We start from the raw sequence: 113,038 nt of genomic DNA, 5'->3' as shown, positions 1-113,038 counted from the left end.
TAATACCCTCTAAGTCCATACTTGTTGCAAATGGCAACATTTCATTCTTTTTTATGGCTGAGTATTTAATTGTGTGTGTGTATACACACAGACCACATCTTCTTTACCCATTTATCTGTTGATGGACACTTAGATTGTGTCCATATCTTGGCTATTGTAAATAGTGGTGCTTTGAACATTGGACTGGTTCATTCTTCTTGGAGCCTGTTCTTTCCCACTTCACTCTTGCCCTTGGCATGGTATGTGGCAATGTCCTTTTCATATTTCTCCTTTAGCTTAGCTGCTTTCTGTTCATAGGGTTATTTACCTTTGGCTGACTGCTCAGACCACATTTCACCCACTTTTTTTGCAGTATCTCCAATGGATAAGACAGGGTGTTCACTTTTGATCTTTGGGTGATGTTCAGAGCAAAACTGGAAGAAGGCAGATGGAGGCCTTTTAGGCACATTGGGATCTTTTTTCTTTCCCTTCTTGTCACCTTTGGGAGGAACATAATTTTTCATCTCCCTGTCATAGCGAGCTTTGTCACTTTTTGCCATATCTTCAAACTTGGATTTTTCCTTGGCAGACGTGATCTTCCATCTCTCAGGACATTTCTTGGAGAACTCGGTGAAGTTGGCCGAGGAGTCAGGGTGTTTCTTCTTGTGCTTCTCCCGGCAAGTCTGCACAAAGAAGGCGTATGAGGACATCTTGCCCTGCAGCTTGTTGGGGTCGCCCTTCCCCATGATGGTGCTGCTGCTGCGGCGGCGGCGGCGCGTCCACCTGGCGGTAGCTTTTCCTCAGAGTACCACACAGTGGCCAGGTCAGACCTCGACACTGCTGCCCGTGGCTCCGGCGCGAACTGTTCCGTCGCTAACCCAATCTTCCACCTCTTGTTTTGCAGACTTCTCCGCGCCTGGTATCTTAGTTTTTAATTTGCAATTCTCTGACCAGAGAGGTTGAGCATTTTTTCATATATTTATTGGACATTTGGATTTTCTTTCTTTTTAAATTTTTATTTATTTTTATTATCAGATTGATTGATTGGCCATGTGGCTAGCAGAATCTTAGTTCCCCGACCAGGGATTGAACCTGGGCCCTGGCAGTGAAAGCACTGAGTCCTAACCACTGGACTGCCAAGGAATTAATTCCCTGGATTTTCCTTTTTTTTGGGGGGGGTATATATGTATATTTTAACATTTATTTATTTGGTTGCACAGGGTCTTAGTTGTGGCACTTGGGCTCCTTAGTTGTGGCATGCAAACTCTTAATTGTGGTATGCATGTGGGATCTAGTTCCCTGCCCAGGGATCCAACCCAGGCCCCCCGCATTGGGGGCAGACTCTTAACCACTGCACCACTAGGGGAGTCCCATGGATTTTCCTTTTTGTGAAATACCTGTGTTTTTTCTCTCTACTTTATGCTTTTTGTTTCACTTAGTCTTCACATGTAGGTACTACAGTTATGTCCATTTTTATAGATTTTATACAAATTGAGATTTTGGTTAAGGAATTTACCCAAGGTCACCCAGCTAGTAAATGGCAGGTTAAGGATATAAATCCAAGCAGACAGAATACAGAGCTTCCAGAGTATGGGCATATCTTCATATTTATTGGCCCTTTTGGTTTTTTCTTCTATGAATAGCTTGCTTTGCTGTTATTTTTATTTGACAGAGTTTTTCTTTAATATAAAAGAATATTCGTTTCTCTTATGTTACAAATATTTTCTAAACTATTGTTTGTCCTTTCATTTTATTTATGTTGCTTTTGCCAGAATTTTTATTCACATGATCAAATGCCTAGTTTCTTTTTTTTTCTTTTTTTAATTGAAGTATAGTTGATTTACAGTATTGTGTTAGGTGTACAGCAAAGTGATTCAGTTAAACATATATATACCTATCCTTTTTCAGATTCTTTTCCCTTATAGGTTATTACAAAATATTGAGTATAGTTCCCTGTGCTATACAATAGGTCCTTGTTGGTTATCTGTTTTATACATAATAGTTTGTATATGGTAATCCCAAACTCCTAATTTATCCCCTCCCTTTCCCCTTTGGTAACCATAAGTTTGTTTTCTATGTCTGTGGGTCTGTTTCTGTTTTGTATATAAGTTCATTTGTTTGGTTTTTTTTTTTAGATTCCACATATAAGCAATATCGTGTGATATTTGTCTTTCTCTGGCTTCACTTATTATGTTAATCTCTGGGTCCATCCATGTTGCTGCAAATGACATTATTTCATTTTTTTATGTCTGAGTAGTATTCCATTGTGTATATGTGCCACATCTATTTTTTTTAAATTTTATTTATTTTATTTTTGGCTGTGTTAGGTCTTCATTGCTGCACATGGGCTTTTCTCTGGTTGTGGCCCAGGGGGGCGCTGCTCTTCGTTGCCATGCGCAGGCTTCTCACTGCGGTGGCCTCTCTTGTTGCGGAGCACGGGCTCCAGTAGTTGTGGCACACGGGCTCAGTAGTTGTGGCTCGCAGGCTCTAGAGTGCAGGCTCAATAGTTGTGGCACACGGGCTTAGTTGCTCTGCGGCATGTGGGATCTTCCTGGACCAGTGCTGGAACCCGTGTCCCCTGCATTGGCAGGCGGATTCCCAACCACTGTGCCACCAGGGAAGCCCTATACCACATCTTCTTTATCCATTCATCTGTCCATGGACATTTAGGTTGCTTCCATGTTTTGGTTATTGTAAATAGTGCTGCAATGAACTTTGGGGTGCATGTATCTTTTCAAATTATGGTTTTCTCCAAATATATGCCCAGGAGGAGTGGGATTGCAGGATCATGTTGTAGCTCTATTTTTAGTTTTTTAAGAAACCTCCATACTGTTCTCCATAATGACTGTACCAATTTACATTCCCACCATCAGTGTAGGAGGTTTCCCTTTTTCCACACCCTCTCCAGCATTTATTATTTGTAGACTTTTTGATAATTGCCATTCTGACCAGTGTGAGGTGATACCTCATCATAATTTTTAATTAAATGCCTAGTTTCTTTATTAACTGAAGATGCAGACTGACAGCCCACAGACTTGTCCTGACATGTTAAAAAAATTTTTTCCACTTTTTCTTAAATTGAAGTATACTTGATTTACAATGTTGTGTTTATTTCTACTGTACAGCAAAGTGATTCAGTTATACATATATACATATTCTTTTCAATTATGGTCTATCACAATATATTGAATATAGTTTCCTGTGCTATACAGTAGGACCTTGTTGTTTATCCATTCTATATATAATAGCTTGCTTCTGCTAAACCCAAACTCCCACTCCATCCCTCCCCCCTCCCCCCTCCCCCCAGAATTTTTAATATGAACTTGAATGCCTTTGGGCAGGGAGTGGGTGGAATGAGTTGGGGGGTGTGTGGAGGGATAGTCTCAAGGTAACTGATTACAGTACCCACCACCCCTTATTGCTTACTCCTCTTTAACTCATCTCCTTTACCTGCCTGACCCCCAAAATGTATTCGAGTTTTCAATCCTTGCATAGTTTCTTATTTCTATCTTAAAATCTCCTCCATCCCAAGTTTATAAAAGTCACCCAGAATGTATTTTGGTATATGATGTGAGGGTAATGAATCCAAGCCTTACATATTGGATGACTAATTAGATCTATGTCATTTATGAATTATACTACCATTTGTCCATAATATCATTCAAATATTCTTCCAAAACATCATTTGGAATTTTCAGTTTTCTGCTGCAGTAATAGTTCAGTGAGCAATCTTTTTTTTTTTTTGGAGTATAGTTGCTTTACAGTGTTGTGTTGTATTCACTCTGCTGTACAGCAAAGTGAATCAGCTATACGTTTACGTATATCCCCTCTTTTTTGGATTTCCTTCCCATTTAGGTCACCACAGAGCATTGAGTAGAGTTCCCTGTGCTATACAGTAGGTTCTCATTAGTTATCTGTTTTATACACAGTAGTGTATGTGTGTCAGTCCCAATCAGTGAGCATTCTTGTACACAAATCACTGACACATCTCTAATCTCCTGACCCTAGACTCTGAAGGTAAGGTAAGGGTAAGGAACTAATTAGTTTTGGCCTTCTCTTTTGTTTATTCGCTATTCTACATGACAGTACCAATATATATTATCCTAACTGGAAACTTGATCACTAGTCATTTGAATCCTTTATCATCAGCAAGTTCCAAGAGTCGCCGAATGTAGGTTTTTGGTATGAGAATTCCATATGCGCAAAGATTGGTTCCAGTTCATGAAGTTATTTTTTTTTTCTTCTAAGATTTATTTTATAACCGTGTTAAGAAAAGTTCTACATCAGGGACTTCACAGGGTGGCACAGTGGTTAAGAATCTGCCTGCCAACACAGGGAACACGGGTTCGAGCCCTGGTCCGCGAAGATCCCACAGTCCACAGAGCAACTAAACTCGTGTGCCACAACTACTGAAGCCCGCGCTCTAGAGCCCGTGCTTAACAAGAGAAGCCACCACACTGAGAAGCTTCCACATCGCAATGAAGACCCAGCACATCCAGAAATAAAATAAATAAAATTTTAAAACGTTCTACATCATTATTGGTTAGATTACACAACAGTCTGCCTTGAAACCAGTATGCTGTTCTCAAGGTCATCAAAGACATTCTGTCCTTTTAGTCTTCGGAGAAAAAAATGGTTTGACTTCTAATTTACTTCTTGCCATGTAAGATTTAAAAGCAAATACTTATACATCAATTTATTTGTGCAGCAATTAATCTGTGAAGCCATGATTTGCTGTTAACTTTAATCCAAACTGCCTGTTAGCATTTCACCATAACTTTAAAACTTCACCATGTGACAGTGGGAAGGCTACTTTAGGCAAAAGAGCTATTGCCAGCAGAGAGTTCTGCTTCTTTCTTTTTTTTTTTTTTTTGCGGTACGCGGGCCTCTCACTGTTGTGGCCTCTTCTGTTGCGGAGCACAGGCTCCGGACGCGCAGGCTCAGCAGCCATGGCTCACGGGCCCAGCCGCTCCGCGGCACGTGGGATTTTCTCGGACCGGGGCACGAACCCACGTCCCTTGCATCGGCAGGCGGACTCCCAACCACTGCTCCACCAGGGAAACCCAAAACTTCTGTTTCTTTGAGTCTTCTTTGGACTGCTGTCACTTTCCTCACCAATTGGATCAGATGCTAAGAAATGGCCCAACAGACCCTCTTTGGGGCCTCTCTTGTACCTCCCAGCTTCCTTTCCTGCTCACCTGGGGGCAGATAAGTGCTTTCTAAAAAATATTCTGGACTATCTACGTGACTTTCCAGCAAATTCATTATAAAGCTGGGTAAGCTTCACCTCGGATATGCCCAGATCATCAAAATTTGAACTTTATGGAGGTCTACTTAATGAGATTCTTTCTTATGCAAGTGCAATTTATGCACTTGTGAATAACCTTCCTCTTTTTGAATCTGGTAGACTAGCCTGCAGACAAAAGTGCTAGAGCTGGGTTGGGTTCCCACAATTCATTGATTTACCAAACTTTTCTGGCACCACTTACTCTGGTCTGGCCTTGTAGGAGGTACAGAGATAACAACATGAAGACGCCTGGTCACAGGGGCTGCTAGCAGGGAAAACAGAATACGAAAATAAAGTGTTGTGTGTACAAGGCAGAACCATGAGGACTAGCCTGTAAGAGAATCCTGCGGGGGGGGGGGGGAGCCCTCAGAAAATGGAGCTGTTCCTGCAGCTGGGGGACTTACACATTCAGCCATGTGTATGGGGGACCTGCCAGGTGCCAGGCATGGTACTCAGATTGGCAACCCCCCATGATCATACAGTTAAATTTAATGTTTACGTAAGTGCCTTCAAATCTGATGAAACGGCTTCCTTTGGAAATCCTCTACATTATGCTTTGAGTGCTTTGTCTATCATATGGAATAACTGTAAAATACGTATGGTGATTCAAATCTGGATGTCACCGTCAAGAAAAAAAGAACATGTTTTCTTTGAGGACAAAAATGCCATAGGTTCATTTTTGTTGAGGAACAAGGTAGGTGGAAATCTACTTATCTACTTCCTGATAAGTAGAAATACTTTTCCAACAAAGAACTTGCCATTTAAAACAGCTGACAATTCATTAAAGCTAATTCCTCCTTGAAAACATTATACTAAGTGAAAAAGACACAAAAGGTCACGTTATATGACTCCATTTCTATGAAATATCCAGAGCAACTAAATCTATAGAGACAGTGGTTGTGAGAGGCTGGAAGGAGGAGAGACTGTGGAGTTACTTCTAATGGATACAAGGTTTCTTTTGGGGGTGATGAAAATGTTTTGGAGTTAGATAGTGGTGGTAGCTGCACAATCTTGTGACCATACCAAAACCCACTAAATTGCATGCTTTAAAATGATGAATTTATGGTATGTAAATTCCATCTAAAAAATAAATAAATAAAAAGAAACCTGGTTCCAAATTGTTTAAATTTCTGCATCATATGCCATTGTGAGAATTATGATTGAAGAAATCTAAGTGAGCTTTTAAAAAATACATCTATCTCTGGTATCTACAGAAGCCAAAGGAAGCCATCAAAGTTCCCTGGGTGACCTTTAAAAAAAAAGAACAAATGACAATAGGTACTTGGAAGCCATTTAGCAATCCCAAATGTTTAATAAAGAATACTGGAAAAATAGAGGGTAAGCTCCTACTAAGAACTAAAAGCCCCCTTGACCCATGTAAAGACAAACATGAAAAAACGAGCAAACAAAAAGAATACAACAATTCATCTCATGTTTTTAAATTCAAAAAGTTACTACAGAAGATTTGGGAGAAGAGATATTAAACTAAATGCTAAGGCTGGGTAATGTTACAGACATGCTGGATTCCAGGCATTTGTGTAAACGCTCTGTGCCTCAGTTTCCCATCTTTAAATGAGAAAATAGCCCCTAATTTATAGAGTTGTGAAAATAAAATTAAAATAAGTATATAAAACTCTTAAAAGCACTTTTTAAAAATGGTACCTATATTTTTATTGGTTACCAAGGGACTGCTTTTTATTTTACTGCTTGCTTATTTTCTAAGTGACCTGCAACGAACGCTATTTTCCTAAGAGGATTTATTGTTTAAAACAAACAAAAACTCTGGTCGAATCACTCTCGGAACAGACGAAAAAGTGAAATCAAAGAATTGAGAGGATACGGAGAAGAAACACCTATGCGGCCGACAGGGGTAGGCGGCGCCTGAGGGCAGAAAGCGCGGGGACTCCTCCCCGCCGGCCGGCGGCCCTGAGGCCGCCATGCTCTTCCGCTCCCGGAGGCCGGGCGGCGGAAGTCGTCACTCGCCGAGGGACCTAGCCCACGCCGCGTACCCGGCAGCAGGTTAGCCATGGCGATGGGCGGCGGCGGTGGCGGCAGTAGCAGCGGCGTCCCAGAGCCGGAAGACACGGTGCTGTTCCGGCGCGGCACAGGCCAGGTGAGGTCGCAGCCGGCGCCGTCCCCGACCCTGCGCTCTTTCCCCGGCCAGTCGGCTCAGTGCGAGGTCCGCATGTTTGTACATCCCCACTTGGGAGCCTCAGCCGCAAGCTCGTTCCTCGCCCAGTTTGGGCTCCCGATGACTTTGAGCCTAGGCCCTACTGCTACTCGATTGTGCCTTGGTCGTCCACCTCTCTCTCCGACTGTGAGGTGTGCGGGGTCAGGCCAGGGCGAAGCAGGGAAACCAGTTAGGAGTCTATTGGAATAATCCCGCTGTTAGCAGTGGACAGCCGGTTACTTGGCTTCTGGATATAGTTTGAAATCAGAGGCAACAGGTTGTGCACGGGTATACGATAATAGAGGCTTGAGAGAGGAAAGTCAAGGATAATTCCAAGATTGCTCTGAACAGCTGAAAAGATGAAGTTGCCTTTTCCTGAGATGGGGAAGACTGCAAGTAAGGCAGGTTTATAAGGGGGTAAGATTAGAACTCATTCTTGGGTGAAATGTGATTGGAGCGAGTTCGAGAGTCGGAGAGGAGAAATTCAAGGCAACATATGTGAGCAAATATTTCAAGTTTTATTGTGGGTACTGGAAGATAGAGAAATTGACCAATGGATGGAGAAGGAAGTGAGATGAAGAGGATTCTTAATTGTGTTTTTGTTTTTAAGATGGGAGAAATGTTTCAGGGCTGATAGGAAAGATCCAGTAAGGACGGTATAATTGACATTGCAGGAGAGAAGAGAATTGCGCAAGCAACATTCTAGCGTAGTAAGAGGGAATGGATTTGGTCTTTGTTAGAAATATTGACAGTTCATGTGGTGACAGTTATATGGGTACAGATTTGTGTGGATGGGCAGATATAGTGGCAGGAGATTATGAAAATTCTGTTTTGATTGTTGCTGTTCTCTCAGTAAAAGAAGCAAGGTCATCAGCCTACTGGTGAGGAGGGGCAGGGGGCAGGTGTTGGAGGTTAGAGAAGAGAGAAGGTAGGAAGTAAACGTCTAGGAGAGTGGATGAGTGTTGCATTAGGGAAATCTAGGCAACATTAAAGGTCTACTTCAGATTTGTGGTTATGAGTTTAAAGAAGACTAGTTAGGACTTCCCTGGTGGCGCAGTGGTTAAGAATCCGCTGCCAATGCAGGGGACACGGGTTCGAGCCCTGGTCCAGGAAGATTCCCACACGCCGTGGAGCAACTAAGCCTGTGCTCCACAACTGCTGAGGCTGCATGCCTAGAGCCTGTGCTCTGCAACAAGAGAAGCCACCACCATGAGAAGCCCTCGCACCACAACGAAGAGTAGCCCCTGCTCGCCACAGCTAGAGAAGACCCGTGCACAGCAACGAAGACCCAGCGCAGACAGAAATAAATAAATAAATAAATTTATTTTAAAAAGAAAAGGAGACTAGGCAGCATGATTGTATTTTTTGCTAGCTAAATTCAAATTCAGGTGTGTGAGGGCAGACACAAAGTAAATGAATAGTTGAAATTAATAGGGTTGTAGTTTTACCTAGTATGAAGTGAGAAGGGGGCAGTACAGGGAGTTGTCTTAATGATCGATGGTGCAATTAAAGCTGGCTAAGAAAGGAAGTGAGGACATTACCATCGTGAGAAGCAGTTTAAAAAGTGTGAGGATCATTGTTTTACCAGTCCCAGTGAAGTGGAATGACTGTCATCATCAACCTACTAGAAGGAATAAGTTGCAGAGCCTAGAAGGTGGTAGTTGAAGAGTAGGATTCTTGCAGTTGAGTTTTTGGAGAGGTTATATATAATGGTTATAATAAAGACCATAGAAGTGAGTAGCTGAGCTTGGGTACTATAAAAGGTCATTGGTAGCGAAGCATTTAAAGATGTAGCAGGGCTTCCCTGGTGGCGTAGTGGTTAAGAGTCCGCCTGCCAATGCGGGGGACACGGGTTCGTGCCCCGGTCTGGGAAGATCCCACATGCCGCGGAGCGGCTGGGCCCGTGAGCCATGGCCGCTGAACCTGCGTGTCCGGAGCCTGTGCTCCGCAACGGGAGAGGCCACAACAGTGAGAGGCCCGCATACCACAAAAAAAGAAAAAGATGTAGCAAGGGTAGGGTATTGGAAGGATCGCGGACGTGGGTTTTTTTTTTAATTATTTCTTACTTTATTTCGTTTATTTTTGAGTAATACTTTTTTATCGTTATTTATTTAATTATTTTTTTGCCTGCATTGGGTCTTTGTTGCTGTGCACGGGCTTTCTCTAGTTGCAACGAGTGGGGGCTACTCTTCGTTGTGGTGCGAGGGCTTCTCATTGCGGTGGCTTGTCTTGTTGCAGAGCACGGGCTGTAGGTGCGCGGGCTTCAGTAGTTGTGGCGCACAGCCTCAGTAGTTGTGGCTCACAGGCTCTAGAACTCAGGCTCAGTAGTGGTGCATGGGCTTAGTTGCTCCACGGCATGTAGGATCTTCTCACACCAGGGCTCGAACCCATGTATCCTGCATTAGCAGGCGGATTCTTCACCACTGTGCCGCCAGGGAAGTCCCTGTACATGGGTTTTTAAATAACCAAAAATTATGACAGGATTAGTGTTGGAGGGAGTACTGGGATATAAACCTCAAGGAATGAGGAAGAGTGACCCAGGAAGATATAGATGATTGCAATGAGGAGGGATAGTGGACAGGGGAGTTTGGTGACGGGATTTTCAAACCTGGGAGTTTTTAGGGAGGAAGAATAATCTGGAAGTGGAAGTGAGGAACAAGGAAGATTACTTCCCCACCTCTGGTACAGTAATTTGAGGGATATGGGGAAGAAAACATTTCATTTTTAAATGCCTGCAAGGAAAGAGGTGGGCTTCTCTTGGTGACTGAGAAACAGATATAAAGACAGTCCTGATGGTCTGTTCTCTTTGCTATTGCTGTGTAACAAATCACCCAAAACTTAGTGGCTTGAAACAATAATCATGTTTTATTCTCTCTCATAGTTTCTGTGGGTCAGGAATTTGTGAAGGCCTTGGTGGGCAGTTCTCCTTCAGACATTTCGTGTAGTTGCATCCACGTAGTAATCGGAGCTACAATAGCTGGGGACTGAGCCGCTAGGGATTGACGGGTCATCTCTTTTCTTCATGTTGTCTCGGCTTCTCCATGTGGTCCCGGTGTGTGGGATGGTTTGATTTCCTTATACCCCTTTGTAATCCTTCCCTTTCATCCCTCCTCATCTCCTGTCCCCAGACAACTGCTGATCCATTTTCTGTCACCATCGATTAGTCTGCATTTTCTAGAATTTTACAAATACGGAGTCTTTTTTTATCTGGCTTCTTTTACTCAGCATAGTTATTTTGAGTTTCATCCATTTTCTTGTGTATATCAGTCATTCATTCCTTTTCATTGCTGTAGGATCCTGTTGCACGAATATACTACAATTTGTTTATCCATTCACTTGTTCATGAACATTTGGGTTGCTTTCAGTTTGGGGCTGTTACAAATAGAACCACCATGAGTATTAGTGCAGAAGACTTTGTATGGGCATATGCTTTCATTCCTCTTTGGCAAGCACCTAGGTCATGGAGTAGATATATTTTAATTTTTTTTCTTTTTTCTTTTTTTCCCATGCCTTGTGGGATCTTAGTTCCCTGACCAGAGAGTGAACCCAGGCCCACAGCAGTGAGAGCACAGAGTCCTAACCACTGGACCACCAGGGAACTCCCTATTTTAATTCTTCTGGTTTTTTTTTTTAAGTTGAATTTTATTTATTTTATTTATTTATTTATTTTTGGCTGTGTTGGGTCTTTGTTGCTGCACACGGGCTTTTTCTAGTTGTGGTGAGTGGGGGCTACTCTTCGTTGCAGTGCGCGGGTTTCTCATTGCGGTAGCTTCCTTTGTTGCGGAGCACAGGCTCTAGGTGCGTGGGCTTCAGCAGTTGCAGCATGCAGGCTCAGTAGTTGTGGCACACGGGCCCTAGAGTGTGTGGGCTTCAGTAGTTGCGGTGGCCTGTGGGGTCAGTAGTTGTGGCTCGCGGGCTCTAGAGGGCAGGCTCAGTAGTTGTGGCGCAGGTTCACGGGCTTAGTTACTCCGAGGCATGTGGGATCTTACTGGACCAGGGATCGAACCTCTGTCCCCTGCATTGGCAGGCACATTCTTAACCACTGCACCACCAGGGAAGTCCACTATTTTGATTCTTTAAGAAGCTGCCAAACTTTTCTTCAAAGTGATTGCACCATTTTACGTTTCAACCAGCAATGTATGAAAAGTTCCGTTTGTTCCACATCCTTGCTAACACTTGATATGGTCAGTCTTGTTAATTTTAGACATTCTAATGTGTAGTGGTGTCTTGTTGTTGTGGTGGTTTTAATTAGCATTTCCCTAATGACTGATGATGTTGATTGTCATTTCATGTGCTTATTTGCCATCCATGTATCTTCTTTGGCAAAGTGTCTGTTCAAATCTTTTGCCTATTTTTAAATTGACTTATTTTTTGTTGAGATTTGAGAGTTTTTTGTGTATGCTAGATACAAAACCTTTATCAGATAGGTAATTTGCAAATATTTTCTCCCAGTTTGTGAGTTCATTCATTTTTTCATTCTCTTAACAGTATCTTTTTGAGAATTCCCTGGCAGTCCAGTGGGTAAGACTCCACGCTCTCACTGCCAAGGGCCCGGGTTCAATCCCTGGTCAGGCAACTGAGATCCCATAAGCCGTGCAGTGCAGCCAAAAAAAAGAAACACAACAACTAAGTCTTGCTGCTCCTAGAAGGACAGCTAGGGTGTATATAAAATCCTTGGCTCATACTTTTTTCCCATAAATTTCTATGAGGCAGTCTAATACTAACTAGTTTTCTGTATTTTGTAAATGACTTGATCTTTTTGCTTAGAGGCTCTGAGAATTCCTTTTAGAGACTTTTGTTTATTTGTTTAGCTTTTATTCTTCAGGGACCCCATTTATACATATGTTAAATATTCTTTGCCAGTCCCCACTTCACTTATTTTCTTTTTCTTTTTTCATGACTTTTCCTTGGTACCCATTAGATTTTCAGTCAACTGTATTCTTCTTTGCATACCTTGCAGTCAGTACTACTTTTTCTTCCATTTCCTTCTTGATTTTGTTTAACTCCTCATTTGACTGTTACCCTTTTGCCTTCTTTTCTCATCTGAATTTTTAGAAATTTTGATTCAAGGTGTTTTTTTCCATATTGCGAATGCTAGTTTAAGACAATTTAATTTCTGATGGTTATTGTATTTTCTTCTGTTTGTGATTGTCAATTGAGAAATTTTATCACCTAAAATGTTTCTTCTCATAATAGCTTTGTATGTATGTCTTTGTTTGCTGTTCATGTTGAAATGTCTTATAACAGTTGTAATGTGATGAGTTTGGGTTCCTATGTATTTGTATCTTACTTTTAAGAGTGCCCATCAGTGATTCTGTTGATACAGTGGAGTACACTTTCCTTTATTAGTAGTACCTTTTCCATTTGCAGAATTGATATATCTTCTGCTTTTAGAAACATCTCCTATTCCAAGGGGCAGCATAACCTTGAACAAGTCAATTACCTGTTTGTGATTACTTTCCTTATCTGCAAAATGACTTAATGATTTTTAAGTACTTTTTATCGTATAGCAAGATTAATAGTTTTATATCAGAACATATTTCTCTATGTATAATAGATATTAACAAGAAAATGACAAAAATTCACTTTACAACTAAATGAGTTTTATAGCAAACTTCTTCGGAGCTCATTGATTGACTAATATTGTACAAACTCCAACATACTAACTGATGGTGTCTTATAACCTGTCTTCCCATCACCAACATTATGTATCCAAACTTACCTTCAACTACTCTATAGAGTGAGAATGAGTCTAGTTGGACTTGTTGCTTCGCTGATCTGTCAAATACAAAAAAAAAACCCATGAAATTTATCATCTTAACCACTTTTAAGTGTACACTTCAGTAGTGTTAAGTATATTCACACTGTTGTACAATAGATATCCAGGACTTTTTAACCTTGCAAAACCAAAACTCTACCCATTGAGCAGTTCCCTATTTCCTGCTCTCCCACAGCCCCTGCTAACTGCTGTTCTACTTTGTTGCTGTGAATTTGACTACTTAGGAGCCTCATATGAGTGGAATCATACAGTCAGTGTGTTTATTTTTGCTTACATGCTCTTTTTGGCTCATGGTTGTCCTTGGAGTGCTTTCAATTTTCTTTTCTATCTATCCAGATCCTTTTAGTTTTTATTTCCTAGCCTGTTTCCTCCATGATCATCCACCATACATTCCTTTCCCTTTTTTTTCCTTTTTTTTATTGAGGTATAATTGACATATAACATTACATTAATTTTAGTTGTACGACATAATGATTTGCTATTTATACATATTGCAAAATGATCACAGTAAGTCTAGTTAATATCTGCCACCATACATAGTTATAATATTTTTTTCCTTGTGTTGAGAATTTTTTGTCTTTGCAACTTTCAGATATGCAATACAGTGTTACTAACTATAGGCACTGTGTTGCACATTACATTCCCGTGACTTATTTACCTGATAACTGGAAGTTGGTACTTTTTGACCCCCTTTGCCTGTTTCAGTCCCCTCCCCCATCCCCTCTACCCCCACCTCTGGAAACCACCAATCTGTTCTTTGTATTTATGAGGTTGGGCTTTTTTTGTTTGTTTGTTCTGTTTTTTGTTCTTAAATTCCACAGATAAGTAAGATCACATGGTATTCGTCTCTCTGTCTTACTTCACTTAGTGTAATGACCTCAAGATCCATTCATGTTGTCTCAAATGACAAGATTTCTTTTTTATGGCTGAATAATATTCTATTGTATATGAACAGTTATCCCCTGCTTTTTAAAAGTTTGCTTTATACCACTTCACTTTTATAAAACACCTACATTAGTAACTATTTTCACTAACTGAAGGAAATCCAAAGAGGATTTTTGCTTTTATGAAAAAAAAAAAAAAAAGGTGAAAAGCAAAAATAACATTCAGTGTTTTGTTTTGCAGCAAGCCATTATAGAGGCAGCAGGCAACCCAAGCAGTGAGAGTGGCACCACCAAGCTCCTTCCCCAGGAGCTACACTCAACATCTCAGCATCAAGCCACCATAGCTTTGAACTGTGCCTGTGAGCATCTGTACTTTATCCTGATTTATTCTGTTTATCCATTAGCAAGTTGTGTTCTCACATAATTGATTCTTTGCTTTACTCCATTTCCATTTACAAAAGCTTTCATAGGAACACTCTACTTTCATATAGTGGGGAAAACCTGTATACATTTTCTTTTTTAAAGATTTATTTATTATTTATTTATTTAATTAATTTATTTTCAGCTATGTAGGGTCTTAGTTGTGGCACGCAGGATCTTCGTTGAGGCATTGCTGCACACAGGCTTCTCTCTGGTTGTGACGTGCGGGTTTCTCTTCTCTAGTTGTGGCACATGGGCCTAGTTGCCTGGACATGTGGGATCTTAGTTCCCTGACCAGGGATTGAACCCGCGTCCCCTGCATTGTAAGGCGGATTCTTTACCACTGGATGGCCAGGGAAGTCCCTGTATACATTTTCTTTATCCATTCACCCATTGTTGGACACTTAGGTTGTTTCCATATCTTATCTGTTGTAAAATTTTTAATTTTTTGAGGAAGCTTCATACTATTTTCCATAGTGGCTGCACCAGTTTACATTCCTACCAATAGCGTACTAGTGTCCCTTTTCTCTACATCCTCATCAACACTTGTTATTGTCTTTTTGATAATAGCCATTCTAACAGGTGTGAGGTGATACATCACTGTGGTTTTGCATTTCCCTAATGATTGGTGACGTTGAGCATCTTTTCACGTACCTGTTAGCCATCTGTATGTCTTCTTTGGAAAAATGTCTATTCAGATCTTCTGTCCTTTTTCTAAAATAAATTTATTTTATTTTATTTATTTTTGGCTGTGTTGGGTCTTCTTTGCTGCACGTGGGCTTTCTCTAGTTGTGGCGAGTGGGGGCTACTCTTCATTGTGGTGCACGTGCTTCTCATTCTGATGGTTTCTCTTGTAGCAGAGCACGGGCTCTAGGTGCACGGTCTTCAGTATTTGTGGCACGTGCGCTTCAGTAGTTGTGGTGCACAGTCTTAGTTGCTCCACAGCATGTGGGATCTTCTGGACCAGGGATTGAACCGTGTCGGCACATTCTTAACCACTGCGCCACCAGGGAAGTCCCTTTTGCCTATTTTTAGCTGAATTGTTTGGGGTTTTGCTCGAGTTGCATGAGTTCTTTACATATCTTAGATATTAACCCCTTATCAGATAAATGATTTGCAAATATTTTCTCCCATTGAGTTTTTTGCCTTTTCATTTTGTTTATTTATTTATTTATTTATTTATTGCTATGCAGAAGCTTTTAAGTTTGGTGTATTCCCACTTGTTAGTTTTTGCTTCTGTTGCTTTTGCTTTGGTGTCAAATCCAAAAAAATCATTGCCGAGACTGATATCGAGGAGCTTACTGCCTATGTTTTCTTCTAGGAGTTTTATGATTTTAGGCCTTACGTTTAAGTTTTTAATCCATTTTTAGTTAATTCTTTTTTTATTTATTTTATTGAAATATAATTGGTTTACAATGTTGTATTGATTTATACTGTACAACAAAGTGATTCAGTTATACATATATATATACATTCTTTTTCATATTCTTTTCCATTGTGTTTTATCACAGCATATTGAATAGTTTCCTGTCCTTTACAGTAGCGTTTTGAGTTAATTCTTATATGTGGTATAAGACAATGGCCCAGTTTCATTCTTTTGCATGTGGCTCCAGGTTTTTTTTTTTTTTTTGCATCATTTATTGAAGAGACTATCTTTTCCCCATTATATATTGGTTCTTTTGTCATATATTAATTGACCATATATGTGTGGCTTTATTTCTGGGCACTCTATTCTGTACCACTGATTTGTCTGTCTTTATACCAGTACCATACTATTTTGATTACTGTGGCTTTGTAATATAGTTTGAAATCAGGGAGCATGGTGCCTCCAGCTTTGTTGTTCTTTCTCAAGATTGCTTTGGCTATTTGGGGTCTTTTGTGGTTCCATACAAATTTTGGGATTTTGCTAGGGGTTGCATTGAATCTGTAGGTTGCTTTAGGTAATATGGACATTTTAACAATATTAATATTTCCAGTCCATGAGTACAGAAAATCCTTCCATTTATTTCTGTTTTCTTCAGTTACTTTAATAATATTTTATAGTTATCAGTGTACAAGTCTTTGTTTTCCTTGATTAGGTTTATTCCTAGGTATTTTATTCTTTTTGATGCAGTTGTAAATGAGATTGTATTAATTTCTCTTTCTGATAGTTTGTTTTTATGGTATAGAAATTCAACACTTTTTATATATTGATTTTGTGTCCTGCAACTTTACTAAATTTGTTTATTCTAACAGTGTTTTGGTGGGGTCTTTAAGGCTTTCTATGTATAGTGTTGAGTTATCTGCAAATAGTGACATTTTTATTTCTTCCTTTACAAATTGGACGCCTTTAATTTATTTCTCTTGCCTAATTGCTCTGGCTAGGATTTCTAATGCTTTGTTGAATAAAAGTGGTAAGAGTGGACATCTTGTGCCTGATGTTAGAGGAAAAGCTTTCAGCTTTTCATCATTTAGGATGATGTTAGCTGTTTGTCATGTATAGCCTTTATGATGTTGAGGTATGTTCCCTCTATACCCACTTTGTTGAGAGTTTTTATCATAAATGGATATTGAATTTTGTCAAATGCTTTTTCTGCATCTGTTGAGATGATCATATGATTTTCTTCCTTCTTTTTGTTAACGTGATGTATCACGTAGATTAATTTGTGAATGTTGAACCGTCCTTGCATCCCTGTGATAAATCCCACTTGATCACGGTATAAGATTCTTTTAAATGTGTTGTTGAATTCGGATTGCTAATATTTTGTTGAGGATTTTTACATCTGTGTTAATCAGGGATGTTGGCCTGTAGTTTTCTTTTTTTGTGTTGTCCTTGTTTGGTTTTGATATTAGGGCAATGTTGACCTCATGAAATGAGTTTGGAAGTGTTCCTTCCTCTTCTATTTTTTTTGGAAAAGTTTGAGAAGGATTAGTATTAATTCTTATTTGAATGTTTGAAAGAATTGACCTGTGAAGCTCTCTGGTCTTGAGCTTTTGTTTGAATTAATAGTCAAAAGCCTCTAACAATCTTACTAGTAATTGGTCTATTGAGATTTTCTGTTTCTTCATGATTCACTCTTGGTAAGGTGTATGTTTCTTTGAATTTTGTCCATTTCTTCTAGGCTGTCAGATTTGTTGGCATATAATTGTTCATAGTACAGTCAGCCTTTCATATCCTAAGGTTCCACATTTGCACATTCAACCAACTTCAGATCAATCATATTTGGGTAAAAAAAAATATTTCCAGAAGGTTCCAAAAAACAAAACTTGAATTTGCTGCATGCCAGCAACTATTTACATAGCATTTACATTATATTAGGTGTTACTAACAATAAAGTATGCAGGATTGTATGCAAATACTATGCCATTTTATATAAAGGACTTGAGCAAGCGTCAATTTTGGTATCCGTGGTGGGTCCTGGAACCAGTGCCCTGCAGATATTGAGGGATGACTGTAGTTACTTAAGATCCTTTGTATTTTCTGTGGTATCAGTTGTAATGTCTCCACTTCCATTTCCGATTATATTTCTTTGAGTCCTATGTTTTTTTCTTTGTGAGTCCATCTAGAGGTTTGTCAATTTTATCTTTTTAAAGAAACTACTGTTAGTTTCATTGATCTTTTTTACTGTCTTTTAGTTTCTGTTTCATTTCTTTTCACTCTGATCTTTGTTAATTCATTCCTTTTACCAACTTTGAGTTTCATTGGGTTCCTCTTTTCCTAATACTTAGGTGAAACTTAGGTTGTTTGAGATTTTTTTTCTTCTTTCTTTTTGGCTGTGTTGGGTCGTCATTGTTGCACGCAGGCTTTCTCTAGTTGCAACGAGCAGGGGCTACTCTTTGTTGCGCACAGCCTTCTCATTGCGGTGGCTTCTCTTTGTTGTGCACAGCCTTCTCATTGCAGTGCCTTCTCTTGTTGTGGAGCACAGGCTCTAGGCACACGGACTTCCCTAGTTGTGGCACATGGGCTCAGTATTTGGTGGCTCAAGGGCTCCAGAACACAGGCTCAGTAGTTGTGGCGCACGGGCTTAGTTGCTCCGCGGCATGTGGGATCTTCCCGGACCAGAGCTCGAACCTGTTGGCAGGCGGATTCTTAACCACTGTGCCGCCAGGGAAGTCCTCTTGTTTCTTGATATTGGCATTTATCTATGAACTTGCTGCTTAGAACTGCTTTTGCTAAGTTTGGTACGTTATATTTCTATTTTCATTTGTATCAGGTATTTTTTATTTCTCTTTTGATTCCTTCTTTAACCCGTTGGTTGTTCAGTAGCATGTTGTTTAATCTCCATGTATTTGTGAATTTTCCAGTTTTTTTCTTATAATTGGTTTCTGCTTTCATACATTGTGGTCAGACAAGATGCTTGATATGATTTCCATTTTCTTAAATTTATTAAGACTTCTGTCCTGACATGTGATCTATCCTGGAGAATGTTCTTTCACACCTGAGAAGAATGTGTATTTCTGTTGCTCTGTATTTTTCCATTAAGTTAATCTGATTTGACATATCTTTCAAGGCAGATGGTTCCTTATTGATTTTTTAATTTTTTTTTGGCAGTACGTGGGCCTCTCACTGTTGTGGCCTCTCCCATTGCGGAGCACAGGCTCTGGACGCGCAGGCTCAGCGGCCATGGCTCACAGGCCCAGCCGCTCTGCGGCATGTGGGATCTTCCCAGACTGGGGCACGAGCCCGCGTCCCCTGCGTTGGCAGGTGGACCCTCAACCACTGCGCCACCAGGGAAGCCCGTTCCTTATTGATTTTTTTATCTGAATGATATATCTGTTGCTGGGGTGTTAAAGTTCCCTACCATTATTGTATTGTCTGTCTCTCCCTTTAGGTCTGTTAATATTTGCTTTATATATTTAGGGGCACCTGTGTTGGGTGCATTAGTATGTTTGAATGTTGTATCGTTTTCATGGATTGACACCTTTATTACTATGTAGTGCTCTTCTTTACCTTTTATTACAGTCTTTGGTTTTTTTTTTTTTTTTTTTTTTTTCTTTTTGTGGTACGCGGGCCTCTCACTGTTGTGGCCTCTCCCGTTGCGGAGCACAGGACGCGCAGGCTCCGGACGCGCAGGCTCAGCGGCCATGACTCACGGGCCCAGCCGCTCCGCGGCATGTGGGATCCTCCCGGATCGGGGCACAAACCCGCGTCCCCTGCATCGGCAGGCGGACTCTCAACCACTGCGCCACCAGAGAAGCCCTACAGTCTTTGTTTTAAAGTCTGCTTGTCTTACGAGTATTGCTACCCCAGCCTTCTTTTCATTTCCGTTTGCATGGAACATCTTTTTCCACCTCTTCACTTTGAGTCTATGTGTGTTCTTACATCTGAAGTGAGTCTCCGGTAGGCAGCATATAGGTGAGTTTTAGTTTGTTATCCATTCAACCACTCTGTGTCTTTTGATTGGAGAATTTAAATTTAGTCCATTTATATTTTAAGTAATTATTGATAGGTATGTACTTATTGCCATTTTGTTAAATTTCTTCTGGAGGTTTTGTAGTTCTTCTGTTTCCTTCTTTCCTCTCTCTTCGTTTGTGGTTTGATCATTTTCTCTAATGGTATGCTTAGATATTTTTCTCTTTATCTTTTGTGTATTTCCAATAGATTTTTGCCTTGTGGTTACCATGAGTCTTTTACATATAAAAACTTATATTTATTGCCATCTATTTTAAGTTGATAATAAGTTAAATTTGAACTCATTCTAAAACTCTACATTTTTACTCCCCTCCACATTTTGTCTTTGATGTCACATTTTACATTAAGCGCCTTTCTGGGAGATACAGTGAGCTTGAGCCAGGCAGAGAGAGAGTGCAGATGTTGCATCCAGTAGTCTCTGAGCATCTTTGTAGATCCCTAGCTATGCACCAAACTAGAAGCCTCCTCCTCAAGACTAATTTCCTTTATAAGCAAATAGGCCTTTTTCGCAGAAAGAATGGTGTGTGTTTCAGTCTGCTGTCTGTGCAGTTTCCTAGGGGTGGTAGCCTGCCAAGGACTGTCTCTTTGGTTGTTACAGCCCCATGGGACCCAAGAACACAGTAAGCCCCACCCTGGGCTGCAGCTGTAAAAACCAAGCCACCAGACATAAAAACTGGGACTGTGTCTTTGATTGTTAACAGTCCCAGGGGACCCAAGAACACAGTAAGCCCCACCCTGGGCTGCAGCTGTAAAAACCAGGACACCAGACATAAAAACTGGGACATCAGATGTGCATAAAAGCTCCCCTCTGGGAGTTACTGCTGCTGTGGAGAGCAGCAGAGGGCAAAGATGGCCCTTGCTGGCTGGAGTGAGGCAGATGGCATAAAGATGGTGCTGCTAGCCTCCGTCCTTAGTGTCCCAGCAGGTCCCTAGATGTATGTTAAATTAAATGCCTACTCTGCAGGTCAGCACTTTACGATAAGTGAGCCTCTTTGACAGTAAGTCTGGGTGCCTCTCAATCACCTGCTTCTGCGCTGGGTCGTTGGAGGGGAGGAGTGGTTCCAAGCATGGGAACCCTTTCAGTTCCTGTTCCCTCGTGGGTTTCGCGGACGTGAATCCCCTTGGTTTTTAAAGTTAGATGTTTTGGGGACTCATCTCTCAGGTGCTGCTCTTAAAACCTAGGGTGCCCAATTTGGAGTTCAGACCCGTTGCTCCTCAGGGAAAAGCTCCAGGTTGTGAGTTCACTCCTGACTGTGGGTCTCCACACCGGGAGAGGGGTTTATGGCAAGAGTGTTTCTCAGCCTCTCCTTCCCACTTCTGAATTTGTACTTTTTGTTTGTACTTCATGTTTTAATATTTTATCATATTCATTTTATATTATTCTTTTGTGTGACAGTATGTCTTAAATCCCTGGTGGCTGGTTGTTTTCCCGCTCTGCCAAACTAAACCCTTTATCTGCTCTTAGAAAAGACTGAAACAGGGATTACCCTTGAGCAGATCCACTTATGGTTGGTGGATAGGGATTAAATTGTGGAGTGTTTACTTCATGGCACTCTTAGAACATTTACGTATGTCTAGTTTTGGGGGTAATGTCCCATAATCTCTAAGCAGGTAGGCTTCTTGTGGTTTATTTAGGATTTAAACTACCCATTTTTAATGTAATTTCATTATGTCTGAATTAAGATAGCTCTTACTACTTGTTACTAACACATTTTTGATGAAATCCAACCAAACATGAATTGTTTTTATTCTTTACCCTTCCCAGAGTGATGATTCTGACATTTGGGATGATACAGCATTGATAAAAGCTTATGATAAAGCTGTGGCTTCATTTAAGGTATGAAATGCTTATTTATTCTTTTCCTTATTTCCTCATGTGTAATACTCATTCAGGGAAAAAGATGATAGAATACTTACAGTAAAGTGTTGAAGTACATATTATTCAGTCTAATTTTGAAGATTAAAAGATAACAGGTTAGGGCTTCCCTGGTGGCGCAGTGGTTGAGAGTCCGCCTGCCGATTCAGGGGACACGGGTTTGTGCCCCGGTCCGGGAGGATCCCACATACCGCGGAGCAGCTGGGCCCATGAGCCATGGCCGCTGAGCCTGCACATCCGGAGCCTGTGCTCCGCAACGGGAGAGGCCACAACAGTGAGAGGCCCGCGTACCGCAGAAAAAAAAAAAAAAAAAAGATAACAGGTTAGATAAATTAGTTATCTTCCTTTAGAAGTTAGTAACCAGTCTATATGTCATCCCTTTAACAGAGGCAATTTAAGCAGAGTTTTAAACATTTATAATTTTTAATGTGTTTAGACTGTATCAAACTATCAAAGTCTTCTAATTCAGATTAGTGGAAGGACAATCTGAATTATACTTTTGAAACATTTAACAAGCCTTTATTGAAATAATATTGAGGATAAATAGCCTAGTGCAGTAATGAATACTTACAGAGTGTTTACAGTGTTCTAGGCACTGTTCCATGTGCTTTACATACATTAAATTAATGTAATCCTCCCCAGATCCTATGAGGTATCAAGTCAAGTGTTCCTGATGGTGATGAATGTCAGGGAATATACATTTCTTTTGCAGGGCGAAGTCTATTTTTTTGTGGCTCAAACAAGACATTTACACAGTTGTCCAATATCATCATTTTCCCCACTGTCTAAGGTGCTTAGTCTTATTGAGCATCATACGTGGGCCATTAGTAGTCCAGGCACAGAGCATACACTCATACAGAGCACCAAGCATGGAGTCCACTTCCATCCCTAGTCCCTCCTGTAGCATGAGGTAAAGGTCAGATCTGTATGTCATCCTTGAAGCTGAACTCTGAATTTGTCAATAACATGCTTTCCAACATACATTAAGACTAGAAATAACACTAATGCAGAGTTACCAAGAGAGTTCTATAAAACGCAGATGGGGCTCAATGTGGGACGGGGTTGGTGATATTGCGCGGGGAGGTAGAGTGAGCAGAGAAAAAGAACTGATTTGGGCAAGAGATAGTTTACTTTTAATTGTGTTGCATTTGAGGTAAATGTGAAGATATGAAATTGGTAATTGGAAATGTTGAACTAAGGAGAAAAGTCAGAGCTGGATAATAGCTTTGGAAGTTTGTTTGCATAGAAAGTATAATTGAAGTAATAGGAATAGGTGATCATAAGCTGGTAAAGAAGGATGGCCAGTTCTTGTTGGGAATGCCCAAGTTTTAGACTTGATCAGAGAAATAATAAAAGAATTAGGGCCCAACATTGCTATGTCATCAAAAATGTTGTGGCTATCAAAAAGAAAAATGATTGACAGAGTCTAATGTTATGGAAAGGTTGAGAGTGAGGAGACTTGCTTATAAGGGTCCTTAGAGCTGATTATCAGATATATGATACCTTCAAGAGCAGTTTCTTAGCATGTGGGATGGTGAAGAGAGGAAATAGAAGCTATCTGAGACGGTGGGGCCTGGAGACCAGTTTATAGTGACTGAGTTATATTGTGACTTTCTTAATATATCACCCTGTAACATGTACGTTTCTATTCATGTTTTCATAGCACGCTCTAAAGAACGGTGACACTCCCGAAGTTTCAGAAAAACCAAAAGGCGCACCTAAAAGAAAACCTGCTAAGAAGAATAAAAGCCAAAGAAAGAATACCACAACTCCCTTGAAGCAGGTTATTTTAAAACCTTGAGATTTAACTTCAAAGAATTTCTTGTTACTGTCCTTATTAAATAGTATAAAGTACCTTTAAATTATTAGGACAGTGTTTTCTATTGACATAAAATTTCTAAAGCACCTATTAAACTTTCTGTTGTTTAGGAACATGCATGTTAATATAAAGAATTAGGAGGAAATGATAAATACTAAATTCAGGACAGTGTTTATGTTGGAGGTAGAGGGGAGGAAGGCAGTGCAACTTGGAAGAAGTACCTGAAGGCTTAAACTGAATTGACAGTGTTTGACTTTTCTAAATCTGAGAGAGGTATCCTTTTTTTTTCCTTCAAAAATCCTAAAACTGTTAATACCTGGGGACCAGATACTCTGGGTAGAGTCATTTCTGCTATTTAAAACAGTCCACATAGAAGCTAATTATTTTGGTGTCTCATTAGTTGCTTTAGTTTCATCATTACCAAGGGGGAAGAGAGCTGATGTTTGATAAGCACGTGCTATGTGTTGGGCTAGCGTACTGGACACTTTACATGCTTCCCCTCTTTTCTGTTCTTCACAACAAATATGTGAGGCAGATTATACTACACCCACTTAACAGATGAGGAAAATAAGACTCAAGGAGATTAAGAAACTGGTCCATGATTATATAAATGGCAGGACTATGTCATGTTATATTTATATTAGAATTCAGATTTCTGTGGTTTTGGCCCCAAGTTTTTTCACTATAACATTCTGCCTCCCAGAACAGTTAACCAGAGACTGTCCCCTCCACCCCCAACCCCGCTCCACCCAAACAAGATTATAGTTTACCCTCTTTTAAAGAAATGTGCATGTGTCTATCTTTGGTTTCTCTTATAGTGGAAAGTTGGTGACAAATGTGCTGCCATTTGGTCAGAAGATGGCTGTGTTTACCCAGCTACCATTGCTTCGATTGACTTTAAGAGAGAAACCTGTGTTGTCATTTACACTGGATATGGAAATAGAGAGGAGCAAAATCTGTCTGATCTACTTTCCACAACCTCTGAAGTAGCTAATAATATAGAACAGAATGCTCAGGAGGTAAGGATAAAAAAATGGAATTCTTGGAAGCAGAAACTAGATGAGAAATTAAGCAGTATAACTGGTTGTCAGTTTGATCCCCTGAAGCATTATATTTTTCTTAATGATGCCTTTATAACAAAAGTACATGTATTTCTTTCTCTTAAAAGAATGAAAATGAAAGTCAAATTTCAACAGATGAAAGCGAGAACTCCTCCAGGTCTCCTGTAAATAAACCAAATAACATCAAGTCAAAAGCTGCTCCATGGAACTCTTTTCTCCCTCCACCACCCCATATGCCAGGACCAGGTCTGGGACCAGGAAAGGTAAACTACCCAGAAAAGGTTTTCCAGGAAATAGTTCATATAGTATTGGAACATTCAGCCCCTCCATGAAGTGACTCGTAGCTTTTCTCACGAAACTTTTTTTTTTTGGCTGCGCCCTGCAGCTTGCAGGATCTTAGTTCCCGGACCAGGGATTGAACCCGGGCCACCTGGACTGCTAGGGATTTCCCTCATGAAACTTTAGTAGCTTTCCATAGATGTTGTAAATACATACCTGAGAATTCTTTGTAAAGGAAATAAGATAGTAAAGCAGAATAGTTTATAATGAAAGCCTTTCCTAACAATTTTAATAGAGTATTAGGTATATTAGAGTAATAGCAAACTTTTGGAGATTGATATATATACTCTACTATGTGTAAAATAGATAACTAATAAGAACCTACTGTATAGCACAGGGAACCCTACTCAATGCTCTGTGGTGACCTAAATGGGAAGGAAATCGAAAAAAGAGGGGATATATGTATATATGTATAACTGATTCACTTTGCTGTACAGCAGAAACTAACACAACATTGTAAAGCAACTATTCTCCGATAAAAATTAATAAAAAAAATAGTTTAGCAAACTTAAGTTTGAAAGTATAATATTTTATCATCAGCTGGATGTTGTGCTGTAGTTCTCTGTGTCACTTGTATAAGGTATATAAAAATTGGAAGAGAACACAGTATTTACATCTGATACAGGTGAAATCCAAAGAAGCTCCCAGACTGTTTTGTAGAGCAAAATGTAAATGCTGTTTTTATTCATGGTTCTTTTGGTTATCAGTAGCAAATCAACTTAAACAAAAAGTATTTTTACTTTAGGTTATATCATGGAATCAAAGTCCCCGTCCAGTAGTTTTGTATAAAGCATTGATTTCTTCAGGCAGTGATAATAATAAAGATTTTTAAAATCAAGCATGACATTAAAACTTTTCCTTAGGATTCCCTGTTGAAAGCTTCCTTATTGAGGTTTATATTCTATTACATTTTTCAGAATGGTCAGACCTCTTAATTTATATACATAATAAACATGCTTCATTGGTCTCAGGGGGCTGATTTTTCTTGTTAAGTGAGAGACACTAATTTTTATAATATATGCTCTAAATTAGCATATGTAATTGAAAGGACATCCAATAGATTATGCAATTTAATTAATGAAATTGTGGGAGATATGGTCTTTTGGTCTTTTATGATGGAAATGTCTTGCTGAGTATACGATCTCTGATTTATTAGGTAATTTTAAATTTTTCTTACTTTGGCTTTACTGCCTGAATGTCTACATAGAAAGGAAATGAGAAAAACCTAAATTTATGAGTATATATGACTTCAGCATTTGGTACGTGAAATTCTATTTAACCGTTTTGATATGAATAATATAGATATTATTCTGGACAATTATTTCGATTCTTTTGACATTGAATTCTTTTTTGCTCTTTACATATTGAAACTGTTAAATTGGTCTTTCTTTGAAATGTTCTTTACAGCCAGGTCTAAAATTCAGTGGCCTGCCGCCGCCGCCACCCTTCCCGTCATCCTGGCTGCCTCCATTTCCTTCTGGACCACCAGTAAGTGCAAAAGAATTCAGATTAAACTTTGCTTTCATACACAGTTTGGGATTTAGCAGAACATAGTTCAGAAATGTCACAGCCAGGTTCTGATGGGTAAAAATTCGGACTAAACTTCAGGGTATTTTTGTTTTTGTTTTTGTTTTTTATTTTTGGCTGCGTTGGGTCTTCGTTGCTGTGCGCGGCTTTCTCTAGTTGTGGTGAGCGGGGGCTACTCTTCATTGCGGTGCCCAGGTTTCTCACTGCGGTGGCTTCTCTTGTTGCGGAGCACGGGCTCTAGGCGCGCGGGCTCAGTAGTTGTGGCTCGCGGGCTCTAGAGCGCAGGAGCAGTTGTGGCACACGGGCTTAGTTGCTCTGCAGCGTGTGGGATCTTCCCTGACCAGGGCTTCAACCCATGTCCCCTGCATTGGCAGGCAGATTCTTAACTACTGCGCCACCAGGGAAGTCCCAGGGTTTTTGTTTTTAATGACCTTCTGCTACCCAGACTCAGTTCTCTTATAGCCCATATTATTCATGCTTCCTTCCCGGCAGCAGTATCTCATTCTAAGGGAGATAGCGCCTATCCAAAAGGATTTATTTACACCATACCTTAGGATTAATGTTTTACCCTTCCAGGCATGGTCTGATCACGTAGACTGTCCAGATATCAACAATAGGCAAAATACAAAGACACTTTTTGGCAGACTGCATTGGGGTGGGGGCCGTGCAGATGTTCTAGCCAGAACTTTTACTTGAAAACGCTGTGTGGGTGTTTTTTGAGGAAAACCATAGAAGTATTTATCCTTTGTCTTACCTATAGCTTCATAATGGAACAGAAAAATAGGTCTAATGAAAGCAAAATGTTTAAATATTTTATGTGACCTGTTGCCTTTTGATTCTTATTCAATTTAATTTTATTGGTCTCTTGTTGTTGTTACTGGTTGGCTTTCTCCAAATCCCAGATTTTTTAAAAAATTTTAACTAGGAGATGACATGGAATGTAGGGAAAGATACAACTAACATCCAGCATTCTGTACGTAAAATAGGTTTCCAGACCTTATGTTTTTGTCTACTGATTTTAAAGTGTATCTTTTTCCATTTCCAGATAATTCCCCCACCACCTCCTATGTGTCCAGATTCTCTGGATGATGCTGATGCTTTGGGAAGTATGTTAATCTCTTGGTACATGAGTGGTTATCATACTGGTTACTATATGGTAAGTGATCACTCAGCATCTTTCCTGACAGTCACTTTGTGGTTTTGTGACTTTGTTTCGTTTGTGACTAAAAAGTGGTTTCTTATGTTAGGTAGATCCTGAGAGTTGAAAACTATAGGCAGGTTCAGTTCCAGACCACTGCAATGAAGTGAGCATCACAATTAAGCGAGTCATGAATTTTTTGGTTTCCTAGTACGTATAAATGTTATGTTTACACTATACTGTATTCTAGTACGTATGTAATAGCATTATGTCTTAAAAGCAGTGTACATACCTTAATTTTAAAATATTTTATTGCCGAGAAAAGCTAGCTACTATCTGACAACACAGGGTTGCCCCAGCCTTCAATTTGTGCAGAATACAGTATCTGCAAAGTACAATAAAGCAAGGTATGTCTGTACCTTACAGTTTTAAACAATACAGCTATCTAAGGCTAAAATTACTGTTGTATTGTCCCCACTAAGTATAGTTGTAGTGCATTTAAAAATCTTTCATATCATTAGGTTATTTTTATTACAGTTGGCCCTCTGTATCCATGGGTTCCGCATCCATGCATTCAACCAACTGTGAATGTTCGAAGAAAAAAAATTCCAGAAAGTTCCAAAAAAGCAAAACTTGAATTTACTGCATGCTGACAACTATTTACATAGCATTAGATATTATAAGTAACCTAGAGATGATTTAAAGTATATGAGAGGATGTGCATAGGTTACATGCAAGTACTGTGCCATTTTATATAAGGGACTGGAGCATCCGCAGATTATGGTGTTCAGTGGCAGGGCAGGATGGGGGTGTATCCTGGAACTCATTCCCCCCCCATGGCTATCAAGGGACGAATGTGTATATTTTCTAATTTAGTGAAACTTTTTCTAAATTATTTTCTAATCTCATTAGTCTTTCTATTTTGATTTGAAATAAAATGGGTTGTAGGAGAGGGAAAAAGGAAGGATAATACCCCCAACTCCCCTACCCCCCCTCCAAGTAAAAGGAAAAGAAAGACAAAAAAATAAGTTATTTTTGTGCACAGTGAAAGTCTGGTGTGATAAATGCCAAACTGGACCTTAGGGACTGAGGCTCCAAACTTCTCGTTTTATGCATCTATCTGTTGCAGACATGTTCTATTGTAATTTAGCAGGAAATTTTAAAGTTTTTAAAAAATGAAACTAATATGGCATGCTAAGATTATGATGTGATACTTGAATTTTTAGTTAACTAATATATAAAAGAAACTAAACAACTGACTTGAAGATGTAATTTTATAAGTATATCATCTGTACATTCCTCCACCAATATTCTTACTTTAAAGCTACTCTTCAGCTGTTGTATAACCCTGATATATTTGTACGGTATGATGAAGTTGCACTTTTAATGACCGAAATGTTAATGGAAACTAAATTAATAGTTCGTACTGTGTTTTGAGACCAGTCATCTGATAACTTTCGAAGCTTCCCCCTTCTGCACTTCAAATTTCTCTGCATGTTTTCTGTAAATTATGAAATATAGTTGTTTCTCGGTATCTGCAGGCGATTGGCTCCAGGATCCCTGCAGGTACCAAAATTCAGGGATGCTCACGTCCCTTATAGAAAATGGCATACTACTTGCATATAACCTACACACATCCTCCTGTGTACTTTGAATCATCTTTAGATTACTTATAATACCTAATACAATGTGAATGATATGTAGGTAGTTGCTGGTATGTAGCAAATTAAAGTTTCGCTTTTTGGAACTTTCTGGAATTCCTTTTTTCTAATATTTTTGATCTGCAGTTGGTTGAATCCACAGATGTGGAATCTGTGGATACAGAAGGCCAACTGTATTTTGAAAAATAATTATAAAGTATTGGCATAAGTTATGTTTATTTATTTATTTTTGTGGTACGCGGGCCTCTCACTGCTGTGGCCTCTCCCGTTGCGGAGCACAGGCTCTGGACGCGCAGGCCCAGCGGCCATGGCTCACGGGCGTAGCCGCTCCACGGCATGTGGGATCTTCCCGGACCAGGGCACGAACCCGTGTCCCCTGCATCGGCAGGCGGAGTCTCAACCACTGCGCCACCAGGGAAGCCCAAGTTATGTTTACTTTAAAATTTTTTAGACAGGAAAGGTAGAGGGGGCAAAATTCATCCATAGTTCTAGTACCCAGATGTACCATATTTTGCCTTGTTTTCAGGTTCATATCATGCAAAGGTTCATGGCTTTGTTTGGTTGTTGTTGTTAGTGTAAACTTTTTATTGAAATATGCAGGCAGAAGAGTACACATATCAGAAGTCCACAGATTGATGAATTTTCACAAAGTGATCACATTTGTGTAATCAGCGCTAATATCAAGAAAAAAACCACAATCCTAAAGTTTCCTTTTATCCCCTTCTAGTCATTACCAATCCCTTTCCTAAGGGTAACCCTTTTCCTGACTTATAATGTCATCAAATTTTTTAATTTTGTGAATAGAATCACACATATACTCCTTTATGGCTGGCTTATTTTGCTCAACACTTTGTGAGATTAATCTACATTGTTGTGTGTGGTTGTAGCTGTATTTCATTCCATTGTATACATATACCATAATCTATTTATTCATTTTAACCGTTGACGGACATTTGGTTTGTTTCCAATTTGGGGCTATTAAATATTTTTAATAATTAAGCTTTATTAAGATACAATTTACATGGTATACAGGTCACCCATTTAAAGTGCACAGGTCAGTGGTTTTAGTTTTTATTATATTCACAATTATGTAGCCATCAGTATAATCAATTTTATTTCATTTCATTTTGTTTCATTTCATTTTATTTGTTTTTGGTCACACTGCACAGCATGTGGGATCTTAGTTCCCTGACCAGGGATTGAACCTGTGCCCCCTGCATTGGAAGTACAGAGTCTTAACCACTGGACCGCCAGGGAAGTCCCTACAATCAATTTTAGAATAATTTCATTATCTACCCCCCAACCCCAAGAAAATCACATACCCTCATTTTCCCCAACCTCCCAGCAGTAGGCAATGACTAAACTACTTTCTGTCTTCTTTTGGATTTGCCTATTCTGGGCATTTTGAATAAATAGAATCATACTGTATGTGATCTTTTGTGTGTATCCTTTTTCACTCAGCCTAATGTTTTCTAGATCCATCTGTGTTGTAGCATGTATCAGTACTTCATTTTTTATTGCCGAATAATACTCCGTTGTGTATATCACATTTTATCCATTTGGGTTGTTTCCACTTTTTGGCTGTAATGAATAATGCTGCTATGTACATTCGTGTACAAGTTTTTGTGAGGATGTACGTTTTCATTTCTCTTGGGTATATACCTAGGAGTGGAATTGCTGGATCACATGGTATGTGAAGGTTCAGCTTTGGTAGGTAACCAAACCAGAATACAAGTGTGGTGTTGTTGTTTTAATAATTTCAGACTTACAGAAAAGTTGCAAAAGTAGTACAAGAATTTCCATGTGTAGGTTCCCCAAATGTCAACTTTTTACCCCTTTAGGTTTCTCAGTCATTTCATTTTTCCTTCTCTCTCCTCTCTCTTTCTCTGTATCTATCTATATTTTTCCCCCCGAAGCTATTCAGAATCAGTTGCAGATACAGTGCCCCTAGCATTTAAATACACTATGTATTTCCTGAAAGGAAGAACATTCTTTTGTATAATCACCATATAGTTATCAAATCAGGAACTTAAATCGATTAATACTGATACTATGATCTTATCTACTGGCCTTATTCAAATTTTGCCAGTTGTCTTATGAGTGTCCTTTACAACAAAAGAAAGTTGTTTTTTAATCTAGAATTCAGTCCAGGGCCACGTGTTACCTTTTGTTGTCATATCTCTTTAGTCTTATGTGACTGACTTTTTAAATATAGTTTTGTGTCCTCATACCATTTACATTGTTTTGTATCCTTTAAAAATATATATTTGTTAATTACACGTGATAAATGTAAAACCTTGTAAAATTTTCAAAAATTAAAGATGAGACAAAAATTCTGTTGGTGATCAAAGCCATGCCCGTAAATTGGGAGACTGAGATTGACGTATGCACACTACTATATATAAAATAGATAACTAATAAGAACCTACTATACAGCACAGGGAACTCTTATTCAATACTCTGTAATGACCTATATAGGAATAGAATCTAAAAAAGAGTGGATATATGTATAACTGATTCACTTTGCTCTAGAGCAGAAACTAACACAACATTGTAAATCAACTGTACTCCAATAAAAATTAATTTAAAAAAAAAAAAGCCAGGCCCAGTTTCTACCCTTCTCCAGAGGTCACCACTGATATTAGTTTGCCGTATAGCCTATCAAAATCTCTTTCTCTGTGTTCAGGTATATATGAGTGCTCATAAGAAATGTATTGTTTTTATGTTCATCTTTCTATATATAAAGACATTCTGTAAGAGTTTAGTTCAGGATTTCCCTGGCAGTCCAGTGGTTAGGACTCCGTGCTTCCATTGCAGGGAGCACAGGTTCGATCCCTGGTTGGGGAACTAAGATCCCGCATGCCACGTTGTGCAGCCAAAAAAAAAAAAAAAAAAAGAAGTTGGCTTTTCTTACTCGTCATTCTGTTGGTGACCAATTTCACTAAATTTACTGACCATTTACTTCAAATATATTCTTTCTAACTTCCCTGGTGATCACATCATTTCTCTCCTCCGCTTCATAGATGAACTTCTTCAAAAAATTATCTCTAGGGGCTTCCCTGATAGCACAGTGGTTGGGAGTCTGCCTGCCGATGCAGGGGACACGGGTTCGTGCCCCAGTCCGGGAAGATCCCACATGCCGCAGAGCCGCTAGGCCCGTGAGCCATGGCTGTTGAGCCTGTGCGTCCAGAGCCTGTGCTCCACAACGGGAGAGGCCACGACAGTGAGAGGCCCGCGTATCACCAAAAAAAAAAAAATTCTCTCTAGTTGTCCTCTTTACTTCCTTATCTCACATTCTCTTCAGGCCTGTCAGGTAGACTTCTGTCTTTCCTACTGTATTGAGATTTTTTTGTTTTTAAAGATTGTTTTTAATTAATTAATGAATTTATTTTGGGCTATGTTGGGTCTTCGTTGCTACGTCTGGGCTTTCTCTAGTTGCAGTGAGCGGGGTCTACTCTTCGTTGTGGTGCGTGGCTTCCCATTGCGGTGGCTTCTCTTGTTGCGGAGCCCAGGCTCTAGGCACGCGGGCTTCAGTAGTTGTGGTGGGCGGGCTTAGTTGCTCCACAGCATGTGGGATCTTCCCAGACCAGGGCTCGAACCCATGTCCCCTGCACTGGCAGGTGGATTCTTAACCACTGTGCCACCAGGGAAGCCCTGTATTGAGATTTTACCTCCAGATTGCTGACTCAGTCAGTTCTCTGCTTTATGTCTCTTACCTCTCAGCAACATTTTAATATATTTGACTACACTTTTGAAAGACTTTTTTCTCCTGCCTTTGGTAACACGTTTTAATCTGCTAGTCATTACCTTCTTCCTTGGCTGCTCCTTTTAGACTTCTTTAACAGCTTTTCCTCCTCTACCCAATATCTTTGTGGATTTCTTATGCGCAACCCATAGCCCTCTCTTCTCTAACTATAAACTCTCACTAGGTGACCTCATCTGCTCTAGGACTTAAAATGGCATGTCTGTACTGGAAGTTCTCAGATGTCTAGCTCTGAATTTGAGACTTGTTTATCCAACTGCCTATTTTCCCTCACCACATGGATGTCTGTTACGTACATCTCAAACCAAATATAGCCAAAACTGAACTGTTAGTGTTATTTCATACACCTCTATTCCCACAGCCTTTCCATCTCAGTAAGCAGTAACATTGATGCACTAGCAATACCAGTTTCTCAAGCCACAAATGTGGAGTTAGCGTTGATTGATTCCTCACTTTCCTTCACTTTTTTTTTTTTTAAACATCTTTATTGAGGTATAATTGCTTTACAATGGTGTGTTAGTTTCTGCTTTATAACAAAGTGAATCAGTTATACATATACATATGTTCCCATATCTCTTCCCTCTTGCGTCTCCCTCCCTCCCACCCTCCCTATCCCACCCCTCCAGGCGGTCACAAAGCACCGAGCCGATATCCCTGTGCCATGCGGCTGCTTCCCACTAGCTATCTACCTTACGTTTGTTAGTGTGTATATGTCCGTGACTCTCTCTCGCCCTGTCACAGCTCACCCTTCCCCCTCCCCATAACCTCAAGTCCGTTCTCCAGTAGGTCTGTGTCTTTATTCCTGTCTTACCCCTAGGTGCTTCATGACATTTTTTTTTCTTAAATTCCATATATATGTGTTAGCATACGGTATTTGTCTTTTTCTTTCTGACTTACTTCACTCTGTATGACAGACTCTAGGTCTATCCACCTCATTACAAATAGCTCAATTTCGTTTCTTTTTATGGCTGAGTAATATTCCATTGTATATATGTGCCACATCTTCTTTATCCATTCATCTGATGATGGGCACTTAGGTTGTTTCCATCTCCGGGCTATTGTGAATAGAGCTGCAATGAACATTTTGGTACATGACTCTTTTTGAATTTTGGTTTTCTCAGGGTATATGCCCAGTAGCGGGATTGCTGGGTCATATGGTAGTTCTATCTGTAGTTTTTTAAGGAACCTCCATACTGTTCTCCATAGTGGCTGAACCAATTCACATTCCCACCAGCAGTGCAAGAGTGTTCCCTTTTCTCCACACCCTCTCCAGCATTTATTATTTCTAGATTTTTTGATGATGGCCATTCTGACTGGTGTGAGATGATATCTCATTGTAGTTTTGATTTGCATTTCTCTAATGATTAGTGATGTTGAGCATCCTTTCATGTGTTTGTTGGCAGTCTGTATATCTTCTTTGGAGAAATGTCTATTTAGGTCTTCTGCCCATTTTTGGATTGGGTTGTTTGTTTTTTTGTTATTGAGCTGCATGAGCTGCTTGTAAATTTTGGAGATTAATCCTTTGCCAGTTGCTTCATTTGCAAATATTTTCTCCCATTCTGAGGGTTGTCTTTTCGTCTTGTTTATGGTTTCCTTTGCTGTGCAAAAGCTTTGAAGTTTCATTAGGTCCCATTTGTTTATTTTTGTTTTTATTTCCATTTCTCCAGGAGTTGGGTCAGAAAGGATCTTGCTGTGATTTATGTCATAGAGTGTTCTGCCTATGTTTTCCTCTAAGAGTTTGATAGTTTCTGGCCTTACATTTAGGTCTTTAATCCATTTTGAGCTTGTTTTTGTGTATGGTGTTAGGGAGTGATCTAATCTCATACTTTTACATGTATCTGTCCAGTTTTCCCAGCACCACTTATTGAAGAGGCTGTCCTTTCTCCACTGTACATTCCTGCCACCTTTATCAAAGATAAGGTGTCCATATGTGCGTGGGTTTACCTCTGGGCTTTCTATCCTGTTCCATTGATCTATCTTTCTGTTTTTGTGCCAGTACCATACTGTCTTGATTACTGTAGCTTTGTAGTATAGTCCGAAGTCAGGGAGCCTGATTCCTCCCGCTCCATTTTTCGTTCTCAAGATTGCTTTGGCTACTCAGGGTCTTTTGTGTTTCCATACAAATTGGGAAATTTTTTGTTCTAGTTCTGTGAAAAATGCCAGTGGTAGTTTGATAGGGATTGCATTGAATCTATTCCTTCACTTTTTATAACCAATTTGTAAGAAAGTTCTGTTGACTATTTCCATACAGATCCTGAATCAATGCACTTTGATTTCTCTCCACTAATACCCATTCAAGATACTATCATCTCTTTTTTTAACCGAGATATATTGGCTAAAAGTTCGTTCAGGTCCCCATTTCTTTTAATTGCATGGATGTACCACATTGTGCTTATCCATTCATCAGTTGATGGACATTTGGGTTGTCTCATCTTTTTGGCTACAATGAATAATTCTGTTATCACCATTTGTGTATAAAATTTTGTATGGATGTATATTTTCAGTTTTCTTCGATACATATTTAGGTGTAGAATTGCTGGTTCAAAAGATCGCTGTAGCGGAACCATGGTCAGGGAGCTAAGATCCCACATGCCTCTCAGCTAAAAAAACAAAACATAAAACAGAAGCGATATTGTAACAAATTCAATAAAGACTTTTAAAAAATGGTACACATTAAAAAAAAGTCTTTAAAGAATAAATAAGTAAATAAATAAAGTGACTGCACCATTTTATTATAACCACCAGCGATGTGTGAGGGTTCCTATTTCTCCACATCGTCACCAACACTTACTATTGTCTCCTTGTTTGATTATAGCCATCCTAGTGGGTATGAAGTGATAACGTTATAATGGTTTTGATTTGCATTTCCCTAATGACTAAACGATGTTGAGCATCTTTTCATGTGCTTGTTGGCCATTTATATATCTTTTTTGGAGAACTGTCTATTCACATCCTTTGCCTATTTTTTAAATAGGTTGTTTGTCTTTTTGTTGATGAGTTGTAATAGCTCTTTATATATTCTGGATAAGACATCATTATCTCTTACCTTACTGCAGCAGATCCCAAGTATTCTTTTTGCTTATGAAATTTCATGTCTCATCCTGCCAAATCCATTCTGAATACAGCAGCTAGAGTGATATTTTATTTTTTCAAATATTTATTTATTTATTTGCATGGGGTCTTAGTTGCACCATGCGAGATCTTTAGTTGCACCATGCAGACTTCTTAGTTGTGGCATGTGGACTCTTAATTGCAGCATGCATGCAGGATCTAGTTCCCCGACCAGGGATCGAACCCGGGCATTGGGTGCATAGAGTCTTACACACTGGACCACCAGGGAAGTTCCTCCACACTGTTCTTACTCAGTACACTCCTGCAACACTGGCCTCTTTTCTTGCTCATGTCTGGATTTATACCTTCTTCTGGGCCTTTGCACTCATTATTCTTTAGTCTGGAAAGCTGTTACCCTGTATTTCACTTGTCTGGCTTGTTGCTCAGATCTCAACTGAAGTTTCATCTTCCTGATTAAACTAGAAGTGATCCGCCCTCATTCTCTATTATATCACCCCACTTAGATTCTCTGTGTGGCATTTATCGTTCTTGGTATGATTTTCTTTACCTGTTTATCTGTCTCCTTCCAGTAGAATGTTGAGCTCCACGGGAGCAGGGACCTTGTCTGTCTTATAACCTTGGATCTTTAGCATCTGGAATAGTGCCTGGTTCATAGTAAGTCTGATTCAGAATAAGTTCATCATTTGCTAAATGTTGAACATTAGCAAGTTTTTCCTCTGGTAATTAGATAACCATTCTTATATATAAAGCTTCTTGCAGATTATTTCCTTATGACATCTGGAAGTATCATTATTGGGTCAAAAAGTATAAACATTTTATTTTAGTATAGTTTTTAAACATTTTAGTAGCTTTTGATACTGTTGACTGCCTTTCCACAATTCTTTCCATGTGTATTGCCACTGGCGCAACTTGAAAATGTTTGTTTTACCACAGCCTTAAATAGTTATACACCTTATTGCTTTCTTCTTTGATAACTCTAGCAGCAGTTAAAAAATATGAATGTTCTAACGTGTCAGAATATATTTGATTTGAAGGATGACCTGGATGAAAATTAAAGTTGGTTAATTGTACTCATAAACATTCATATTTCACATACTTGATTGTACTGTTATTAAAACCTAGCAGATTTTCAACAGACTTTGAACTCTGGTCCTAACCAACAAAATGCAGATGTTTCTGTTTCTTTTGTGAGTTCAAGCACCAGTTCCTAGGAAAGCAGCCTTGTCCAGTATATATGCCACAAATTCAGGGCTAAGCTATGATTAACTTGTTCCAGAGAAATGATCTTTACTTTTTGCAGTATTATTTGTCTATCTGCATAAATTAAAATATAAACCTATGTTCATATTCAGAAGTGTAAACAAATTGCCATTTCCTAGATCTTGCATTTTTTTCTCTTGGAAATTTTTACCATTAAAAAGAAGCAGCTACTGTTCATTGTCGTGTTTTCCAATAGCTTATGTGTGTTTTAGAGAGTGTTGCCTTCAGGTAGCGATTCTTAGCCATTGCTCCACAGAAGCATACACGATTGACAACTTTTCCATTACTAACCTGTTCCCATGAGAGCAGCCAGACAGGATTTGGGTCTAGCTCTTAACCTATACATTTTTCTTTTTCTAGAAATCCTAACAGAATGCAGATGAATGAGAGTAATGTTATTGAAATAACATAGCACAGGCTCTAACTTTGGTACTTATTAGTAACAAATCCCTTTTAATATATCTTGTGGCCTCAAAGATATAGATTAATGGTGAAGTCGAAAGCTAGTATATATGTAGGGAAAGATAGAAGGTATTGAGGCCAGAAGGGAGAAGAGAGGAGTAGAACATTTGTGCTAAGTATGACCAGGAAAAACAGTAAATATTTGAGTCTTGATTTTTTTTTTTGAACTTCTAAAATATTTTTGTCTAGTGAGTACTGGTTTTTAATGGTTTTATTTTAATAAATGAGTGTGACACATTATATATTATATTTGACAGAAAATAAGATATAAGTTGGCTCAGGAACATCTTCAGACTTAGTGAAAGAAGAAAACTTTCTTAATTGCAGCCTAATAATTGTTTACTTTGGAGTCACTTTTAAAGTACATTTGAAGGCTGTAAATTTATTTTCTGATGATATTTTGTTAAAGAGAATTAATGAAATGTCTTATGTGAAACAAAATGTTCACTTCTGTATAAAATGTGTGTTCTTTTTTTTTTTAAACATCTTTATTGGAATATAATTGCTTTACAATGTTGTGTTAGTTTCTGCTGTATAACAAAGTGAATCAGCTATATGTATAATGTATCCCCATATCCCCTCCCTCTTGCGTCTCCCTCCCACCCTCCCTATCCCTTAGGTTGTCACAAAGCACCAAGCTGATCTCCCTGTGCGATGCAGCTGCTTCCCACTAGCTAGCTGTTTTACACTTGGTAGTGTATATATGTCAATGCTACTCTCTCACTTTGTCCCAGCTTACCCTTCCCCCTCCCCGTGTCTTCAAGTCCATTCTCTGTGTCTGCGTCTTTATTCCTGTCCTGCCCTTAAGTTCATCAGAACCACTTTTTCTTTTTTTTTTTTTTTTTTTTTAGATTCCTCATATATGTGTTAGCATACGGTATTTGTTTTTCTCTTTCTGACTTACTTCACTCTGTATGACAGACTCTGTGTCCATCCACCTCACTACAAATAACTCAATTTCTTTTTATGGCTGAGTAATATTACACTGTATATATGTGCCACATCTTCTTTATGCATTCATCTGTCGATGGACACTTAGGTTGCTTCCATGTCCTGGCTATTGTAAATAGTGCTGCAATGAACATTGTGGTACATGACTCTTTTTGAATTATGGTTTTCTCAGGGTGGGATTGCTGGGTCATATGGTAATTCTATTTTTAGTTTTTTAAGGAACCTCCATACTGTTCTCCATAGTGGCTGTATCAATTTACATTCCCACCAACACTGCAAGAGGGTTCCCTTTTCTCCACACCCTCTCCAGCATTTACTGTTTGTAGATTTTTTGATGATGGACATTCTGACCTATGTGAGGTGATACCTCATTGTAGTTTTGATTTGCATTTCTCTAATGATTAGTGATGTTGAACATCCTTTCATGTGTTTATTGGCAATCTATATATCTTCTTTGGAGAAATGTCTATTTAGATCTTCTGCCCATTTTTGGATTGGGTTGTTTGTTTTTTTGATATTGAGCTGCATGAGCTGCTTGTATATTTTGGAGATTAATCCTTTGTCAGTTGCTTCATTTGCAAATATTTTCTCCCGTGTTCTATGCTTCTAAATGCCTTTATTTTCCTTACAGGGTTTCAAACAAAGTCATAAAGAAAGAAGGCACTCACATTTCAATTAAGGAGTAAGTCTACCATCATTATAAAAGAGAATGTTACTTTTTTATAAATTTTGTAGTTTGTAGAAAATATATGTTTAAAAATTAAAATATTGAAAAGTAGAAAAGTTAATGTAAAACAATATTAAAGACATTTTGATGCAAAAACTATTTGATAAAAGATTGATCTAAATCCCCTCTAGAATTCTTATGATGTCAAAGTATCATCTCAGCAAATACTTGTTGGTTGGTTGTATTGAAAGGAAAACATACCTTTATAATAAAGAGATCCTTAGAATCAGAGATGAAATTTTGCGTCACTGTAATCAGGCAGTCAGACTTGCTTTTTCATTTGAGATGCAGTATGAAATACACTGTATTACCTATGAAGTGTTATGGTCAAAAAAGTTTAAGTGGAATTTAAACAAACCTTTAGGATCTACTTTCCCATTTATCAGAAATACTGGGGATAGAGCAACAAGTTAAATGACACCACAAAAGAAATGATCAGACAGGTCCAGAACGTGGCATGTTGTAGAAGATAACTGGCCTCCTTTCTTCAAAAATTCAGTGTCATGAAAGAAAAAATGACATGGAGTAGGTAACTATTCCAGATTAAAAGTGACTTGAGATATAACAGCCAAATACAATGTGGCATCCTTCATTATTCATTAGACCCTGGTTTTGAAAAGCGATTTGTAAGAGACTTGGGGGTTGAGGAAATTTGAATATAGACTGGATTTTAAATGATATTAGATAACTATTGCTAATTTTATGAGCTGTGATAAGGGTGTTGTAGTTTCTGGAAGAAGGTCTTTAAATTTGCATACTGAAGTATTTAGAAGTGAAGTGTTACAGTGTTTGTAATACATTTCTAAATGATTTAGCAAAATGTATATATGTGTGTGCATGAAGCATATATGGCTGTTATTGAATCTCAGTGGTGTTCATATGGATGTTCATTGTACTATTTTTTTCTATTTTCTGTGTGTTTGAAAAGTACATAAGAAAAGTGTTCAGTATTTTTAACTAAATTAGTAAAATCTATGTGTCTATTGTATTCCCTTTTTACATATTATTTTACACTTTTGGTCCATATTCATCCATATTTTGGTGTTTGTCATCAGTATTTTGTGCATGTGTGTGTGTATATATATCCCCACTTAATATCACATTTTTAATGTTTTTACGTATTCTTTCTATCAGCTTGTTTGCCTGTATGTTATGCCGCTCTTCCTTTAGTTCAGTAGCTTTTGGCATTCTCAATAACATTAGTAACTACCTTCTTATATGTAGTACTCGGTTCTATTCTGTCACAGCGTTAGGGTAACTTTCTGTGTTGTGACTATTTAATAAAAGGTTGTGGACATTATGATTCTTAGTGGATGTTTCCATGTTGCCTTGAAAAGCAAATTTCGAAAAACATCTTTTCAAAATCTATGCATTCCTGGGAGGGATATTTTTTAAATTATATAAATCCTCACATTTAAAAGTACAGTTACCTGTATTTCATTCTTCGATTAAAGTCAGTTTTATTCAATTGAAGTTCTTCAGCTAGGTTATTCAGCTAAGTCTAAAGAGATGAATAGAAAAACTAGGCAGGGGATGAAGTGGGCTGAAGTATTCCAGGCAGAGAATGCACAAGCTAGAAGCATTAGGGCAGTGTGTTTCAAGGCCTAAGGCTGGCCCAAATGTCATACCACTGTTATCCGTTCTCCATCCATGTAAGTTCCCCTCTTTGCATCTGTTCTCTGCTTATTTCTATTACATAGCTTTTCACAGTATAATATCTTTATTGTTTATATATCTGTCTTTCCTCTGTCATTAGAGGCAAGGCACTACATCTCATTCTTCATCATGTCTACAGTATCTGGCATGGTTTTTTGAAGTCTAGAATGGGCTTAGAGCACAGATTGGAGGGAATGTCAAAGAAGAGAGAAAATGAAGTCAAAACAGCTTGTTTTCTGGCTTTCACTATAGTAATTGTCCTTGTGGTTATGAAGAATCCTAGATGGAAAATTCCATGGTCTGTACCTATATTCAGAAGATAGGCAAATAGAAGGTGAGATGCCATAATTGAAGAGTACCTTCATTAAGGGATCAGCCAGAGATTACTTTATCTGAGTCATGTTGTAAGTTTGGCTTTTCTGTATGGTTGCCATTAACAGAAATAAACTACAGGGTTAATGGTTATGAACGTAAGTTATGTGTTGTTTGAAGCTCTTGGTGAATGGAAAACTATGAATTCAATTCAGAAATAAAATTCTGAAAGTTTAACCAGAGCAACTCCTGCTTCTGCAGAAATCCATGTTTATATACAGCAATCAGTAGAAGACATTCAGTATTCAGGTATTTCACAAAATACTTGGTGTTTTATCATTTTTGTGTATGAATTGTGGCCTTGCAAGAGGATTCAAGAACATTTTTACATCGCTCTCATTTTTTTTTCCAAATACTTTTTTTGAGGTTAATTTATATACAGTAAAATGCACAGATTGGGACTTCCCTGGTGGCGCAGTGGTTAAGAATCTGCCAGCCAATGCAGGGGACACGGGTTCAAGCCCTGGTTGGGGAAGATACCACATACTGCGGAGCAGCTAAGCCCGTGCGCCACAACTGCTGAGCCTGCGCTCTAGAGCCCTCATGCCACAACTACTGAAGCCCGCGCTCCTAGAGCCCGTGCTCCACAAGAGAAGACACCGCAATGAGAAGCCCGCGCACCGCAACGAAGAGTAGCCCCAGCTCACCTCAACTAGAGAAAAGCCTGCACGCAGCAATGAAGACCCAATGCAGCCAAAAATTAAATAAATAAATAAACTTTTTAAAAAAATGCACAGATTTAAAGTGAAGAGTTTGATCAGTTTTGAGAAGGTATACCATTGTTACTACATCAAGATAAAAGAACATTTCCCTCAGTCCAGAAGTTCCTTTGTACCCCTTTCTAGTCATTCACCACACTTACCTATCCTGGCAATCACCATTCTGACCTCTATGAACAAAGATTAGTTTTACTTAGTTTAGAACTGCAATCATACAGTATGTTCTCTTTTGCACAGGATTGTTTTAAATTATTATTACTTGTGGGTTCAGCTATTGTCCTGAGATTATATATGTAACATATTTTGAAGACACCAAGTAATATAGTTGGAGAAGCTTTTGGAGAAACTAATTTCTTTTCTTTCTTTTTTTTTTTTTATTTTTTTTAATGGAAGTATAGTTGGTTTTACAGTGTTTTAGGTGTACAGCAAAGTGATTTCAGTTATACATATACATGTATGTATACCCATTCTTTTTCAGATTCTTTTCCATTATATATTATTATAAGATATTGAATATAGTTCCCAGTGCTATACAGTAGGTCCTTGTTGTTTATCTATTTTATACGTAATAGTGTGTATCTGTTAATCCCAAATTCCAAACTTATCCCTGTTTCCCCTTTCCTTTTTGGTAACTATGTTTGTTTTCTATGTGAGTCTATTTCTATTTTGTAAATAAGTTCATTTTTTTAGATTCCACATCTAAGTGATATCATATGATGTTTGTCTTTCTCTGTCTGACTTACTTCACTCAGTATGATAATCTCTGCGTCCACCCATGTTGCTGCAAATGGCATTACTTCATTCTTTTTAATGCCTGAGTAATATTCCATTGTATATGTATATACCACATCTTCTCTATCCATTCATCTTTCAATAGACATTTAGGTTGCTTCCATGTCTTGGCTATTGTAAATAGTGCTGCTATGAACATTGGGGTGCATGTATCTTTTCAAATTAGAGTTTTCTCTAGATATATGCCCAGGAGTGGGATTACTGGATCATATGGTAGCTCTATTTTTAGTTTTTTAAGGAACCTCCATACTGTAGGAGAAAGTAATTTTCTGAGCTTCGAAGTTCTGATCCTTTCATTACTAGTTATTGTGACACATAAATTGACCTTTTATATTTTAAAATGGCATATAATTTAGGGTTGAGCTGCATTCTACTTTAAATAAAACTTGGTTTCTAGGCAGAAGAAGAAAGATGTGAAGCAGTATACCTGAATATTAATGAGTCTTTGTGTTTAGATAAATACTTCTGGTTAATCTTATTTTATATATATATATATATATATAAAAGATAGCATAGCTATCTTGTTTGATACCAGTCAGTTGTTAGTTAGGGGAGCAGGGATTTGATTTGAAATTTGTTTGCTTACAAACTTCATGTTTTTTCCAGTTAAGCTGCTGATCTGGAAAGTTGTACATTGTTTGGTAAAATTTGGACTCTGTAGTTTCCCTACTCTTGCCATTACCTGTAGGTAGAATTTTGACTTCTAGGATATGGTTCATTTTACTTTTACTGTAAAATTTATAATAAACATTTAAATTAAATTTGTAAAAAAAACAATCTTACTTTATAGAACCTGGTTTCAGTAGACTCTTAGCTCTGTGTTAGTTGGGTTTTTATTGTAAAGGAAACTAGAAACTGTCACATCATATTTTTCTTCCTTTACAAGTAATAATAGCTATATTTTTTGAATGATTACTGTGTGTTGCTAGACATTGTTATTTCATTGAATCTTTTTTTTTTTAAATAAATTTATTTATTTATTTATGGCTGTGTTGGGTCTTTGTTGCTGCTCACGGGCTTTCTCTAGTTGCAGAGAGCAGGGGCTACTCTTCATTGCAGTGCGTGGGCTTCTCATTTCAGTGACTTCTCTTGTTGCAGAGCACGGGCTCTAGGTGTGCAGGCTTCAGTAGTTGTGGCACGTGGACTCAGTCACCCCGCGGCATGTAGGATCTTCCCGGGTCAGGGATCAAGCCCATGTCCCCTGAATTGACAGGCGGATTCTTAACCACTGCACCACCAGGGCAGTCCCTCATTGAATCTTAATAGCACTCTCAAGTTAGTTACTATTATTATTCCCAAATGACTTGCTTTGGACCACATAGTAAGTGGTAGAACTCTGTGTGACTTCAGAACTCTCTCCAGCTCTCAGCCCCCCACCAACTGCTTCTGCCCGGCTCTGTGGAGTCTTGTCCTACACGTGCATAATTTAGGATTTGGGCAAGGACCTAAGTGGGAATCCTACACAGATTTTTGGGGCTCCTTCTCTTTAAGTCCCTCCTCTCTAGACCTTACCTCCTCAAATTCCATCTGCCTTATTCCAGAGCCTAGACTCCAATCCCTGTTTCTTCCCCCCACCCAGGAAGAACAGTACTCTCTACTCAGGCTCCACCTTTCATGCTGCAGTTTGGAAATTGTGTCCAGCCAAAGAGGGTGAATGCAAAGCTCACCTGTTTCCCTTTCTCAAGAATCTCACCCTGTGCTCTCTGTTGCCCAATGCCTGGAAACAGTTGCATCATAAATTGTGCCCAGTTTTATAACCTATCACAGGAAAACAAGTACACTACCAACTATTCCTCCTATTTTAAACAGACATTTTATCATTTTTTTGAATACTTGGTTGGATGGCACAATTCATTGCATCACCTTTTCATTTTGGAACAATTAATTTTCAGTTGTTGGATGATTTCTGAAAGATTAATCTGTTGTGATGGTTAAAACAAAATGTGCTAAACAATGATATTACACTCTATCTCTCAAGTACATAAGGTTCATATGTCAGATTTGAGGTTATTGGTATGTGTGTGTATGTGTGTGTGTGTGTGTGTATATATATATATATATACTTCTCTATGACAGTAGTAGGTCTATTTTGGGCTTTTTTTGTTAAACTGTAGTTCCATAGAATTATTTCTGTGAATTGTTGATTAGTTTCATGTATTGGGCCTCAGAATCTAATTACTGCTGTAGATTATCATGTGTTGTCATATTGCTTCCCCAAAAGAATAAATAGTTACTAAAGCCCTCATCCTTTACACTTATCGTAATTAGAGTATCTACTTGTTATAGTTTATTTAAATTATTTCTTTCTCCATTGTTATTCATGTTATAAAATAAAAGTTCTAAAATAGTTTGAATCAGTTTTTGAACATTATTCAGTTTATTCTTTTAATTCTTTTTTTGTGTGTGTTTTTCTTAAACTACATTGTTGTTTGTTATGTATAGCAATCTGATAGGAAAATATATTTAAATGAAAAAGTAAGATGCAGAACTGTGTGTATTTTGCTTCCTGCCATTTGTGTAAATATACATTTACATATATGCATGTGTGTGCATTGATTATCATCTCATGGCAATAGTCTAGTTACTACTGAAGAGGGACTAGAAGACACAGGGATGTGAGGGAAACTTCACAGTATACCTTTTTGTATTTTTTCTTCTTTTGTGCTGTGTACATTTACTGACAGTAAAAAAATAAATATGTAATTAAGTTAAACTTGGTAAGATATTGATATATCATCTTACTCCTTAAAATTTTTTTCTTAATTTTTTTATTGAAGTATAGTCGATTTGCAGTGTTGTGTTAATTTCTGCTATACAGCAAAGTTATACATATACATACAGTCTTTTTCTTTTATTTTCCATTATGGTCTATCATAGGATACTGAATATAGTTCCCTGTGCTATACAGTGGGACCTTGTTGTGTATCCATTCTATATATAAAAGCTTACATCTGTTAACCCCAACCTCCCATTCCATCCCTCCCCCAGCCCCTTCCCCCTTGGCAACCACCAGTCTGTTTCTATATCCGTGATTCTGTTTCTGTTTCATAGATAGGTTCATTTGTGTCATACAGGAAGTCCCCTACATATGAACCTTCAGGTTGCAAACTTTCAAAAATGTGAATGTGCCCCTCTATGCCAGCTGCTGTACTGTACTACTGTGCTTTTCAAGGTACTATACTGTAAGATTAAAAATGTTTTATTTGGGGGGACTTCCCTGGTGGCGCAGTGGTTAAGCATCTGCCTGCCAATGCAGGGGACATAGGTTCTAGCCCTGGTCCAGGAAGATCCCACATGCCGCGGAGCAACTAAGCCCATGCGCCACACCTACTGAGCCTGTGCTCTAGAGCCTGCGAGCCACAACTACTAAGCCTGCGCACCACAACTGTTGAGCCCACGTGCCACAACTACTGAAGCCTGTGTGCCTAGAGCCTGTGCTCCACAACAAGAGAAGCCACCGAAATGAGAAGCCTGCACACCACAATGAAGAGTAGCCCCCGCTTGCTGCAACTAGAGAAAGCCCACGTGCAGCAACGAAGACCCAACACAGCCATACATACATACATACATACATAAAAATATTTTTTTAAGTTTTATTTTTTGTTCTTGTTTGTTTTTTATGTATAATTTGTGTGAAAAGTATTATAAACCTATTACAGTACAGTACTATGTAGCCAATTGTGTTAGTTGGGTACCTAGGCTAACTTTGTTGGACTTACAAACAAATTGGACTTACGAACGCGCTCTTGGAACAGAGCTCATTTGTTATGCAGGGAGGGGGCTTACTGTATTTTAGATTCCACATATAAGTGATATCATATGGTATTTGTCTTTCTCTGTCTGACTTACTTCACTCAGTATGGTACTCTCTAGCTCCTTACATGTTGCTGCAAATGGCATGATTTCATTCTTTTTAATGGCTGAGTAATATTCCATTGTATATGTGTACCACATCATCTTTATCCATTCATCTGTCGATGGACATTTAGGTTGTTTCCATGTCTTGGCTATTGTGAATAGTGCTGCTGTGAGCATAGGGGTACACGTATCTTTTTGAATTATGAACTTCACGGTATACCCTTTTGTATTCTATTTTTGTGCTGTGTACATTTACTGACGATAAAAAATAAATAATATGTAGTGAAGGTACACTTGGTAAGCTATATCATCTAACTCCTTTAAACTTTTTTATTTTTCCATTTTTATAGGTAATTCGTATAGTGTTTTATAATAGGTAAGTACTCTTTCCTCGGTATTTCTTGGAGAACGCTTCATATCAGTATGTAAAACTGTCTTGTTTTAAACATATGCAAGATATTCTTATATACAGATGTGTACCATACTTATTTGATTGAACTCTTACGGATGGAAGTTTAGGTTGCTTCCAGTTGTTTGCTATTTAATACTATAGTCAGTGTTCTTTTACATAATTCTTTTTGTAGATGTCTGAATACATCCTTAAGATTATCTAAATAGATTGCATTAGAATCAAGAATTAGATTATAGAATTAGAACTCCTGGATTGAAGAAGATACACATTTATAATTTTAAAAGATTTTTGCCAAATTGCTCTCAGTAGAGATTGTATTAATTTCCATTTCCACCAACATTGTATGAGAGTCTCTGTTTCCCACAGTCTGGCCAATAATTTTTTTTTTTTTTTTTTTTTTGCGGTACGCGGGCCTCTCACTGTTGTGGCCTCTCCCGTTGCGGAGCACAGGCTCCAGACGCGCAGGCTCAGCGGCCATGGCTCACGGGCCTAGCCGCTCTGCGGCATGTGGGATCTTCCCGGACCGGGGCACGAACCCGTGTCCCCTGCATCGGCAGGCGGACTCTCAACCACTGCACCACCAGGGAAGCCCTAGCCAATAATTTATCAGACCTTTGGATATTTCTCAGTCTAGTAGTTGGAAATGATTGTCTCATTGTATTTATAATTTATTTATCTTATTATTGTGAAGTTCAGCACCTTTTCTTGTGTTTAAGAGAACTGTGTATCTTTTCTTATCTGAAAACTTTAGAAACATCACCGTTGCCTACTTTTCAGCTGGGATGTGTGCTTTTCCTTTTTGATTTGCAAGAATTCTTTGTGCTATGAGTTACAAATACTTTTTTCCTAGCTTGTCATTTCTTTTGACCTTGCTTATGGTTGTAGTGGTTGTTGTCATTTTGACAGAAATATTTGCTTTTTATGTAGTCATAGTGTTTAATTTTCATATAGTCAGAATCATCCTGCCTTTTCAGGCTTTTCTTCTAATGCTTCTACTGTTTAATTTTTTTCCTGTATCTATATGGTAATTTTTCCATTATCATTTTAGATATTTGTGCTTACTTTCTCTTTTCAACTTTTGCTTATAAAATTTTATATACAGATGTCCTCATTATTCATAGATTCTATATTTGCAAATTTGCTAGCTTGCTAAAATTTATCTGTAATCCCGAAGTCATTATTTGTGGAGCCTTCACCATCATTCATGGACACATGCAGAGGGTGAAAAATTTGAGTCACCTGACAGACATTTTCAGCTGAGATAAAGCTGAAAATGTAGTGCTCTGTTTTCTTTTTTCAGCTTTCGTACTATAAACAAAGGTCATTTTCACAATCTATTTAGTTCTACATTTTTCTGTCTTTTGCGCCTTTTGACTTCACTCTTTAAAATAGCCCCCAAGTATTGTGCTGTAGTGATATCTAATGTTCCCAAGTGCAAGAAGGCTGTGATGTGCCTTACAAGGAGAATACATGTGTTAGATGTGTTCAGGCATGAGTTGTAGTGCTGTTGGCCATGAGTTAAGTGTTGTTGAATCAACAATATATATGAAATAGTGTGTCTTGCAACAGTAACACGCATAAGGTTATGTACTGATCAGCTGGTAATGTGACCAGAGGTTTGCAGGAACCTAGCCCTGTGTTTCTTCTAGGAGTAATGGCTCAGTATTCACAAATTCATTGTTTGTAGTGACTTTTAAAAACATAACTGCCATGAATAATGAGAATTGACTCTATGTAATTTCAAGTCATTTTACAGTTTACAGAGTAAAGAGATAGTGAAAATAACTTTGTTAGCAATTTCAATGAGAATTTAAATACAGCAAACCCCAATTTTTTTTTAACATCTTTATTGGAGAATAATTGCTTTACAATGGTGTGTTAGTTTCTGCTTTATAACAAAGGGATCAGTTGTACATACACATATGTTCCCATATCTCTTCCCTCTTGCATCTCCCTCCCTCCCACCCTCCCTATCCCACCCCTCCAGGCGGTCACAAAGCACCGAGCTGATCTCCCTGTGCTATGTGGCTGCTTCCCACTAGCTACCTATTTTACATTTGGTAGTGTATATATGTCCATGCCACTCTCTCACTTTGTCACAGCTTACCCTTCCCCCTCCCCATATCCTCAAGTCCATTCTCTAGTAGGTCTCTAAGGAAAAAAAAAAATGTCATGAAGAACCTAGGGGTAAGATGGGAATAAAGAAACCCCAATTTTTATTATGTATTTTCCTAGTATTGAATGTTTATATATATCTCCAAATCAGATAATATTCTTTGAATGCAACTAACTGTTCATTGGCTGTTATGCATGAACCTGAAATATATTTATCTTATAAATACTGACTCTAATAAATTTCTTTTTTTTTGAAATTTTGAATTTTATTTTATTTATTTTTTATACAGCAGGTTCTTATTAGTCATCTATTTTATACACATCAGTGTATACATGTCCCAATCGCCCAATTCATCACACCACCACCACCACCCCCCCCGTGGCTTTTCCCCCATGGTGTCCATACGTTTGTTCTCTACATCTGTGTCTCTATTTCTGCCCTGCAAACTGGTTCATCTGTACCATTTTTCTAGGTTCCATATATATGCGTTAATATACGATATTTGTTTTTCTCTTTCTGACTTACTTCATTCTATATGACAGTCTCTACATCCATCCACGACTGACTCTAAATTTTAAATGCACCTCTGCTATGTTCTAGCTTTTTACCTTGATTCTTCATGCACTTGGTTCGTCAAAACAGTACTTCTGAAAGCTTCTATTTGTTGGATAGACAGATGATAGCTATCCTCTGTGTTGCCTAATAGCAAAACATTTCTTTTTTTTTATAGATACTAGTTAGAATGATCTTATTGTTTTTCATTTCTACATATTTATTACCTTCCAATTACTTTGTATACACATCTGTCTTCCATATCTGTCCACAAACTGTAAGTAAATTTTAGTGTACAAGCATTATAAAAGTTGAAAGAATATTGTCACATGTCCTTGTAGCAAAATGGGATGGTTCAGGTTTTTAATCATAAAATATTATATAATGAAGTCCTTCCTGTTGAAGGACTAACTAAATGATACTACCATATTTTCTTTTTTGTCCTGAGAAATATATCAGTTCCTTTATTTACAAAACAGAAACAGACTCACAGACTTAGAGAATGAACTTACGGTTACCAGGTGGGGAGGGTGGGGGAAACAGATAGTTAGGGAGCTTGGGATTGACATGTACACACTGCTGTATTTAAAATAGATAACCAACAAGGACTTACTGTGTAGCATAGGGAACTCTGCTCAGTATTATGTAACAACCTAGATGGGAAAAGAATTTGAAAAAGAGTAGATACATGTATATGTATAACTGAGTCACTTTGCTGTACACCTGAAACTATCACAACATTATTAATCAACTATACTCCAATATAAAATTAAAAGTTTAAAAAAAAAGAAGTATATCATTTCTTGAGTTTGGGAAAATTCACCTAAGTAGAATATGTCATCTGAAGACTCATCATCTGAGACTTTACTTATATGAACAATTTCACCATTATTAGTCCAGAATAAAGATCAAAATTTTTTTCTTAAAGGGTTAGATAGTAAATATGTTAGGCCATAGTTTTCCAGCCGCTGGCCTAGATGTTACTCTCTATCCCGTTACATTCATCTTCTAATTGCTTTAATAATTTTGAAATGACTTTCTCTGTCAATTTTGTTCTCTTTGCTATTATGGACAGAAAATGAAAAAGTCTGAATTCTCAACTGTGTTCAGGGAAAGCTTTAAAAAAAAAAAGACTACAAGGATTGTATCTCCATACTTCCATTAAAACTTCTTGAAAGATAATCCAGTACTTTGGACAACAGAATAAGAAAACTGAAGGATGGTGTAATAGTGGTGCTTTATTTCACTACTAATGATTTATTTCATCATCATTTTAGGTGATTCCATCCTTTCACGTCCTTATTTTAGTCTTTTTTTTTTTCTTATGCATAGCTAGAGGTCGCTGGTGAATGTATTATCTACTGCTACGTAACAAATTACCCTAAAATTTAGCACCTTAAAACAGCAAATATTTATTTATCTTTAGTTTCTGTGGGTCAGGAATGCGGGGCAGCTGAGGTGGGTGGTTCTCCTAAGGCTGCAAATCAGGTCGTCAGCCTCAAGGCAATAGTCATCTCACAGTTCTACTGGGGCTGGAGGATCTGCTTCAGGCTCACCCAGATGGTTGTTAAGAGGCTCTCTTGCTACCTGGCGTTCTCCATAGGCAGCCTGAGAGTCCTCACAAACTGATAGCTGGCTTCTCCAAAGTGGGCGATCCAGTACAGAATGAGCAACACCACACGTACTTTTATAACTTAGTCTCTGAATCACACACCATCACTTCCACCTTTTTCTATCCTTTTGACGTAAGTGCAACCCACGGCCAACTGGAGGGGATTAGACAAGGGCAGGAATCACTGGGGACCATCTTGAAGACTGGCTACCACAATGAGTTAAAATAAAATATATCCTGGGATGAAGAGTAACAAAATGTTTCAAGATAAGTAAAAGTAAAGTGATAGTAAAAGTGATAGTAGAAGTAAGTGATAGTAAAATCACTAAGATTCTGTATTGTAGATTTATAAAAGAGTCCAGTAGAGTTACAGCATAATTGCAAGATAGGAGTTTTGTTTATTTTTTTTAATAAATTTTCTCTTTGTTCTTTGGCAGACCTCTAAGAGTGAGTTGTGAATGTAAGGACAAATAGTTAGAACTGATCGAATAAGAAACTCAAAAATTGGGAATTCCCTGGTGGTCCAGTGGTTAGGACTCGGTGCTTTCACTTCCATGGCCCAGGTTCAATCCCTGGTTGGGGAACTAAGATCCAAAAAAAACTCAAAAATTAAAATTGGGTTCATTGGGCCCAGATGATATACTCGGGATTAATTTCCACTTTCTGCTTTCCTTAGAAGTTTTAAAAAATTTTCTTCCTATCTGTTGTTTATTAAAATGGATATTTCAGGACCATAAATTTTTCTCTGACAATTTAGTTGTATTCTGTAGAATTCTTATTTTCTAGATATTCCAAATTTCAAAATTTTGTTTTTAACTCTAGAAATGTTTTAATTTCAGGTTAATTTCAATTAATTTCAGTTAATTAATTTTTAGGTTAATTTTACTTTCAGTTAGGTTTAATTTCTAGTTTTATTGTATTGTAGTTATAGAATGTTGTTTTGTATTGTTCTAATTACTATTTTTTAAACACATAATTTTGATCATTGTTTTTAATATGTTTTAAATTCTGTTAGGACAGATCAAATACCAGTGCTCCTTAAGAATTTTTTTAAAAAATACTCTTGCCCATTTATTCCTTCAAATGAATTTCACAATTAATTTGCCTAAATATCTAACTATCCCATAAAGATTGAAATTAGTATTGTTTTTTACACTAGCATATTTTTATTCTAATTTTATTTACCATGATGCATGTGTTGCTTTATGTTTTCTTCTTTATGATTTTATAAGAAAATAGATTTTTAAATTTCATAATTGTATGTAGACTTTTTATCTTTCGGATTCAGGTGCAGCTCTCTCCCAAGGAGGATGGTATATTGATGTGCCCTGGTCGATGTGAACAGAAGTTTCATCATTTTCTTCATGAACACTTGGATGGGTGCATGTCATCATTTCCCCTTGTTGCATGTGACTCATGCTTAAATAACCAGTTAGCTATTTTGAGGCAATAATCAGTTTGAATAACTGAACAATGGAAATATGAGTGATTAAAAGAAATTCAAGGTCACAATGCAGAAAGTCAATCTGTCAAAATCACAACTGAACCCATTTGTATATTGTAACTTTCTTAGTAAGTATGTTAAGATTTTTATCAATGCCTTTAAAAATAAATAACTTTTTTTTTTTTAAACCTTGACTATCTGAATATTTTTCTTTGGAATATATACGGTAGGTTGGAGTCTGTCTAAAGATTTAGAGAAAACTACTCAGGCTTATTCGGGTAAAGGGTAATATTGTAAAGATACAACCAATTGTAAAACAATGTTGCTGGTGATCCAAGGTTAGGGAACAAAGCCTAGCTGAAGCTGAATGTCAGAGGACTGGACCTGGCCAGTCAGGAACCAAGGCTGTGTTCTGTTGCTTGGATGTCATATTGTCATTCTCCTCCTGCACCTTTTCTTATCTGTCTGCCTCTCTTCTAGCCTCCTCCACACCCTCCTCATGCACACTGCCTAACAGGATTGCCCAGGCCATTCTCTCTTCATCATTACCTTGCAGTTCCATCTACCATCCATTTGACTATATCTGTGTCTCTCGGTTCAGATTCTCTGGAGAGGTAGAACATAGTACTGTTTTAGTTTAGTCTAAAGGATTGGTGTTCACATGCCTGAGATTCTCCCTAGTCCATTTAGCTGTGGGAGAAGATGCTAATATGTAAGTGTTATTTCTTTCAGAGGTTTTGCTTGGGTAAACTGCATGTGCCTAGCATATTAGTAGCTGCCCAGTATTTTTTGAGTAAATAAGTGAATATTCAAGTGCCTGGTAAGTAAGCTTCGCAGAATGGAATGTTCTATGGATTAAGCTTTTTTGTACAGGTAAGTAGAGTTTTATCATTTTTCATGACAATTAGCTAATATTTTATATTAATTGCCTAAAATATGCCAGGTTAAATTTAGTTATGAAGGTAGCTTATTTGCTTTCTAAGGTTTTTGGATGTTACCTCCCTTAATATTTTACCTAATACAGTTGGAGAGTAGTTGTAGGTTCAGGAAAGTCATTCATTTCAGCAAATATTTATTCACCTTTGTGTTAGGCACTGTTCTAGGTGCTTGGGAACAAAACAGATGAAAGTTCCTGCCTAGAGTGGTGGGAACTAGCTAGTAAACAAGTGAAATTTATAAGGTGGCATGTAGTGATTCATGTCGCAGAGAAAAGGGAAACAGGAAAGGGAGCTGGCAGAGTGGGATTGGAAGCAGGGATGCTTTTTAAAAAAAGAACAGGGAACTCCTAATTGAGGTGACATTTGAGCAGAGATCTGCAGAAAATGAGAGCCATTCACATAAGTGAAGAACCTCCCAAGCAAAGAAAATGACAGGTGCAAAGGTCCTAAGACAAGAGTGTGTTTAGCATGTTCAGGGAACAGCAAAGAAACCAGCTTGGCTGGAGTGGAAATGAGCAAGGAGGAGAGATTAAGGTCATATGTAGGCCATTGCAAGGTCTTCAGCGTTTCTTGGGAATCCATTGGAACGTTTTGAACCAAAGGTGTTGCATGATCGGATGCATAAAAAGAGGCTTCTGGGGGGAATTCCCTGGGGGTCCAGTGGTTAGGACTCTGGGCTTCCACTGCAGGGAGCACAGGTTTGATCCCTAGTCGGGGAACTAAGATCCCACATGCTGAGCAGCGTGGCCCCCCAAAATAATAATTTAAACAAAAAAGAGGCTTCTGACTGCTTTGTTGAAAATAAACCATAAGTTTCAAGGGAGAGAGAGCAGGCCGAGTAGGGCTTGGATCTGAGTGTGTTTTCCAAGTGGAGCTCAGGATTTGCCAGTAGGTTCCATGTGGAGTATGAAAGAAAGGAGTCAAGAATGACCCCCAAGGTTTTTGGCCTGAGCAAGTGGGAGAATAAAGTAATGAGATGGGGACTTCCCTGGTGGCGCAGTAGTTAAGAATCCACCTGCCAATGCAGGGGACACAGGTTCGAGCCCTGGTCCGGGAAGATCCCACATGCCATGGAGCCACTAAGCCCGTGAGCCACAACTACTAAGCCTGCATGCCTAGAGCCTGTGCTCCGCAACAAGAGAGGCCACCACAATGAGAAGCCCACACACTGCAATGAAGACCCAACACAGCCAAAAATAAATATGCTTATATAAAGTAATGAGATGGAGAAGTCTGCATAAAGAGTACTTGTGTAGAAAGGAAGGAGGAGTTGGGTTTGGACCTGTGTAGTCTGAGGAGTTGGATATGAGTAAAGTGTTCAAAGGAGAGACCTGGGATAAAGATGAAATTTTAGAAGTTAGCATAGACCTAGAATTTAAAGCCGTTCATCAGGATGAGATAGCCGAGGAAGTGCATATAAATAGAGATGTCAGAGGAGAACTCTGGGGTACTCCCAATGTTTAGAGATCTGATGCGAGAAGCAGTAAAAGAGACTGAGATGGAGCTCTCAATTAGGAGGAAACCCAGAGTGATGCCCTGGAAGCCAAATGGAGAAAGTGTTTCGAGGAGTGCTGGGCCATATCAGAGCTACCAATAGGTCAGATGCTGCTAGCAAGTCACATAGGATGAGGACAAAGAAGTATTTGTTGAATTTAGCAGTGACCCTCATAAGGGCTGTTTTGGTGCAATGGAGGAGGTGGTAGAGAATGGAAAAGAACAGATGAAGACAGCACATGTAAACAACTCTTTCAAGAATCTTTGTATTTCTGAATTTTTGTTATATTTGGGTATTAGTGAAATTATATTTGACATAACTTTAGAATTTTTTGTGAATCTTGGTTGTATATATGTGTATGTGTAAATTTTTTAATGTAAGATTTCTTACTGTGGGTCATGGTGAAAAAAGGGTTTAAAAAATATGGGATTAGAACAAGAAGGTGAAGAGAATGTTTAGAAAAGAGGTAAAGGATATGGGAGATGTTACTCATGTGAGCACAGGGGAAGGATTTAGGGAGTTGGAGAAGGTTGGGATATGTGAACAGAAAGGGAGAAGTTTTGAAACATAAGGATGAGTGTCAGGGCAATGAGGGATGACCTAGGAGTCCTGTGGAAATTGATGTATACTGGAATAAAGGGCATAGTGACCTTATGATCCAGAAATAATCCATTCTCTGTAAAGGGCCAGGGTAAATTAGTTCAGCTTTGTGGGCCTCTAAAAATGTAAAAAAAAACATGCTTAGCTTATAGGCTGTGGTCATACTTTGCTGCCCCCTGCTTTTTTTGGGGGGGGGCATGCCACATGGCTTATGGGATCTTAGTTCCCAGACCAGGGATTGAACCCAGGCCCTCAGCAGTGAAAGTGCAGAGACCTAAACTCTGGACCACCAGGGAATTCCCACTGCCCCCTGCTTTATACTAGAAGCCCTTGGCAGAAGCTCTGGACAAATAATTTGCATGGAGTTCTGTTATTTTTTTAAGTATTTTTAATAGTACATGTATACGGTACAGAATTCAGATGATTATATGCAGGATAAAGTAAACCTCCCTACCATGTCCACTAGCTATCCTGCTCCCCTCCCTGGAATCTATCATCATTTACAGTTTCTTAGTTAAGAAGTTTTCTATGTATGAACATGCATGTACATATATGCTCTCAGTCAATCTTAAATTTAACTAGATTCATTTTCCTTGAGGTTTGAACTATGAAATGTAATACTTGTACCACTTATGACGTTATTGCCTTCATATCCAAATCCAGCCTTCACTGCCTACTCTGCAGTAATGAATCTGGACCCTGTAACTACCCCTCCCTTGTCAGCAGGTACAGTGTAAAGCTTCGTCAGTAGAGGGCGCTGGTGAGACACAGGAGGGGCAAGGGACTACTTTTCTTGTGTCCAGTGTGCCTCTCTAGCAGACACCTGCAGCACATGGTTTCTGCAGCCTTGTGCAGTGCCTGCCTTCAGCAGTGGCCAGCAGCACTCAGCAGCCCCACGTGGATGGCTTTCCCTGGCACCCCCAAAACACTTTCTAAGCAAAGTGCTCCAAGCTTATACCTTCTTGGGCTGCACCTCTTTAATTAAGCCAACCTCTCTGTTGTCCATGGCTGTGCCTTCTCTGTCAAAGTCTAGATCTCAGCTCTGGGGTACTTTCTTTGGGTGCTGTCTCTCAGCCTAGCATGAAGAGCCATAAGCTCTTTCCTGTACCTGCTTAGAGTTCTCAGTTTCATAATCAATCCTCATTACTCCAGTTTCCTGTTACAGTGAATAACTCTTTATAGTAAACTTTCCCCAAATTACTGTGTGGTTTCTATCTCCTGATTGGACTCTGATACAAAACGTAAAACCTTTCTGATTAGAAAAGCATTAGATACAAAATCAGACAAGAAGATAATCCATCTCCTAGATTACCTTCTAGTAATCTCACCCTCCAGAGCAACTATTAATGTTGTAATGCTAAACTAGTTTTATGCTTTATTTTAAATATAAAAATAAAAACAGCTACTTGTAAAACAGAAAGCAGTACAAAAAGGACGAAAGTAAAAAATAATACCTTCCTGTCCCCTTTCTACCCACTTAAAATAGTTACCACTGTTAACATTTCCTTGTGTATTCTTCCAGAAATTCTTAATGCATCTAGAAACATGAGAGTATAGTTTTTAAACAAATGGAATCATACCATATATACCGTCCCTGTGTTTCATGGTAAAAATGAAAATTAAGGTAAAAGAATGGTTGTTTTCCAACTTATACTAGCATTATGAATTTGGATTGGCCTTCTAACCATTCAGGAAACTCCGTTGATTAACTGGTAGGAATGAAATTTTGGACACAGGCACAGATGTAGACAGTCACATCAAATGTAATACCTTGAACATTATGAAGTCACTGACAAAATATGTTCTCCCTGAGCAAAGTGGATTCATAAGAAAATTTTAAGGCCATTATAAATGCATATGTTGGACTCTTAAACATGTGGTTATCTAAAAAAACACTGATACTCAAGATTCTTGAAAACACAGATTTAGCTAATTTCCAATAATGCTAAATTCTATTCTACACTTTTTTGCTGTTACAATAAGCATTGAATCAAAAGCCTCTAGAATACAAGCATTTTCCCTAAATCCTATTTCTTCATATCCAACACAGTTGGTAAAGGGAAGGTATAAGTAAACCTTACTATACCAAAGTTAATTAAATGTACAAAACAGACCCTACAAGGATTAAGGAATATCTCTTGTTTCACCTATGTGTGAAAGTGATTCAGTCCTTAAGTTAGCCATTTTCTAATAACTTGAATACTCCTTTCATATTGTGGCTTTAAGATAGATTGGTACACCTCTCCCTACCCCCTTCTCTGTGGCTTTGTTACTGTTTACCATAGTTAGCCTGAAAGCCTGATGCTGACCCTGGGTAATGAAGAGTTAGATGCGTAAACTTGATTAAAGGTCTGATCTTCGGTTGGGGAGGATCATTAGGGACATCAGAGTTACTGGTCATAAACTGTTCCTTAAGCTCAGTAATGGGTAAGCAGGTGTCTGGTTTTTTTATTACATGCCATGCATTTTATTCTTTTGTATGCAGTATTTAATAAGTTTTTGGATAATTAGGTTTTTTAAATTGTTGACAAAAATATTCTTGATTTAGCAGTTTTTAGCTAAATCTTCTATTTCTGAATGATTGGAGAGAATGGCAGTACCCATTTCCAGTGAAGAGTGAAGTGTTTAGATAGAGGATGCCTTTCTATCACGGCATTAAGCAGTGTGATGTCTTCTGCATCCAGGAGCCAACTTAACATGTTAAGTCTAGTGAGTCTTGGCAGTCGTAACACACATTGACTCAAAGACTTGACTGTTATGGCCTGAGCTTTGATACATTCTTTGAAATGCCTGGAAATTGTTAACTCTTGCAAGTTGGGCATGTTGTCCAGTGTTTGAAAGAAGTTTCTGTATCCTTCCTCTGTAATCTTGTGGTTGATTGAAAGATTAAGATTCTTGAGTTTCTGGAAACCTCCATTGATTGCTACCTTGGCTATAAATATAAAAGCAAAATATTTATGAAAACAGAATAATAAGGACTTCTATTTCAATACTGGTAGACTAGGTTATTTGAACCAACCTCTTCTACCACCATCACTTAAAGTAGAAAATGCCCAATTTTAATAAAGATATATAAATTTAACAATAAGTATATTAGATAGATTTACTTCTAATTGGAGTATTAAAGATTAATAAATTACATTTAAAAAAACCAAACTGGGGCTTCCCTGGTGGCGCAGTGATTGAGAGTCCGCCTGCCGATGCAGGGGACACGGGTTCGTGCCCTGGTCCAGGAAGATCCCACATGCCGTGGAGTGCCTGGGCCCGTGAGCCGTGGCCGCTGGGCCTGCGCGTCCGGAGCCTGTGCTCCGCAGCAGGAGAAGCCACAACAGTGAGAGGCCCGCATACCACAAAAAAAACAAAAAACAAAAAACTATATTTTTACAACAGACACACTTTAAATATAACGACATAGAAAGATTAAAAGTAAAAGGGGGAAAAAAAGGAAAAAGTAAAAGGGATACATCTCTAAATAACTGGTGTGGCAAAAAAATGACAACTGAAGTTAGAAAACATTTTGAACTGAATGAGAATAAAAATATGACACTAAAACTTGTGAGAGGGAGCTAAAGCCAAAGTTAGTGCTGTAACTATCCATCTCAGAAAATTAGGATATCAAAAAAAAGAAAGAAAGAAAGAAAGTAGGACAAGAAAAGCAAATTATATCCAAGGAAAGTAGCAGGGGATAATAGAGGTAAAAGCAGAATAAATGAAAAACGTGTAGAGAAAAAAAAATTTAATACAATTGAAAAACCAACCAGGTAAAAAAAAAAAAAGTATTGAATATATCAGGAATGAAAAGGGGACTATCAATCACCATAGGTCATACAGATATTTTTAAAATTATAAATATTATGAGCAATTTTAGAAAAGTTTTTAAATCCTTAGAAAAATGTAACTTGCCCAAACTGCACCAATGATAACACAAACGTATACCAATAGAAAACCCACAATGAGGTATCGCAACAGATTCATCAGAATGGCTAAAGTTTAAAGGTCTGACAATACCAAGCAGTAGCCAGAATGTGAAACAACTGCTGGTAGGAATGTAAGTTGGTACAACTATGGAAAACAGAATATTTACCAAATGACTCAAAGTCCGCCCTAGAAATACCTCCATATATGCATCAACAGTCACGTACAAAATGTTCATAGCAGCATTATTCATAGTAGCCAACTCATATCCAGTTGAATGGATAAATAAATTGGCGTATGTATAGTCATACATGGGACAATATACAGCAATGAAAATCAGTGAACTCTATAGTCAAACGTATCAGTATGAATCAGTATCACAAGTATGTTGAGCCCGAAGAGGCAGACACAATAGTACATACTGTGGAGGATCCCATGACATATATTTTTAAAACAGGTAAAACTATGGTGAAAGAAAGCAGTATGGTGGTCACCTTTGGGAAGGAGGGGAATGCAGTGTCAGAAGGGACACAAAGGCGGCTTCTGGGATGTAATATTCTATATTGTAACCTAATGAGTAATTGTTACACAAGTATGAGTAACAAGATTTAAGTATGTTCACTTGAAAACTCATTGAGCTGTACACTTAACGATTTTGTACTTTTCTTTACGTGTATTAATTTTCTATTTTAAAAAAAGTACTATAAAAAGGAGTACATGGTGGGTATGTGGCCAGGTGTCTGAGACACTAGGTGTTAAGAATGGACTTGAGGGCTTGTGTAGTCTCAAGTGGGAGGCTATCTTTTACTTCTAAATCTGACCAGAATGAACCAAAATCCATAGAACATTAGAGGGAACAATATGATAGCAAAAATGAGGAAGTGGGTTGAACATTTTTAGGGGGACGAATGTTTTTGTAGACATTTTGCAGCAGAAAGCTTGAGTAATACCACTGGCTTTCATGTGAGCTGAAAGAGTTTATCTGAGGGTATCTCACCAATTTCCACCACACTGTCATCATCCAAAGTCTGGAAAAATGAGAGAATGCGGAGACATTGAAGATGCTGACATTGCTGGATGATCAGTTTGGCCACTTGATGAATCCCATCCCCAGTAGGAAGGATCAATTCTTCCAGGTTATTTAGAGAACCTAAAGTGTAGGCTATCAGAAGATATTAAAAAGCTATTCTCTGTACTGTGTTCCCAAACAATTGTAATTGAAAGTCTCAAAATCATGCACATTCTACGAGTCCCCATGTAGCATAGAAGCTATTCCTCTTTCTCTCCAAGAAAGGGGTCAGCCTACACCTTGACCTTCATTGCTACCTCTAGACAACCATTCCTCCACCCTTCCCCAACCAGTCTCTCCTGTACTGAAGTCCAAAAGGCCTATCACATCTCCATTTCCTTTTTTGTTGGCTGCACCACACAGCTTGCAGTTCCCCAACCTGGGATTGAACCTGGGCCTGCGGCTGTGAAAGAGTGGAGTCCTAACCACTGGACCACCAGGGAATTCCCATCCATTTCCTCTTTTATTTAGACTGAAGCTTCTACTGGCTCCAGGAAACTCTTCCTAGCTCCTCAATGCCTTCAGCCCCCTTCCTTTCTGTCCTGGTATCATCCTTAGTGAGTTCTGCCTCTTCCTCCTAGAACTAAATCCTCACAATCCACCACTCTCATAACTTTTCACTTTGATCCCTCCTTAGCATGGCTTCGCTTGTTGCAGAGCATGGGCTCTTGTAGCACGGGCTTCAGTAGTTGTGGCTCGCGGGCTTTAGAGCACAGGCTCAGTAGTTGTGGTGCACGGGCTTAGTTGCTCCGCGGCATGTGGGATCTTCCCGGACCAGGGCTCGAACCTGTGTCCCCTGAATTGGCAGGCAGATTCTTAAGCACTGCGCCACCAGGGAAGTCCCCATTTTTGTTGAAATAAATTCTTAATTTTTAATATGCTTCAGTTTATCTTTTAAGACCTGTTAGAATTTTTTTCCAGAGCATACATTGCTTTTGTAATCATAAAAAAATAAGTTGAAAAAGTAATCTCTATAGTTATCATTTTGTTAAATCTAGGTTTTCATATACTGAGTTTTCATAACCTTAAAAGATAGTTTCACCTATATTCTAGAAACCTTTGAAACAACAGGTATTTAACTTGTCTGGAATGGATACCTGGCAATGAAATTGCATGGTGCTGGGACTTCTCTGGTGACCCAGTGGCTAAGACTCTGTGCTCCCAATGCAGGGCACCCAGGTTCGATCCCTGGTCAGGGAACTGGATCCCAAGGCCGCAACTAAAGATCCCGCATGCTGCAACTAAAAGATCCAATCCCGCACGTGGCAACGAAGATCCCGCATGCCATAACTAAGACCCAGTGCAGACAAATAAATAAATAAATAAGAAATTGCATAGTGCTGTAACAAACAAATCTGTATTCAAAGAAATGAGTCACTCTGAGAACATTTCTTTGAAAGACATCAAGTGAGATCAAGGCATTTGGAGGGTAAAAGCTGAGCAGCACTGTCCCTCCTAATGAGCAAGGGCAGCTAATACATGTTGTAATTTGTTATAGCTAATGCAAAATAGGAGGATTTTATGGGGGAAAGAATAAAGAGCAAGCTTTAGGCACTGTTTTATAAACATACCAAATTTTTCAGCTGTTTCCTTATCAGGAATATATTGGTGCTCAAGATTTAATATCTTCAGAGAAATAAAATTTGGTAAAACAATGACTATAAAAGGGGAAAGAAAAATTTAGTTATGTCAGCTACATTTCTTACACCAAAAAATAATGTGTTTAAAGAGTATTTTAAAAGTGATAGAAATTAATATAATAATTCAGAATATAATAATTCAGATTGTTTAAAGAGTATTTTAAAAGTGATAGAAATTAATATAATAATTCAGATTGAATTAATTAGTATGACAAGTTAACACAAATCTTTGCTCAGGAAACAATTCTCATAACTAGAAATGTTTAAACATCTAGAAACAAATATACCTTACTTGAAAATTCATTTAAGATCAGATATTTATTGCAATAGTTTTGTTCTTTGACATCAATTGCATTTTTAAAATCTGGCTGTTAAAAAATGACTGTCCACAGAAGCATCTTAAACCAAAATTTTACAATTTTAGCTCTTACCAAATGGGGCGGCTTTAAAAAATGGTCCAGTAAGCTTAATTTCTTCAAGTTTCTTGCAGGAAGCAAGTACAGTCATGAGAGACTCAAGATCCGAAAAGAAATTACATTGCAGATGGAAAACACGAAGGTTTGGAGAATTCTGAATTAATTTGACTGTAAAATATCAAATTTAAGGCATCAGAGATTGGAAATTTCTATCAGAATTAGTCATTTAATTTATTAACTTGTTTCAACAATAGTGAATTAAAATAAAGCATCATGATGTAATGAATTGGGCTTAGGTTCAGGGTCTGTGACTAACTGATGAGCTACGTGAACCGTCGTTACTGACCCTCTCTGGGGAATCAGTTTTCTCCTCTATATAGTAATGGCATTGACTCAGCTAAAACCTTCAGCTTTAACATCCTAATGTCTCTAAGTTTGCACATGATGTTTACACTATAGAAACACTATGCAAAGAAACATAAAGGCAGTGACAACTCTGAAGCAAAACTTAAATTTGAAAAAATTGCTGAACAATATAAGAAAACTACTACTTCCAGCTTCAGCTACAATTTTTTTTGCACGCAGCTCTGCATGTCAGTTCAGTAGAGATTTACCTTTTTTTAGTCTTTAGTCTTTACTAAACTAAGGAACTGATGATACCTAAGTCATTTTGCTAAATGATATATTTAAGAAAGATAGCTGTACAGGTTGTTCATCAACCATGAGAATGGTTGATGAAATATATTTATAAAGGCTGATGAGAAACAGGGAAAGGCTTCTGATTACTACCAATCATCAGATTTCCTTCCTTCTTATCTGGCAGATTTCTAAGTTGCAATGTAAGAGCAACTTAAACAAAAACAAAATAAAAGAACTCTACAAACTATTTTTGGAGAGGCAGTACATTCCACTGGTTAAGAGCTCAGACTTAAAAGTCAAAATTCCTGTGTTTAATTGCAAATTTACTATTTCCTTATCTGGGTGACCTTGAGCAAATTATCAATACTTAACCTCTATAACTCCATTTCCCCAACTGTAAAAATTAGAATATAATAGTATTTACCTTGTAGAATGGGTATGAAGGTTAAATGAGTTAAGATTTATAAAGTGCTTAGAACAATTCCTACCATGTAGTAACAGCTCAATAATTACAAATAGCTGTCATTTTTTAATGACAACAAGTGCTATTCCAACAATTTACCTTGGATACAGGCTACACCCTCAGATCCACAGAAGCTTTAACTTAAATAAATTATTGGCCAAGTAGGTTTTCCAAGTGATACAAAAACAAGTAAATCAAAGTGCCACACTTACCTAGTTTGGAAGGACCGTATTCAGCTAAAATTTGGATCAATAATTTCTCCATATGGTGGAGATTTAGGAATTCTTCAGGAATGACTGAAAAAACATCTCGTTTATCATCCAGATTCACAGACAGTTCTTTCAAGCACAAGAACTTGTCCAAACTAAGAAAGAGTTGATCTAGAAAGTAGCACACAGTTTCCCATTATTAATCTAAAGAGTTCCAAATGCAAAATTTCAAACTGTCATTTGATTCATCGAACTATTTTCATATTTCAAACGAAAACCTTTCACATACCATAAGACTTCCTTTTTTAGAAAGCACATATATGAAGATAATGCTTTCTGCAGCATTTACTGATTATGTCAACTAAAAAAAATATATGTACAACCTAAAAGTTTTGAGTTATGTTTTATTCAGTGGACATTCTTAGGACTTCAAGTCCAGGAGGCAGCATCTCAAGTAATCCTGAGAAAACTGCTCCAAGGAGGTGAGGCGGGGAGCTAGGATATATCGGAGTTTTGCAACAAAGGCAGGTAGTCAGAACAAAAGATTACTGTTAATAAAAGAAAACTAGATATCTCAGGTTAAGGAATTTAGCACTTTTCTATGTATGGGAAGATGCAAGAGTCTGGGGTCACTAAAATCATTCTTTTGATATGCACCTCAGCTATCTGGGGCCAGTATCCTGTGTTTTCACATCCTGAGTTTCTTCAAGCTGCACCCTTTGGGGTGGCTGCAGTCTGATGACTGCTAGATGGCAGGTATTTTGTTTCCTTCCTGAGTTTCCTCCGGGCTCACTATCAGGGGTGGCTGCAATTGCTGATAGCTACAACATCCTTTGTTTACTGATATGGCAGGCAATATTTTACTTCTCATCTACTATATGAGAAGCTCTGTACTACACTCTGGATTCACAAAGACATCTCAGCAAATGGGGCTGGGACAACTGAATTTCTCCATGCAAAGAAGTTGGACCCTTACCTCCCACCACCATATACAGAATTGGCTCAAAATGAATCAACAACCTAAATATAAGAGCTAAAACCATACAACTCTTAGAAGAAAACAAATAAATCTTCATAACCTTGGATTTGAGAATAGATTCTTAGATATGCTACCAAGAGCACTAGCACAAAAGAAAAACAGACAAATTGGACTTCACTGAAATTTGAAACTTTACAGATTGAAGTACATTATTGAGACAGTGAAAAGGGCAATCTATCGGAGAAAATATTTTAAAACCAAGTGTCCAATAAAGATTTAATTACACAAAGAACTCCTATAACTCAAAACAAAAAGACAACACAATTTTAAAAATGGACAAAGGAACAAACAACCCAATCACAAAATGGGCAGGAGACCTAAAGGGACATTTCTCCAAAGAAGACATACAGATGGCTAACAAGCACATAGGATGCTCAACATTGCTAATTATTAGAGAAATGCAAATCAAAACTACGAGGTATCACCTGACAATGGTCAAAATGGCTATCATCAAAAAGTCTACAAATAGGGACTTCCCTGGTGGCGCAATGGTTAAGACTCCGCCTGCCAATGCAGGGGACACGGGTTCGAGCCTTGGTCCGGGAAGATCCCACATGCCACAGAGCAACTAAGCCCGTGCACCACAACTACTGAGCCTGTGCTCTAGAGCCCACGAGCCACAACTACTGAACCTGCGAGCCAGAACTACTGAAGCCCACACACCTAGAGCCTGTGCCCTGCAACAAGAGAAGCCACTGCAACGAGAAGACCACGCACCGCAATGAAGAGCAGCCTGCGCGCAGCAATGAAGACCCAACGCAGCCAAAAATAAATAAATAAATAAAATTTTTTACAAGTCTCCAAAAATAAATGGTGGAGAGTATGTGGAAAAGGGAAACCCTACTACACTGTTGGTGGGAATGTAAACTGGTGCAGCCACTATGGAAAACGGTAAAGAGGTTCTTTAAAAAAACTAAAAAATAGGGACTTCCCTGGTGGCGCAGTGGTTAAGAATCCGCCTGTCAATGCAGGGGGCACGGGTTCAATCCCTGGTCCAGGAAGATCCCACATGCCGTGGAGCAACTAAGCCCATGCACCACAACTACTGAGCCTGCACTCTAGAGCCCGTGAGCCACAACTGCTGAGCCCACATGCCACAACTACTGAAGCCCGCGCTCCTAGATTCCATGCTCCACAAGAGAAGCCACCACAATGAGAGGCCCGCATACTGCAACTAGAGAAAGGCTGCACACAGCAATGAAGACCCAACGCAGCCAAAAAAAAAAAAACTAAACTAAAAATAGAGTTACCATATAATCCAGCGATCCCACTCCTGGGCATGTATCAGGAGAAAACCATGGTTTGAAAGGGTACATGCACCACAGTGTTCACAGCAGTACTATTTACAATAGCCAAGACATGGAAGCAACCTAAATGTCCATCAACAGATGACTAGATAAAGAGGATGTGATGCACACACACAACGGAATATTAGCCATAAAAAAGAATGAAACAATGCCATTTGCAGCTACATGGATGGACCTAGAGATTATCATACTAAATGAAGTAAGTCAGACAGAAAGACAAATATCATATGATATCACTTCTATGTGGAATCTAAAAAAGTGATACAGATGAACTTATTTACAAAACAGAAATAGACTCACAGACATAGAAAAAAAACTTATGGTTACCAAAGGGGAAAGGGGAGGGAGGGAGGGATAAATTAGAAGTTTGAGATTAACAGATACAGACTACTATGTATAAAATAAACAAGGACCTACAGTATAGCACAGGGAACTATATTCAATATCTCGTAATGATCTATAGTGGAAAAGAATCTGAAAAAGTTTATACACACACACACACACACACACACACAATCTGAATCACTTTGCTGTATACCAGAAACTAACACAAAATTGTAAATAAACTACACTTCAATTTTTTTAAATGGGCAAAAGGATTTAATAGACTGTCTCCAAAAAACACACACTAACAGCCAATAAGCACATGAAAAGATGCTCAACAGCATTAGTCATTATGAAAATGCAAATCAAAACCAACGTGAGATACAATTTCACACCTATTAGGATGTCTCTGATTTAAAAAAAACAAAAAAGCATTGAGGATGTGAAGAAACTGGAGCCCTTGTACATTGCTTGTAGGAATGTAAAATGCTGCAGCCAGCGTGGAAAACAGTTTGGAGTTTCCTTGAAAATTAAAATAGAATTACTATCATTAATAGCCAATAATTCCACTTCCGGGTATATATCCAAAAGAATTGAAAATAGGGTCTCCAAGTAATATTTGTGCACCCATGTTCATGGCAACTTTAGCCAGAATAAACAGTGCAAGTGTCCATCAACAGATGAATTGATTAATAAAATGTGATATATACATACAATGAAATATTATTCAGCTATAAAAGTAGTGAAGTTCTGACGCATACCACAACACGGATGAACCTTAAAAACGTGAAAGAAGCCAGACACAAAAGGACAAGATATTGTATGGATTCACTTATGTGAAACAGAATAGACAAATTCATAGAGACATCAGCATCTGGGGAGAAGAAGGCGGTATCGTTTAATAGGTACAGAGTTTGGGATGATGGAAAGGTTCTGGAAGTGGATAGTGGTGATGGTTGCACAACACTGTAATTGTACTTAATGCCACTGAATTGTATACTGAAAAATGATTTTAAGGTTTCATGTATGTTTTACCATGATAAATATTTGAAAAAACAAAATTTTTCTAAATTTGATGATAAATATCAACCCACAGATCCAAAAAAAATGTTCAGTGACCCTCAAGTAAGATAGATACAAAGCAAAGCACACCTAGGCATTTAACAAACTGCTGAAAATCAAACCCATACTAGCAACAATCCGAAAATGAAAAAATTTAAATACCATTTACAGGAGTATCAAAAATACAAGTACCTAGGAATAAATTTAATGAAAGATGATAAAGTCTATACTGAAAACTCTCAAACACTGCTTAGACAAGTGAAAAGAGACACAAATAACTGGGAGACACTACTTCCCACTTGTTTATTTCCCAGAGTACAAGCCCTTTCTTCCATGAAGCAGGTGGGGTGAGGGTAATTCTCAAGCATCATTTACATATAGATCATTCTTTGACTAATAACAAGTCATTTGTTTATTAAGAGACCTCATTAGTCATTGTATTATTTTTATCAGAGTTTGAAAGCCATTCTGTTATTTGGAAGCCTTTCACTAATTCATATTACTGACAGAAATAAGTTAGTAAAGATTTATTTTATATCTGTTCAATCAGCAAGGATTTATGGTCTCACACTTTCAAAAGTTTTCATCCACCTAAAACTAAGAGTGAGAAGATAAGAGTACACATCCTAACAGTCATCTAAAACAGATGCAGGTTTACCTTGTAGATGGGTTGTCTTTGAGACTTCAAGAGATTCTAGGGAAGGCAGAGTGAGAAGCAATTCCTGTTCTACTGCACTCAGCTCAGATTGGCTTACGGAGCACTTGGTGAACGAGGCCTTATACTGGTCAAGAGCTGGGCTGATGCTTTCAATAAAACCCGTGCTCCTGGTCAAGTGGAGTTCAATGTGCTGTGAAGCTGAGAAAACTTTCGTTAGAAACCTTAGCATCTCCTGATCCACAGCATCAGTACCAGTCACATGAACTTCCAGAAGGGGAATCTTGTACTGCTTTGGAGAAAGGTTCCAGTAGCCAGTGCTGATATCTGCTGGTGCCTTGAGTTGCATGTTCAGAAAACTGTTCACGGTTTCCTCTTTTTCAACTAAATTCTGCTTCCATTCACTCTCAAGTTCAAAGGCAGAAGCATAGTCCTGATCTATGGTTGGTGCCTGGGATTTGTCGAAAATTTTTTCCAGTAATGAAAAATCTGTTTTGCGTAAGCTATTTCCTCTTATGGAGACCTGGACTCTCCCCAACAATAACAGGCTTTCTGGGTGGTCAAAAAAATACTGTAACTTAAGTACACTCAAAGACAGGGTTCTCCCTTGAAGGAACTGCAAAATGAATGGAGAACAGGCAGCAACACTGTTGCTTCGATAAGCAGTTTTTACAGCCAGAGCCAGTAAATGTTTTGAAACCAGTGAAAGGTAATTTTCTGGAGAGTGTTGCCACAACAACCGGAGACACTGCATTTGCTCTGAAATCTCTGGATGATGCTTCAGGTAGTCATCATTTTCAGATATATTCTCCAGTGTCTCTTGATTATCCACCAAAAGAAGCAATTGGGATACAATTGTTGGCCCTGCCTTTGTTGAAGAGTGGCAAGAGACATAGTTCAAAAAATTTGCATAGGGACCTATAGCCATCATGGCTGAGTTAATTTGTTTCAAATAATGAAGTCCCAAATCTTGATCCTCTTGCCTATCTGAATCCAGGAGTTCAGTCAGCCTCATCCCAGCAAGAAATTCTTGGAATGAAGCATTCAAAAACTGATAGACTGGCCTCAGTCTCTGGGCTGTGAATTTGCTCATCAGGTACATGGCTAGATCTTCATCTTCACCAATCCCTACTTCTAGGAGATCATCATCACTAAACTCAAAGCAAGATGAAAAAAAACCTTTCAAGGCCAGCTCACCACAGGAGGACACAGTTGCTTTGAGAAGGTCAGCTGCAGTTTTGTGCCTTAAGAAAAGGCATTCTATATAGGACTTGAAAACAGCCACATCATCAAAGGACTGACAAAAAGGATACCGAAGCCAATTAGCACAGACTGCTGCTACGAAGAAGGGAGTTTTCTGAATTCCCAGCCATGTTTCATTAATTCTAAAGTCAACCATAAACTTTCGCAGACGGGTCAAATCATCTGGAAAGAGCTTCCGTAATATATAGAGGGTATTACAGAAGGGAAACGCTTTGATCTCTAGAATTGTATCTAGGTGTCGGCGGATGTCCTTAGCCCTGTTTGTATGGACAGCAATCAATAAGCAGGTCCTTGACAAATGGTTTCTTTGAATCATCCTCTCTATGCTTTGAGGGATTGAGCACATCTCTTTGTAGTCATCCAAAAGGAATAACACCTGGTTCTTTAACTGCTGGATGATGTTCCACAGGCCCATTTCAGTAACAGATCCTTCTGTCTCTAGGAGTTGGTCACAAATGACATTGGCCAGCCCCTGGTCCAGTCTGGTAGAGCCAAGAGAGACGTAGAAAACCAACTGGAACCTGTGTAACAAGGGACAGCATCCTGATGCCCATAGAAGAGCTACTGTCTTCAGGAGGACCGTCTTTCCACTACCAGCTTCACCCTCCACACACATGACGGAGTTCAAGTTAGCAAAGACCTCAGGCAACACCACAGGCTCCTGCACAGTATTGGTGATGTGTTTTGAAGCAAGGGACAGATCACAATTCAGCAGCTGATCGGTGGCTAGACAGGAAGAGACCTCAAGCAAAGACATGTGGCAGAAAGGGGCACTGGTGTAGGCTTTTCTCAGGCGCTCACTCAGACTTTTTGCCTCCTGAAGCCACTGGGCTTCACCATGGGCCACCTCTGTGGAGAAAAGCAAGGAGGCACAGTTATAAATACTTTTTTAAAATCCCCTATGTAGAAATATATGTACACATTCATCTAATCCCATGTGCTACTTCCAGATCCTTACCTGGCACTGCAGAACTCACTGCTGACTCTTCAAGATTGCTTTCACTTGTAGTTTCCTTTGAAAAGAAAATCCTCTATTAAATCAGCATTTGTATAAGAGGGTGGGGCTTTGAATTACAATTAGGGACCAGACATTTTCTAAACCCAACCCATCCTCAAGTATTTACGCCAGTTGCAGGGAGGAGTGCTACAAATATGAAACAATAAGTGATCTGCAAACACACGCAAGCGTGTGCTCCTGGGTGATATCCAAACAGTGCATTCCATGGGTGACTTGAGCTGTGATTACTGTCCAGATGATTAGAATCACAGTGTCTAGAGCAAGATGGACCCTCCAGAAATCATTAGGTGCAACTTCTGATCTTAGTTATCAACAGTTTTTTAAATATTACATACCTGGGATATAGGAAGGTTATGTTTCTTCCTTTAAAAATAAGCTATTTAAGGGGTTCCCCTGGTGGTCCAGTGGGTAAGACTCCAGCTTCTGGTGCAGGGGGCCCGGGTTCCATCCCTGGTTGGGGAACTAGATCCTGTATGCATGCTGCAACTAAGAGTCCACATGCCACAACTATGAGCCTCCATGCCACAACTAAAAGATCCCACAGGCCACAACTAAGATCCGGCACAGACATAATAAATAAAAAATAAATAAATATTTTTTAAAAATAAGCTAGTTAAGGGAGGTGGGGGGATGAGCAAAGATGAATCAAGTGAACGACAAATTACCTTGTTTTCTTTTTGGGGGATGACGAACATAATACACCTAACATACAGCCTCAAATAAGGGGTGTGTGTGTATTAAACTGGCAGTGGCTAATCTCCTAGAGAACTATGTAGAATTTCTCAGTTTAAAAAGGGGTCAACCTATTAATCTGTATTTTTGATTTGGTTGGTTGGTTGCTGTTGTAAAAGAAACAAATCTTCCCAGCTTTGAGAAAAGCCAACTACCAAGTCAGACCTTACTGTCCTCCAAATGATGATCACAGATGGAATCCAGGTAGCCTGGATGCTAATCAACTTTTAGGTCCAAACGAGTCTGGGCCTCACAGTAGAAGGGATTGACTCTACATTTCATGAAACTAGGTATTATGTTTTGTTTATTGTAGCATCCCCATCTGCAACTGGCGCATGATTGGTGCTTAACAGATATTTGTAGAATTCATTTATTTATTTTTTTAATGATGAGCAGTTCCTGTTCAAAAACAGTTTTTAATCACATGATCACACACTCTGAAAATAAACAAGGTGGCGTTCATACCGTTAAGTCAGAAAGTTCACCATGGCTCTGAAGGTCTGGAATCACTTCTGCAGAGCACTTCATATTGTGGAGAAACTGACAACTAAGCACAAAAGTTAAAAGTTATAAAAATAATTGTATGGGACTTCCCTGGTGGCGCAGTGTTTAAGAATCTACCTGCCGATGCAGGGGACACGGGTTTGAGCCCTGGTCCGGGAAGATCCCACATGCTGAGGAGCAACTAAGCCCATGCCCCACAACTACTGAGCCTGTGAGCCCTAGAGCCCATGAGCCACAACTACTGAGCCCACATGCCACAACTACTGAAACCCGTGCACCTAAAGCCCGTGCTCCGCAACAAGAGAAGCCACCGCAATGAGAAGCCTGCACGCAGCAACGAAGATCCAACGCAGCCAAAAATAAAGTAATTAATTAATTTTTAAAAATAGTTGTATGCAATTAAGCATTTGCATTAGGTTTTCAAAAACACTGTGAGAGTTTTACTGGCAAAAATTAAGTATAAAATTAACATTTCCAGTGATTCTGTCAGTGTCTTTATCAAACAAGACATGTAGACTATAAATCTCAGCAGTAGAGATATAAATGGTTCATAAAGTAGTGGTGGGGATAACCAGCCAATTTGGTGGAATGGGAGCATATTTAACACTCATCCATGAGACCAACTAAAATGAACCTAAAGGAAAAAAAAAATAGAGAAGACAACTCTATCTATGGATTCTGGAATAATGACAACAAAAAGGACATTAGTAGAAAAAATGGTGAAATATGTATAACATCTGGAGTTGATAGCAATGTACCAGTGTTGGTTTTTTAATATTAATAAATGTACCAGGATAATATAAGGTGTTAGTATTAGAGGAAACTGGGTGTGGGAATATAGGAACTCTCTGTATTATCTTTTCACCTTTTCTCTAAGTCGAAAAGTTTTTCCAAATAAAAAGTTTATTTTAGAAAAAAACTCCATCAATATGAAGACTAAAGAATGGCCACAAACATACTCTCTAAAAACAATTTGCTAGACATCATGAAACTGGAACATAAAATACCATCTAAATTCAGGTTATGATGTCTGCCTGAAGAACCAAGGAAGAAAATTCTAAAGAGCTCTACCCACAATCATTAACTTGGATAGATGAGAACTATAAATGTCAGTAGGTAAATGATAAAACTAGAAACAATTATCTTGGTTTATTTTTATGCTGCTGAATTACAGGAAAGCAGGCGATAAAGCAAGAGGACACATCATTTTTATTTTCCTACTTGAAGATGAGCCCAGGAATAGAAGGGTAGCTACAGGAAGATAGCTAGTAGGACTTCAAATGCTTCTGTCCAAGGTCACTATGCAGATAGACCCATCAAGGAAAAGGACTCTGAAGGAAGGTAACATACAAGCATTTTCATACAAGTAAAGCCAAGCAGACCAGCACTACAAGAAAAGTTAAAGGAAGTTCTTCAGTTAAAAGGAAAATGATAACAGATGCAAACTTGGTTCTACCCAAAGGAATGAAGTGTGCCAGGGATGGTAACTCAATGGGTAAACAAGAAATACATTTTTTCTCTTTTTAAAATGTATTTAAAAGATAATTTTTAGAGCAAAGATATAATACTATATTGTGAGATTTAGAATATATGTGATGTAAAAATGTATGAAAACAAAATCGCAAACAATAGGAGGGGGAAAATAGAAGTATACTGTTATATGGTTTATACATTATATGTCAACTGTGATAATATTATTTGAACATGACTGTGATATGTTAAACATGCATTATGATTCTAGAGCAGGTACTAAAAAGATAAAGATGTACATCTAAAAAGCCAACAATAGAGATAAAATGGAACACTAAAAAATACTCAAATGCAAGTCAGGAAAAGAAGAAGAAACAAAGAGCAGATGGGATAAATAGAAACAAATAGCAAAATAGTAGATTTAAATCCAACCATATTAATAATTATATTAAATGTAAATGTTCTAAACACTCCCATTAGAAAGCAGATATTGGGGAATTTGTTGGGGGTCCAGTGGTTAAGACTCTGAGCTCTCACGGCCAGGGGCCCAGGTTAGATCCCTGGTCAGGGAACTAAGATCCCACGAGCTGACAATATGGCCAAAAAAACTCAAACAAACAAACAACAACAACAAAAGAGAAAGAAGATATTGTCAGACTGTTAAAAAAAAGCAAGACCCAACTATGTTGCCTACAAGAAACTCACTTTAAATATAAAGTCATAGATTAAAAGTAAAATGATTTCGGGAATTCCATGGTAGTCCAGTGGTTAGGACTTGATGCTCTCTGGGTTCAATCCCTGGTCGGGGAACTAAGATCCCTCAAGCCACGCAGCGTGGCCAAAAAAAAAAAGTAGAATGATTTCAAAAAAGGTAGTGTCATGTAAAAACTATACAAAAGCTGGAGTGGCTACATATATTAATATCAGATAAAGACTTAAGAATAAGGAGTACTATGAGAGATAAAGAGAGACATTTCATATACTCGCTGAATATGAAAGAGGAAAGGGCAAAGAATAGCCAAGATATGGTCCTGAAGAAAAAGAGCAAGGAAACTGTATGGGAAAATATGAAAATATGCTCAACATTATTAGTAATTAGATTGACAAAAATTAAAATTTGGGCAATACTAAATTAGTGAGGAAGCAGACAGAATGGAAACATCTATGCTAGTGAGAATATAAATCAGTACAACCACTTCAAAAAAAGTTTTGCATAATCTAATAAAGTTGAGTATGTGCAAACCCTATTACTCTGCAATTCCATGGTTGGTTATGCATCCTGGAGAAACACATGTGAGCACTGGGAATTATGTACAAGAGGGTTCATAGTGGCATTATTTGAATTGCAACACTCTGTAAAACAACCCAGATGTTGAATCTAGAATAGAATGGATAAATTACATATTCATAAAACAATATACTATATAGCAATGAGAACAAGTGAACTGCAACTCTATACATAATTATGAATGAGTCTCAAAAACTTTGTGTAAAGTTTGAGTAAAATAAGTCAGTCATCACAGAAGAACCATGCAGTATGCTTCCATTTATTTGAACTTCAAGAATAAGCAAAGTTAAATGTGTTTAATAATACACATGTAGTTGGTGAAACCATTAGGAGAAGAAGGAACAATTAACCCAAATTTCAGGATCATGTTTACCTCTGAATTGGAGGGACAAGGATATAATCAGAATCGGGAAGGAGGGCACACAGTAGCATTCTAAGGACTTGATAATATTCAATTTCTTAACTTTAGTGCTGGGTTCATTTGTTTCTTTGTTAATTGTCCTTTAAATCATACATAAACATTTTAGGTACTCCTTTAAATGCATCCTAGTTTGTGATTTTAAAAAAGAGGCAGGGGCTTCCCTGGTGGCGCAGTGGTTGAGAGTCCGCCTGCTGATGCAGGGGACGCGGGTTCGTGCCCCGGTCCGGGAAGATCCCACATGGCGCGGAGCGGCTGGGCTCGTGAGCCATGGCTACTGAGCCTGTGTCCGGAGCCTGTGCTCCGCAACGGGAGAGGCCACAACAGTGAGAGGCCTGCATACCGCAAAAAAAAAAAAAAAAAGAGGCAGAAGGGGCTTCCCTGGTGGCACAGTGGTTGGGAGTCCGCCTGCCGATGCAGGGGACACGGGTTCGTGCCCCGGTCCGGGAGGATCCCACATGCCGCGGAGCGGCTGGGACCGTGAGCCATGGCCGCTGAGCCTGTGTATCCGGAGCCTGTGGTCCGCAACGGGAGAGGCCACAACAGTGAGAGGCCCACGTACAGCCAAAAAAAAAGAAAAAAAAGAGGCAGAAGATTTGAGCCTCACATGGAGCACCAAAAAACAAAAACAACAACAACAAAAACCACAAAACAAACAAACAAAAAAGGCAGAGGAAAAATAAAAATGCCACACAAAAAGGGAGTTGATAGAGTCCAGGAGAGGTTCTAAATAAAATTAGACTGCATCCTAGCTTATTTTTCCAAGAATTAAGAAGAATATCCCCACTGTTTAAAAATTTACAAAATATTAAATCCAAATAAGAAAGAAAAAAACACAACTACTTCTGTCAAAACACCTTCAAAACTGTATCCTCTTTAGAATCTTAGAATTAGGTGGAAGTATTTAAGACCTGTTTATATTAATATTTATTTCTGGAAGAGCACTTACTAATTACAAAGTGAAAACAAAAAAATGTTCTCTTACAGTTGAACATTTTTGAAGAGTTTGGTGAGTGAAAAATAAGCCAAAAAAAAAAAAAAAGGTTAAAGAGCTACAGAAAATAAATATTAAAAAGTAGCCATTTATTCCTGAAATTTTAGAACACTGGAAACAAACAGAAAATCCTAAATGCATCCAGGATGGAAAAAGTAGTTTGCAATGAAAGGATTAAGAATCAGAAAGACATGGAATTTCAACAGCAGTATTGGAAGCTATTAGAAAATATAGCAATGCCTGTTCAACTTAGAATGACTTCCAACCTGGAACTCTACACCTAGCTAAACTACCAAATGAGTGTGAGAAAATATATACAAATATTCAGATATATGCATTAAATGGAAGCTAAAAACATGTATCGCTTCTGCAATCTTTCCCAGGGAACTGTGGAGGAGTGTTCCAAAGTGAATGAATAGAGTCAAGTAAGTCAGAAAGAGAAAAACAAGTATCATGTATTAACACATATATGTGGAATCCAGAAAAATGGTATAGATGATTTTATTTGCAAAGCAGAAAAAGACATAGAGAACAACTGTATGGATACCAAGGGCGAATGGGGGTGGTGGGAGGAATTGGGGGATTGGGATTGACACACATACACTATTGACACTATGTACAAAATAGGTAACTAATGAGAACATACTGTGTAGCACAAGGAACTCTAATGCACTGTGGTGACCTAAATGGGAAGGAAATCCAAAAAAGGGGAGATATATATATATATATATATCTGATTCATTTTGCTGTACAGCAGAAACTAACACAATATTGTAAAGCAACTATACTCTAATAAAAATTAATTAAAAAAATAAAAAGACATAATCCAATTCCACAATTAAACAAAACAAAACAACAACACAGTGAGTGAATAAACCAAGAAGAGGGTGACAGTAGATCCAGGAAACAGGAGCTACAACACAGGAGAAAGGCAATAGGAATCCCTAGGATGACCGTGAAGAACGATCTCAGGATCCTAGGGTGACTACAGGACAAATAGTTCATATTGAAGCAGGTCAGAGACTTCACAATAGACTCCTTTAAGAAAATGAAAATGGTGCGCTATCTTACAAGTTTGAATGACCGGACAGCAAGTTTTAAACATTTGGGAGAATTTGAAGATGAACTGGTACTAAATACATTTTAAAACTAAGAAAATGCGTATATTTTTTAAAAAGGAAAATAACAAGTGTTGGCGAGGAGATGGAGAAACTGAAATACATACATATATATCCATATACACATATATCTCAGCCATAAAAAAGAATGAAGTACCGATACATTCTACAAGATGGATGAACCTCAAAACATGGTGCTAAGTGAAGTCAAATACAAAAGATCATATTACATGCTTCCATTTACATGAAATATCCAGAACAGTAAGTCTATAGAGACAGAAAGCTGACTGGTAGCTCTAAGGAGCTAGGGTGCACTGGGGAGATAGGGAATGACTGCTTAATGGGTACAGAGTTCTCTTTTGGGATAATGAAAATGTTTTGGAATTAGACAGCAGGGGGTGGTTGCATAACATTGTGCATGTACTAAATGCCACTGGACTGTACACTTTAAAATAGTTTATGTGTGAATTTCACCTCAAAAACCAAAAAACTAAGCAAACATACTAATAAGACAATTGTTACTTACTACAAAAATTGGAAGTGGTACAGGGAGGGAAGGTAAATTATTTATTACTAGGCTCTGCCTTTATGAAGTCATGCTAATGTAAACATGTAATGTGAAAATAATGATTGAACCAAAACTGTGCTGTGACTATAGTGAGAGGAAGGCTAGATGGGAAAGGGGTCATGAAAGCAAGGGCATGAAAGAGAGAAAGACTCATCCTTCATCGTAAGAATCAGAGAGGTGGGCAAAGACTTAATCAGAATATAAAATGAGGGGAAAATTGCTAAAGTATCAATACATCCAGATTCATAGACACTAAACATTCATTCTACTCACTTGGGAAAATATTTGGTGTGTTCTTCTAATGGGTCATCACCTTCCTCAAACTTATACAAATATCCTCCACAGGAAAAACACTGGACGAAGTCGCTTTTACCTAGAAGTAAGGAAATTTGATCAGTGCCACTGGCCAGTGTATTTGTCGAGTGACACACATAATAACTACCAGGCCTTTATTAGCAAAACCCTACTTGCACTTTCATTCAGATTTTGTGACAAAGTCACAAATCGGGTCACCAGTGAGGAAATATTCTATTTAGGGCTCTTCTCTCACCAATGGGGTCATGAACAAGTAACATTCAATGTTCCTATGTACCACGCACTGATTAACACCCTCTCCCTGTCCCCTCCTCATTCTATGGAGCAAGAGATTTGCAAATCAGAATGTGGAATTGAAGTTCCATGAAGGAAGAGATTTTTTCCTGTTTTGCTCCCTAATGAATCTCATGGACCTAGAAGAGTGCCTAGGACTTACTAGGCACTCAGTAAGTTATTTATTTAATGAATAAATCAGAAAGAAAATATTTGGAGCTCAGGAAAATATATATGATCAAATATAGCAACTCTCATGTAAGTAAGTTCGTGAAGAAGCAAATGCCTCTTACTACATTATTGCTAGGTTTATTCCACTAGAAGTAGGATCAAGTCTTCATGTGAGACTCTATTTCTTTGGAAGGAAATTAGCATTTGGATCTACCAAAAGATTGAACTAGAAATGGAGCATCCATCATCTTCCTTCTCTTCTTGGACTCCTGTAGGCATCGTAAAGCCAGAGCAGAGGAAAACCTCCCTTTGTGTCTGGTTAAAAATAGGAGGTCCTAGAGCTTGCAAGACCCCAAAAGGGTGAGATGCCTAGGATTTGTGGGGAGAGGAGGAGGTTCAAAAGGAAGAGGGTGAGGACACTGGACAGAGGGTCCTAGAGGAAGGCTGGCAAGAGGAAGACAGAATGGAGAGAGCAGGAAGAAAGGGTGGAACACCGCCTTTCCAAATGCTTAAGCCTGTGAGGCATTAAGATTTTTTGTACCAGTGGAACATGTCAGTTCGAGTGAACACTACATTCCCCTACTTTGTACTGCTCTGTGGTATTCTTGACTTGATCCCTCTGTAAAAGGTCCACATGGACCTCCACTGTAACTTAGCATGTGTGTTTGGTCTGAAGAAGGCCAGCAAGGTTCCCAGGAAGGACACAATATCCTTTCACCTTATTGTACCTCAGGCAGAGGTTTAGCTGAGGGGAACCTGCCCGCTCTTTGTGCATTACAGAGTGGAACTCCCTGATGACCAGCAGCTCAAGAGAGAATACTATGAACCGATGGAAGATTCTACATGCTTAGGAATCATTAAAAGCAATTTCCTTACTTTCTCTTCCAAGGAGTGTGTGGCAAAAACTGCTATCCACACTCCTAGTTATCTCTCATTCTTCCATAGTAACAGAAACCCCAATTTTCAGCTGGGCACATTGCTACCCAGAAAAAAATTAAACGTCCCAGCTCCTCTTATAGGTAAGTATGGCCATCTGACACAGAAAGGAAAAGGAATATATAAGGAATAATGAGGGAATTCCCTGGTGGTCCAGTGGGTAAGACTCGGCGCTCCCAATGCAGGGGCCCGGGTTCAATCCCTGGTACGGGAACTAGATCCCACACGCATGCCACAACTAAGAGTTCACATGCCACAACTAATAAGTCCACATGCCGCAACTAGGAGCCCACCTGCTGTAACTAAAAAGAAAGATCCCGCACACCACAATGAAGATCCCATGCGCTGCAACTAAGACCCAGCACAGCCTAAATAAATAAATAAATATTTTTTTTAAAAGAAAAAGGAATAATGAAAAGAAGTAGGGATTGTTGAGCTTAGTTAAATACGAGCCCAGGATCATGAAGTGTATGTGGGGTTTAAATGGGCAGCAAGGCAAGAGCCTGGGGCAAACTGCTGACTCACCCATGTAGAAAAAACCTGCTTTGGCCAGAGCTGCAGCTCCCACAGGGGATGCCTGGGGCCAGTTCTTGAAAGAGTCCAGTCGGAGTTCTTCATTAGCAAAGATGCTGCCATTGCAACACACTTGAATAAAAAGCGTATGGTGAGACCAGCAAGCTTTGATATTGCAAGTATCAGTGTTTGAATTATCCTTTCATATTTACAGACAGAATAATATGTTTGGCATTTGCTTCAATATAATTGAAGGAGGGGATTAAAAAAGAAGAAACAGGCAAGGCCAGACTGACCACATGTTGAAGCAGAGTGGTAGATGCATGGTGGGGATTTACTATTGTCTTATTTCTATATAGATTTAAATTTTTTTATAATAAAATATTTTCTAATTATCTTTTCACCATATAGCATCAGGATAAAGCAAGAAAAAGCTAGAGGAGCTTCCCTTCCACCCCAAGTTAGTATCAGATTTGAGAAAGGCAAATTTTCCTTGCAGCTCCCTTAAGAGCAGGCACATTTGTTTCTTGCCCTTTGGGTATCCACTCTATGCAGTGGTTTCTATTAGACTTTCCACACTGGGCTGGCCCTGGGGTTTGGCTCCTGTCTTCTGCACCCTTTGAAGATCTGAAAACCAACTTATGTTTATTAAATATGTTAATAAAATTAGATACTGCAAAATCCCTTAAGATGAAAGCTTGCTTCATTATTCCACTTAGCCGCAGGATTCCTGCTGTCACTTGAGTTTTAACTGGAATATGACTTAATGTACTGGAAAAACCTCAGTCTTTTCCTCCTGTGTGTCTCCTTTACTCTCACACTACCATCACATTCACGATACTTTTGATACAAGGTGTATGGGGGTTTTCTTCCAGTAAACAATTCTCTGCAACACCAGCCGGGTGTCCTACAATTTAACTCTGTTCCAACACTGTCTACTTAGTAGTGTCAGATCCTACAGGTTAAAGGCTCAATCCCATAACACTGTTCCTACCCCATTTCATTTGTTAGAGTGGATCACAGAACTCAGAGAAACACTTATGTTTGTTTAGTAAAGGATATAATCAAGGGTACAGATGAACAGCCAGATGAACTGGCTAGTAGAGTGAGATCTGGGAGCTTCTATCCTCATGGAGTTGGAATGTGTCACATTCCCAGTGTGGATGTGTTCACATAGCTGAAGGCTCCTGGAAACCTGTACTACTGGGATTTTTATGGAGGCTTCCTCACACAGGCATGATCGATCATTAACTCCATTTATACCCCTCTTCCTGCTCTGAAGAATAGGGGGTGGGGCTGAAAATTCAAACTTCTAATCATGGCTTGCTCTTTCCAGTGACCAGCTCCCATCCAGAAGCCATCCAGGAGCTCACCCAGAATCACCTCATTGGAAACCAAAGACGCTCCCAGTGTTCTTATCACGTAGGAGTTTACAAGGTTTTAGGAGCCCTGTGTCAGGGACAGCGTCAAAGATCCAATATTAGAACAAGAGATGCACCTCGTGATGTTATCACTTAGGAAATTACATGGATTTTAGGAGCTCTCTGCCAGGAACTAGGGGCAGAGACCAATATTTATTTTCTATTATTTCACATTTAATTTCTTAACAGACACTGATCCATTTAAGAATGTTTTCAAAACCATTTTATCCAGAAACCTTAATTGTTTTAAAGGAAATTCAGTCAAGGACCCAACCCTGACATATTTCCCTATGCTCATTTATGTTAAAAAACTAAGTCAATCCAGGAGACCAGAAACTCTAATGAAATGTTTTAAAAAATTACTATGGCACCATAAAATGAGGAGGAAAATGGAGGGGTTAAAAAAAAAAATTAGGCTGAAAAAGAAAAAGCAAAAGAAGAAATAAACAAGCAAAGCTTTTTGAAATACGTCTGAATCTTTACCTGAAGCCATAGGTAAATCTCTCCTGACCCAGGAATTCACAAAATGTTCTCCCTGGAGAAAATTAAAACTCAAGTTATCCTACAAACGACTATGTATAAAACAAATAAGCTACAAGTATCTAATGTACAGCACAGGGAACATATTCAATATTTTATAGTAATTATAAATGGAGTATAACCTTTAAAAATTGTGAATCATTGTGTTGTACACCTGAAACAAATATCGTGCATCAATACCTCAATTTTAAAAAATTCAAGTTATCGACTTGGAGCATACAACTATCTATGAATAAAAATTAAAAGAACTCCCTCCTCCAACCCTGCCCCCAAATGAAGTTTCATTGGATTGAGTGTCAGTGTTGTTAGAGAATTATTCCTTTAATTAGTATTTCTATTAATGTTGTAATTTTTTATGCAGCGTAAAGGGAAGAAAAAAATACTGTGAATGTTTATTTATACTCAACAGGAAGCCGTCTCCGGGTCGGTTTTTCCAGAGATCCAACTCAAAAGCTAAGTTACAACAAGATATCACAGAGGTCCTTTGACTAATGAGAAGTATGAGATATAGGAAGGAAACTGGATTCAGAAGGGTGGTTAGGTATTGAGTAACTGATTCTTCTCTGAAAACTACACCCAGATTGCTAACTGAAGAAACACTCCTCCCCCACTTTCAGGCCATGTTTTCTGCAGGGTTCTCATCTGAGTCGTGTTAGCCAATAAATTCGCTCTTTTTGCATAAGCAATTTAAGCTGGGTTTTCCCATCACCTGTCACTAGGGAAGCCTTCACGATAGAGCATAAAGTAACGAGCTATGAGGCCCACTGTGGGTAGTGTGCAGTGGTCTGAATGTCTTATGCGGGCACTCAGATGGGGGTGGCCAAGGGAAGCTAGGGGAGGTGACCTCAGTCAAAGAGGGTAAGACTACCAGGAAGGCAGACAGACCGATCAAAAGGCAGCCTTGAAAAAAAATTCTAAGGGCTCTAGTTGACCAAGTGAACATGCTTTTCTTCAATCTGCCCAATGGGAGGTAGGAGAATGAAATAAGGGAAGAAAGAAGGAGAGCCCATGACAAAAGAGTGATGCCGCCCCCTTCTCATTCAGATAATAGGTACTCAAAAGCCAACTTGAGAAAAAATGTGCTGTTGTAAATTACCGTGACGCCAACAAATCCCTTGTAGCTTTGAATGTACCGGGTAATTTCCTCTGAGGATTTCTTACTTTGAAGAAATTCACATCTATAATTAATAAACAGAATTAAAATTTACCCTGATACTGTAATAGAGATGTCCTGTATCTTTATATAACTGCAGTGACACAATGGACATTTGTTAAAACTTACTGCATTGTGTGCTTTAAATTGCTCAATTTTATTTTACTTTGATAAAACTGTCAAAAAATTTACCCCAAAACTTATGACAATTATCATTATTCTCATATAATTATTATTTCCATTAACAACATGTGTAATAATTTAAAACTAAATCTTCAGATTATCTTCTCTCTTGAAACAAAATATAATTCAATCAAAGAGACAGATTTACAGTAATATATAGACTGGAGGGGGTTTTCTTTGTTAAATTAAACTATGGTGACTATATCTAGTTCCTGTGGTTAAATAAAAGTTACTGGCAGCAAGGATAACAAACAATAATAAATTTCATCCACTGAAAAACATATATCACTACTCTGTAAAAAAAATACAATGGAAATTAATAAATTGAATTTTTTAAAAAGAGTATATGGAATACATTTTGAAAACACATTCCTGGGCTTCCCTGGTGGTGCAGTGGTTGAGAATCTGCCTGCTAATGCAGGGGAGTAGGGGACACAGGTTCGAGCCCTGGTCTGGGAGGATCCCACATGCCACGGAGCAACTAGGCCCGTGAGCCACAACTACTGAGCCTGCGTGTCTGGAGCATGTGCTCCGCAACAAGAGAGGCTGCGATAGTGAGAGGCCTGCGCGCCGCGATGAAGAGTGGCCCCGGCTTGCCACAACTAGAGAAAGCCCTCGCACAGAAACGAAGACCCAACACGGCAAAAATAAATAAATAAATTTAAAAAAACAAAATAAAACATTCCTTTCCACAAAACAGAAGCAATTTTTTTTTTTTTTTTTTTTTTTGCGGTACGCGGGCCTCTCACTGTTGTGGCCTCTCCCGTTGCCGAGCACAGGCTCCGGAGGCGCAGGCTCAGTGGCCATGGCTCACAGGCCCAGCCGCTCCGCAGCATGTGGGATCTTCCTGGACCGGGACACGAACCCGTGTCCCCTGCATCGGCAGGCAGACTCTCAACCACTGCACCACCAGGGAAGCCCCAGAAGCAATTTTTAAGTTAACTTTAAAAAAATCTCTCATTCAAATTTAAGGTTGCTTTCTAGTGATTTTATAGTAACATGAGGGCTGAGAGTCAGGAGGCCAGAATGTTAGTCCCAGTTCTGCCACTAACGGGAAGTGATCAATCTTGCCACTGTTCTCTTATACAGACATGAGAAAGTGAACTCCACTAGGTGAGTCATATATTGTTCTAGGGCCACCACTCTGGGTAGCTAAGGTCCCCAAGTTTTAGATGTACAGATCCTTCCGAGGAGTGCCCCACACCTGTACGCAACCCAAATTCGTACACAATCCGCATAGCACATGACGGACAGGGCCCTCCCCACATGCTTAGTGTGGATTGAGAAGGTGCTCGATAGACACTACTTCTTTAAAAAAAGACAACAAAGGGCTTCCCTGGTGGCGCAGTGGTTAAGAATCCGCCTACCAATGCAGGGGACACGGGTTCGAGCCCTGATCCGCGAAGATCCCACATGCCGTGGAGCAACTAAGCCCGGAAGCCACGACTACTGAGCCCATGTGCCACAACTACTAAAGCCTGTGCTCTAGAGCCCGCGAGCTACAACTAATGAGTCTGTGCTCTAGAGCCCGTGCTCCGCAGCAAGAGAAGTCACTGCAATGAGAAGCCCGTGCACTGCAACAAAGACCCAACACAGCCAAAAATAAAATAAATAACAAATAAATTACAAATATATATATAATGTTTAAAAAAATACAATAAAGATCAGCTTATTTTATTGATTTACAATTATTTAGTACACTGAGTACTACGTTTTAATGAGTAGGAGTAGACTCAGACATTGTGTCCATAGTTTATAAAAGCAGCAAACAAAGCCAAAATTGATGCCCAAACTGCTAAGGTTAGAGCACAACCAACAAGAAACCGGGGAATTCTTAGTTCTAATTCCAGCTCTGAAATGTAGTGGTTAAGCATATGCTCATGACGACAAATAGGTGGAAGGTCAAATGGTCATGGAATACACAGGAGTTTTTACAAGGCATTTGCGCCATATACTTTACTCATCACCCTTATAACAACCCTACAAGCTGTGGATTATCATTTTCATTTTTACACACGAGACTCAGAGGGTCAGTAATGGGGGTCACAAGTGGCCGGCTCTGTGTATCTGCGAGCCTCTGCACTCTGCCCTGCCCTTTGTATTGATAGCAGCAGACCTTAGCTCCTTCCACCTCTGGAGCTGAGTGCTGGACTCACATCTTCTCCCTATGCTTCTCACCTTTCCCTCAGTCCTACGTCAGAGAAGGTGGACCAGGGCCACCCAAGACAGGATGTGCAACTCTTGTTGGTGTTAGACCATCACATGATGGTTGATGTGAATGGTGCTGCTGGGAGTTGTCCAGTGTATAACCCAGTGACACTAAGCATTGTGGCCATGAGACTAAGTGAAGCTGTCGAGGCTACAGCTACGACAGGTGCCCAAGAGCCAGGGCTGATATTCACTCGGTACACACCCATGTGGTTCACTGCCAACACTCAGTATGACTGGCTGGGTGTCTATTCTTGACTGGTCAAGGAACCAGAATGACATTCAAAGTATTTAACCATCTGGCTTCCTGTATCCCTATAACTGTCTCATCTGCTTGTCAGGAAGAGCTCCCCTCCCTTTCCAATCTCCCTCTCCATCTCTCTCTCTTCCCCTCTTCCTTCTCTCCTTTGTTCCCTTCCTCCCTCCCACCCCCTCACTTTCTTTTCAACCATAAAAGAAATACACATTTGTTTCCCAGAATTTCAACAAGATAGAAGTGAACAAAGTAAAATATGAAAATCCCTCTCCACCTCATCTCCTGACAAACCCAAACCTCAAGAGTTCGATTGTTTGGTCTGTATATTTTCTTAACTTTTTCTATATATATTTCAAACAAGTCCATATATAGGCTGAATGGTTTTAAAGGCTTATACTACACATTATTTTGCATGCTGCTTTTTTCACTTAACATATCAGACATACTTCCATTTTTGTGAGCATGGCTGTCCATGTGAAAGATGACTTATTGTAGGTCTGGTTGGACCTACGATCCAACCAGAAACTTCTTTGCATGTGGTAGGTGTATGACAAATATGTTAAAGAAATAAACTATGAGCCGAAGCACACTGCTAGATCCAATTATTAGATTATAGGAAATACAGGAAGTAGAGAAGCATGTTAAATGACACCACAGAAACATTCAGCCAAACACAGAGTGTAGGCAATTTTACAGGACAGACTACGTGGCTCCTTTCATGAGTAAGTGACAAGAAAAAGTCAGGGAGGAGGAAATCTGTAAATTAAAAATCTTGAGATATATCAACTAAATGTCATGTATGGACCTTGTTGGGATCCTGATTCAAATCAACCAATGGCAAAGAGAAAGTGAGGTGGGGGGATGTGGACATTTGAACACTGTCTCAGGTATTTGATGTTATTGAGGAATTACTGTTAATCCTCTTTAGAAGACAGAATGATACTGTGGTTATGTTTCTTTAAAATATTTTTATATTTTAGAGTTATATACTAAAATACCAACAAGTGACATTATATGATGTCTGGGATTTGCTTTAAAATAATTTGGTTATTTTTATTTCTGGGGAAGGAGTGGGTGAGAGATGGATAACATATGATTTGGCCATGTGTCAATAAGTGTTCTCTCTACTTGTATATGAAATTTTCCAAAATGAAAGTTTTAAAAATTCTTAAGGGAATGAATCTGTATTTGGTAGATACAGAGCCATGTAGAAAATACTAGTAAACACAACATTAGAAATAATTTTTAAAAGCACTTCATTTTCTAAGCAGAGAACTCAAGACCATTGTAATAATCAAAACTCTTACTGAATTTTTGAAATACAATGTTTTCATTTGGTATATATTCAGCAGTGCATGAAACCATTTGTAATAATGTTTTAAACATTGTCTTACTTTCCAACTTCCTTTATGTACCATTTTACATCATCCCTATGCAAATTATTCCTGTTTATTAAGGCAGATCCTGAAACTTATACTTGGCAAAACATATCTTAGTATTTTGGATAATAAAACAGTAAGAAACTATTTTGAAATTATATAATTAAAAATTTTCACGATATCATCAGGGCTTTCTTGCTTGAATAAATCCTGGAGTGTTCCAACTTAGGAGAGAGAAAGATCAAAACTGAAGGTTCTACTCTGGGAAGGTGACTCTTGCCTTTAGTTTTGTTTTGTCTTAAAAAAAAATTACAAGCAAAAAATATTTATCTACTTACTTGGGGAACCACTTGGCATGTTCCTTCCAGGGGTCATCATCATCTTCCCAATTTCCTAAACAGCCACCACAGGAAAAGCACTGTACAGTGTCACGTTTACCTGCATATGAAGGAAGACACTTAGATTGCCCGGCAACAGCACCATGAAATGGTCCAGAAGGGGTGTCTCCAGAAGTTGACTGCTCTGTGCATGAATGAGACACGCTCCATCCCATCTGCCCACTCACACTCTCATCTGGCTGAATCCTCATCCACAGCCCCACTGCCCTAAGTGACCATTTCCGAAGCCTGGGACCCCACCTCTCAGATGAGGCACACACAGAACTCTAAGCTGTTGGACTCAGTATGCTCACTGAAGTAGTGGGGAAGCAGAGGAATCCCCTGCACTCATGAAGTAAAGCGCGGTTAGAAGACCTAAGCTGTAGCTTTGCTATGAAATTTCAGTGGAAACTTAGGCACATATCTTTTTTTTTTCTTCACATTTGACATTTGTATTTGACAAGTATATTTTTCTTTTCTGACAACTGTTTTTAGGGGAACTACAAAGGGATCAACACACTAGCTTTCAAAACTAAGAAGAAAACTTACTTGAGGTTTAAGGCATTTTGAGATGTAAATGGTACACAAACTGGTAGGCAAATTACAATCAAACTACAGACTCCAACTTTTTTGAACATGACAGAAAGATCCGTTTTTTCTGCTTTTTACTCTGCTTCAGTCTCTATGTCAATTAGGACATTAACTGTAACATCTTGAAGAAATAAGTGATAAGCACACTGTGACATCTGGGGAATTCTATACCAGAAATCTCTTAAATTTTCTTCTTGGGTCCAACTTGGGTAACACCATCAAGGTGAATTTCTTCAGCTTCTGCTATTAGTTAATTAACAAGAGTAACAATTAACATTTGATATATCCAACATACACTGTGTGCCAAGCACTATGCAGTGTACCTGAGATGAACTGAAATATTTTGTCTCTTTTTTTTTTAACTTTTTATTGTATATTGGAGTACAGCCGATTAACAATGTTTGATAGTTTCAGGTGCACAGTAAAGCTACTCAGCCATACATATGCATGTATCCTTTGTCCCCCAAACTCCCCTCCCATCCAGCCTGCCACATAACATCGAGCAGAGTTCCCTGTGCTACACAGTAGGTCCATGTTGGTTATCCTTAGGCACATTTCTTAAACTCTTTGAGCCTCAATGAAGTCAACTGTGAAATGGGGGGAAAGGGCAAGGTTGTCAGATTAGTATTATCGCTTAATCCATGCCTAGCATCAAGTAGGTACTCAGTAAATGATAGCTGTTTTTGTTATCACAATTCTCACTCAGAGCCGTCATAACATTTATGGCGTGGCTAGGATAATTCAAACAAAGTATCATTTTCTGAAATGCAACTTGCCCTGTATGTTAGAGTTAGCTTTAAGGTTAAAACAAAAACAAAAACAAAAACCCTACAATAATGCTGCAATTAAAAGAATCAAAGAAAGATCATTTCAGAGCAGCAAAAGGAGGATGGGTGAGAAGGAGACTGGGGTCAGGCTGACCTCACAGCTTATTTTCAGGGCCTTAGAAATCCAGTCAAGTATTGTCTAAGGTCCAAAGTTTTAGTAAAAGTCACTATCTTATTTTTTATATATTTTTGGTAAATTGACATGTACTACACATAAAATAAAGCTAAAGTCAAATTACTGAAGTTGAATTTTAATAAAAGAGACCTTATACCTAATATAACACATTGACCAAGTGAGGAAAGATTTACAATATTGCAACTGAAACATGGAACCTAAACTTAATTCCAGCAAAATATTTCAGAAAATGACTTCAAACTACCTGTAAAGACAAAGCCAGCAGCTGAGAGCTCCCTTGGGGCTGTCCCTTGGGCATAAAATGGCCATTTCTGGTAGGACTTGAGTCTGGCCTTCTCTTCTTGGTATCTTGCTTTGTCGTCCCTCCTCAACTTGTTCTCTGGATTCTTTACTCTTATATCATATTTGGCAATGTTACCAACATCTTTGCCCAAAAGGAACTCACAATCTGGATGGAACTTCTTATGGTCTTCCATGGGGTGTCTCTGGAGGCTGGTACCAAAGAGGATTAAGCTACAGCAGAAGCACTGAACCCCAGATTTTATGTCAGTGAAATAAAACCCAGCCGCTGCCATCTCCTGGGGTGTCCATGCACTGTAGTCGTCATAGGTCACAAAAGTCTTTAACCTTTTTGCTTCACTACGCATTTGAGAATTAAAGCCTTTTTGCATTTTTTCTCGTTCTTTCTGCTCCTCTTTTTCTATTTCCTTTACATATTGAAGCATATCTATGCCTAGAAGACCAGACAGCTCCGGGAGCAAAGCATAATCAAACTGGGAAATCCTCTCGTCAGGGGCTTTCTCCTGGGCGGCCATTTTCTGAAAAGGGGAAGAAAATGTTCGTGAACATCGCCACCTGGTTTACTAGTCCTGAGGTTTGTTTCAACCCTTTATTCTTTCTGTTTTTTCTTCTGAATAACACTGATCTTCTGCTCATCCTTTAGCCCAATTCAGAGCAAATATGCAAGTAGGTCTGTGACAGCAGACCTTTATCCTGCCCTCAACAGTAAGGTCACCTATGGAGTCCAAACAGTTGGAGGCCCCCTTATCAGAGCCTCAATTGTCACTTAAGTTAAAGGCATAAAATAGGGGATACCCATATCATCATATAACAACTTCAAAGATGTGTGCTTGCATTCTCAACATTTCAAGAATCAACAAGGTATTCCACTTAATACCTATAGGTGGAGTTGAATATTTCCACTCTACCAGCTTTGCTCTATGTGCCCCGCCTTAATCCAGCTCAGCTGATTTAGAATTTGCCCATCTACCCACATTTCTGCAACAGTTGCAGCTAATTGAAGATCTTGATTAAGCCCAAGCATGCCCTTCATTTGGCAGTACCTAATGCAAGGAAAAGAGCTCCTTTGTCACTAATATGTTCAGTACATTTCAGCAATGGTTCCTCAGGAAGCTCTATCGGTCCACAAGGTTACTTGGCTTTTTGACTGAAGAGCTCCTTCATTTCAGTTGTCTCTTCATGCCCTCTCCCATAGAGTCCCTTTAGTGGATATCAGATGAGGGTCACATTCCAAACAAAAGAAATATCTGCCCAATTCTCCCTCTGGTATCATGTTCCTTCCCTTTACAGAAGGAACCGGCCAAAGCTTGGTGGACTTGGCAGCCTAGGGCTCTTTCTTAGTACTTTCATTTTTGCCAAAACAGCCCAAACCATGAAAAGTGGGAAAGAGATTTAGAACCAGGGATGCCAGGCTGGCTGCTGAGGACTTCCTTATTTGCCTCACTATTCTTGGCTGACTTTCCCTCTGTCCTTATTTCTGTTTCAACCTATTTAGCTGGTTCTTCTGGCTCTGGGTCTATCACCTTTAAATTCCATTGCTGGGGGCGGGGGAGGGATAAATTGGGAATTTGGGATTAACAGATACCCATTACTACATATAAAATAGATAAACAACAAGGATCTACTATATAGCACAGGAAACTATATTCAATATCTTGTAATAACCTATAATGGGAAAGGATCTTAAAAAAAGATATATATATATAAGTGAATCACTGTGCTGTACACCTGAAACATTGTGAATCAACTATACTTCAATAAATTTTTTAAAAATAGCAAAAAAAAAAATTCCATTGCTGTGCTTTTCTTCCCATGAATAATTATAGTACTAGGGCAAATTCAAACCAGGATGGCCTCAGCAGCCAACCTGGCATCAGTGGTTCTACGTCTTTCTCCCACTTTTCATCTTTTTTTCTCCTAAACAAAGCCGGAGCCAGCATTTAAATTAAGTCAAAAACTGTTCCCAGGACTTCCCTGGTAGTCCAGTGGGTGAGACTCCACGCTCCCAATGCAGGGGGCCCAGGTTCCATCCCTGTTCAGGGAACTAGATCCCTCATGCATGCTCCAACTAAGTCCGCATGCCACAACTAAAAAAAAAAAAAAAAAAAAGGATCCCACATGCTGCAACTAAGACCCGGTACAGCCAAAATAAGTAAATAAATAATAAATAAATTAAAAAAAAATTGTTCCCATTATCCCATTCACACTGCCAACTTCAGCAAGTACACAGGGTCAGATAACTGAAAAAACTCACAAGCCCCTACACAGTATACTTACTTCAGAATTTAATAAAGGTAGAGGATAAGGTACAAAAATACAGGCAAACATCAGAGAGGTCTCAGACTCCAGCCCCAGTTTCTAGGACCCTTTCTCCGTTGTTCAGGACATGCTTCATTTTAGGTAATGAACCACCTAGATATGTGCAAGGTACCTTGGTCTCAGGGAAACCACACTGTCACCTGAGGAGGGGTCTTTTATGCCACTCCAGTCACGTGGCCCGAAGTAGGCTGCCTGACCAGTCTCAAACAAGCTGGTACGGGCTGCCCCCTGGTCTCTCAGATCCTAGCACAGGGCTACATTCATCGCTAGTTAGTATGTTTCATTTAGGTTTGGCCAACAGACAACACCATGGCTCCAGGCCTCCCTGGAGGTAAATAAGCACAGGGTGGCAACAAACCAGCTGGAATCAATCCTGCACTTCTACAGCAAAGTTCAGTGGTCAGTTTTGCTGGTATCCAGGCCATTTCCAGGAGGAGAGAAGATCTCCAATGCCCTCTCCAGGTTTCATGCTCATTAATTACAAGTGCTATGAGTGCCAGTGATGCTGCTGTGTCGTGCAAAGGATTTAAATCCACACCTGTATGACTCCAGTGCCTGTCCTCTTGCCTCCAAAGAGAGAAACAAGAGTAAGAGAAATAAGAGAGTCATAAGTTTAGGTGTGGAAGAAAAGCACTTTTGCCAGAGATGGTAATTTACTTACCTAGAGGTTTATCCAGAGCCCCGGTCAAATGGAAGGAGAATGCATAGTGTAAATACGAAGGCTCTCTTTGTCTTTTAGTGGGAAGCAGTGAGAACATATTTGAGGAACTGAAACTCAAAACAACTTGCAGTTTTCTGAGAAATCACCAGTAAATGGTCTAGGGTGGTGAGTCAGCAGGGCTTAGTCAGGAACCAAAAGGTCTCACAAAACCTACCAAGTCCCACAGCAGAAGTGTTTTATTCTAAATAATTTAAGATTGGTTAACGTTTCTGGTGCTAGTATAAGTCTTATTTCTTTGACGGCAGTTTCCATCTTTCTGGTATCTTTTAGGGTTTTCTCTTTTATCTGTGGGTTATAAAATTTCAAAGTTATTGTGCCTCAGTGTGGGTCTTTCTACATTCATTGGACCCAGTGGACTTGTTTCAAGCTGAACGTGTGGGCCTCCCATCAGCCCTGGGAAATTATCTTCTATAATTTCTTTGGTAATTCCCTACTGCCTACTATCCTCTTTTCCCTCTTTCTGGTATTCCCATTATTCAGATGGGAATTTATCACTGAAGTTCGTATCTTTTTTTTTTTGCTCACATATTCTTTCGTGCTTTGGCTTTACTTTCTGGGAGGTTTCCTCTTCATTATCTTCCAACTTTACAATAAAAATTCTTTTTTTAATATTTATTTATTTGGCTGCACCGGGTCTTAGTTGCGGCACGCGGGATCTTTCAGTTGGGGCACGTGGGATCTTAGTTGCGGCATGCAGGATCTAGTTTCCTGACCATGGATGGAACCTGGACACCCTGCATTGGGAGCGCGGAGTCTTAACTACCGGACCACCAGGGAAGTCCCACCAACAGTAATTATTAAGTTCAGCAATTATATTTTCAATTTCCCACAGCTCTTTCTTGTTGTCTGTTTCTTATTTTCACACAATCTGATTTTTTTAGCCAATGCAATCTTTTATGAACCTCTCCTATGCTGTCAAATGACAAAATTAAAACAACTTAATAATGAGTTTGTTGTCCTTCAGTCAAGGGAAAGCAATCCATAGACTGGGGGGAGCACAGTGTCTCACAGCCCTGCTCCAGAGGGATGGGGGAAAGAGTGGGTTTTATAGAGAAGAGGCATGATTGGCTAAGAGGTCAGGGATTCATTATACGTCTAGCAGGTCAGGCAAACTAGGTAAAGCTGAGTTGGGGGATTGAGATTGGTTTATATTAGGTTTCCTTGACAGGTGTTTCCTCTAAGTGCAGGCTGACTTGGGTTTAGATTTGTGACTTGGGTTGGGCCACTGAGGCAGCCCCCATTTTGTGAATCCGGATATACAAATTATCTTTATCAGTACTAATACAAATAAAGTTCACCTGCCTCCTGAATGATCTGTTTCCTCCAAGGCTAATTACCATTTACCTTTTTGTTCATTTTTCACATTACCAGCTTTCCTCAAATGTATACTGATCCTTGGTTTTCAATTTATGTTTGAAAATTAGGCGATTTCAAGGCTGACTGATCAAAATTATGGCCAAAAATTCTGATGAAAAGCCACATGAGTGTGACCTGAACCTAAGCCCTTTACTTTATGGAGAACAGATTGGGGAGCCAAGATTTACCCTGGAGAAGCCCTCAATGTCAGAGAAACACCTCAGAAAATGATTTCAAGTTAGCTGTAAAGTCAGAGCTAGTAGCTGAAAGCTCACTTGGTGTGTTCCTTGAGCACAGAATGGCCAGTTCTTGAAGTATTCTTCATTTTGGGATGCCCAGGGCCCACCCTAGCTCCTCTAAGTCAGCTGAAACAGTTTATTCCATTTTTTTAGAAGAGAAGAGTCCACTAATTTTTTGCCTCCGTGTTAATAACACCTGCATATTAAATAGTCTGATGGTGGGGTGGATGGAGTCAACTGTCTCATGCAGAGACTTTAATTTAGTCTCTTGATTTTCAGCCCTTCCCATCATTCCTGTCCGCCTTCAACCTGGCATTCTGGGCCCCCAGCTGCTCCAGGGTTCTGTACAAGGTACAGAGTCTCCCAGGGGTTACATGTGTATTCAGGCTGTGGGCTCCTTTGGTCTGTTTCACTGGTTACTACCATTCCATTTGAGTTTCCACCTTCCAAAAATTTGTTAAAATATTCTGTATGCTGATGGTCCCCTCCTGCTTTCTTAATTTTTCTGGGTTTATAGTTTTAAAAATCATTTCAATAATATTGTGTAATTATTACCAATAATAACTAAAATTTGCTTAGAGCCTACTACTTGCCAGGCACAGTTCTAAAAACCTTAGATATGTCCATTTAATCCCTTTAACAGTCCAAATGAAGTAGCTATTTTTATTACCTACAATTTACAGATGAGAAAACCCAGGCACAAAGGGGTTCAGATTAACCAGACAGTCTGGCAACAGAGTCTGCACTTTTAACCACTGTGTTTGGCTGCTATAAAGGCTAGATATTAAGGAAAGGCAAACCCAGGTGTCCCAGAAAGCTCATGCTCTCTCCATTTTGGTAGTTTAGCCAATTGCTGAGTTACCAAGTCTTCAAGCTGTTACCAGCCTCATCGGCATGTGAACTCCTCTAGCCAAGCTCTGGTCCAACAGGGCCTTTTACCCAGCCAAGAAGCAACCATTGTTAAATAGCTGACCCTTCCTAACTTTTGTATTAACACATATAACAAGGACAGTGTTTTTTTGAAACACTTTCCCCGGTACATCCAGCTGCTCCTAGACCAGCAATTCTTTTTACAGGAAGTTAAGAGGTCAAGGGAACCTCTCTGCACTGCTGATTGTTCTGCCTGTAAAATTTTGCCCAATCAGCCTTACTTTTCATCTATAATGTTATGTACATCTGTGTCCAATGCACATTACAGTTACTGTAGCACCCTGTAGATTTTGTTGCCGTTGTGAAATTTTTTTTTTTTACTATTCTATTTTCTAAATGTTTATTGATGATGTATAGGACTCTTTCTGATCTACTTTTTAAAATATAAATGTATTTTATTTCTTTATTTTTGGCTGCATTGTGTCTTCGTTGCTGCATACGGGCTTTCTCTAGTTGTGACGAGCAGCTCCTACTCTGCGTTGTGGTGCACGTGCTTCTCATTGCGGTGGCTTCTGTTGTTGCGGAGCACAGGCTCTAGGCACGCGGGCTCAGTAGTTGCGGTGCGTGGGCTCAGTTGCTGTGCGGCACGTGGGATCCTCCTGGCAGGGCTCGAACCCATGTCCCCTACATTGGCAGGGGATTCTCAATCACTGCACCACCAGGGAAGTCCCTGGTCTACTTTTAATATATGATTGTAAATCCTCTTGAATTTTCTAAGTAGATATTTGTATTATCTGAATATTTTGAGGGGCTTCCCTGGTGGCGCAGTGGTTGCGAGTCCGCCTGCCGATGCAGGGGACACGGGTTCGTGCCCCGGTCTGGGAGGATCCCACATGCCACGGAGCGGTTGGGCCCGTGAGCCATGGCCGCTGAGCCTGCGCGTCCGGAGCCTGTGCTCCGCAACGGGAGAGGCCACAACAGTGAGAGGCCCGCGTACTGAAAAAAAAAAAAAAAAAAAAAAAAAAAAAAAATTCTAATACAAATAACTTCTTAAGGAGAATCTAAAGAAATGAAAAATCAATTCCAGGTTTGGGATTTGGTTTCTGTAAAGCTACCTGAGTTAATTTTTTTTTTTAAGTTCAGAAGAATTCTATGACCAGGAACCTGTTTTTTAAGTTATCTATGTATCTCTGTAATATGATTAGAGGCAGTGCTTCTCCTACTTTAGCATTTATTACAGTCACCTGGAGGACTTGTTAAAACACAGATTGCTAAGCCTACTCCCAGAGTCTCTGATTCAATAGGCCTGTGATGGGGCCCAAGAATATGCATTTCTAAGAGGTTCCCGATGCTGCTGCTGCTGCTACTGATCCAGACACCACCCTTAGAATCTCCGATTCCAGAGATCCTTAAAAGTTCCCTCTTCCTCTAAACAATCGATTCTAAATACCTAAAATCCAAATTGAATTATCCCCTAAAACGGGTATATCCCAGAAAAGCCTGACACCTAAAAGTTAAAAGAGTCTGCCCTAATAAGGGACAGAGAAGAGACTGGCCAGGCCAAAGTGCGTTAACTGGCGGCCTGCAAGCAAGTTTTATTTAGCCCGTGTGGTTTTAAAAAATTAGACGTCAACATTTAAAACTTAGGAGAATTCACTTAAAAATCCAGTTTTTCAGTTTCTGTTTAAATATCAAAATATACTGCCCGAGGGAAACTACATTCCCAGAAAGAAAAAATAGGCTGTGGCTGAGTAACAGTTACCTCCTTTGAAAAAACGTTTTTCTTTTGGACTAGGTAACAAATGCACATGTGCACATGTACACAAATGCACATGTATAAAATTCAAAAGGTACAAAGAAAGGTGTACGGTGAAATCGACATCTCTCTTCTACCCGAGCCCAGCATCTAGAGGCTGCCTCCTTTACATGGAACCAGTGCTTTCCAGATGCTACCACTTTGCATTTACCTGGCCCCTTTTCAAATATTTGCATTATGTGCCTGGTCCCCTCAGGCACCTGAATTTGCTTCTGAGCCCATTTTACAGCCCCTCTTCTGCATTCCCAGGCACTTGGTTTAGCATTAGCACTTTCACACTTGTTTTTAATTAATTAATTTTTTATTTTTATTTTTTAGCCATGCCACGCGGCATGTGGGATCTTAGTGCCCCAACCAGGAATCGAACCCATGGCCCCTGCAGTGGAAGTGCAGAGTCTTAACCACTGGACTGCCAGGGAAGTCCCCACGCTGACGTCTTTAAAGGTCTGCCTCTTAGACTGGGAGGGTCACAGAGCCACAGGTTAGGGTTTGTGTCTTCTTCTTGGTGTCTATATCCTGACGGCTAGGGTCTCATCAGACAGACAGCAGGTGTACAAGGCTTGTTGAGTGAATTAATGAATAAATGAACAAACTGTGCATTACTTCCAGGGCTCTGGCCTGAGGTGTGACTCAAATAACAATTTAGTCACATGAAATCAAGAATTTAAATCCCATAAGAACCCCATCAGTCTCCCAAGAAGAGAATTACAAAATATGGAAAGAGGGCTTCCCTGGTAGCGCAGTGGTTGAGAGTCCGCCTGCCGATGCAGGGGACACGGGTTCATGCCCTGGTCCGGGAAGATCCCACGTGCCGCGGAGCGGCTGGGCCCGTGAGCCATGGCCGCTGAGCCTGCACGTCCGGAGCCTGTGCTCCGCAGAACTGGACCCAAAAGGGGTATTAGGACACTCCCGAGGCTACTTCCCAGAAACATGACAATCTCCTGTGCCCTTTTCTTCCTTACTATAGGCCTCAGGGACTCAAACTTCTTGCCCTTTCACCTAAATTCTATCACCTACTAAAGATCATGGGATTCCACCACCCCACTTCCCAAGGGCTGGTTGTACCCTTTCTTTCTCACCACTCAAGAAATTATTTCATGTTATAAATTTGCCGATCACTACAGAGATACAGACAGCTGAACACAGGACCACAAACATGAGGAATTTCACAAAGTATTGAGAAATCTTACAAAATGTTTACAGTTCTTCCCTACTGCCATTCCGAGCAGCAGAAGCCCTGTTGTTCCCGCACTGTTTCACCATACGTTAGTGTTTGATTATGGCATGTACTCAGATATACAGTGGGTTACCTGTGCTTCTTAAATACAGGGCTTACATGCTTTTAATCTACTTATCTCTCTTCTTCAGCCTCCAAATACTACTGCAATCTTCACCTTGCAATTATTCTCAAGGGCAAACAAGGTCACAACAAACAGAAACAGTGCACATATTGCCACATATAGGTGGAAATGTATTGTTTGCACTATGACCCAAATAAATGAAAAAGAAATTTTATTACAGTTCCCCTCCAACCTCCAGTTCCATACCTATTACCTTATTTGATGAACATGATTGCTTTCAGGCCCTCAACTACCAGCTAACATTTAGTTACCTTACTTTCATCTCCCTCACCACAACTTCCCAGGATTCCATAAGTTTTATTATTTTTGAATACTTAATTCATTTACAGGGCTTAAAATTGTTAACTATATAAAAATATTTAAAAATAATTCTTACTCTCCGCTGTGCTACACCACCACCCCAGGCAACCATTTTTATTAGTTCCCTATGTATTCTTCCAGTGTTTCTTTTTATTTAAAAAAAAAATTTTTTTTTTCAGCCACGTGGTGCAGCTTGTGGGATCTTAGTTCCCCGACCAGTGATCGAACCCGTACCCCCTGCAATGGAAGCGCAGAGTTTTAACCACTGGACCACTAGAGAATTCCCTCATTTTTTTAAAAGACAGCTTTCTTGAGATACACTTCACGTACATGTAACGTAACTTATTCAAAGTGCATAATTCAGTGGTTTTTAGTATGTTCACAGAGTTGAACAGCCATCACCACAATCAATCTTAGAACATTTTCATCACTCGAAGAAGAAACTCTATACCCATTAAAATTCACTCTTTTCCCCAGCTGTTTGTAGTATTCCCCTACAATCTTTATTTTTGTAAGGTCCATAGTGATGTCTCCTCTTTCACTCGATCTTAGTAATTTGAGTCTTCTTTTTTTTTCTCTTGGTCAACTTAGCAAAATATTTGTCAATTGGTTGAACCAACTTCTGGTTTCACAGACTTTCTCTATTGTTTTCCACTGTTTCTTTTTGCTAAGACAAATATATATTCTTATTTTTCCTTCTTCCTTACATAACAGGTAGCATACTATATACTCTGAACACTAGTATATTCTGAAGAATGTACTTCAGGTTGAAGAAAAATGATCCTCAACAGATCTGAGATGTAAGAATAAATCAAGAGCCATGAAAGTGGTAAATATGTGATTAAATCTAAATAAATACTAACTGATTAAAACAAATATAAATGTCTAGTGAAACACCAAAAGAATTAAATGTACAACAATAATAATAAATAAGTGAGGAAGGAGGAAAGTGAGGTTAAATGTGTTATCCGTGGGGAGGGTAAAGGTACAAGTTAACTTTAGGTTTTGATGTTATGAAGGAGTACTGGAAGCAGCGCTTCCTCAGATTCTCTTGGCCACGCCCTTCTTTCCAAGATGCTGCCCGCCTCCTCCTCTGCACTGCTGCTGCCTTTGCCCAGCTTCCTGAGCGGGCTGGAGTCCAAACTGAACTACACCAAGCCTATCTGACCTTCCAGAGTTGGCTGCAACACCACACCACTGAGCATGACAGCTGGCTCCCTTAGCAGTTACCAAAGGACCAGATGACACAGCCCTGTGTGGCAAGCCTTGGCTAGTGGGAAATGGAAGAAGTTAGGAAATTGCATTACCCTCCCCTCCTCCCTTCGACAGACTGTGCAGAGGGGCAGCTTCTCTTTATAAACCTTCTGGAGAAGTCCCAAACTCTAAGTGAACACACTTGCTGGGAGACTCCTATGACTCTTCACAGTTTGTTATCAAGCCTGGCCACTGTGATAACATATTGTTTCTCCTTGTCTCACTTTCCCTTTTTTTCCTTAACCATACTTCCCTAGATCTGCATCTCCCAAATAAAGCAACAATACTTTCACCTTTGCCTGAGGTTCTACTTTCTAGAGGACCCAAGTTAAGGAATTACGTGTACTGTAATTTCTAGAATAACCTCTAAAAGAATAAAAATAGAGTATACAATTTCCAAACTAGTTTAGGAAAACAAAGAATGGTGGGAAACAAGCAATCCAAAAAAGGGCAAGAGGGACTTCCCTGGTGGCACAGTGGTTAAGAATGCAGGGGACACAGGTTTGATCCCTGGTCCAGGAAGATTCCACATGCCACAGAGCAACTAAGCCCGTGTGCCACAACTGCTAAGCCTGCACTCTAGAGCCCGTGTGCCACAACTACTGAAGTCTATGCGCCTCGAGCCCATGCTCCACAACGAGAAGCAACCGCAATGAGAAGCCTGCGCACCGCCATAAAGACTAGCCCCCACTTACCGCAACTAGAGAAAGCCCACACGCAGCAACCAAGAACCAACGCAGCCCAAAATAAATAAAATAAATTAAAAAAAAAAAACAAAAAAAGGCAAGAAAGAAGAGAAAAATGAAGATGGAGTAGTTGAAACAAATAGCACAAAGTAAGATGGTAGATTTAAACCAAAATGTATCAGTAGGCACATTAAATATAAATGGACTAAATGCTTCAGTTAAAACAAAACGACTTTCAGGAAAATAAAAAAGAATATGAAGTGAAATGTATACATTCAACAGTATTTAAAATGAATCTAATTTTCATAATGAATTTTAAGCTTTAAGGAGTTTTCTAATCAAACAGAACTCAGAAAGACATACTATTCAGAAAGGTTCCTAATGTTAAAAAGTTTCCTTCATTATTGTAGTATACTGTGGAGTTCCATGAGGGAAACTAAGGCCAGAACTTACAGTATTATTAGATCACCATTTTTATTTCTATAATCTAAAACAAACCAGGATTTTCTCTATAATTTTTTTTAATTAATTTATTTATTTTTGGCTTCATTGGGTCTTCGTTGCTGCACGCGGGCTTTCTCTAGTTGTGGTGGTGGTGGGGGGCTACTCTTTGTTGCAGTGTGCCGGCTTCTCATTGTGGTGGCTTCTCTTGTTGCGGAGCACAGGCCCTAGGCATATGGCCTTCAGTAGTTGCGGCACACGGACTCAGCAGTTGTGGCTCGTGGGTTCTAGAGCGCAGGCTCAGTAGCTGTGGTTCACAGGCTTAGTTGCTCCGCGGCATGTGGGATCTTCCTGGACCAGGGCTCAAACCTGTGTCCCCTGCATTGGCAGGCAGATTCTTAACTACTGTGCCACCAGAGAAGCCCTCTCTATAATTTTGAGACTAGAAATTCCTCCTTATGTCTAACTAAAATATTTACCTTAACCTTATCAAGTATACAAATAAACCCCAAAATTGTAGAAAGAGATAAAGCAGCCCCCAAAAAGGCACTCAATGTCCCTTTTATATACAGTACTGTGAGTGTGTGTCTAATATATTTCTAAGTAACTCTTCAAGAGGTGCCTACTCATGGCCTTTCTTTTACTTCAAGTAGGGGGAGATAAAATATTCTGATTATGTTAAAGGCATCTCCTTCAAGCCACTGATACCTCTGTGGACAGAGCAAAAGGAAAGAAGACAGCAGTTAATTTGGTTACCTAGAGCCGAAGTCTGTTTACTTGTAAAGAACCATTTGGGTCTAGGCGCAAAGAGTATGACTCTTGGGAGAAAGATCTGTACTTTGGTCAAATTATGTCTTAGTGTGTGTGTGCACACATGTGTTGCTAAAAATACATAATTCTTTCTAATAACCTATAAGGGAAAATAATCTGAAAAAGAATATGTATATATATATATATATAAAAAAACTGAAAATAATGCATATTCCTGGGCTTCCTCCAAGATTTATTGAATAGACTCTCCAGGGTGGGATTACATTTTCTTTACTGATAACATTCTTCACTAAGAATTGTTATTTATAAAATCATGAATATCATAGTTAAACTCAATCTAGAGTGACTAAAGTTCATAGATTTAAAATAAACATACCTTTGCTATGGAAACCTGATTCACTCTCAGAAGGGTATATCCTAGAGAGAGTCCTGCCTATAACAGTATATCTTCATTGAACCTGAAACATAGACCTCATCATACATTCTCACCTACATTTTTCTGATGACCCAAGGTAGGAAAGTTGAGGGGGATTAAGTTAAACAGTCCCTGGGTATGAACCCGAGTGAGGCTAACAAGGATAGTTCATTAACCTGAACTATAAAAGGTAAGCCAGTCTCAGATAACAAACGACCAAAATGGCGGTATTAGATATACACCATTAAGTAAATACTTTACCAATCATTACAGAGGAAGCTTTAAAGTAATAGGTTTCTTAGACTTTCCTTTCGAACTGTTCTTCACTGGAGTTTCTTCTAAAGAATCATTTTATTTACAGTCGCAAATGTCTTTTTAACACATTCAATGTGTATTATATGCTGGAATCAAATAGCTGAAGGAGCTGGAATCTTATGAATACAGCCAGGACAACAATGGAGAGAGTCATGAACAAAAATATCACAGTCCACACAAAAAACATTTTGGCACACAGTGCAAACATAGACCTGCAGTGAAAAGAAGAAAACTAAATTTAAAAAGTAGTTTCCAAAAGTTAGGTACAGCATAGTTAGAAGACATTCAAGTTGCTTTGCTCTTTTATATCTCTATCACTTTTTCCCTACTCACCTACCAACTTTATTAGTTCCAATGTACTATATATTCTCAAATAGAAGGCAATTAATTTCTTCCAAAAAAGTACTCCTTAGAAATGAGGGAAGGGGCTTCTCTGGTGGCTCAGTGGTTAAGAATCCGCCTGCCAATGCAGGGGGCATGGGTTCAATCCCTGGTCCATGGAAGATCCCACATGCTGCGAGCAACTAAGCCCATGTGCCACAGTTACTGAGCCTGCACTCTGGAGCCCACGAGACACAACTACTGAAGCCCATGCGCCTAGAACCCGTGCTCTGCAACAAGAGAAGACACCGCAATGAGAAGCCCGTGCACCGCAACGAACAGTAGCCCCTGCTCATTGCAACTAGAGAAAGCCTGCGCACAGCAACAAAGACCCAATGCAGCCAAAAATAAATAAATGAGATAAATAAATTTATAAAAGAAAAAAAAAGAAATGAGGGAATAACTTCGTTTTTGAGTCCTTAAAGTCCCCTGGGGACTTCCCTGGTGGCGCAGTGGTTAAGAATCTGCCTGCCAGTGCAGGGGACACTGGTTCAAGCCCTGGTCTGGGAAGATCCCACATGCCGCAGAGCAACTAAGCCCGTGTGCCACAACCACTGAGCCTGCGCTCTAGAGCCCGCGAACCACAACTACTGAGCCCGTGCACCACAACGACTAAAGCCCGCACGCCTAGAGCCCGTGCTCTACAACAAGAGAAGACACCGCAATGAGAAGCCCTCGCACTGCAACAAAGAACAGCCCCCACTCATCACAACTAGAGAAAGCCCACGCACAGCAGCAAAGACCCAATGCAGCCAAAAATAAATAAAAATAAGATAAATTTATTTAAAATAGATGGTGTCTTCTTAAAAACTTTCAAATGAGTCAAATAGTGGTTCTAGTGAGGATGCAGCTACTGATGTCAAAGAGGCATGTAAAACTTAATAAAATTGTTTTTTTAATTGTTTTTTTATATATATATTTGGTTTTTTGGGGGGTTTTTTTGGCATGCCTCAAGGCTTGTGGGATCTCAGTTCCCCAACCAGGGATTGAACCTGGGCCACGGCAGTGAAAGCACCGAATCCTAATCACTAGACCACCAGGAAACTCCGATACAACTGTTTTATGAAATGTGAGAGTAGAATAAAACAAGCCATCCTTTCAACTAATATTTGATATAGTTTATAAAGTATAGTTTTAAATATGGACATGTAACTAAATTAACAAAAAATTAAAACTAGACAGTGATCTATCTTATTTGCAACTTTATATAAGTTTATATGTTCAAATTGGCCCCATCGAAATTTTAAAAAATATTTTCTCAGTGGCACAATGGGGGAATAACCTTTGGTCTGCGGTCACCTTAAATGGTAACTTCAAAATAAGTTATGAGTGCCTAAAGTACAACATGGAGAAAAAAACTTTTAGTATTTCCAAACTAGTATTTCAGTATTTCAGTTTAGCTTACAAACTGAAAAAAAGTACTAAAATATCTTTATAGCAAAATTAGAATGCAGAATTACAAAACAACTGTTTGTAATAGCTCCCATTTTATCTCTACCTACTGTTATACTTCTAAGGAATAACCTGATATGAGCCTGGTCTTTAACAATCTATTGAAAACTTGTAATACTATTTCCTCAATATTTATTGTACAATACTTAATATTTACAAAGCATATGAACTTACATGTTGGTCTTTCAATTCCCCCTGACAGGCATAACAAAATCTGAAAAAGAAAGTTTAAGAATCATTTTGTTAAGGACTCACTCATTAAAATAGCTCAGGAAAATTTCAACAAGAATTCTCTTACTAATAAGTACAGTTGACCCTTGAACAACACGCAGGCTAGGGGTACCAATCCCCGAGGTCAAAAATCCGAGTATAACTTTACAGTTGGCCCTCTGGCTCTCTGACCCTCCATATCAGCAGTTCCACATCCGAGGATTCAACCAACTGTGGATCATGTACTGTAGTATGTATTTATGGAAAAAATCTACAAGTATGTGGACCCTTGCAGTTCAAATCCGTGTTGTTCAAGGGTCAACTGTAATTATCTTTACATATGATTTTTAGGAGAAAGAATTAAGAATACCAGTAATTTAAGAAAATTCCACAGTAAATCCCAAGGTCATCTGACAGCTTAAAATCTTCCTTAAACAAATTTTATTTTATTTTCATCAAGGTTAAATATGAGTATGATTTCTCAGCTTGTATTCTGCAAGGGAATTAAGACCTACAGAAAATGATTTGCATGATTATTTTTCAACTTTCCCAAAGACAGCAGACAGCTGGTACAAGTCTAGATGGATAGAAGTTAATTTATCATAAAAATGGATGCCTAAGGGCTTAATTTTCAAGGAATGGTTTAAAGAATTAAAAGTTCTCAAAATTTATTACAAAAGAGAGCAGTTCTGTCCCTACCCACCCCCACTTCATTTCCAGAGCAAATGCTCATAGTGCTACCTCTTGGTTTTTTTTCATAGGCCATTGGCTATGATCCTGCCACTACAGAAGATGAGATTTTAATTCTCTTTCAACTATCTTGAACCAATAGCAATGGGTACACATAACTACATAGAAAGAATTGAGAATGACATTTGTTAAGTCATTTTGGATAGAACAATATTAAATGTTTAGTTTATTATGACTACATAGACATATTCATCTGAGCCATGCCATACAAATTTTCCTCTCTGTAAAACATTTTCTCCTGGAGTTAATAACTGTATTGTTATTCATAAGCTTAACTTTTCTAATTACCACTAACTCAGCCCCAACCGATCCCTGAGAAGTCTGAATATCCTCTTGTTATGTTCAGCTACATCAGGAATTCTATAGTTTCCATCCTCTGGTGACATCTCTCCTGGAGCATTCTGACCTTCTCCAAACTAGACTGACTGTTCTCCATATCTGACATACAAGTGTCATTCTAGGACGTCATCCTACAGCTTTCTTTAGCCACTTTTGAATTAGGTAAATATTCCTATTCTCTTTCATTCATTCTCTTTCTCAATTCTTTTGAATCATCTCTTCCACAGCTTCCCAAGAAAGTCTCTTGAGACCTTACAAGTCTGAAAATATCTTATTGTACCTGCGTATTTTTTTTTGGCTGCACTGCGCGTCATGTAGGAACTTAGTTCCCTGACCAGAGATCAAACCCACACCCCCTGCATTGGAAGCACGGAGTCTTAACCACTGGACTGCCAGGGAAGTTCCTATTCTACCTACATTTAAATACCTTGGCTAGGTATATAATTCAGGTTGGTAATAATTCTCATTCCAAATTTTGAAGGAAATTGCTCCCTGTCAGCATCCAGTGTTGCTCACAAGAAGCCAAACAATTTTAATTCCAGGTCATGTGACCCAATTCTCCCTCTCCAGAAATGTTTAGGGTTAGTATTTTGCTGTGTATTCTGAAATTTCACAATGATACACTTTAGTGCAGGTCTGCCTTCAATATGTCAGGCACTTGACAGTCCCTTTCTATCTAGAAATTTTTTTCCTTCGACAGCAGAAAATATCCTTGAATATTTCTTTCATACTCTTCATTTGATCTTTTCTTTATTTTTTATATTATTTTGATATTAGGCCTTCTGGATAAATCTTCCAGTTTTACACCATGGAAATCAGCAAATGCTACAAATCGGGGCTTTTTTGTTTTTGTTTTTGGAGAGCTGATTTACCAACATACCACCACTCTTACTACACATAGATGGGTTTAGGGAAATTAACAGATCTCCGGAGATCCAGATCTGTTTAAAGAATCATTTCAGTCATAAACAAGGCATTCTACATCTCATTTTCTATATTAGCAGTAATCGTGACCAAGTGAATATGACTCTTTTTAATGTAGTAACAATATATTCAAACATTACCACTTGTAACAGATACAAATTACTCAAAACTCATATACCTTTCTCCATTATGTTCTTCCAGGGGAATATCCTGAAAAGCATCCAAAGGAAATAAGTGATGGTAAGACCGTGCCAAGTGGGGAGCAGACACCAAAGTAAGACCTAACACATAAAGCAGAAAGACATATTTAATAACCCAAACCTCATAAAGATGATGGCTGACATGTCAAATGATATAACTTAGACTAAATATTTTCAAGTTTTTTTTTTTTAGGATTGCAGGCATTCATTTCTTTAGTTTACCTGTGGCCATAAAAGGAGACTCAGGATGGAGTCTTAGTTCTGTCACTAAGTATGTGACCTCTCTTGGCATATTTCCTTACTTATAAATTAAATAAAATTCTACAATTCTGTTACTTTAACTTCTCATTCTCCTTATATATATTTATTTTATGAAGAGCTGCAAAAACATCTACTAGATCTACTGCACTGCCTTTAAAGAACATAATTTTTTTCAGAAAGAGAATTAGGAAACTCTTTTAGAATGCCATGTTTATTTTTAAAAATGGAGTACTAAGCACACAATGAAAAAAAGTAATCTATGTCTTTTTTCACAGATTAAATCCAGAAACATAGGCAGAGCTTAATATTTATATTTATTTTAATAGCAATATAGGTAAGAAATTATTCAAGATTAATTTACTGGATCATGAACAGTTGGTTTCTTACCACAGATTTTACATTCAACAGGAAGCTCACAGTACTTTGCCCGACACTGTGGGCAGAAATAGCCTCCTAATGTAAGTCCTGGCTCAGTGTTGCTATCCAGATGCCTGTGGGGGGAAACATCACTTTTTAAAAAGTGATATATAAAGATGTGAGCAGTTAGAGCAAAAGCCACTCTGATTTTAAAACCTTCAAGTTGTTTCACTGCTCACTTACACTCTGTTCATTTTTGTCTTTTTTTCCTCTCTGCATTTTGTTTTGAATAGTTTCCATTAATGTCTTTGAATTCACTCACCTTCTCTTCTTCAGTGACTAATCTGCTGTTAATCCTAATCCATCTTATTTTTCATCTAAAACACTGCATTCTTCATCTCTAGAAATTTGATTGGGGTCCTTTTTCTATCTTCCATATCTCCTATCATACTCATGTACTCCTCAACTTTCCTGAGCATATGAAGTATATTTACAATAATTATTTTAACACCAAACCTATTACTTCTATCAACTGTGTTATTTCTGGATATGTTTCCATTCTACGATTTTTCTCCTTGTTATGGGTCATACTTTCCTACTTCTTTGCATGACTGGCAATTTTTGATTGGTTGCCAGATATTGTGAATTTTGCTCTGTTTTGGGTGCTGGATTTTTTTTTGCATTGCCTTAAATACACTGTGGCTTTTTCTGGAATATACTTAAGTAACTGTGAAATAGTATGATGCCAAGACTTGCTTTTAAGTTTGTTAGGCTGTCCAGAACAGCTGCTAGTCTAGAGTTAACTTGGTTTCATTACTGTGGACTCTATTCAATGCCTGCGGTGTTAAGAGGCCTTTCCACACTGACTGGTGGTAACATGAACTACTCCCTGCCCCATGTGAGCTCTAGGGATTGTTCTGCTGCTCCTCTCCAGTTCTTTCCCTGGCCTCCAGGAGATTCCCGGCAGGAATGTACAGATCAACACTCATTTAATGACTCACGGGGAGCTTCAGAGGAAGCTCTCCAGAGCTCTCTGTGCAGCTCTTTACTCTCGAGTACTCTGCCCTGCAAAATGGTAGCTGCTTCCACCCCCCGCCCCCCAAACTCTGAACTTTGTTTCTGAACGGAGCAAAACCTCCTGGTTCTGTGTGGGTCTTCCCTCCCTGCACAGCAGCCTGGAAATCCTCTCTAGGCAGTAAGCTGCAATCATAGGGCCCACCTCATTTGTTTCTCGTCTTGCAGGGATCATTATCTGCACTGCCTGTTGTCCAATGTACGAAAAACACAGTTTTGTATATTTTGTTTGGTTTTCTGCAAGGAGACAGAAGTGTAAATCTAGTCCCTATTACACTTTTATAGCTAAAGACAGTAGTTTTATTTATGAGTTTTAAGAATTACTTTCTTAAATTTACTTTTATTTTATAATTATGTAAAATGTAAAGCTCCAAAGTTAAAACAAGTTATATGCAGAAAAGTCTAGGATCTATCTCTTTGCCTTTCTCCACACATTGCATTAGTAAACATTTTTTTAGCTTTTACTTTTTGGTTTCATTACTATTTTTATTATTAATATAAACAAGTATGTGTATCTACTCAAACCTCCACCCTCTTCTTAGATGATCGGTAGCACACTATACACTTTTCTCTACCTTACTGTTTTACTTAGTAATATTACAGGAGTATATATAGTTTTCACTCCTTTTTACAGCTACATAGAAAGTAATCTTCTACAAAAGCCATTACATTTCAAGTCCATCTTTTAAATTTATAACTTACAGGAAGGACTTAACAATGTAAAAACATTATCACGGACAATTTCAAGGTTTTTACTTACGCCATACTGAAAGAGGGTTTTGCATCCTGATCAGACAGAGAAGCAATGGTATGCTGAGGAAATCCTTCACAGAAGAAAATGTATTACTTTTTTTTCCTCAAGGAAACAGAAAAATTCTAGTAATAGAAACCTAAAAATGTTCCTACCAGAAAGCCCACTAAGTTGTGCAAAAGTTCTCTTTCCTGCCTTTTAGATATATTTATTATAGCACGGTCAAGCTGACAGTAATTCCCAGTTTAAAAAAGAATTAATAGTAGAGGAAATGGGGGAAAGATCTGTCCATACATATGGCCTCAGATTCTAAAGTTCATATCCATATTTTCTAATTTAACAACGCTTAACACACACTGCTTTTTAAAAAGAAAATGTGTGTAATTTTTAAATACTTTCTGATATAACAGAGGAGTCTATAATATAGTCTACTTTCATTTTATATAAGAACATACTTCTAGTTTAAAATTTTGGAATGTCCAAATCCATGCAGTCTATTTTCCATATATATTTTTAAATTCTGAAAACAAGTCTAAGAAAAGCAGAAACCATAAAAAAAGAAATTTCATTCTATATAAAAATTTTAAACCTATCTACATTTCAAAACAAATAAAAGTAAAGGAAAAAGACCAACTGAAAAAACATTTGCATCAGGTGACTGAAAATGGGTTGATATTCCTAAATGGTTCTAATAAATCAATTTGGAGAATTATTATAAATTTAAAAATAACTTTAAGATAGGCTAAGGAAATGTATCAGTAAATCGAAAAGATTAGCCAACATAATATCTAAAATGTACTGAGTGTTTATATCAAGCATTACTCTAAATACTTGGTCTGTATTAACTCAATCCTTGCAACACACAATGAAACAGATACTAATATCACGTGAGATGAGGAAACAGGAAAGAGAGGTTGAACAGTACTATAAATAGCCAAAAACAAGGCAGAAAAGCATTCCATCTCACTGACAGTTTAAAAATGCATATTAAACAAGGAGTCTCTTTTTTTTTTTTTTTTTTTTTTCTGGTACGCGGGCCTCTCACTGCTGTGGCCTCTCCCGCTGCGGAGCACAGGCTCGGGACGCGCAGGCCCAGCAGCCATGGCTCACGGGCCCAGCCGCTCCGCGGCATGTGAGATCTTCCCGGACCGGGGCACGAACCCGTGTCCCGTGCATCGGCAGGCGGACTCTCAACCACTGCACCACCAAGGAAGCCCCAGGAGTCTCTTTTTGTATTGAAAAAGCTGGGCTTTTTCAATTACAAATTACAAAATAGTTGGGCTTTTTCAATTTCAATTTACAAATAAATGTTTACTATAAAATAATAATTGTATAACACAGCTTTGATAAAACAGTACAGCAGATTTTATAGCTTTTTTGATTTCTTAATACAAGAATTTCTCTATAAACACAGTGTCTTTATACCTTTCTAACCTTAACAATTAAAAAAAAAAACAGTAGTGTTCCTTGAGTGACAGGACTACAAGTGAGTTTAATTTTCTTTTTACTTCTCTGTATTTCCCAAAATTGCTTCAACAGCATAATTTTCTCTAATTATAAAACATTTAAGTTAAATACAAGAAATTCTTAAACGTTAAAATAACTTGTACAAATGAGATAGAAAGTCTAGCTTGAGTCAAAATATATTTTTTTAAATGTCTATTTTAAAATAACACAAAACAGGGAATTCCCTGGCGGTCCAGTGGTTAGGACTTGGCACTTTCACTGCAGTGGCCCGGGTTCAACCCCAGGTTGGGGAACTATTTAAGATCCTGCAAGTGGTGCGGCCAAAAAGAAAATTAAAAATAAAAATTAATTAATTAAATAACACAAAATAAATACTTACCCATACGAATAAGTGAGCATTCAGAGCTTGAGCTAGCAGGAGGAGGACTAACATGATGTGTCAGCAATTCTTTGTAATGGCTTTCATCTAAAATAACATGGTATGTGCCTAACAAGACGAGAAGTAAAAGAGAAGAAACAACAGCTTTCCAGACATAAGAATGAACTTTAATTTCTATATAATTCTGTAAAAGTTTTACCATCTGAAAATGTTCATTTTCAAAGTAAGTTCTTAAGTTAAATTATCATTTTTCAAAAACTTTATTTAAATAACATCTCTAAATTGACTTCTCTAGGAATAACTGTAATTACAATTTAATTAAAGCCAAGTTACAAGTTCTTCACTAAGTATTAATATAGTAAAATTTCTAGCTTTTCAAGAGTTATAATGCTTCCTCTGAACACTGACATAACTACTGAAAATTCCTCGCATTCTGAGATGGTATCTTATAGAATTGGTAATATATTTAATGTAACTACCCATATTTTGGACTTCAGCACATGAACTGATTTAAGTTTAACAGCTTAAAAAAACATATAAAAACATCCTAATTAATAGATTGTTACTTTACATAGTAATTATGAGTAAATACTGAAGATTCTAGATATATACCACCAGTTTCACGAGCAAGCACAGTGCAAACCCGAACCTCTGCAGACAATCCAATAACAGACACTCTAATTTTAGCTGCCTTTAGGGTCTTCGTAAAATCCAAGTAAATGGTGAGTTTTGAGGGAAGAAAAAAAATTGAATAATTAATGTGTTTGAAAAATAGAATGTTCTGAAAACTAGTAATAAATTCACTATAGAATTCTCTTTAGAGTTGTAACTTTGATTTTGATTATGAAGAAATTATTGGTTCTACCTTGATTAGATCATAGATATTAGATGGATCACAGGTTGTGAGACTGCTAAAGATGATTAGGACTTCTCTACTTGTATGTCCGGGCATGTGTCTAAAGAAAGATAAAAACCACTCCAATTAGGTATAACAAATTACACTAATAAAAAACTTAACTCAGAAACAATAGTACCCATGGTTTACACACTTAGACTGCAGAATAACCCCATTTATTTCAACATTACAAAGGAATGAATTGTGAGTATACTCTAAAAACCTTAATGCCAATTTTTCTAAAATTAGCTACACACTTAAAAAAAATTCATTGATTCACTTATTCATTCAATAAACATTTCTTGAATACTCTTTTAAGTTCTGGGGATAAAGTGATAAACAAGACCAACAAGGTTCCTGACATCATGAAGCTTACATTCTAATAGATTTGTTTCATACAAAGTCTAAAGTGTACATTGGAAAGTGTGACAATACCATAGGAATCAACTTTAAGGTGCATATGTGTGGCTTGAAAATAGTAACATACTTCTTTTTTAAAGACAATTTAATCTCATGTTGATTCAGTCATAATATTCATAAACAGTAATGTTTGTGTACCATTTAATTCAATGATGGTTTACGGGATTTTAAGATGTGATGAACTGTTCTCCTCTATACCAAATAGAAATTTCTATGCTTTTTGGAGCAACTTTATCAATTATTTATAGCTTTCCTGCTTATATTTTCATTGTTAGGCTCAGCTTTCACTTGTGGATGCTGCTGTTGTGCCTACCTTCACTATGTGTGTTACCTCCTTCTCATCTACTTCAAAACTAAAAAAGTATCATATAAAGGTATAAAAATCTGAGTCAGGACAGACTATCCAGGGATAAAATATATAAGCTTTAAATATATTGAATACTTTCTTTGGGGCTTTAACTATATTCCACATAGTTAAACTTGCTAGAAAA

The 113,038-nt window shown here is 38.6% G+C and overlaps 4 protein-coding genes across 8 annotated transcripts in view; 1 reads left to right on the top strand and 3 right to left on the bottom strand.

Annotated features, from left to right (window-relative positions):
* Positions 1-299: 299 nt before the first annotated feature.
* LOC309820796 (high mobility group protein B2-like) lies at positions 300-725 on the bottom strand (the record flags this gene model as incomplete). Its single annotated transcript, XM_082651795.1, has 1 exon — positions 300-725. The coding sequence occupies one exon, from the start codon at positions 723-725 to the stop codon at positions 300-302; it is 426 nt and encodes a 141-aa protein (XP_082507921.1).
* A 6,533-nt stretch (positions 726-7,258) lies between these two features.
* On the top strand, positions 7,259-53,259 carry LOC309821063 (survival motor neuron protein-like). 2 transcript variants are annotated; one of them, XM_082652159.1, is made up of 10 exons: positions 7,259-7,379; positions 21,677-21,748; positions 23,451-23,570; positions 24,425-24,625; positions 24,775-24,930; positions 26,414-26,494; positions 27,579-27,689; positions 39,472-39,522; positions 47,315-47,340; positions 52,945-53,259. In XM_082652159.1, exons 1-8 carry the CDS (start codon positions 7,293-7,295, stop codon positions 39,517-39,519), a joined length of 876 nt encoding a protein of 291 aa, XP_082508285.1. In that variant the 5' UTR covers positions 7,259-7,292; the 3' UTR covers positions 39,520-39,522; positions 47,315-47,340; positions 52,945-53,259. The 2 variants fall into 2 exon arrangements, with proteins under 2 accessions (XP_082508285.1, XP_082508286.1); XM_082652160.1 differs by lacking the exon at positions 47,315-47,340.
* Positions 53,260-56,589: 3,330 nt separating this feature from the next.
* Positions 56,590-90,338, bottom strand: NAIP (NLR family apoptosis inhibitory protein; the record flags this gene model as incomplete). Its single annotated transcript, XM_082650540.1, has 14 exons — positions 56,590-59,065; positions 61,046-61,210; positions 62,689-62,775; positions 63,189-63,341; positions 64,488-64,655; positions 68,875-70,983; positions 71,093-71,147; positions 72,350-72,431; positions 78,518-78,617; positions 80,465-80,584; positions 82,357-82,408; positions 83,510-83,591; positions 87,931-88,030; positions 89,768-90,338. 14 exons carry the CDS (start codon positions 90,336-90,338, stop codon positions 58,701-58,703), a joined length of 4,209 nt encoding a protein of 1,402 aa, XP_082506666.1. The 3' UTR covers positions 56,590-58,700.
* An 11,056-nt stretch (positions 90,339-101,394) lies between these two features.
* The window catches only part of LOC309819580 (general transcription factor IIH subunit 2), a 21,362-nt gene continuing 9,718 nt past the window's right edge, over positions 101,395-113,038 (bottom strand). For 2 of the 4 annotated variants that reach the window (XM_082649874.1, XM_082649873.1), the window contains exons 9-16: positions 112,098-112,188; positions 111,845-111,932; positions 111,233-111,340; positions 109,396-109,459; positions 107,592-107,695; positions 106,922-107,024; positions 104,695-104,734; positions 102,203-102,899 (exon numbers count right to left, since the gene is read on the bottom strand). In XM_082649874.1, coding sequence (XP_082506000.1) covers positions 102,780-102,899; positions 104,695-104,734; positions 106,922-107,024; positions 107,592-107,695; positions 109,396-109,459; positions 111,233-111,340; positions 111,845-111,932; positions 112,098-112,188 — 718 coding nt within the window. In that variant the 3' untranslated portion in view covers positions 102,203-102,779. Of the gene's footprint in view, positions 101,565-102,202; positions 102,900-104,694; positions 104,735-106,921; positions 107,025-107,591; positions 107,696-109,395; positions 109,492-111,232; positions 111,341-111,844; positions 111,933-112,097; positions 112,189-113,038 lie in introns of those variants that run through there. The other 2 variants (XR_014296448.1, XM_082649875.1) reach the window with 2 other exon arrangements.

Source organism: Grampus griseus (genome assembly GCF_964374135.1).
Source record: "Grampus griseus genome assembly, chromosome: 3".
Taxonomy (NCBI): Eukaryota; Metazoa; Chordata; class Mammalia; order Artiodactyla; family Delphinidae; genus Grampus; species Grampus griseus.
This window is presented reverse-complemented; position numbering and strand designations above follow the sequence as displayed.

What these genes read in the sequence shown, in the direction of transcription:
- LOC309821063 (XM_082652160.1), top strand. Translation starts at nt 7,293, where the DNA reads ATGGCGATGGGCGGCGGCGGTGGCGGCAGTAGCAGCGGCGTCCCAGAG. An exon ending in AAGCTGTGGCTTCATTTAAG is followed by an intron (nt 21,749 to 23,450) that starts GTATGAAATGCT and finishes ATGTTTTCATAG; the next exon opens with CACGCTCTAAAGAACGGTGA. An exon ending in CAGGTCTGGGACCAGGAAAG is followed by an intron (nt 24,931 to 26,413) that starts GTAAACTACCCA and finishes TGTTCTTTACAG; the next exon opens with CCAGGTCTAAAATTCAGTGG.